The 144,179-nt window shown below is 44.1% G+C and overlaps 1 long non-coding RNA gene across 1 annotated transcript; it reads left to right on the plus strand.

Moving 5' to 3' along the window:
* The first annotated feature begins 8,335 nt into the window (after nucleotides 1-8,335).
* Nucleotides 8,336-88,355, plus strand: LOC140847182 (uncharacterized). The gene is made up of 3 exons (XR_012126894.1): nucleotides 8,336-8,615; nucleotides 8,717-8,824; nucleotides 88,063-88,355. It is a non-coding gene; the product is annotated as an uncharacterized lncRNA (long non-coding RNA).
* The last annotated feature ends 55,824 nt before the right edge of the window (nucleotides 88,356-144,179 follow it).

Genomic DNA, 144,179 nt, shown 5'->3' on the forward strand with positions numbered 1-144,179 from the left:
CCCAAAAGACCCCACGTGCCCAGATGCCTTTTCTGGTCTTGCATGCCCATGCAGACGGTGTGCCTGCGCTGTCTGACCTTCTCAGCCACTGGAACTGCAGCTCTTGCCTTGATTGAGCTTGTCCGAATATGCTCCCTATTTTTCCTTGTAACCCTCAGTCTCTAGAGAACAGAATTAGTTCTGGGATCCCAACATCCTTGATTCAGGCAACATACCAACCATGCCTAACATCCTCCTGAGACCCAAACTTTCTTAATATTGGTTTCATCACAGCCAAAAACACATTTGGTTAATCAGCCCTCTTTTTCCAAACTGGAGCCACTCTGATCAAGATTGATAATGTGCCCCTATTGTAAGTGGCTACTGTTTCCAATTACATATGCTTCTCCCAGCCACCATGCAATCTGTTCGCTTCATGCTGCTTTGCAAGAGCTGTTCACACCAAACCATTGACAGCCCCTATCTAAACTGAAACCATCTGCTTAGCCATTTGCCACGCGCTGCTGGGTCTTGCAGGCTTACCCAGTTGAGGCCCTGTGGAGTAGTCTATAAAACAAGCATGAATTAATGCAGCCTGTTTTTATTAAATGTCATGCAACTGATAGGAAGATGGACAAGCCTGTCTGGCAAGGATAATGGCCAATCCTCAGAGCATCTAAAGTTTGGATAAGTTCCAACAGCACCCTGCATCTCAAGACCATTGAGTGTTTCAAGAGCGTGGTTGTGCTTAGAAATAGTTTGTCTATAAAAGCCTTTAAAGATTTTATGGTTTTTCCTCTTTCTTGTGAAATAGATTTCATTGGTGAGTGCTTCAGCCATATTTTATACTCCTATTTTTCTTGATATCACAAGATAGAAGCTCAGAGAGAAGCAGAAAAGAGTGACTAGGAGCTTTAGTGGAGCGTGGGTATCCTCTATTGCTATTATTAGCTCCTGATGATTGGGGCAGGTTAGTTTTCTTGTACTCATAAAAGGCCTACACGAGAGTCAGGCCTGGCTTATTCAGTAACCTGGAATAAATTTCCATGCACTTTGTCTAAAAGCCAGGGATGAAGCTTCAGGGGAGAGAATATCTTAAACCACTCACATCAGCCATATTCTTGTAGCTGGAAGTTTTCCCAAGTATTGGAGAGGAAAACATCAATGATCAAACCCAAGGGCATTGATGATAATGGCAACAATTCAGCACCCTCTGTCTACTCTCATTCCAGGGGTGTCAGGTAATTTTCTGATATTAGACTTCCCAGAGAGGAGACTGTAAAAAGAGGTTGGGCTCTTGAACAAGCACAAGCGTCCATCCCACTTGATAATATAGTCACACTGTAAGGTTGGCACTCAAGATTTCTCTTACTGTTTAATTTTTTTTCAATAAAAGAAGTGAATTCAGGAAGAAGCGTTCAGTCCAGGAATGGTGTGCCCCTTTCCCGTCTGCAGGGCTGTTCAGAATTTGGGCATCCGTCCACTGCTCACAGTGGACTCTGACTGAAAACAAGCAGATCTGCCACTCTGGCATGTTCAGGCTGCATGGTAGTGTGGCCTCTACCCTAGTCCACATTTTATTCACTCAGAATTAGATGAATGGAAGGCTGTTAACTTGGGCCCTATCCCTTACCCTTCTCAGTTTTCACTTTGAAATCACATGCTGAGGTTTTTGCAGACATTATTACCAGCACTGCTTGTGGGGAATTTGCTCTTGTCCTTGCTATAAGGATACAGTCATGGGTCTGTGGTTCCGCAGTCACCTGTTAAACTTCTCAGAACCAGCAACCCCTCTGGACTTAAGGAAGCTGAAGATGAAGGATAACGTGGTCCCCTCACCCCGACCCAAGAAAGCTCACACACCAAGGGTGAGAGAGAGAGAGGGAGAGACTGTCCTTTCTGTTACTCAGTGTTCTGTACATGAAGTCCTAAGTAAGGTGTTTCTTTAAAAGTTCAACCCCAGGGGAAAAAAGTAAAAGAAAAACCCTAAAAGCGGAACTACAGCAGTCCCCCAAAGCAAATTATTTTGTCTTCTTTAAACAACTTTTACAGTTTTTGCTGCTCAGATTAAAAGAGCTACGGAAGTGTATATACCTGTATTCCCCACTCCTGGGAGAGGCCGGGGTGATGCTCTGCCACGTCAGAGAGAATTATGTCCCCTTAAAGTTCCCAAACTTTACTTTTCCCTCATATCTTTGGTTCTGGCTTTACTGTTATTTTTTAGTCAATTTCCATATGCCTGGCCCTTACTGTAAAGTGACTTGAATCCTTGTTGGATAGAGTCTAAAATGTATACATGCATTTTTAAAGACACTTTTCTAGAGCAGTTTTAGGTTCACAGCAAAACTGAGAAGGTACAGCGATTTTCCACATACCCGTTGCCCCAACACATGCACAGCCTCCGTTGTTGACATCCCCCCACCAGAATGATACATTCGATTACAATCGATGAACTTACAGGGACTGTAATGTAGTTTACAGCAGGCTTCACTCTTGGTGATGTACATTCTGTGGGTTTGGACAAATGTGTAATGTCCTGTACCCATCATTATAGATTCATATAGAGCTCATTCCACTGCCTTAAAAACCCTCTGCACTCCACATCTGTTCATCTCTCCATCCTTGCTCCCAACCTCCAGCATTTTTTAATTAAAATAAAAAACTTTTGGTTTTTTATTATGTCTTTTGTTTGGCACAAGAAAAAGCAATTCCAGTTCCTATATCGTTGAGAAATGGAACCCTGTTTGTTCATTCATGCCTTCTTCTCTGACCTTGTCTTCCTTCTCTTTTCACGTTATTTAATGAGCTTCTGAGTTTATCAGTTGAAGAACATCAATTTATTGGAGGGGTCACCTGGCCCATTTCTAGGAAGAAAAGTTATGGCTTATGGTTTATTGAGCCTGCTATACAAAGAGACAGGCGATGCTTATTTCATTTCATAAATAAATAATTAAGAACTGGGAAGGTCTTAACTGGGAGTTTTTCTGACTTTTCTTTCTTATTCACCTCTATCTGCGGGGGCCAGCAGAGACTATGACCCTAAGTAAGTGGTCGGTAAAGTGATGTTGAGTAACTGAATGCATGAATGAATAATCAGATGACTTAGTCCCTCTCTGACAGTCACATTTTGTTTTAAATTCTTGTATTTTCTGAATAATAATACAGTGACTACATGCTGCAAAGCACATAGTTGGAAAATGAAGAAGATCAACCATGACAGGCTTTTTTATATTTTGATGTGTGTCTGTGGACACATGAATACATACATATACATGTGCATAGACATCATGCAATTGGTGGTTTTTTCTTGGATTTAGCCAGGCTGCTTTCCAGGTAGATGTTGCCAGAGAAAACACAAAGCCAACCTCAAATAGACCCTTGTTTTTAAATTATAAATCTCACATGTCCCTTATTCCTGAGGCACTCCCTCTTGGACATGTCTGATGCAGAAGCAACTCAGCATGGAAGAAAGAGGACAACAGGCAATGGTGGCACACTTGGCATGAGTCCTGGCTTTGCCCAGCACTCACCACAGCCTCAATAGCCTCTTAAAACCTTGAGGCTCCTCATTTGCAAAAGATGAACCATGCAGGACTTAGAAAGAACAGTTCAATGATACAAAGATGTGCAAATGCTTTGCAAGCTAGGCGAATATTAACCAGGTGGTCTAACTCCGCCAACATATTTACCTGCATGCCCGGGGCACCCTTGCTGTCTCAGCTGCCACTCATGCCTCATTTCTGCTTCCCATCATGTGCACCAGTCCTGCAGCTCTTTACTTTTCCCTTCTCTTGCATAGGCTGTCCAGGATTGCAAGTGGACGGATTTTCCTTTGGTAGAGCCCCCGCTGGGTGCCAGACACTGTGCTATTTGATCCTCACACAACTTCCAGATAGTATTACCTCTGTTTTGCAGATAAGAGAGGGAAGCTCAGTAAGACTCAATACCGCTCTTAGTGAGAAAAGAGCTTCTCTTCAGAGCCCCTCAAAGCTAGCGCCTACCCTAATGTTCCACAGGAGTTAGGCCACAGTCAGGCCCACCGCCAGCAGATAGCCACTAGACCTGAACACAGCGGAGAAAATAAATCATGGAATAAAATGGTGATAGTAAAGGACATGGCAAGAACTTCGTATTTATGATGTTGGGCTGGGCCTGTAAGTGCTCCTTCCTTCAACAAATAGCACAGAAAACAGTGAGGCCCTGGCCTGCATGCCTCTGACTTGGCCTGTTGTTCACTCTGCAAAGTCTGGGAAGATGGAGAACTTGGAAATGTCTTTACAACGAGTAAAGGAAGGACCCAGCAGCAGGCTCACTCACTGATATCAGTATTTGAGCATTCCTTCTACCTGGGTGTTTAAGAACCTGGCTGTGAAAGTTAACTTGGCCAAGTCTGTGTCCTCATTTTTGGCAATCTTCAAACCTGGATTTATCTTGTCAGTCTGGCTCAGTTTACATACTTTTGTCCTTGGATTCATTATTATCTAGGAGCTGTGACAAATGTAAAGGCCTGAGGTATCTAATTTAAGCACTAACCATGGGCCAAGTGCTGGATTAAGTGTATTTTAAGTCAGTTTTTTTTTCTAACACTCTCCTGTGATAGCAACTATTATTGTCCCAATTTGAGGGCATTTCGGTTTACCACGTTTTGCTTTTTGGTGTTCTTGCCACTGTAAAGCTGAGATGACCATTTTTGCCCACATTGCAGATCATCTCCTATGGATGGCTTCCAGGAAATGAGGCCAGTTACTCAGTCAATTCTTTTGAGCAATTTTAAGGCCTTTGATGTAGATTGCCAAAAGCCTTTCTAGAAGGTTGGTGCCAGTGCACCCCAAGATCAGCAAGGATTATGCTTTCTGGTGTCTCAAAGCCTTGCTAATAAGCTCATCTTTTCAATGAAACTGAAAACAATCTGGAAAGACCCTGGCCCAAGATTAGAAATCAGGTCCCTGCTCTTCCAGGAACCCTGTGTGACAGGGGTTAGTGCTTGTCTCTCTCTGGGCCTCAGTTTTCTCTAGTGTAAAGTGTGGGGCAGAACAGATGGCCATGTAGGCTTTTTCAGCTCTAATTTTCCTTGACACTTTGGGAGAATATAAAACCTCTTCAGATAAAAGTGGCTCAGAACACAAAACAGACAAGTTTCCGTGTGATGTCTCCAGCTGTATGTAAACGGCAGGGAAATTAGAGGTCGGGGTTTTTTAGGAAGGTCAGATAAGATAACATATAAAACACGGCACCTAGTTAGGGCTCATGTAGAACCACAGGGCACACAGTAGAAACTCAATAAATAGAAGTCCTCCCTACAGAGAAAATGTAATACCCACCTTCCTCCCTCCCACTCCTTTTTTTAGTGTATGACCTCATTTTTGTTTGACTAATTATTTCATATATATAGAATATGTGTGTGCATAAAGAGCTTTATTTAGGTGTGTTTGATATACAAAAAAGTTGTACATATTTCATGTATACATATTGGTGAGTTTGAACATATGCATATACCCATAATATCATCCTTATAATCCAGGTACTGAGCATACATCACCTCCAAAAATATCCTTGTGTTCTTTTTGTGTATGTGGTAAGAGCATTTAACATGAGATCAAGCCTCTCAACATATTTTAAAGTTCAAAGCACCATATTGTTAACTATAGATATTGTGAGTAAAGAATAATGGGGTTTTTTTTTTTGTTTATTACATTATATAAGCGAGGTCATGTAATATTTATCTTTCTGTGTCTGGCTTATTAAAGGCACCTCTAAGTAACTATTCAAAAATCCTGAGCACCCAGGGGCCTCAGGATTCTGGGGTCCTAGCCTCTACATCTGTAGGTCCCAGCATTTTCAGCTTGACCTCCCAGCCCTGAGCACCAGCCACCACATCTAGTGTTTTCAGATTTAAAGTGGATTTGAGAGTTCCACGGTGACCCTCTGTATAACTAGAGGCACCATTGCTTGGGTACAGATCTGTCCCTGACATTGTCGATTGACCTCAGGGGCTTTGGTGTTGTAGCAGTTCACTAATGTCTCCGTCAGTTCAGGGAGCTCTTTGAGCTGAACACTGATTGATTCAATGATGATTTGTCCTGTAGGTTTGCATCTGTTCCCCAATGCGGACTTCCTTGGGTGATAGCATCACAGAGGAAAATAAGAGTTGGTCTGCCCTTTGGAGTTCCCAGACAAGTGGGTGAGAGTCTCCAGTAAACAAACGATTACAATACAATGTGATAAGTGCTATAATAGAAGCAGATGCAATGAGCTTCGGGAGCACAGGGGAGGGAGTGATTCATGATGTGGGTGAAGAGAAGTTGAGACAAGCTTCCCAGAGGTTGTGGTGTTTAATTTAGATCTTGAAATTTGAGTAGAAATGTGTTAAGTGGATGATGAAGAAAAAGATGCTTGAGTAGAGGGAACAGCTAGAGAAAAGGTGTAGAGGTTTAAAATAAAGAATTTAGCTTATTTGTGGGGAAATCAGATAGCAAATGTGGCAGGAAATGAGACAGGTAATGTGAATGAGAACTGGATTATAAAGGTCTCTGAGTGCCAAGTTAAAGGACTTGGACACCATCCTTCAGGTTTACAATGTCTAATATGGTAGCCACTAGACACTTGTGTCTCTCTAAGTATAAATTAGTTAAACAAAATTAAAAATTCAATTCCTCAGTTGTACTAAATACATTTCACCGCTTACTAGGCTCATGTGGTGAGTAGCTGCCACAATGAGTGGCACAGATATAGAGCCTTTCCATTATTGCAGAAAATTCTATGGATGGAGCTGTTGTATATGATGGAGAATGAATGATAGATTTTAAGGGGATGGTCATGAGTAGATTTGTCTGTAATGTGTAGAATAGATTTAAGGTGGGTAAAAGCAGAGGCAGGGAGAATTGTAAGGAGGTTATTTTGACACTCTAGACGAGAGATGATAAGAATCAGAATTGGAACATGGGCTGTCTCTATGCAAGAGAGAATCAAGACCCTCTTCTAACTCATAAACTATCGAGAAACCAAAGATAATCGTCACTAACGCAGTTTGACACTTGGGAATCTGACGGGACTTGGGAGAGAAATCAATCTCCTCTCCTGTCATGAGCACCCTTTGGCTTAAAGCCTTAATCCTCAAGCTTTTCCCCTGGCACGGGGGTGTGGGCAAACTCCCAAGTACATGTGAGCTCTCTGGAGACTCCCTGCCCCTGCTTGCCTCTGTTTTGTCATGCCATTAGGTCTTAATCAGATGACTATCTCATTTGGCCCCTTCTCCACCCATGGCGACCGGGGTTTGGAACAGGAGGCTTATATAGCCAGCCCACGCGTCTGTTTTGCTCCAAGTGTCTGGGTTCCATGGTTATAACACCACGGTAATGTATACGGCAGAAAGGCAGTAGCAGATTGGATGATAAGATGTGGTTCCTTGTCTCCTCCCTGTCTGATAGGATCTCTGCTAACCATAAACAAATTACTTCCATTCACAGTTGACAGGAGGAAGAGCTGTGCTCTGCAGGGGGAGTTGCTGAGTGCACTGCTTCTTGGAAACGCAGAGATGCTCTCAGAAACGGTCATGGTGCTCTGGGCAGTTAGTCACACACCAGAATACAGGGCTGCAGGAGGGACTCTTCCCGGCTGTGGCATCCTGGTTTGCTTTCTACATCATAGACAGTTCTTGCTGTCATTGTATCTCTCAGTCCTTTTCCTGTCCAATGAGAAGTGTTGAAGAGCAATTGAGAGGAGAAATTCAATCCCTAGAGAAAGAAGGAAATTCTCTGATGGTGAGAGACTAACTTTCTGAAACGCTACTCATTCGTCAAGGCCCACCTCAAACACTAACTGCTTTGTGAAACCTTCAGCTACCTAATCCTGCTCAAATGGATTCTTAATACAAGCCTCTGTTTAGCACACACCAATTATAATTGGACAATTATGTTCCTGCCTGCCTCCCTATGTAATGAGCATTTCTGAGCAGGGTTTGGTCTAAGTCAGGTTTGCACCTAAAGGACCTGACCAGAATTCCATTCTGTAAGGCTTCACAAAATTGTACCAATTATGATGCATTGTGTCCTGTATTTCGGGGGAAAAGTAAATCAGGAAAAGTCTGGAGAAGGCAGCAAATAAAAATCTAGGTAAGAAATTATCCACTTATTTTAGGTGTTTTAATTTTATCATTCCTTTACCATTCATTCCATTGCTGTAGAAACATGTACTGAGTCCCTACTGATGACCAAGGAACGTTCAGTACATAGAGAGATGAGCAAAATTAAGAGTCCAGAAACTGGTGAGTCAAAGGATTAAGAAATAGTGGCAGTCCACTGCAGAAGTTGCTCTGCTGGAGGGGAGTGTCAAGTGCAGATGCAGGAAATCGGGGAGAAGCACTTGCTCTACGAAGTGAGGACACAGATTCTGGAGCTCAAACTCGGGCTCCCTATTTAGTAACAACTAGTTGGCTTTGGACAGTTTGTCTCTCTGAGCCTCAATATCCTCACCTGTAAAATGGACAGAGTTTTTGGCTGGGGAAATAGGATAATATTTACAAAAATTATGTGTCTGGAGTAGAGTAAGTACCCAAGCGACGTTATTTGTCAGGCTTTCATTACTTGTCGGCCAGATTGAGCAGGGCCATTTCCAGCTTCTTTTTGTTGGAGATGAATGTGAGTGTGTTGCAGAACAGCCAAAGCTCAGGTGACTCTGATAACATATTTTAGATGATTCAGCCTTTGACCAATGACCTTTCTAATGCACATTCCCTTAGATTTGACTCCTGGAAGACCAAACAAGATGAATCTGACTGCATTTCACCTCCCAGTGAGACAGAAAAGCATGAAGAATCAGAAACTGAAACTATTTGGGATTGGAATTGGTGAGTAATTTTTCGCAAGGTTTCATTTATAAGCATAGTCATTGAGACAAAATTCTGAAAGGGTCATGACATTTATTTAAAATAGGGTATTGATACTCTCCATGGGGGGCCATGTATACCCAGATCGTGATTATGATTATTGTAGTCATTAAGCCAATAGAACTTAGTGTTATCATGATTGCAGAAGATGGTTATTGATGTTTGGAGTTTTGGTTAAAACGGGGAAGAGATGCTGCTGCCACAAAGAATCTATGTCTTCAGAGAGACGACGAACCGGTTTAACTATCTATCTTTTCTGCGGTGGAGTGAAGAAGGGACTAACTGGTTTATATGCTCTCTGAAGCCTCCTTTCACTCAGAATGGGGCAGGCCAAGTCAAGTTTCGATAATTGTCTCAAGGAGGCAGGACAGAGTCCTCAGCGGAGGCAGAGAGGGAAGACTCCTCACCGGCCTTTCTCTCTGCAGCTCTTCTTGCTCCTTGATGATTACGAGCAAACATCCTGCACAATCAATAATCTGTTTTTTAAAAGTCTGTTTTTTAAAAATGATCTGTTTTTTAAAAGTTAATTTCTAAACCATTGGTCTCGCACAGTCAGCTTTCTCAAACATGCTTAGGAATTGCTAGCCCTCCAAGTAGTTGCCTAATAGGAAGTGGAAAAGAATATTTAATGGAGCTTTCTTTTCAAAACAGTGGATTATCTTTGTATTTCATTCAAGAAATCAAAACTTTTAAAAATGATATACTGACAAAAACAGTGGTTGGTGCTCTTACTAGCCCAGGTCCTCTTGATTTTAAGTTACAGAAATCTAACTCAATAGCATTTAAGTGAAAGGATTTCTTGACTTACCTAATCATGAGGAAGGTGGTTTAGGAGTGGCTTGGAGGTGCAGAATATATTTTATTTCTCTAATGTGTTGAGCTGGACTGGACTACTAGGGCAGGATATTCTTGAGACTCTGTGAAGGAATCTCTATTCATAGAGCAACCAGATAAAACCTTTATGTTTCCATCAGCTTCTGGGATGTTTCCAATCACATGGCCCTAGACAGTGAGTCTGCCTGCTGTGAACTGATGGTTGAGTCTCTCAGTCTCTTCTGCCAAGGTTTCCACCCTCTGCTTGAGCACTTTCCTTGGCAAGAAACTCTGTCCCAAGGTAGCTCAATTTATCTCGTGACTTACTTGCTGGAGCCCCCTTATCCTTTCAGCCCAATTAGTCCCTTTTCTTCAATAAGAGCCTCAAGCATCATTCAGATCATTCAGACTAAAGCTTCGATGCTCAGTTTATTCTCACTGATTTACTTTGATTTGATTCAACTAAAATTTGCTGAGCCCCTCCTGAGTATGTGGAATCAGCTGGGCTTTGGGGACACAGAGGTGAGTTCAATATAGTCACTGCTTTCAACATCTTGGGCCACAGATTGTGGCAAGGATGCAATTATTTTTTAGTCATATGTACTTTGGAATAAAACAGAAAAATATACAAAGCATAAGAGAGGAAGTGGTCAGGTGTTTTCCTAGGTACAAAATATTATCCAGGGAGCTTCAGGACTAGTAGGAAGTATAAAGTCATTATCATCATAGTAAAATTGTTATTATAATAATTATATTCATTTTAATCATACATTATTTGATTATTACAGAAAATATATAATATCAAAATAATATTTAACATAATACAATTATTGGTGGTTGAGAATATAACTCTACCATATATTATCCATACTAATTTATTATATAAATAAATTCTATATTAACATATATTTTTATATAGATAGATATAAAACTATATCTATAAAATACATGGGAGAGAGCGGTCAGCTCCTTCGCAGTGAAGGGAAGGGAGCCTCACAAAGCCCTGCAAGGTTTTTCCCTTCTCCTTTCAGACATCCTGCCACCCTCGTCCCTGCCACCACCTCAGGTTCCTCCCCACGGTCCATGCCTTCTTCCAATAGCTTGCTTCTGCTATTTGCTTAATTAGGAGAACTTTTTTTTTTAAACGAAAAAACCACTAGGTTGGATAGATAAGATGCCTTGTATATGATCCGTGTGCCAACTATCCATGTGTGCACTTCCTGTGGGTTATTTCTGCCGGAGTGAAATACATGCAGAGAGCAGCCTCTGTCCTGGCCGGAGGGAGTAGAGTCCAGCTCTCAGAGCTAAGGAAGCTCCGTGGCTGCCCTTGCGTGAGCCAAAGGGCTGGGTCTCCTGTGCCTGGACCACTTGGCCTGGATTCTGCATTCCCCAGGATTTTAGTATCACAGGACTGGGTGGAGTTGAGAGAGGCCATCAGGACAACATTCTCTTATTTTCTTTTAATTTCCCTGGACGCAAAGGGTCTATGAATGCTTTAAAAACATTTCCTAGTCTCTTAATATCATTTGAAGTGGGAAGGTTTTCCTAAATGGTACAGATGCATTTGGGATGGGACCATTTGTTGTCATTGTGCTGGACTCTCCTTTGGTTTGCAGGGTACTTATCCTTCTTGATCCCTGCCACTAAATGTGAGTAGAACCCCTAGCAACTCCTGAGAGGACCAGAAATGCCCTGTACTTTTTCAGACACCTACTCCCAGGGGAACAGTTCCATCCCCAGGTGAAAGCCTTTGGATGCCACTGAATTTGTTTTAATTTAGCACCTAAATTCTGTTGTTTACCTTGAATTGTCATGTGCTTTGAGGGCTGCAGAGAGGAGTGGCACACCTACTGAGCTCTTATGCCAAGTGTGAAGAAAGGATGAACACAACTGTTATATTTGTCCATTCGTTTGAAAATATGTAGTGAATATCTGTTTCTCCTGCACTGGGGCCTGTGGCTTAGACACTGTCTCATGTATATACAAGATAGGACGGAGTGCAGGTATCGTGCCTGCTCAGAGGGAAGGGCATCCTTCCCAATGGGGATCTTGGAAGTTTCCTGAAAGTATCATTTCAGGTGATACTTGGAAGAATTTTAGTAGTAAGAGATTGGTGATGCCTGGGTAAAATGACCCAGGGGGAGAGAGCCACACAGGGAAGTGAGATGGCAAGCCACCTACCTTGGCTGGAGTGACAGGGGTGAATGTGTGAGCATGGCAAAGGCATCTGGAAATGTGGGAATAAAGGGTTTGACCTCTTGGGAATTTAGTTCCCATTCCATTGGCCACTGAAGGGGGATTTCAAAGGGCATATTTATCCCAGATCCAGGGGTTGTCATATGCTCGGTCTTACCCCTACTCCACACCCAAGCACACACTTGCACACACAGACATGCACGTGCACACATGCATTCACACACTTCTCCCTTCCCCTTTCCCAAGTGAAATATCCCTTGGCCATTTATTCTCACAGGAGCCATTTTTCCTACAAGGGGAGAAGATAAAGACTTTCAGATAGATTTTACTTAGCCAGCACTGTGACTTGTATAAATTGAATTTGTGTCAAGATCTTCGAGCAGGTCCACTGCAGCCCACCAGAGGCCCCGACACTTCCTATGTCCACCATTACCTCTTTGCTTGGAGCTCTTGTGTTGAAACTCCCTTGCTGACCTTCAAGGCCTCTTATTATCAGGCCTCCACCTGCTTCCCAGCCTCCTCTTCTGTAGGGGCCTTCATGTATCTTTACCCCAACCATCCTGGGCTACACCTTTTCATTCTGCTCCCCTGTCAATGTCTGATTTTCACCACTAATTCCTGGCCATTCAGTTCTCAGCTCACAAACCACCTCCTCTGGGAGGTGTTCTCTGAGCCTCCAACTTAAATAAAACATCATCCACCTACTACTCCCCACTCCCATCCTGATATCTTTCAGTCCAGACCCAGGCCCATATCTTAATACTCTTTTAAGCTACTCCAACTCTTTTTCTCTTTTTAACATTTATTGTCTGAATTATTCATCTAGCTGTATGCACACGTGGTTGTTACAGCCAGTTCCTTTTTTATATACCAACATCTTCACAAACTCCTCATGGCTCTCTGACCATGGAGGCCGTCGTCTGGTTCCATCCTGCTCAGGCCCTTCATACCTTCTCTGCCCTGCTCCCAGAATGCAAGTCCCCCCTCATTCCCTGCCACTCCACTTTCCTCTGACCACCCTTCACTAAACAATGCCCTCCTCTTCTTCCAGATCTCAGCCCAATAATAAATTTTCCAGAAAGCCAGGTTTCTCTGATTAGTAAAGGTCAATTTCATATGTTACTGGTTTCATTGTACCAGTATCCGTCCTTTTACATTTATTTGGTCAGCTTTTTTTGGGGGGGTGTAGAGTGGGCAATAGCTGTTGATTAAGTATATCTGCTCCAATAAATTGTAAGCTCAAGAAAGCAGCATACCATATTTGTGTTTGCTTATCATTGTTGCTGCTCCAGAATCCAGCATATAGTCGTTGCAAAGGTTCAGTGTCTACTGGTTGCTAAATATATATATGAATGAATAGGCTAGCACATATGGTGTGGAACCTCATATATCATGCCATGGGATTTACATAATTTCTACCTAGTGAATGATAAATGACAAGAAATTACTAGAATAGCATTTTACCTCCAACCTATATTTGGCCTGCAAAGTTCTAGCCAAGGAAAGAAAGTGGCAACTTTTTTTTAAAATTGAAAATGGAGGTTTTGAGAGACTTTGTTTTTCTTGTGTTGAGATTTATTGCATGCATGAGACCTTACACACAGACTTGGCTTCTAAGGAATGTTATCACTGACTCACCCAGAGAGATTTTTAAACATGGCTTCTAATCAAATCATCTGTAGAGCTATCAGGTGCTTCCTATGAATTCTGTAGTAATTAAGATCCCATCATGAGATATCAGTCATTAGGAGCTTTTCTCATAATCCCGTCAGTTCTCCTGGAAATAGAAAGTCTCTTAAGCCATCGTTCAGCCACACTGATTTATTAAAATCTAATGACCTGGAGGCACAATTAGGATTCCATGCTGATGAAATGTTTTCTGGTAACTCCTTTTCTCTGGAGACCAGAGAATGAATTTACAGTTATTCAGACCAGGTCTTGGTTGCACAAATTTCTAAACTTAGAAGCAAAAAGAAATCTAGCCAAAAAACTAGCAGCCCTTGAGCTCCATACCCAGAGTCTCTCCTCTATACCCATCCTTTCAAAGTCCTGGGCCAGAGGAACAAGTGAAAAATTTAGGAAACCAAGGTTTTAGTTCTCCACTCAGGCTGCTGAGCAAACTCTTACCACTGACCATCCCATCCTGCAAGAAACAGAAAAGGCTGGACTTGAGCTGTGGCCTTCACCCATGACCAGAGGGTTGTGGGCCAGGAGGGACGCGTTCCCGGATGACTGCCCTCGTGTTTGCAAGGCAGCAGGAACAGGGCTCAGGGAAGTGCCACGCTCATAACAAATGTGCAGACTAACGAAGCACAGTTCTATTCATGCTGCAAAGGGCCAGGATAACATCCTCTGTGTCTCTCCGGTTTCCTTCTCTCCTGCCCATCTTCTCCCCTGGGCCCCTCATTCTTTTGTCTCACAGAAGTATCCTCCTGGACATCCTGTCTTCTTCCCAAGTACAGCACACAGGCCTGGCCTTATGCATTCTCCAGCATGCACTGGGATCAAACTTCCTGTGCCTTTTTCCTTGCATCCCCGTTGCCTCCCCCATGTCCAAATTCACACACCATGCAAAGAATCCTCCTCATCATATCTGATTTCTAGACACATCACACAGCTGTAATGCATGGGTATAGAGGGATGGGAGACGTCCATTCTGCTGTTACATTGAAGCATGGCCCCTTCCAGGCTGATGCTATTGAGTATTTCCTCCAAACTAACCCCATGGCAGTCAAACTGATACTTCTCAAATAAAGCTCCTACCTTGTCCCTCTACTCCTCCCCTTTTAACAACTTGAGGTGTTCCCACAATGTAGTATAAATAACAAAACCCAAACTCTAAGCTGGGTATTCACTGACTGTCATCCTTTCTTCATGATGTCGCCTTCTATCACATTCCCATGACCCTACAACCCCACACATCCACTGCCTGCATGCCCCCTGTCATGGCAACCTTCTCTGTGCCTTTCTATGTTATGTCAATGCCGTTCTATCTGCCTCAAATGAACTTACACTTGTACATTTCCTTCTGGAGACCACTTCTATCTTCAAGACACAGATCTCAGACCCTTTGTCTTCCTTTCTTCCCCACCCTCCTCACTCCCAGATGTAGGACTTTTTCTATTCTCCCTTAACTTCCAATTCCACCTCTATTTAGTTTCTAAATTTTTGTTAGGGGCAAGGAGACCCTAGGATATCAGATACAAGTAGGGGGTCTGAAAGCCTCAATTAAGTTATCAGGTTGAGGAAGAGAGACAAATCAAAGTGTATATGGTCACCCCAGCCATTTAGTGTGGATGAGATGGAGATGTGAAGGACAATACCCAGACTCAAAGTCCTGTTTAAGACAAGGGCAAATGGTTCAATCCAAGGGGCCACATAGACAGGCAGAAATGAGAGCTACACAAGAACAGGGAAGTGTACAAAATACTGTGGGGATCTGGAAGTGGGAAAGAAATAATTCTTTTTGTGGGGGTTGGTCAAGGTCAGTATTCACTGAAGAGATGACGTTTGAACTGAATTTTGATGAATTTGTACTTGTTAGCCTCAAAAGGAAGAAAGGGTATCCCAAGCTCTTATCATCAGCATTTCCAGCAGCCAGGGAGATGAATGATCACACCAGAGAGTGATGGAGTAGCAGCCCTATTTATTTTCTGTGGAAATGTTATCATTGCAATTTTGTAATTTGCAATTTGTCAGCAAACTATGTGGAAATAATGATAAAATTATCTAGGGTTTTTCTTTAAGCTAATTCATATGCATGCATATTTATGCCCACAAATTCAGGAAAATTTATAAATGCTGATTGCAAAATCATAATGAGGAACCTATTGGGTCATTCTGTTATAATGATAGCATGTACTGTTTATACAGAGATCAGCTTGTTATAAGAATAACGGTTGGCACTTTCAGTGTATTTGGTAAGTGTTCTCCATGCATTATCTTAATTTCATCTTCATTGAAAATCTACAGCAAAGTCTTGCTATTATCCATATTTTCCAGATAATGCAACTGAGGCATAAAGCAAATACATACCTCACCCAAGATCAAACGGCATGAGCACTTAGACTAGGGAAGTCGACACCAAGAGCTCACACTGCTGTTTGTCTCAGTTTAATCCCCTCATCCACTTTGGAGTAAGAGTGAGTTGATTTCGTTAAGACAACACTGAGAACTATTCCAGTGCTAAGTTCTTTTCAACTCAAGATAAGTGATGGGACTTCAGTTGGACCACTTTCCAAACCTTGAAGTTTGTTCCTTGTGTTTGGTTGATGCAGGAATTGGTGTTCCTCCTGCCTGGGAAATCTAGGGAGGGAGAGACTAAAACCTTCGGAGCCAGAGGCAGGAAAGCACGTTTGCTTAGGCATCAGTCTGCTTTCCCAGGTTGCTGGAGCAAGGGGTTTGTGGGTGTTTCCTATGGACCAGTTGTGGACCACGTGGGAGAGAAAATTCTGTGTGCGTGCATGGGGGTGTGGTGCCTCTTTCAACCTACTCATTGGTGTCATTTTGAGAGGAAGATGGAAACTGGTGGTGGTTGGGAGGCTGGAGTTACTAGAATCCCAGGACTGAGGAAAGAGTTGTAAGTAAGGAACTAGCTAGAAGAGTGCTACACCTACCCTTGTCCAGGAATAGCAAGAGAGAGGGACCTAGGATGGGCCCTTTGAAGGGTGCATGAAAATGTACACATTTGCTGAGGGGCAGAGTGCCCAGAGATAGCTTAGAATAGAATTTGTTCAAGCAACAACTTACCTGTCCCTTTATCTCTCTCTCCTCTTCCTCCTCAACCAGAGAGCTTGGTGGAATTAGAATAGAAACTAGCAAGGGGACTGATGGTGAGGGCAGGGGTGGGGGACAGTTGGATATTTTTTCCCAGGACATTGGTCCCATGTCTTATTTTCTTTATTTTAACTATTGTATTTTTTATTCCTAAAATTATTACTTGTAATTTCATAACTTATTTGTATTTTCTCTTTTACCAAAATTCTCTTTTCTTTGAGGATAATTTTATGCATGTTTTATATTCTTGTCCTTCCTGTTAATTCCATTTTATGTATGACAAATGTTGTCCTTCTTTTATACTAGTAATACCCATTCAGTTATTTTGGACTGTGTGTTCATGTTCAACTGATAATCACTATTTGGTCTGACATGGTGTTTTGAGAGGATGGTTGGGAACCTAGTGAGTTTAAGAAGGGAGAGACTCATCTTCAGGGAAGGTTGCCCCTCCTATTTGCTCCAAGCACCTTTTTCTATCAATGACTCTTCCTTGAAAAATGGAGCAGTGGGAGGAGACCACTTCTTTAAATTTCAGTACGTAGGCTCTGCAGGTGGAGGAGGTAGGGGAGGAATGAATGCCCAAGGACAGCTGGTTGGCAGGGGTCTGTTCATCTTCCCTCATCCCTAAGACTGCTCCTCCACGCCTTCACTGTGGCTCTACTGTATTCCTTTAAGGAGTGACAGATCTCTCTCAGCTGCTGTGGGTAAGTTGTAGGCCTCAGAAGACCCCTAATTATAAGAGATGGGGGAAAGCCTGAGAGCATCAGTCCAGGATACAGAGGACGGGCTTTGCCTAGTAATCGTAGATGAGTGACATACAGAGACCCAAGCATGAGTGCCAGCCAAGAGGAGAGTTTCTTATGTGTAAATTGTTAGAAAGTTAATCAAAAGCTTAGAAACCACTACTCTGTGATTTGTGTTAGTTGTTAGACTTTGGCCAAGGCGTTTACCTCGCTGAGTCCCAATCTTCTCATCTGTCAGATGTGAGTAAGAACCGCCCTTCTCATGTCACCACCTGCAGGCTTGCAGGTGAGGCTGCAGGGAGGCTGCAGGAGAGGGTGTTCAGGAAGTGGCAAACATAACACAGGCAACACTCCCAGGCCCTTGGCCTAGCGGTGCCCCCAGATCTTCATGCATGTGAATGGTGAGCCTACTTTGTGGCAGCCCCAAAGCTCACAGCACAACCTGTGCACATAGCAGGTCTGTGCCCTGGATAAGCCCCATGCGCCATGGATCTGCATCTTGTCCTTCCCTGCTCTCAGGGCCCTGAGGCCTGGTGGGTGCAGGCTCTGTCTAGGTCTTTTGCTGGCTGGATGCCCATGCTGCTTATACACACAGCCCTCATCTACCACCTCACAGCTCAGCAGGCCCTTAACAGAAAATGGTGCCTATTATTAATTACTGGGAATCTGCAGACTGAGAGATCTAATCCATCCACCTTCCTCTTCATGGGTGAGTATGTGTGTGTGGAGAATAGTGAGGGGGGGAGAAGGGAAAAGGATCAAGCAAAGTGCACCAGCCACCACCTGTGGTGCCATAAAATGACACCATCCCCAGATGGCAATCCTACCAGCACTGCAGGGATCTGTGTGCTAACTGACCGGGCACTGGGGGATAACAGCTGACAATCACATGCAAGCAAATCTGAGGAACCTGCCTGTGCTTATGTAGAAGTTACTGCAAAGAGCAAAAAGTAACAACCTTCTCTCTCCGTCCCTACCTCCTTCCCCTCCTCTCCCTTCCTGCTCCTTTGCCTCCCCGCTTCCTCTTTTTCTTAAATACAATGAGTCACTTGCTGCTAATGCAGCGTAAGATAATTAAAAGAGAATAGACTTGGAGTCAGAATCCTGGGTTTGAATCCTGATTTCTTCACTGAGTAGCTATGTGCCCTTAGACAAATCATGTAGTCTTCCTAAAACTCATTGTCTTACTGGACAAGAGTGACAATAATAACCAATATGCTATAGAGTTAAGATAAATGAAATATGGACAAGAGTGATAATAATAACCAATATGCTATAGAGTTGTTAAGATAAATGAAATACATGTTGACATAAAGTTAACACTGAATGATAAATGTAAATAAATGTTGGCAACTCGAGGAGCTTTGCAAATAGGTGTTGGTTGTCACCAGTATCACTGGCTTAGTCTTCAGCAAGATGTAAGTGACAGTAACTAGATTTTTTTTATGGCAATTGTTCTGGGGTGACTACTGAACTGTTGAATGTAGTTTCCAGTGTATAGAACTTAATGTATCTTCCCTTGAATGCATAAAACAGAACCAGTAGTTTTTGAGAGACAACTATGCACCAGGCACATGAAATGGTCCACTACAAGTTGTATTTGAGAGGTGTTCTCAGCCCCCAAGATGGCCCCCAAGGAATGTATCCTGCTCACATCATGTAGTGCTCTGTCATCAGGAGTCATCAGGAGATGAGTAAAGGTTTGGGGGAGAAAAAGAGAACAGGAGTATTCCAGGCAGAGCTAGCCTTGGTCTGTGTGACTAATATAATATGGCACACATGATGGTATGTCACTTCCAAATTAGATTATAAAAGACCCTGTAGCTTCCATCCTGGGTGTTCTGTCCTTCTTTTTCTCAGATCTTGTGCTTCCGGGAAAACCAGCTGCCATATTGTGAGAGATTTACAGTGGGAGGAACTGAGATCCCATCCAAAACCATGTGAGTGAACTTGGAAGTGGATCTTCCAGCCCCAGTCGAGCCTTCAGATGACTACAGCCTCAGCAGGCAACTTGATTTCAATGTCATGAAAGACCTTCAGCCTAAACCACCCAGATAAGCTACTCCTAGATTCCTGACCCTCAGAAACCGTGTGAGATATTAAATCTTTGTTGAGTTTATTTGTTATGCAAAAATAGGTAACTAGGATAGGAAGTATGATCATCCTTGTTTTATAGGTAAGGAAACCACAAATCAGAGAAGCTAAGTATTTTTTCTAAGGTCATAACAGTTGAAAATATTAGATTTGAACCAGGTCCTTTTGACTTCAAAACTCGCATGATCTTACCACTAACTATGCTGCTTTCCCATAATGGAAATGTACTCTTATCCTGATAAGGAAAACAATATATATAAAAATAAGGCTTTTCAAGGAAGACACATTCTTTTCACATGCAATTTTTATGATTATTCAAACTGATGCCTCAAAGAATTATTTTAAGAATGGGTACCCCAAAATGAATACAAAATAGATTTTCTTGGGAGGAAGGGAAGAAGAATAAAAAATTTCATATACATAAATGTCTTGCTATCCACTGAATGCCAGGTTTTGGGGATAAAACTGAATATAATTGGCATGGTTCTTATTCCCATGGAGCTTATAGTCTGCAGTGGAAAATAGTTCAAAAGAAGATTAAGAGCTCTAAAATCTGGTAGAATTTGGTAAAAATCTATCACTTAGGATCTGTGCAAGCTTGGACTGATGACCAGTTGCTTACTATGCAAAGAACTGTGCTCATCTTCCCTTCCAGTGCTAAGCTCTTTACATGCATTATCCCATCCTCACAACAGCCCTGTGAGTAGGTATTATTATCCCAATTTTATGGATTAGCACCTATCTCAGTGAGTTGGTAAGGGAATTAAAACATGTAATCCATGTAAAGAGCGGACCCAGCGTCCAGCTCATAGTAAGTGCTGCCTAAATAGTCATGACTTAATGTGGGTTACTCTAAAATCAGTCCCTGAGATGAGCTTCCATGTGCAAATAGATTATTTGGGAAAGGATACAAGAAGCGGTGAAAGAGTAGCAACGTGGAGTGAATGAGGGAAAGGAGGTAGCTAATAAAAGTACGTTAATGAGCAGGTTACTTCCATGGGCTACCAGTGCTCAATCCACTGAGGACTCTCTGAGACCTCGTGTGGAACTTAACCTCAGGAATGTCCCAATGGAGCTATGAAGATGGCTTATTTATCTATCAAATCTTATGGCTCATTGATTGAGGGTAACCTTGCAGAGCTTCCAACTGCTCTGGGTATGGGTCAATCGTTTTCTGTGCCCAAAGAAAATCTCCAGAGGCACAGGAAGCTCTTGAATAGGGGAAATAGCTACAGATAACTCAGAGGCAGGCCCAGGCAGCATCTGTTACAAGTAGCTCTTATTAGTATTGCATTAATAATAAGTTCACAGTATTTTAGAATGATTAATAGTGTAGAATTGTGGTAGGGATAGGGTATAGCTTGTCTTGGAATACAATGAGGGTCACCTCCCATACTTGGACAAGAAAGTTGGAACAGGCTTCTCAGAGATGTAGAGTCATCAGGAGATGAGTAAAGGTTTGGGGGAGAAAAAGAGAACAGGAGTATTCCAGGCAGAGAGAAGCTTGTATGAGAAGTTCAACCAAGGATCAATAAAGGAAGACATATTCTATTAAGAGAAGAAAGAAAAACTAATCTGGTTACCTGAACTTTGAGTTGAAAGGAAAGAGCCTTGAAAGTTAAGTCTGGAAAGGGCAAACTATGTAAGTCAGATCTTACAGGCCCTACAGGTCATATTGAGGGATCCAGGCTTTATCCTGACAGCAATGATTTTCAGCAAATTCATGCTTTGACATTTCACTCAGGTCCCTGTAAGGAGAAGAATTTGGCCAAAGGAAGAAATTTGAAAGCAAAGAGGCACATTAGAGAAGCAGCTGCAATAATTTAGGCTAGAGTTAACACAGGGCAAAAGTAGAGATAAAGAAAACTTAATAATGATCATCCGTATGTCATATAGTTTTTGTGGGCCAATAATTTGGGAGCAGCTCTTCCGGAGATTCTGCCTCATGGCTTCTTATGAGGTTGTAGTCGAAAAGTCAACAGGAATTGCAGTCATCTGAAGGTCTGACTGGGCCTAGAGGATCAGCCTCAAACATGGCTCATTCGTGTGGCTGTCAGTCAGTAGGTCTCAGTTTCTTGCCATGAAGCTCTGAACAGGCTGTTTGATGCCCTCAGAATTTGGTATTTAGCTTCCTCCACAGTGAGAGATCCCAGGGAGCATAAACATGCACAAGATGGAGTATGCTCTATTTTTTATGACCTAGCCTCAAACATCACAGTCCATCTTTTTTGAAATATCCTATTGGTCACCCAGGCCAGCTCTATCCAACATGGGGGGAATACAAGAATGTAACTACCAGAAGGCTGGGATCATTGAGGGCTAGCTTGGAGGTGCTCAGTGACAGTCTGACCTCAGCCCCCAATGGATCCCATCCTTCTCACATGCAAAACATGCTAACCCCTCCCCAAGCCTCCCCCAAATCTCATTCTATTACAGCATCAGACTGAATTCCAGAATCTTATCATCTAAATCAGGTTTAGGTGAATAGAAGTCTTCTTTAGTATATTTCCTCAAGAAGACCTCCTTGGGTACAGGTCTTCTTGATCTGAACTCCTGTGAACTAAAGAGACAAATAATTTATCCTCCTCACAGTGGTAGGCCAGGCATAAGATAACTACTGAAATCTAGCTGATTAAATTTTGGCATTTCTTTGGTGAGCACTCAGTCTTGCTCATACGGAAGAATGGTTCTTCACTCTCCATGGGGCTTGTATTGGTCTTGCTGCTGCCTTGAATTGGAGATGTACCCCAAACAAAGATAAACGTGTGTCCCTGAGACTTTAACAATTCCTTTTTAATTCAGTGTAATCTAGCCCATCCTGACTAGTAGAGTTATCATGAGGGAAAAGACATTTAAATGGAAGGCATAGAAGCCCACAAAGGAAACTGAAAAGTAGCCAGGAAGATAGGAGGAACACCAATAAACTCAGGGTTAAGAAAGAGTCTTTCAAGTAGGGAGTAATTACCAGTGTCAAATACCTTTGAGAGGCCAGATGAAAAATGCCTTGGAAGGGATCAGGTTTTTAGGTTTAGGGAAAGGATGGTTTGGGGAAACTATGCGAGGGAGTCATCTCAGGAGAGTGGGAAGATCAGAAGTCAGATTATAATGATGGAGGGGAACATGGGTATGGGGAAGCTTTGTTAAAATGAAAAAGAGTGAGTATTTTAGGCTTATAGAAAGCAATAAGTAAACAATAAAGGGAAGAAACCAAAGATAAGATGGAGGTGCCTGAGAAAGCAACAGGGGATGGGATACAGAGACAGAGAAAGAAAGAGAGGCGCTGCAGCCATGGCGACAGCAGGAGGACGGATCGGCATTCCTCCCAGAAGTGTCTGGTGTAGAACCGGAAGCCTGCAGAAGACTCCGTCTCTTCAAGTTCAGCACGTTCTCTATGGCTGGAGGGTTGGCTGCCCTGGAGGCCAATGAGAAGTGCTATTGGGGTAGAATGGGACCACAGAAAGGAAGTCAGTGGGGAGTTAACACTCGAAGGACCTCGGGTGGTAAGTTTAGACTGTATCTTGTATATAACAGAGACCCATCGATGTATTTTAAGGAGCATGATAGGACTTCCCTTTCAGACAAGATTGGTGACCAGTTACCTAAGCATATGAGGGAGGATGACACTGGCATCCCAGCGTCTTGGAAGGCTGTGGGATATTGATGCCATTGGCTACGTAGGGACTACCAGGGGAGAAACAGGGTTCCGTATTTATTTTGGCAACCCTGCAACATACTCGGATTGCAGCTGAGCTGGGAGAACCAGGCTCCCCGCCTCACTGTGGCCCCAGCCACAATTCTGGGGTTCAGAGCCAGGACTTGTCAGAGCCTCCGAGGCCAAATCCAACACTGAGCAACTGTTGATGCTGAAAGTGGCTTTCCACACGGTCAACGGAATTGGAGATGAGCTTGAAAGTGAACTTTTCCTGCATCTAGCTGGTACCCAGCAAAGCCAAGGGACAAATTAAATCCAGGCAAACCTGTCAGTTTGTAAAGACAGACTCACTGGATATCAGACCTGGAAGTCACCTGGTAGCTGATCTAGCCCAGGTGGCAATGGAAAAGTGGGCTCAGGTATACAACCTTTGGTGTATCACTTGCTACCTGAGCCTCAGATTCCCCAGAGAAGATGGCGACCAGAATGCCTGTCCAAACAGGCTGCTGTGAGACCAGTGATTCTTTTGTTTCCATTGTTTATATGGTGTTTACAATGTTGCAGACACTTTTCTAAGCATTTTACATATGTTAGCTACTTCAGCCTCAGAACCATTGTGTGGAGTAGGACTGTTACTCTCCACATTTTAGAAATGGGAACAGTGAGGCCCCAAGACAAAGGACTTGAGCAAAGCCCCTGAGGTCTTCAAAGGCAGAGCCAGGGTGAGCACCGGACCTCCTGACTCTCAGACATGTGTTTTTCTTGCTTTCAGTTGAATAAACACAGGCATTTTCCAGCTGCATCTCTATGTACCTATGGGCCGCGTGTTTTCAGGAGGTGGCTTATGCCTGAGGAAATGCTGGGAACACTGTGACAATAAAGGGTCACAGAAGTTTCTATTAGCATTTTATGAGCATCCTCTCCTCAGGCCCTCAGCCAGGTGTGTGCTGATGCTGTTAGCTGCACTCTGTGGGGAGACGGACACACCAGACGCTGACTGGCTCTGCAGCAGCTGGGGCAGGAGGATTGGCTAGGGTGTAGGACCCCATGTTCTGGGAGAACCTCCACCCTGAGTCTATCCTTTCTGATCCTGTTAATCTTACAAGGACCCTGGGTGCTTGTTTCTGCACTGTTTCTCATTTCTTTCATTGATTTATTCATGCATTCGTTTCAAAGAAAGTGCCCAGTTTCAGGGAAAACAGTAAGTATTCTCCTGCTTATTTATTACTAGGTACAAGAAGGTAGGCTACACATTTGTCTCCTGCAGGCAAAAAACAAACAAAGACTTAGTGGCTTCAGCTTTTAGGTATAAACAGGGAGAATGGTAGAATCACTGGGTTGGAAAATCTCAGCATCCTAGAGTCATTATAATCAACTATGTACATTGCCAGGGTTGTTAAGAACCTTAAACCCCATCTGGTCCAGGTGCCTATTAGATGCTCGGAGCCTTTTCCACTCCTCCATGGCAAGGACATGACCATGCAGTATGCTCCATGTCTCCAGAGACAAGCACTTACACTCCCTTATGAGTTGGTCAAATCTCCATCCAGAAATTTCTGAATGCTCGAAGCTCTGCATCACTCTGAGTCCAAAGATTTCTTTCTGTAACTCCTACCTACTGGGTCAAGGCCGAAATTATTTAGGGAGTGGGTCCATAGGGTCCCTAACGAGTATCCTGCACAATGTATTCTGAGCTATCACCTTCTTAGAGAAATCTCTCCTGTCCTATCCTTGTTTAAAATGGAAATAGCTGTCTTTCCTTTCACCATCAAAGTCCTTTCTTCCCCAAACTTCAAATAAAGCACTTTCATGATTTCAAAGCTTTTCATATTCTAAATGACCCAATTGTTTTATAGAAAGAGAAAAGAATGGAGCCACCCAAACCCTTCCACGTGCAGATATTTGGGGAACACCTGGTACCTGGGAAGTATTAAGCCAGGTCCTGGTCACAGGAGGAAATGATTTGGATAATCACGTCTGGTGCTGGACACCATCATTCTGCTAGTCTGTGTGGACCTAAGAACCAGCCCGTGTCTCAGATCAAAGGAGCAGTCAGGGCTGCAGGAGAGCTGGTGGGGGAAAACCACCTGAAGGGCAGCAGCCAGGGAGTGACCAGGAATGGGCATGAAAGATGGTTCCCCAAGAACAACTGGCCATATAATTTGTGGGCTGGTGACAAAGGAAATGCAGAGCCTCCTGTTAAAATTCCTAATAATTTTAAGATGGTGACAGCAGAGCATTAAACCCCGCACAGTCCTGGACAACTGTGAACAAGGTACCCCAAGCCTCTGGCCTGTTTGGTTGGTCCCCTTTGTTCTGCTCAGGCAACCCCAAGCTGTAGAGAGCAGGAGGTGCATGCTCTTTCTCAGGTCCCCTGTGGAAAGATAACGTGACCAGGTCTCCTGGCTTCCTGTTTGGGGCATTTCTTACTCCATTTGCATTATTTTCTCATCTAAAGGCAAGAAGATATTTACTTACACAGATTAAAAGAAACAAACACACTCATCATTTTCCCAAATGCCTAAAAGGAGGTAATATACCTAGTAGGTGGAAAACTGCTAGGTATGTATATTTTTTTATTTTTAACATGAATGACCTTTATTGAATCACATCTTAAACTTACAAATCCAGAAGTCATTATGTAGTGTAATGAACAAATGATATTTGTATTGCATCAATAGGAAACATTCAGAAAGTTTAATAACTACTTTGAGTTTGTGTCTTCCAAATTATTAGCTCTCTAGAAATTCATTATCATTAATTGAATGCACCAACCATACAGGCCAGAATCAAATTCTGGCTTCAGAAAAGCACATGTTGCCTTATTTTTAATTATGGACCCATCTTCTATATTATACTTATCAATATTGGTAGTACTCCTACATAAGACATTATCTGGATTACAATATATATTTTAAATGACTTTCATTTAAATTTTTTGACTGGTTCAAACTGCAAACCTAAATCAATTAACTTATAACCACAGCAATTGTATTATTTTTAAACTTGCCCTTTATGGTACATTTGAAGCTTATATGTTCCCTATCCAATTCCAAGGTCACCCTGCATTAGCCACCTACTAAGATGCCACCTAAAATCTCTGAGCCACATTTTCCTCATCTCTAGATCAGGAGTAATAGAGTAGGGGTTGTCTTTACACCACAGGCAGCATTAGAGGTTGTTTAGCACAGGACCTGACATACTGTAGTCAAAGTTTTCATTAGTATTTTGAAGGGATAAAAATATGGAAGAGGGGAGAGGGGGAAGATGATGAAAGGAGGGAGGGAAGGTAGAAAAGGAACAAAAAAGGCATGGGGCATGGCCTGTGATACTCTGTGCCTCAACCTTGAATGCCTCTCTGCCTTTCTTCCTGGGAAAGTTCACCCCCTAAGTCCCAGCCCCAGTGTCAGTTCCGTAGTGGAAGCAGCTCTCTCTGAAGCTGCTCGTTCCCTGCCTCTGGGCTTTTCTCTGTCGTGGACCTCAGTATGGTCAATGAGGGTGTCTGTTCTCTCTTCTGCCACTAGATCCAGGGCTCCTGGTGGGTACCTTCCATGTCGTACCCAGCTCTGTGTCCCAGGTATCAGCCTCTTTGCTGGCACAGAGGAAGTGCTCTGTTCACAGGTATTGAAAGAAGGAATGGAGGAGGTAAGAAAGAGAAAAAAGAAGTCAAGTGGCTGCAGATAGGGAAAACCTGCTAGACACTGAGCTACAGTGACATTTGGTTCATGTGGAGTTGCCTTGTAGGGTGAGAGCCATGGTTCAACACCTGCGAATCGCTCAGGCCCGTCAGGCGATCTCAGTATCTTTCTGCAAGCTGCAACTTACAGCCCCAACCGATGACAGGTCTTCCTCTGGAAGATGGAAAAGGAGAAACGTGGTGGGCAGGATGAGAAAGATCAGGAGAGTAACTGAAAGGGAGGACCAGGAGCTGCTACTCCCTTTGTGCCCATGGCCTCCCCACCATCCACCAAGCCAAGCCATGGGCCCAGGCAGAGCAGGAGGCTCAGGCGATCCCTGTCCTGAGCAAGCCTAGGCAAGGCAGTAGACGAGGAAGATGGAGAAGCAGAGAGGGAGAGAGTGCTAAAGGGGCAGGTGTGGAGGTGGGGTCTCAAGGGGTTTGGGCAACTGCTGACCAGCGGTTGAGCGGGAGGAGATCTGAGGTTGGGAGGCCAGGGTTGGAGAGCAGCTTCCCCTTGACACTCAGGAAGGCATGGAAAGGGTGGTGAGGGCAAGCCTGGAGCTGTGGATTAGAGCATCCCCCGCGGTCCTTCCTTGCACTGGGTGATCACACCAGGCATTTGGGGACATGCAAACAGACCTCCTAAGGCACCTAAAATGGCCCACCCAGAATGAAGGCAAGTTACGTACACACTTATGACCTAGTGGCTCTAAAATGGACTGTCCTCATCTCCACTGCACCCTTTCCACCACTTGCCCAGACTTGCACCTCCTCCTGGGATCCTCATCTCAGGTAATGGACCACATGTAAGTTATCTCAGCCAGAAGCATCACAGTCTTCCTGCCTCCTACATGCCTGACCCTCCTGTGGACAGTTCTCTCCTCTCAGTGCCACTTGCCCATTCCCTAGGCATTGCCTCATTCAGTCCATCATCATCTTGAGCTTGAAGTATTACAACATCTTTCCTCCCTTCTTCCTTCTCTTGGACTGCTCTTATCAGTATTCTGGGTGACAGCAAGAGACTTTTCTACATACCATCCTTGCCAATTACACGTGGCCATACCTTCTTTAGTGTTTACAGGAACAGCTCATTGGACTGACCTGACCTGTCCCCAGTCTGTCTCTCTGGACTCATCCCCTCCTGCTCTTTCCACATAGCCCAAGCATCAGCCACATGCCAAGCATCCCTGCCCCTTCACACCTCCATGCCTTTGCACAGGCTTGTCTGCTGTCAGGAATGCAGTCCTGCTCCATGTCTGCCTGATCATTTCCTTCTCGTCCCATGTAAAAAAAGTCCAGCTGAACTGCCCTCTCCTCACCCATAGCTCCTTAGTGCATAACCTGCTCCCTAGAGCTGCTTTGTAACAAAGGTCACCTTACATGCTAATTAGTGGTCTTTGCCTGTAGTGTCCCCTCCCTGTTCTGATGAAAGCCCATCAGGACTGCCTCGTTCATCCCGGAACAGACATCAGTGGATGACTGTTGATCTGAACTACTTTGCAATACGTCTGGCACCTGGTGCTGGCCTTGACTGGGGCACAGTTGCCTAATTAGAACACATGAGAGACGTTTTGTCTCTCTTTGCATCAAATCCATCCTGGTAGATCCTCTAGGGGCAGAGGAAATAGTGCATGGACACGTACATTACTGTAAGTGGCACATCAGAGACTAATAATTGGGAGATAAACATCTGGAGCGCATGCATTTCTGTAGCCTATTCAGAGAGAGTGCCAAGAAATCACGGAGAATGGGTTTCAGGTCACATGGCTGTTTGTACACAGTTATAATGTATCTGCACACTTGTCTGAGGGAGTGTGGACAAGTGGGCAGGGAGCTTGTGCATCTCCCTCTCCTCACATAATTCGAGTTCCAGAAAGATACAGTGACTGACATGAGAGGAGGTTAAGATGGCCAGCTTAGCAAAGGGCCATCCAACTATGTAGGGTCATTTGGGGGAAACAATTTGAACTGCTGCTCCCAGGATGCCAGCAAAACCCCACTTTGTCAGTCTTTTTTCTTACTAGGTTCCTGTCTCTCCATCTACCCTGTCTTAAAACTTACTCAGTCTCAGACAGCATTTTACAAAGTTCTCTCTTACACATGGTGCCACTGGACATGTTGTAGACAGCCATGTAATAATGGTCAGAGAAGAGAAACACTGGGCTCAGCAAGCGAGTGGTGAGTGGCAAAGAAAAGATCCCCAGCGAACCCTATCTGCTCAACTATATATAGCCTTTCTCCTATTGAATCTGTCCATAGTGGGTTGAAAAATGACCATCTCCCAAAAGGTCATGTCCATCCAGAATCTCAAAATGTACCTTTTTTGGCATAAGGGTCTTTGCAGATACAATTAAGGTAAGAATCTCAAAATGAGATTATCCTGGATTAGGGTGAACTTTACATCCAACAACAGGTGTCTGTGTAAGAGACAGAAAAGGAGAATGCACACAGAGAAGATCGCCATGTGAAGATGGAGGCAGAGATTGGAGCGGTGAATCTCCAAACCAAAGAGCACCAAGGATTGCTGGTAGGCACCAGCATGTAGGAGAAGCACAGAATAGATTATCTCTCAGAGCCTCCAAAAAGAACCAGGCTCGGATAACACCTTGATTTTGAACTCTGGGCTCCAGAACTGTGAACAGATATGTTTCAATAGTTTTGAGATACCCAGTTTGTGGTCATTTGTTACAGTGGACCTAGGAAACTAAAACATCATCTACCTTATCCTTCACTGTCAGTTGAAAACCCCTAATACCAGCAAGACATTAAAAATCACTTTCCATTTCATTCTTGCAAGGAAGTAAAATCCCCTCAGTGCCCTTTCTAGATCATTATCAAGGAGGGTAGAGTTTGACAGAGAAGATGGGGAATGAAAGAAAGGTTTGGACGGCCCACTGTGTGCCATCGGTAAGAAAACACGGTATCGTTGTACTTAATCACTAAACAATTTAGTGTGATTGGTAGCATTTCAACCCTATTTTATAAATGAAGGAAGCAAGCCAGTCTAGGATTGGAACTGAGCTGGTCAGCAGCAAACTCTATGTCCTGCATGACTGAGCTGATGCCCATTTGACTCTTCCCCCAAGTCAAGGGTCCATAGCCATCCTATACACAGGAGCCTAGACCCCTAGTCCTCAGAGAACCTCAGCTCCGCTCACCCTGTACCTCACTCCCGTCCCTTATTCTCTTCTTGTTCTTCTATATTGTTTGCCTGGGTCATGGGCAAATCTTCTCTCCAGCATGAATGCAGTGGAGATTCCAGGCTCCCCCAAGGAACCTAAAGAGTCCAGTAGCCTCGAATCATTCAGTCTATGGAGAGGGTCTGATTTACGACTTCATACATATTCAACACTGGCCCCATGCAAACGGCTGTGCCGACGCCCCTGCAGAGAGAGGGATATATCTCACTGAACTCCACCAGGCCTCAATTTCTCCTTGTAGAAAGTGGGGATGAAATAAAAGCCCTTAATTAGGGTTGGGCTCAAGTCATAGGTCACTTTTCCTCTGCAGGTCTCCCACATCCTGCGTGGGGTCTGAGCAGCTAGGGAGACTATACTCTGAAAGAGCAGGTGCAAAGCCACACGCAGAGAGCTGTGCCGTGGTTAGTGGTTATTCTTCAACACATCGAACTGTATTTGATTTGGACTATTTCTTCAGCTGCTGCAATATTTTTGACAGCCCAACATAACACTTAAGAGAGTGGCTTTGGAGCCAGACCGCCTGGGTTGAATTCCAGCTCTGCTATTCACAGTGTGGTCTTGAGCAAGTAACCTAATCTCCACATTCCTTAGTTTTCTTATCCATACAGTTGGAAAATGCTAGTACAGATCTTTCTTGACTTGTGATGGGGTTACATCCTGATAAACCCACCATCAAGTGAAAATATCTTTAAGTTGAAAATGCATTTAGTACATGTAATGTAGCAAACATCACAGTTTAGCCAAGTCGAACTTAAATGTGTTCAGAACACTTACTTTAGCTTACAGTTGGGAAAAAAATCATCTAACACAAAACCTATTTTATAGTAAAATATTGACTCTCTCATGTAATTTATTGAACACTGTGCTGAAAGTGAAAAACAGAATGATTGTCTGGGTACAGAAGGGTTGTGTGTCAGTTGTTTACCTTCATGATTGTGTGGCTGGCTGGGAGCAGCTCCCTACCACTCCCAGTATCACAATACAGAATATCATAACACATATAGCCCAGGAAAAGATCAAACTTCAAAATTCAAAGTACAGTTTCTCCTGAATGTGTATCTCTTTTGCATTATTGTAAGGTCAAAATATCCTAAGTTGAACTATTGTAAGTTGGAGACCATTTGTAGCCACCTCTTGGGACTATTGTGAAGATTACATGCGGTAGTACATATAAGGTGCTTATCACCAGACCTGGTACTCAGGAACATTTAATAGATTTTGACTTTTTAACATTTAACATTTTAAAAAAATGTATTTTTATATGCCAATTACTTTGCTCTCATAGGAATCAATCCAGACTTGTCTTGCTTTTCTTCCAGTGATATCACTAACATTTAGACTGGAACTAAGAATGCACTTCCTTAAATTGTTGGGTGAAAACAATAACCTTAAGGGACTTTCTCCATTAGAACTAAAATGGAAGTGGAGTGGTGGCTTGGTATGGAAGTCTTTACCTTGACTGAAACTGCTGCAAAGGACTGCATGCTTTCAGTCAAGTCACTTCTCTTTTGTGTGATTCAACTTGTGAGGATGTTAAAGTGCACTCAAGTGCCTGGATGTATGTACATGTGTTGGGGGGCGATGGAGAGGGTGGGGAGATACTGGGGTTGGACCAGGAAATGGTCTAGCCCTCAGTGCTTCAGAGTTTTAGCTGGTATGTAGCAGAAGTTGTTGATTCCCAGTGCCAGTAGGCCATCTCCATACCTTGAACATGTGGCAGAGTTCGAGCTAACTTCAGAACAGGCCCAAGCAGCAGGCTTCAGAGTCAGGCCAGGCAGGAACGGGACAGATCTGCTCAGGTCTACAGAGCCAGGCAAGCTGCTGCCACACAAGGGCTTCTCAGGGTACAGTGTGGAGACCAGCAGGGAATGGGGGGTGGGAGGATGCTACCCAAGCCAACCACTGGCCGCGAGCCAAGCACCACTCTGGGTATACCAACGTCACTCGTGTCAGAACCTCAGGACAGACCAGGGCTTGTGCTGACACAGCCACACAAAACCCAAGACACTTTTCTGTAAGTCTGGTCTCTCAACCTTCCAAACAACTATATTTTCTAGGCTGAAACCCCAGGAGGGCTAATCTATGCAGAATACCTTGTTTGTTCCCTGGGCTTTTGAGCACAATGTGAAGAAGTGTCATAACCACATGACATACTAGGAATGTTGAAGTTGAAGAATGTGGGTCACTTGCACTATTCTTGCTGGGGGACTTTGTATACATTATTCTATCTCCTAGCTTCTATCAAACAAAGAGGTTGGGTTGGTTAATTTCTAAATACCTTCCATCACTGGAATTCTATCATTGAAGAAAAATGAAGACTAAGTATAGATTTCTTATCATAAATCACATCACACATGCACTAAGGAATTTGTCCTTCACATTGTCACTGTCATCTGGACAGTACTTATACCCCATCAGAGAAGGGAAAACAAAAGATCCCCTCCCACTACTGACAAATGCCCCAAGTTTTTTGTGTGAAACCTCAGTTTTCATGCCTGGAGTCCCAGCTCACATAACATAGAATGTTGCATATGGTTTTCTCAGTAATACTAAGGGGAAAGTAAGCTTTTAATAGGTTCCCCTGACCCAAAAGAAAGTATATTCACTTGGATGCTTGTTGGTAAAGAAACTTGGAAAACCCACTTTTATCTGAAGAACACAGGTTTGGGAATTAGAGGACTTAGGTTTGAAAAGTCTCCTGACATTGTTTGAGATTCTGTCTACCCATGCTCAGCCTTTTAATGCCTCTGTATATCCATCCCCCTCTTGAAACACTCAAAAGCCAGCATGGACATCAGTCTCCTAGCCATCTTCTAATGCTGTGCTCCAAGGCTGAGTTCATCTGGGTCTTCTCAAGCTTTCTGGATGCTGGCTGACATCTGCTTCAAGTCCACCTTGTTTCAAGGACCGTACGTATGTGCATTGGGGTGTACCAGTCTCAACTCTGCAGACTTGGCTCAACACCTTGAGGAGACTGCCCTCATTCCAGAAACACAAGCTCACCCCAGAACCCCACCAGCCTCTATCTTGTCCCTGTGCCCACTCCCATTTCAGGAAAAGACTTTAGTGGTAACCTCATATCTGAACTGGGCATGAAACTGGGCATTACCTAGCTGATGTAGAAAAGGGGGCTTTGGAAATGGAAAACTGCCGCTTACACCTTTGAATACAGAGCAGCAGAGAAGGTGGTCAATAGGGCTGTTAGCCCCTTTTCAGCCTGGAAGAAAGCAGCCCCTTTCACTTCTGCAGTTTTCGCCTTTCCAGAATTTGCTAGCTCTTTGTCTCAGAGGGGTCAGGATGCGGTTCCTTCTAATACAATGGGGAATTCAAAACATACAGTGCAGCATAAAATACCAGTTCGGTCCAGGCTCAGAGTGCTGTTGCGTGTTGGAGAGGAAAGAGGGAAGTGGTGGGAGGGGGTGTAATTTGTGTGGAGGAATGACAGATGTGGTTGATCCACTTTGGATTTATCTGCCCATCTGGACTTTCAAAAGAAAAGAAAGTGGTGTGGTAACAATTTCATAGCAAAGGCCATAGGTGGTTAATCTTCAGGGGTTTTTTGGAGCTCACTTCTGAAAACATCGATCTGGGCTATTGATTTCATATTAATTGGCTCTGACTAGCTGGAGCACAGCCAGAGAAATCCCAGCATGCCATGGGCTGCACTTGTCAATCACTTTCTTCCGTGCTCTCTGAGGTGCAGTGTGGCTGCGTGGCTTCTGCCATGGCACGTGGGCCCTTTTCTAGGAAGTACTTTTGGCTAGACTCAGGGATTCTGAAATGGAAGGAGAATTGATGATGAGGGAAAAAGTTAACCCTCAATGTACAATATTAGCTATCCTGAAAACTGAGGCCCATTCCATGTGGGAAGTGGGCCAAGCTGCTGAGCTTCAGAAAGAGAGAAGGGTGGGGGCAGGATGGGGAGGGAGAGAGAGAAGAGAGCAGAGGCACAGGGAAGGAGGAAGAGAAAGGAAAAGTCAAGAGATACAGAGAGCTAGTGAGAGACAGAGAAACAGATGGTGAGAGACACAGAGACCAAGACAGAGCCACACAAAGACAGAATCCAAAATGAAGGGAAGCAGAGAGACAGTGAGAGAACAGAAACAAAATGAGATGAAGACAAGGAAGAGAGAGAAAAGACAGAGAACAGAGAGACAATAACTTATAGAGAAACAGAGAAAGAAAGAGCAAGAGGGAGACAGAGAGACAGCAATGCAATTTCAAAGACAGACACAGAGGTCGCTGGGTAAGAGACCCATCCTTCCAAGAGAGAAAACATGGAAACCTGGGAGGTGGCCAGAGCACAGAGACCAGGAGAGGAGGAATCACAGCGAGGGGCCCAGCAAGTTGAGGAAGGGGTGAGAGTAAAGGAAGCCCTCACGCTGTCAGCCCCAGAGGGCCCAGGGGGCCCTGAGAACAGCCTCACACTGGGCCTGCCCACCCGAGCCCCCAGCCCCCAGCTGGCCAGTTCTGTGGGTCAGCCGCTTGGGACCTTTGCTTGCAGCAACCCCTGGGAGGCCAGGCCGAGGCCTCCCTGCAGTTCAGGTCCCAGGGCCTGCAGAACCGGTTAGTGTGTTATGTGATGGAACAATGACTGAATCATGGACAACTGAAAACAAAACAGGAGAACAAAGCAGAGAGGAAGAAACCCACAGTCCTGTTTTGGAATCCTGATGTCCTACGTGTAGTTGCTAAGCAGTTCCCTGTTGTGTGCGGTTCTCCCAATCTTGAGAAGTAGGAGAGGACTATGAGAAAAGCAGGTGTCAGACCTTCGCTGTGTAGTCTCCGGGTCCTCAGGGACAGAGGGGCCATTCTCCTTGGAGGGCCAGGAGAAAGACAGCTGTCCTGAGAAACAGAAAGGCACTGGCTTCCAAGCCTCAGTAGCCCAGTTCCTTCCCCACCACCCACCACAGCACAGGAAAAAAATGGTGGCCCTTTAATATCTCAGGGATATGGTGTTACCTAAGTCAGAAAACTGGGTCATGTGGGCCTCTCCCTCTGTGTGACTCAGTGGGTCCACGGAGCCCTTCCTGCCTCCGACCTGGCTATGGCCTTGCTTATTCTGTCAACCCAGAGGACATCACCACCTGCATCTCCGTGCCTCCAGCCTGGGCTGTTTTCTTCAGACACATGTCCTAACCGTGTCACCCAAGGGCACATCTCTCTGGGCCAGGGTCTAGTTCAGAGGAGGGGCTCAGTTTGTAGTTACTGAATATATGAAAACTCCAGCAGGATAACATCAGAGGTTTCCAGGAGCTGGTCCCCTGGCCCAGCACCATCATATACACAAGTTCTCAGTGTGTGCTCATTCAGTGTCAGTAAAGGTCTTGGTCTTTTATAATCCAAAGTCTTACATTGTTTTCTGGTTCATTCTCAACGGTCCACTCCTGTAGCTCAATGAGGATGCGCCATTGCTTGGTGCATTCAAACCTGCCCAGAGATGCCATGGGCTGTGGTTACAGACCCCAGCTCAGAAAAGGTAATATTTTCATGGATTTGGGACTCTACCAATTAGGAGTGTCTTGATTGTTTTCATTGTGAGCAACAGATCTACTGACTAGCTTGAAAAAAATCAAACCAAGAAAAGAATTGACTAGAAGAGTATAAGTGAGTTCCCAGGAAACATCATCAGGTCAGGGAGACACCAAGGTCCAGGGCAGCCCTCAGGATGGAGGCTGCAGGGGCCGGTGGATGGGCTCTTGCATCGCAGCTCCCCCTCAAAGCACTACGTCCAGAATTCCTGGGAAAAGCCTGAGCCATTTGGATGGATCAGGGCCTTCCCCTCGGGTAGGAGAGGAGAGAACCTCTTTCAAAAAGCCCAGGAAGACTGACTTTCAGTCCCACCAAGACAGCATGACACCAAGGAGCCACTGTTCTAATGGCACTTAGAGTGATGTTGTGAAAAAAGGAGGGAAGGGTGCGGAGGGGACAGTAACACCCACTCCTGCAACTTCGTGAACCTGCTATGTCCTCCAGGAGGCCCTTGTTTGTAGGTCTTTGGACTGAAAGTGAGCTTATGCCTCCTTTTCAGGTTGTCTGGGGATGGGAGGGTGCTTGGGAGGCAGGTCGTCACGGGGCCCTGGGCTCTGGGGAGGGACCAGGGGAGATGGTCACAGGCTCAGTCCACGTAAAAGCCCTTAGAAGGAGCAGCAGGGTGAGTGTTCACGGTCACCCCAGGGCAGTTGGTGGAGGGCCACCCAGACCCCATGGCAGAAGGACAAGAAGAAGTGCACGAGGGGCTGTCTCTCTCTTTGCTTTGATCATCTGGAAAGCCCAATTTTCTACAGGCCAGCGTGCTTCTCTGCATTGGACTTACATGGGAATATAGGAAGATACTCTCCAAAGATAAGAGTCCATTCAGCCAAGTGAGCTTGCCTCCTGGTGACAGTTATAAGGGTCCCATGGTTGAGATGGATAGAGGTGGGCAGGACTGGTACTTTAATGTCTGGGTGAACCCTAGCAGCGGACTCTTCCCCATGACCTTGTCCCCAGTTCATTCTCATAATGGGATATGCCATGAATGCCTTGATGATTCCATTGTGCTTCCCATTTACAATATTCCAAAGGTTTTGTTGAAAAAGCAAAACTTTCTGCAGAGAAATCCAGATACCACTCCCAATTCTAAGCATCAAGCTTGCAACTTGGCAGATCTTCAGGCTGAACACCTGGGCCATTCTGGCTGCTGCCAGTGGCTCAAGGACTGCACATCTATTTGGGGACAGCCCACACAATCATTAAAAGGACAGTTTGCTTCTACATAAAGTAGCACCGACTGCAGCCCCAAACCACATAAAAGCTGTCACTGCTCTCATTGCAGTTCGGCCCCCCCGCCAGCCACTGCCTCTCCTGGGAATAGTGGCTGCTTTGTCTAGTGACTTCAGGAGGGAGCAAAGTTGTAGGGAAAATTCCCGAGTCCTCTTCTTTATCATTGCTCCCAGATTCCCATGGAGCCCCTTGGAACTGCAGGTTTCCCATCTGTAAATTGGATATAGGAGCACAAACTCTGACTTTCTCAAGGTTGTAGTATAGGTCAAAATGAAGAAATGTGTGTGAAATCACTTCAAACAGTATAAAGGCTTGTATATATAACTTCTCTGAACACAATAGTAGGATTTCTCCAGAAGTACACACAAAGAACAGTAGGATTCAAAAGCACCTTGGGAGGAGGGGAAAAGAGAATGTAATCCAGAAAGCATCAGCAAAATCATGAGTTCCACACTTGAATGCAACCTTAAGTGATGGGTGTGTTGGTAAATATTTAACAGCCAGCTCTCTGGAAGGAAAACAGTTCTCAGTCGTAGCCTTAACCAATTTCCATGGTGTGAATACTGCCAATGTCAAGATATCAACATGACATTTACTGGCTAGCAAAACTCATGGGAATTTAACAATTCTTTCCTCCTCTCTCTCTCTCTGTCTCCCCAATATGAGCTGGCTCCCACACACCACTATCCTGAGTCAGTACCAAGTTTGTCCTCTGTCACACGCAGTAGCTTTCCCTAGCGCTGCTCACCTGCTAGATTTCAAGCAGAGCCCAGGGACTAACAAAAGTAGAAATGGAGACCCCTGGAGCGCCACCCTCCTTCCAGCTGTGTGCGTGAAGGAACTTGCAGGAACGAGCCCCTTTTCCACAGTGATGTTGATGTGGCTGGGCCTTCTCCGTGAAGGCCTGACTGGTGGCTCTCTGCTGACCAGTCTGATGAGAACAGGGCTTCCAGGCTGCAGCTCAGGCTGACCCACTTGACTCCTGGGACCAGCCTGAAGATCCGCCAAGTTGCAAACTTCACATTTGCGTGTTTCGTTTGCTCCCTGCTTCTCAGCCCTTCTTTACCAAGTGCTTCTCGCTAGCCCCCCTGTACTGACACTGCTGATCAAAGGGTAAGTTATGTTGTTTTCCCTCAAGTGGGAAACAATTACAATGCAATGAGAACAGTGCTCTGGTGGAGAGGAACACAGAGCATTCTCGAATAGATTGACCCAGTCTGGGGCAATCAGGGAGGAGATCCTAGTTTTTGCAGGAAAAAAAGCACCTACTCGTAAGCAGCCTTTGTGCAGTTCTGTGGAGTTAATGAACACAGATGAGAAATCATCACCTTGTTTGATTCAGCAGCCTGGGAAGCAGAATTAGCTGGGATGCTCACCCTTTCCTCCTACCATCATCCTCTTCTGCATGGGCAGAGATGGGAGTGGTAACAATGACCTGGAGTGGGAGAAGAGGTAACAAGAACACCTTTTACTGTGGATACTTTACAAGCTGATAGCAAAAATTAGAGATTTTGATTTTTGTATCTGTTATTGCTTCTTCTTAAAATTAAGGAAAATGTTCCAGGTCAGTTTCTAATGGGCATCTGGCAGCTCAAAGATCTCTGGAGGATGCCTCTAACCATGGAGTGGAAGTATATTTAGAAATAGCCACAAATTGGACATTCTTTCACAGTTTCTAGAAACAGTAAGATTTTCTGAATCTGCTAGTATGCTTTTTGCCAAGGGGTGTAAACTGGAGTCATTTCAACACTCCAAACCATCAGTACTTCTTGGAGCCAAAAAGAAGAGGTAAGTTTGGTTTTGCTCTGTTTTGACTTCTCTCTTAGTGTGTGAGAAGTGGGGGTACCAGGCCCTCCTGCAGAGAGCACTGTGAGGCTGAGGACGGGATGTGAACATGTGGGTGGCCAAGCTGTGCCTGCACAGTGAGCAGCAGATCGCGCCCTTCAGTCGTCCTCTCTCCTGCACCTGGTTCTTCTGTACCAGTTGGGTCTACTGGTGACTTCAGAGTCATGCGGTCAGTCATCTGTCTTCTTTATCAGCAACCACCTGGCAAATCTCTCCTTAAGGATCTTCTCAGAGGCCGCTGGAATGTTGTAGATTTCCATACCCCCCAGGACCTGGCTTTCTAGGTGGGCTGTGACATCAGGATGCAGGAAAGCTGAGAGTCTCTCAGACCCAAGTGCTGCCTCTGGAGGATCTGCTGACTGTCAGCAAACAACTAACAAGACAGCTGTTCAGGGCTCCCCAAAGGGATCTCCCATGCTCTTTTTTTTTTTTTTTGGCTTATGCCAGACCCAGAGATCCAGCTCAAATTGTCCTGTGGTTGGAGTTGGGAAATGAAATACTTTCCAGGGCCCCAGAAAGTCCTGCTCATTGGTCTTATTGAAAAGGAGTCCACGGCTTCAGGCATGAAGACCTGGGGCTGAGGGAAGAAGCCTTGATCTATTCCTTACCAGAGATGCATCCTAGGAAAGGCAGTGGGCATCTCCAAATGAGAGCATTTTAGCCCTCAAATCCAGCCAGGACAAGAATTATTGCAAAGGAGAAATTCTTGCTGTCATGTAAATAGAGTGACAGTGTCCATCAATTTTCTGGAAATTTTGTAAATAAATATATCTAGACCAGCTTGGATAAGCACCGTGGATCCAGGGGGGGGGAGTACAAGTAGAGTCTTGTTTCATTTGCCTTCCAATTACACCAGTCCAGATTATGGCGCTTTTCGTTTTTCAAGAGCAATAATGACACATACCCATTGAGCTGCAGTTCCTGTCTCCACTGAGTCATTTAGGAATAACAGCCAGTTGACATGCCTGCACGTGAACAAAACCCAGGACCCATCTCCAGAAACATGTAAAGTATGTTTGCCTGATTTTATGCTTGATTTGGTGAAAGGAAACCTAGTTTTGAGGTCTGACTATGAGCCTCAAGTCTCTTTAGTGAAATGGGGATGTAAAAACAATTTCTTTCCTGTTAGCCCTGACCGATTTGGGGAAGGATCATAGAAAGTTAGGGACTGTGAAAATGTCTGTGAACCGTAAAGTGTTGTACACATAAAGGGCAGAATAGCCTGGGAGTTGCCCAGCACCTTGGGGCATTTGTAGTGGGAGGGGACCTTTTGTTTTCCCTTCTCTGATGGGGTATGAGTACTTTCCAGAGGATAGTGACACTGTGAAGGACAAATTCCTAAGTGCATCTCTGATGTGATTTATGATAAGAAATCTCTATTTGGTCTTCATTCTTCTTTCTGGCCCAAAACTCCTAAAACACTTGGAATTTCCTGATTGTTGAAAGCAATAAAGGTGTCTATTATTACATTAATGAGGTGACTATTGGAAAGCCCTTAATTCACCTAAGGATTGGGGCTGCTCACCAGAGGAACCAACCCCATCACTAGAGGGTTAGAACTTTTCAGTCCCATCCTCCATCCCCTCCAGACCTCCAGGTGGGGGAGAGAGACTAGAGATCAAATTCAATTACCAGTGGCCAATGATATAATCAAACTTGCCTAAGTCATGAGCCTCCGTAATAACCCCAAAGGAGGGGATTCAGAGAACTTCTGGCTTGGTGAACACGTAATGAATTCAGGGAAAGTGGCATGCTCTCAGAAGGCATGGAAAGTCTGTGCCCCTTCCCACATACCTGAGCTTTACTTAGTAGAGTACCCGGACACTGGAATACCTTAAAATCTCTGGATGATTCTGTAATGCAGGCCCATTTGCTTTGTTCTGTTACAAATAGTGTTCAAAGGCTCCTAGGTCACCTGAAGCTAGCATAAAGTCTGCTTCCAGGGAGAGTCATTCATTCATTCTCTCCCTTATTCACTGAAGAGGCCCCTAAGCAGGCCAGGGTGAGGAGAAAATAGAAGACCCTGTCCTTGGAAATCTGCAGTTGTGTTGTGATGAGCACCCAAATGGGATATCCTGTGAGGTCCACGGGAAGGCAGCACTTTGACAGCTGCTGCTTCTTTCAGAGTGATCTAACAGTGTTGCAGTGTGCATCTGGTCTTTAAGAATTAAGTGCACATGCACACACACATACACCCCAGCTGACTTCCAGTAACAGAAAGTGTGGGCCCAGGAAGTGGTTCCTGATTCTTGTCGAAAGGCAAGAAGGACAGAGGTGCTGCGGGTTGTGAAGTAGTAACAGCAAATTTCACTGGAAATATCTGCGGCATGCTCATCCATGCTTGAGAAAGGTCTCTCTGGCCCCCTCTGTTTCATTTTCCTCAACTCCCTTTTTTTCCCTTAGTCTTTTCTGGTTTCCTGTCTGCTTGTGTATTGCTGACCATTTCTCAGTGACAAACAAGACCAGCCGAGAGAGAGGGAGAGCGCATCCAAATAATAAAGAAATGAAGTTCTGTTTCTCTCCACTGCATCCCCCAAGCTCATCTTCCCAAACTTCAGTTCCAATGGCCTCTAGCCAGTCTAACCTCCCCCATGGCCTCTGTAGTGCCCATTAGGTGTTGAGATTAGGGGGAGGAAGCTGAAGCCAGATTGGGGTTTGAATCCTAGCTTGGCCATTCTGTGCTGTGCTCAGCTTGAGTGATTACTTAGCGTTCTCTGTGACTTGGTTTCAGAGAGATAATAACCACTCTTATCTCATCGGATGGTTTTGAGTTTTAGAGTTAACGCATGTGAAAGGCTTAGGTGTGTATCTGGCACACATTAAGTGCCCAATAGCATGTGAAAGGCTTAGGTGTGTATCTGGCACACATTAAGTGCCCAATAGACGTTAACATAATTATGTTTGTTGCTGTTGTTACTGCTGCTGTTAGCGCCAAGAGTCTGTCTTGCTGGCCCTTCTGACTTTTCCCCTCCTCACAATTTATCATCCAGCCACAGGGAACTAGAGGAAGTTACTGGAAATTACCATTCTCTCTGATGCCTCTGGTCATGTGTTTGTTGCCATTTTGGTAAACCTTACCATTTTGTTCGTTTTCTATTGTTGTTGGAACAAATCACTACAAGCTTATGAAACTGCAAATCAGTGGCCCTCGACTAAATGTGGTTTCACAAACATTTTCAGCCCCATGGTCCAAGAGCTATCTTTCCTGAACAGGTAGAAGTTCAGTGATCACCGAAGTGTGCTTAATATAAAAACCAAAACTGGGCCCAGAAAACAGTATTCTGAAAACTCATGTTGCAATGTATATAGAGGATATTCATTGAAAGACTAAACATTTTCAACCCATCAAATTTATAGACATTGGCAAGTGAGGGTAAGGTTTCTGGTAGGAGATGAAGGAAGCACTGGAGCAATCCAGTTCCTCACACTGTGCTGACCATAAGGAAGGCAATCTCATCCTAAAGAGCTGCGCTGGGGAAACCTTCCTGTGTGTGGATCAAGCCCTCTGTGCTGGACGGTCCCCTGAGCTCATTCATTTTCAAGGATCTTTGCCCTGCCCAGGTCATCCTTCTTCATACACTTCAAGACCCTTGTCAAATGTCACTTCCTCCATGCAGCCTTCCTGGTAGCCTCCATGAAATGAATCATTTTTTCTTCTGTGTTCCCATTGTCCTGAGCTCATTCTAGTCCTAGTGTTAGCTCTTTTTGAATCTGTCTTCCCCACTAGACAGAGAGTTTCTCAAAGGCAGGATGTCCTTTTCATTTTCATGTTTCCTGATTCTAACAGTAAGATACAACAGAAGGAGGGTGCTTAACATTTGCTCAAATACATCATATTATAGTCTAACATCATCGTTCCACAGGTCTGCCCAGAACCCTGCTTACCTTTAATGACTATGTCTATAAGCAAAAGTATGTACACACATCCCCTACTGTGTAATGGAATTTAAGAAGCTGAAAAGTCATAATTAAGGAGAGACAGATACACAAAGCATTAAATATGCAGGATAGACAACCTTGAAATCAAGGTGGTAGCAAACCCCTATCCACTTCATTGAAGCAAAGCTGCTCTACGTGACCACATTTGGGTTACTTCCAGTGTGCTTTGTATTTTATGATTCAGTTATCTTCATAATAAAAAGTATGCAATTACACACTGACTCCTGCCTCACTAAATCAGAATTGGGCTGGACTCCAGCAGTTCATTTTTTGGTTACTTTTTTGATACTCATGCCATTCTCCTAAAGAAACTTTCTAAATGTGAAGCCTCCCAAACTTTCCTATGAAAATTTATTTAACTCCTTTATTCCCAGCAGTTCTTTTAGGAACACAAGTGTGACGGCATTGAGTAGCTAATGGAAATGTGCTTGCTAATGTGAAAATAACAGCAGGATGGAGAAAGAAGAAGGGCAGGACCACATTTATTCCTTGACTCGATTCAAGCGTCAACTCCTCTGGGAACCATTTCCTCATACCACTCACCCTGCCGAGGATGGGTTATGGGCCTCACTGGCTGACTCTTTAATCTTCTTGGGCTGGTTTTTCTCATAAGCCTATGATCCTTGGGTGCTGTATTCCCCATGCTAAGAACAGAGCCTAACATATCTCAGGCTCTGAATGAACTAATGAATGACCAATCCTGGACACTAGTAACTTGTAAATCCCCTGGTACTAGGTAAGGTTCTTTGATAAGATGCTCCAGAAGCCACCTGTGGCCAACCTAGGTCAGACATGGAATTTACCGGGATGAGAGTGTGCACCTAACTGCCCAGGCTCTTGAGAGACAGCAGGGGACAGGCCAGACGGCTAGACAGCTTCTTCCAGTCACTATCTTTTGGGTGAAAAAAACTCAGTGCATTCTATTTGGTCCTTGTGTGACTGTTTAAAATTCAAATTCCAGCGAGAATGAAGGATTGGCTTCATGGGGGTTAGGAGAGGTGGGGTGCATCTTGATAAATTTACCAAGCCTGCATCCAATGAAGGAAAAGTAGTTCCCCAAATATAAAAAGGGAGATGGGGAGGTGCTGGGCAGGAAAAAACAACAATGACATTCCACACCAGTTTATGTTGATAAGAAAGTATATCCCCCATTCTGTTTACATAGATGTTGGACATTGGGAGTCACCTGCAAGGTCATACTTCAGTTTTACAATAGTATCCCTGACCTAGACAGGACTTCTCCAGTACGGAGATTGCCTTCCTTACCCAGTCAGTCCAGCTTTCCGATTTTGCTCCAGTGTCTTCTAGATGTTAAATCTGAATATACATACATATATATATATATTTCTTTTATTGAGCTGAAGTCTTATTCCCAGAAGCTTCTGCCCATTTCTGCCTCTTTCTGCCTCCCAGAACAAATGACCTCTTCCTTCCATAAGGCAATTCTCAGCCCTGACTCTGACCTTATTCATACCTCCCCACTGCATGGCCACTGCAGGCACATGCCTCTCACTAGGTACGGCTCTCATTACTGCTCACACATACCCCTCCATTTCTGGCCTTTTGGTGCTTTCTGAGATTTATACCTGTATCTTTCCCTGGCTCTGCCCGCCCTCAACAGCTTCATGTACTCCAGCCCACCACTCCCAGCCCTGCGGCAAATGCACACTCTTTACCGAATACTCTCATCTTCTTTTGTGGTCAAGTGTTGGCTTTGCCATTAGGCAGATCTTATCCTAATCTGGCTCCACAGTGTACTCTTCATATTTCCAGAAACCATAAGTTTAAATTCTCTGAACCTCAGTCTCTTGATCCATATGGGGACACAAAGCATACCTTCAGCTGGCTGCTCATGGGTTGTATGGGATGATACACTGAAGACAGTTTTCATGATACTTTGGAACTAGGGGCTTAGCTGATGATAGCTGTTATTGTTTGCCTTTTAAATGTGGATTTTATCATTTATGAAATTACAAAAGTTATGCTTGTATCTAGCATGTTTTTAAAAACCAAGCCATAAAGCCATAAAAATGAAGGTGAAGTGTCAAAATAAGAAGTGAAAAATCTTTCTTCTCTTCCTAATCTCACATCCTTCCCAGAATTAAACACTAGTATAAACTCTTCCAGAAAGTGCCCATTTCATCTCCTTGTCCATAACCATACCTTGCTTTTTCAGTATAGACAATGAATGAGACTTTTCATGTCAATGTTTCATCTCTATCTTATCCTTTTTGATGGCTGTGTATTATTCCATAGTGTATTTATGTCATCATTCACTTAACCATTTTCCCTTTGATGCACATGTAAGTTTCCACTATTTGGTATATGTGTGCATATTTCAGAAAGATTCACTCTTAGAATGGTATTGCTAGGCCAGAAAGCTTACACATTTTACTAAATCTTAATTTATTACTTCTGAAAATAAATGTTGTCAATTATATTCATATCCACAGTACTCATGAGCTGCTACTTTCCACACCCTCTTTATAACTTTATATTATTAGCCTTTTTCATGTTTTGAAAAACCATACTTAAAGTGCTGTTTACTGGTGAGATTCACCATCTTTTCTTGTGTTTGATGGCCATTTGTATTTTCTAGTCTGTAAATTGCCTTCTTATGTCATTTGCCTATTATTTTGATTGGGCCATTTTTTGTTTATTGAACTATTGAAGCTCTTTACATTTTATTGTTATTCATCCTTTGTGTCCTAGATAACAAATATTTTCTTTCAGTATGTCTCCTATCTTTTAACTTTGTTCAGGTTAACTTCTTCCAATCCAAAATTTTTAGTGCAAATTAAGACATATTTATTGTGTTTTCCTTTTCTCTTTTGCTTTTTGGTATTGTTTAAGGCTTATCTATCTAAGAATATATTTTCTTAAAAATAACTGTAGTGTTTTTTAAAGATTTGGGTTTTCAATCCATCTGAATGTATTTTTGAAATGCTATAAAGTGCGGTACATATTTAATGAATACTTATATACTGACTTAAAGTGCCTCTTTTACTATATACTAAGTTCATGCTAAATTTTACACTTGAGTTTAGTCCTAGGTTCTCTATTCTTTTCCATTGAGTTCTGTAGAAGTTCTTGCATCAATACCACAACTATTTAAATTACTATAGTATATAGGATATATCATATAATATTCTCTATATATTACATATTATACATTTCACATATAATCCATATACATGCACATACATTCAAATTTGGAAGTACTGAGAAAGGGCTATGGGATTTCAGAGGTAAAATAATTTATGTGTAATTTGGGAAATGAGAGAACAATTTAATGAGTAGGTGGCATTTGAGCTGTACCTTGAGGTAGCAGTTGGTCATGACTGACAAATCAAAGTACATTCCAAGAAAAAGGAATTGCTTAAGCAAAATGACAGAGGCAAGAAGACACAGGCTCTGACCCTGTCTATTAGTAGCCCATATGGACAGGTATTGTAGCTTGGTTGGAATATAAAGAGTGTTTGAAAAGGGGAGATGGTAGAAATAAAGTTGAGAGTCAGATTGGGGCAGGATCACAGAAGCCCCAAGTGCCAAGCTAGGCAGGATGAACCAGCTTGATTCTGGGCACAGTAAGGAACCCTAGAAGGGTTTAGTAGGGTCCGCCCTTAACCCCTTAATCTGTCTTTTAGAAAGATGATGGGACCAGAGTAGACTCAAGGGAAGCCAGGATGAAGATAAGGGAGAACAATCAAGTCACTGTTGCACAATTTTAAACAGAAGATGAACAGGTCTAAAGAAGTGGCAGTCAGGGAAATGTTTCAGCATACTGTGGTCAGCATTTGCTATTTGCTTCCTAATACACTGTATTAAAAGGAACTGATTGAGATTTCAGGGCCAAAAGTCTTATAGTTATGCAAAAGCAGAAAGGTGACTTTCTCACTTATTTTTCCCCCTAAGAGGCCTCCAAGGTACTTAAAGTATTGAAATTTGTGCGGTATGACTATATCTCAGTGTCCTTTAACAGACTGTCTTTTAGGAGAGCAGCTCTAGCCAGAGCCTCTGCCTGGTTTGGGGTTTCTCATCCTTGGCACTATGGACATTTGGGTCAGTTATTTGTTGTGGGGACTGTCCTGAGCTTTGATGTTCAGAGGGTTATTGGCCTCTGAATGCTGGATGTCAGTAGCACCCTCCACCCCAGCCAGTTGTGACACCAAAAATGTCTGCAAACATTGCCAAATGTCCCCTGAGAATCCCTTGTCTAGTGGCCCTCTAGAGAGGCAAGTCCTCTCTCCTGGTGTATTGGTAGCAGGTCCAAGAGATTAGTAATGCTGAGCTGGTGGACAGCACTTGGACTCTGAGGCTGGGCACCAACCCAACCCTGCTACTTAGTAGCTATAGGTCTTTGGACAAATCACATACAAGCTCACCAAGCTTCAGTCTCTGTGCCAAGAAAATGGAAACAGTAATGACTTCACAGGATTTTTTTGAAGATTAGATGAGATGACATGTGTAAAGAGACAAATGTAGTGCTTGGCACACTGTAGTTGTTTAATAAATATGTGCTGACTCAGATGCAATTCTCATCGCTTCAGGGTCGTTTTTCTAGACACAGAGACTTTTATCTTTGCTGAAAAAAAGCATTAAAATGCCCACTCTCTGGCCCAACTTGTCTCTTGGGCTTTAGAGTCTTGCTCCTGAAGCACATGAAGAATGTTGAGCTGCTAACCAGGAACCCAGGGCACAAGTCCATCACCAGTCAACATGGTGGGGGAGCTGCCTCTATGTCAGTATCCAAAATGCTATTGTTCTGAGTAATGACATGGCAGCCCAGAATAAGCCCTCTCCCTGGTTAGGCTGCTATGGCAGCTCCATTAAGACTAGAGCCTCTGGAGTTTTAAGGATGAGAATGTGAAGAGCTGAACACAGTGGGCTTCATTCCACCCATGAAAGTTCCAGATGGTAAATTTCTTCAGAAGTTTATATGCATGTGACTCTTTTCCCCTGTTTTTTTCTTTCTTCTGTCTCTTTTTTCTTTTTACTAAGAGTTGATTCTCCTCAACCTTTATTCTCTCCCTTCACTGTAGAAAATATAACTTTTTAATTATGGATTCCATTCCCTGCTTTCATGTCTCCCTCTCCTTTATCTCATCTCCATATCATTGTCTACTTTACCTCTCAATATCTTTCAACTTTTCATTGCATACCTAGTATTTACTTATTTTTTTAAAATGCCCCCTGTTCATAATTTTCAAGGCAGAAGACTTGAACATTAAGTTAAATTTCTTTTTATCATTTAAGTATATGTAAATGTTTAAGTCTTCTCGACCTCTAAGTAGAAAGACTTCTAGCTCTCTGACACATTTCTCCAAATTCATATCTTTGCCTTATCACCGCTCTCACAGAAGTCTATGGAGATTGTTGTAAGTTTTTCTTAGCAGCTGGTCTAGGCACAGCTGGGGGAATTAACATGTGAGAAACACTGGGTGTTAAGACAGCACTGCTGTTTCACGAATCTCTGAAAAGCTTGGTTACTCTTAGTAAGACTAGAAGTAGAATCATGAAGACTCACCTCAGCCTGGTTCCTGCTACCAGGGAAACAGTTAAACACCCCCCATCCTAGTGAATTACCCTTCCTTCCACTCCCCCATTCCCTTTTTCTCCCTCTGAGCCAAACATCCCAGGACTCTGTCTCTTTGCCAATTGTCCGGGAGCTGGAGACTGTGGTGCTGGAAACTGTGGGCTGCGAATTATCTTGGTCAGACCCTAGACCACCTTTTGTAAGTAGTGGGCACTCATTGTGGGATTGAATGGAGGCCACAGTTGCCCTGCAGCTTGGGGTGGAGTTTGTATCTTGAAACAACTCCCCATGATTTAATCTCTAGTACCTTGTATAATATCCACACCAAGAAAACACAATACAGAAGGATTTCAAAGAGGCACTGGTGTTTGCTGTTTTCACAGGTTGATCACAAACAAGGGTGAAAAATAAGCCAGGGCAATGGTTTAGTGAAGTAAGTGCCCACCAGTGTCTTAGGAAATCTCGCTGGTCTGGGCTGGGGCCAGGACTTGGGCATTTCTGTGGGACATCCTCAGACCTTACAGAAGAAACACAACACACAACCAATGGAATAGATACTCATGGGTGAACCCCCACTCCATTTCTGGAACCCAGGGTTGATACCCCTCTATCTGCAAGGCCTTCCTCATTGCTCAGACTTCTCAGAGCACTTGGCTTTCTTCTCTTTTATCTCACAGCATGTCCTGTGCACCTTGTTGATTGCTCTTAATATGCTGCCCCCTAATGATGGCTTTTCTTATCTCTCCCCATGCCTTTAGGGCAAAGACAAAAATTGTTACTCTCTGTATCTGTAGAGTCTAGCCCAGAGCCCAGCCCAAAGACAGATTAAAAAAAAAAAAATCCCCAGTGGAGAGCCAAATCCCCATCCACTGCCTATTTTTGTAAATAAAGTTTGATTAGTCCACAGCCATGCTCATTTGCTCATGTGTTGTGTGTGACTGCTTCATTGCCACAAAGGCAGAGCTGAATCGTTGTTACAGAGAACAAATGACCCTCAAAACCTAAATTATTCACTATCTGGGCCTTTCAGAAAAGGTTTACCAACCCCTGCCCTGTGGACCCTAGCCAGTTCAACAATCAGACAAAATGGAGCCCCAGGATTGCAAACTAGAACTGGGCCAGCCAGAGTATCCCTGAAATGAGAGCACCCATTCTGTCTTCTCTCATAACCTTATCTCTTGCCTCAAAAGCCTGGAACTCATCTCACCTTTTCTTTTTCCACATTTGGTTTTTGCCCTCAGTTTTCACCCCTACAGGGGTTTCTTTACTATCTTTTTTTCCGTCATTCCAGTAATGGAATATGATTTATCCACTAAATATTATTTCTGAAGCATGTTTTATATCACAGTAAATAATACTAGCAACACCAAGTTAAAAAAAAAAGCAAATTCACAAGCAGTCTAGTTATAGCTAATGTTTTCAGAAAGCCATGTTCAGGGACAAAAAGGACATAATGCACTACAGTGTCACAAACGATTGCTTCTATGTAGTTAAGCTTAGGTGATTTTCACTCTTTTCTTTATGCGTTGATGTATTTACAATAGCAGTGCATCTGCCCTATGTGCCAAGTGTCTCTGATTTAAGCCGTTCTGATTTCTGTGCTTCTGTTATTACATAGCACATCTCTAATAGGCCCTCCCTTGCACATTGCTGCATGTCATACTCACTCATAAATCCTACCTATGATTCATCTACACCATATTTGTGAAACTGCTTTGGATAAAAGTCACTGTGTATGTGGAAAATATTGTTAGCTCTGTATTTTGCAATCCTGTAAAAAAAAAAAAAATTCAGGCCATCCCCAAAGTCTCATTTGTGATGTTAATAGTACTCATCAGTTAAATTCATGAAGACATTCCACTTTTTCTGTTTCTTCCTTTAATTAACTCTTTTTAATCCAGCCTTCTAGCTTCTGCCAGAAGCTGAAAGAGAAAGTAGCATATATGGTTTCGGTAAAGTGGAAGGACATTTGGGGCACGGTGCCCTCAAAGGTGGGGTGGACTCCAGCTTTGCTGCCTCCTAACCACGCGACCTTGGCAAAGTCACTCCACCTCTCAGAGCCTGTTTTCTCATCTGCGAAACAGGATTACTAATAACTCACTGAGTTACTGGGAGGATTAAAGAACGCAGTTTTTGTACAAGCACTGTGTCAGTCTAGTACCCAAGAGGTATTTCATAAATAGTCTTTTATGAGAAAAAGGAATGTGTTTAAAACCAGTGAAAGTACTTGTTATGGAAGGAAATGCAAGGTGCTTCCAATGGAAGAGCCACAGGAGGAAATGATACTTCCTGTCTCTCTGACTCAGCCAGAAGCAGGAAGCACCTTCATTCACTTGCTTTACCAGCTATATTCTGTAATTTATTTAAAAGAGCCCTGAAAGATGAATCAGGGGACCCAGACCTGGCTTTGCCTCTGGTTTGCTGTGCAGTCTTAAATGGGCCCCTGCTTGCTCAACTGTAACATGAAGGCTTTTGACAAGAATCTCTGTAAAGTTTTAAATTTCTAATACAATGATGCTGCAGATTCAAAAGATTGCAAGTGTGTCATATTAACCATACATAAACCAATAAAAAATTTTTAAATGCCACCTCTAGAATGAAAACATGCAACACAGGTACAGAACTTTACAGTTTACCACATGCTTTCATGTCCATGATCCTCAGTTCTTCAGAACAGTCCTGGGAGGTGAGAAAGGAAAGTATTATGATCCCATGTAAGAGAAGGAAAAATGGCCCAGGGTCACATAGCTAGCAAGGGACTGAGCCCAGGTATGAACCCAAGTCTGCTCAATACCAACTTTGCAAACTTTCTACTCTACTAAGAAGAATACATTGGAATACTCTGTTGTTGACCTTGAAGACCTTAGGTTTCCAGTGAATCCTTAATTAAATTACCCACATATTTTTCTCTTTGATTGCAGGTCTTCCTTATAATTCTCTAGGATTTATCAACATGGGAAATCCATTTGTGCATTCTCATCTTTACAATGTCCATAGCCAAGATTATATTGAAGGGTAGTATCCAATCCAGAGACACTCTTAACAGGGCACAGCCAATAGCATCAGGAGCCCAGAGAGCAAGCTCAGCAAAAGTTCTTCATTTCATGGCCTCAGGGGTAGCGGGAGGAGAATCACTCCAAACAGAACCCCCACCGGCTCCGTACATGGATGAGGCAACTGCTCCGTAGGAAGTAGCCTGGACTGGAGGCTCTGCTGGGCAACTGGAGGCAAGCCACCTGTCCTCAGAGTTTCAGTATCTCCCCAGGCACATCTGTAAAGTAAAACACCCAACAAACTTACCCTAGACTTTAACCAGTCGGCTTGGGTATCTTCTCCTCTGCCTTCACTGGTTCCTCCAGACAGGATCATGGACCTTCCTCTCTATCTCTACATCACAACCTTTGACTGCTGTGGTATCTATTTATCATTTTTATTATATGTTTACTTACCTTTCTCTTTAACTAGACTGTGAGCTTCTGAGACTCAGTAGCACCGTGAGTCCATGAGACTCAGTAGCACCATGATCAGATTTGTGTAAGTAGGCAGGTGTATTTTTCTGTAAATATATATATATATGTATTTTTTTTTCTGTCTGGGCTACTTAAGTCCCCTAGGCATTCAGAATTAAGGTTTGCAATGTTGCACCCTGGCAATATCTTCACAATGGACCTTCCAGAACCTCCCCTCATCTCTGAGTCTCCATTCTCTCTCCACATTGCTCATTTCACAGTAGCTCGTGGGCTTCCTTGTTGTCCTGGCACACAGAGGGCATACTCCTGGCTTGGCACACACAGGGCATACTCCTGGCTTGGCACACACAGGGCATACTCCTGGCTTGGCTCTTTGAAGAAACTCTTCTCTCTTTCTAGAATGCTCCTCCCCAAAAAACTCCTTAGGCAAACTTCATCACCTCCTTCATGTCTTTCCTCTAATTTCACTCTCTTAATGACTCCAGATGTGACCGTCTGCTTAATTCTTCACTCTGCTTCCCAAAGCTCCCCGTTCTCCATTCCATGCTCCACATTTCTTGTCTCCCATAGCACTAATCATAACCAACTTCCAACATACTACTTTTCACTATGACTTTCATTCCTTGTCTGTCTCCTCCTCTGGACCGTAAGTGCCATTAGAGAAGGGCTCTTTGTTCTTTTCGCTGGTATATCCTGTGTCCCTAGAGAAGTGTCAGCTATGTAGTATCTGTTCATATACAGTTGTTGAATTGCATTACTTTTTTTTCTGCTTGAGCTATTTAAGTCCCTCAGGATATTTAGGCTGAGATCTTCCAATATTTTGGACCTAAACATCCCAGGTGATCCCTTTGACTGTCCCATCTTGGTGTAGACTTGACCCTAGTGATACAGAGTCCTATAGCAGAGCTTTGCCCACTGGAAGTGATGAGTCCTTTGATAATACGTATCTCATCTAGCTTTTCTATAGCAATGACTTTGCCTTTAAAAAAAAAACAAAAAATCTTGTTTCTTCTTATATAAGAATTCCAAAGCTGAATTTTCAAAATGGGTGGAGGTGTCATCGGCTCCCTAGTAGGGGGGCTAAGCTCCCCTTATTTGGACAGTGTTGGGTAGGAGCAGAAACCTCTTTCTCTGGACTCATCTTCCCCACTTTCATTGTCTTTCCGCCTCCACGAGTCATTAAGTGTACAAATCATAACTAAAACAAAGCTAATAATTGCTTCTTGGAACTTTGTGTAATGCCGTGGAATGTTGCCACGGGCCTCTGAGAATCAGCCCCTAACTCTGCTCAGAGTAATTTCTCAGGGATTTTAACTCAGCCCGTCTTTAAGCTGAATGTTTATCATTTTCCTTTTTATTGTTTCTGGCCCCTCCCCTGCCTTTGAAGTTTCTGAAATCTTTAAGCACTTGGCTGGTCCCTATACACCACAGGTCTTCTCCCTCAAAGAGGGCACCTGGCCAAGAGAAAGGAACTGGAGCTCCTCTCTTGGCTGCGCCTATAAAACAATCAGATGGCTCCACAGCCTGCCATTTGAAACGTGAGCTGTGCTAAAAGTACAGATAATGCAGTGTGTTCCAAGGAGATTAGAATATCCCGGTGGGATTTCGGGTAAATGCCGAAGGAGAGGAGTGAGCCCCCCACACATAGCATAACCCTCTCTTCTCCAGGCTACATTGTCTACACGGGAAGGTTAACAACCTGGACCTGCCTTTTCTCCTCCCTATAGCCACTCTGATTTGTGGGAAGTTGTAGGAGTTTATAGCTGAGCATTTTCCTCCACACTGTCTGCTTATTCTCTTCTGTACCATTTGGTAACTTCCAAAAGGATAGTTATCCTTTCCCTGGCCTTGGCAGTCCTAGATCCCAAGGCCTCCTCACAGAGGAGGCAGTGCCTGATGCTGTTGGCCTTGGCATTCTCCCCCAGAGTAGGGAGAGGTTTCTTCCCTAACTCTCCCCTCTCCCAAGATTTTTATCTCCTTTGACAATTTCCAAGAGAAGGAATGGGGTTCCAGCCATTATGAGGAGATCCTGCATACCTCAGCTCAGAGCCCAGAGTTAGCATTCTTTTTAAGGGAAATGTAGCCTATACATGAAGTTTAATTCTCATGAATTAGATCTGGGCCCAAATAGACTTTATTCTTTGAAAGAGTCAAAAAACAGGAAGTTAAAAAAGTTGAGGTGACTAGTTTCACCTGACTCCAATGTCAGTTTTTTAAACTTTTTTTTTTTGCTTTCTTGGCCTGTATTTGTTATCCTTTACAATATCTGTGGAGCTCAAGCATTAGCCTCCCCTGAGTTTCAGTAGCAACGTGATGAAATCTGTGTACGTGGCAGGCATGACAGTAGGAGGTAAGCCTACAGATACAGCCAGGTGGGCAACTGATAGTGGGGCTCAGAGTGTCACATAATTCCGTGTAAGTGAAGACATGGCAGGGCCAAACCTGTCTAGGATGTGTCCCAAACCTCCCGTGACATCCAGCCCTGTGCAATAAACCCAAGGCGGATCACGCAGCTGATGAAACTCTGGTTACTGATGGAAGAGGGAGTCGTTTTCCACCTACTTGGTGAGTTGTAGAATTATGAAGCTTTGGTTTGCCCATCTTCAATCTTTGTCACTCTTCAGTAGGGGCTCAAGAGGGGGAGTTTTGAAGAATGTATAAAAAGACTATGAATGTTCCCTTGTGGGGGAAAAACAGCAAATACCATGATGTCCCTGCCAAGCTCATCTCTAGTTGCGGAATCACTGATCCCCTGGGGTTGAAAGGATCACTTCCTTGATCCCCTCTCTCACCTGTGACGCTGGAATCCCAGCTCCAATGTGCCTATTAGGAACTGCTCCTATCTTTGTTTGGATGTTCCTGTTGATGGCGAGCCTCTGACTTCCAGAGGCAGCAGAGTCTATAAGCATACATAGTATTTCTTTGGACTGTTTGGATTACTAGAAATAGGTGATGATATGGTCTGAATGCCTACTCAATTGATAGCCTTTTTAAAAAAAAATATCAGGATCCCACGGTTCCCCTTGTTTCCTAGGAAATCCCAAGGAAAATTTGGATGCTCCACACTTTTGTAAAGGTGGCCACTTGTGACTTCTTCTAGTTGCCAAAGCTTGAAAGAGTAGCTGGTGTAGGGATCTCAGAACACTTTGTATCATCCAGACCCTCAGCTACTTTAGGCTGCCGCCTCTCTTTCTCTCCTGCCTGTGTCACTGTGAGTCAAAGCATCAACTTCCTCTTAGCAGAGATTACTGTCAAGATCCAGTTTGCAGTCCCATTTTAGGAATCCCTGCCTCCTCAGCATGGGGATGGAATCAACTTTATTCCTCCAAGTATAGCTACAAGATCTCTCTACCAAACAGGCCCCCTTAACACCAGGAAAAGAGGCTTACAATAGTTAAAATTGCACACACATACACACGCACCATTTCAATAGGAAGCATTTGGATTAATTCACTGCCTTAGTTTCCTAGAAGAAGCAGACCTTAAGATGACAGTTCAAATGCAAGTGGTTAATTAGGGAAGCATTCCCAGGAGAACCTAAAACAAGAGGAAAGCAAGATAGGGAAGATGCAGAAGGCAAGCAAGGGTGCCATTCTAGGCACCTCCAGGGTAATTCCAGTCCAGCCTCAGCCTGATCCCACAGGAGGAGAAACCCCACAGGAACAGAAATCCCAAGAGAGTAGAAATTACACCTGAGTACATCCTGGCTCTAGGCAAGGGAGCCGAGTGTTCACATTCTTCCTATAGTCAATCACTGGCAAAGGGCCACTGCAGTGGGTTATAAACTCCTGGGTATTTCCAGCTCCAATAGTCCCAGGGTGCCATCTATTTGAAGCAAAGGCACCAGAAGCCAGAGAAGGGGTGCATGGTATGTAGAAGAGATCTGAGGGGATCTGGACAGGGCTTCAACATGTCCACTCATTCACCTGCATTACTCCTAGTGAGTTCGGCCCTAGAGTTTATGTACTACTACATAACTTGGCATCTGTACCATAAGAAACAGTCAAAATTGTTTAATGACGGTCTCAGGGTAGGGTCGGACTGGGAAGGTTCTTCCTCATCACACAGCACACTGAGTAGACAGAATGGACACATTCTAGGTCTGCATTGGCTCTTCGGTGTACATTCACATTTTGATGGACCCTGTTAAAATAAATCTTTTGAAGCCACTTTACAGAGGCTGCTGGGAAGTCGTGTTTGCTGAGCCTCTGTATGCATATGAATTTGGTCATGTCCCCTCCCTCACTAGAGTTTTCTAACCAGCTGCCCGTCAAGACCAGTTCAACCATGCCCCAAAAGATGATAAAGACTTTTACGAGCAAACCTGGGGCATGTCTCACAGGTGTGCAGATGCTGACATCTCTCAGAAGGCGGTGCGTGTATATGTGCAAATCACCCCCATAAAACTCTGCAGGGACAGATACAACCTTAATTAAAGCTGCTTTTATTTTCCTTATAGTAAATAAACTCAAATCTAGAGAACTATTAAGTCAGGTCTTTCTCTTTGTATGTATATTTATATTTAATTTTCCAATAATAACAACTAGACCCCTGATGCTCCATCATTTTTTAACCCAAGAAACTATTAACATAACAAAGAAATCTCTAGACCCTACCATTTCAGTTTTTACCGGAGTTTTAATAGTCCAACATTAGGTTCTGTTCTCTCTCTCTTCTTCTCTTTCTCTTCTTTTTCTCCTTCAAGTAAGTAAAAGCATATGTTCCTTCCCCCTTCTCCCTATATCACCTAAAAAAGCAGGAGGGAGAAAACCCCAAAGGGCAAAGATCTTAAGTCAAACCAGTCCACACAAGTAAGATTCTCATGTCTTTTAATAGAACTTCTCCTGTTTCCTCTGACACCCACTCTAATCCCTGGTACAAGGTGGTAGGCATCCAGGAAGAGTGCGCTCACAGTTCCTCCCTTCTTCCCCCTCACTTCCTCTGGTCCTACCAAATTCCTTCCCCTAAGATCTCTACTCCAAGCCCCTGTATCTTGACTTGAAAACTTGTTTGACTGTTTATCTGGCTGCCCACTGCTTCCACAGAGACAAAGAAATGAATAATCCACATGTCAGAGCATTCATTATATACCAAGCACCTTCTGTTAATCATCTTATTTTAGCTCTTACAGACCCCCCTGTGAAGTAAAATTATTTGCCCATTTTAGGTAGAAGAAAACTGAGGTACAGGGAAGCTCAGGACTCTCCCAAGATCATGCAGCCAGGAAAGGAACAGAACTTGACACTGAACTTGTGTTTCACCGTATCAAAGTCTAATAATGTCTGTCGTACACCAATTCCTATTGCATAGAATATGCTTTGGGTCTTCAACTCCCACGTGAAAGCCGCAGAATGTTTAGTATTACTTAGACCCCACATTGGTGATCAAACAATTGAAAAACTCTTATTTTAAGCCCATAAAATCAATAAAAAGAATCAGCAGCATACTTGAAAAAGGAGAAGTGGCATCTTCCTTCATTTAGAAATGTCAGTAGTAGACCAGAAGTATTGTCAGTCCTGAACTAGACTGAAAGATCTATGATTTCCACAGAATGATTTTGTAATACAAGTTTTTAAAAAACATTTTTAATATATTGTTCAATCAAATGGCAATCCCTATGGCTTGCAACTCAAAATGTCATGGTGGTGAAATACCCATTAGTCACCTGCTATAAGTTCAATGGAATGTGCTGGGACACAGAGTCTATAAAAGCAAATATAGTCTTGTTAAGCTGGCAGGTCACATAATGTACAGCCTCAACAGTATGACACTGTCATCAGGAGAAAGGCTTAGATTGTGCACTTCACAAAACAAGAAACTGGTTTCTGGAAGCCCAACTTTTCATTGAACGCTCTTTAAAGCTGAGTTAATGTGTTTCCTACTGTTACAACAAGGACATGTGAGTCACATATGCGGTTTCAAGATTCCTAAACTGGATCTGTGTGGCTGCTGATGTAATCAGAAATAACCTCTGGGTCTTTGAGACTAGCAGATTCAGGAGGAAAACTGCCCAGCTGATGCAATTACTAATTTTCATTAGTGCCATCACCAGTATTCCGGCATACCGAGCATTCAAATCTCCTTGGGAAATATTTCATTAATGCTTTATTTTCATTTGGAAAATGTCTTTACCGTCAAGAAAAAAAATATATTTCTGGGGGTACGGCCTGCAATTTATCTTGTTTCCTCTCCTGGAGGTACTTTGTTAAAAGAGAAAAGAACCCAAGGTTGAGTATTAGGCAGTTTCACCTTTGAATTCCAAGTCTGCCACTTCCCAGCTCTCTGACTTCAGACAGGTCACTTAACCTCTCTGACCATTGATTCTCTAATCTGCAAAACTGGGAAATTATTCCTACCGCACAATGTTGTGAGAATAAAGTTAGACATAAAACAGCATCTGGTAAAACCATAGGACACAATGCAGATAATGAGGTATTTGGATCAAGCTTGTCTGCAGGGAGCCTGGCTTGACTGATCCTGGGGTCTTGAAGCCTGTGTGGTCAAGATAGGACCCTACTCTAGTTCTGGGTCCTCCAGACCCTGCTCCTCTCCCCAAGCCCTTAACCAGTGGGTTCTTTCAAACACTCCCCAGGGTTAGCAAGTTAGCAAGAGGAAAATGAGGAAAAGGTGGGGAAGGGAGGTGGCAGTGTTGAACCAGCTCTTGCAAGAATTGTCTTTCCTGTGGAAATGCCATTTTTCAGTCATTGAGATTGCAGAGCAGTGGGAGTACATGATTGAAGAATTCTGACCTTCAGAATTACTGTGAGCAGCCTCTTAACATTAGAATAAGAAGGGGGATGTCAGCTGTGTAAGGAAGAAGATCGTGAAAATGCAATTTCATGTGGGCAGAGACCAGGGTAGAAAAAGAAATCACAAGTTTTCTGAGAGCTGTGATGATTCATAAACAGGAAAGAGGATCCTTAAAGGGTGTTTCAACCACCGAAGACCCAGAAGAAGGGAGAATGGAGGATTTGCTACAAGGACCACTTGTAGCATTTGTATGTCTTCTTCCCGTTAAAAAGCCTTTGCGTGTATATCATGTATTTTGAGCCTCACCCAACACTGTAAAATCAGGAATCCCATTTTGAGAGGTGAGAAATTTGAAGCACAGAAACCCTGTATGACCTGAGAATTCTCTGTGAACTTACACCGGAGAAAATAGCTTCATGCTGCCTCAGTATGATAGAAGTCCTTTGATTTATACTTCTTTCTTAGTTGCATCATGAAATTGGATTATATCCTGAAGATCTGGGGAAGGGCAGAGGATGTTATTCGCTTTTATAAAGTCCTTTCATGTTTTAGTGGTTCTATTCCAGAAGAAGAAAAATGCAAACAATGAGACACTGCATTAAAATGTTGTAGTGAAACTCAACAGCAGGGGGTGGCTATGTTCTTAAAAGTTTGTTTTTCAAAAAAGGAAAGTCTTCTAAGAAACAATAGCATCTTCATCTTATCAAATCTGATGTGCAAATGAGAAATTGCTTCCTCTTTCTAACAATAATATAATAATAATAATAATGAGTGCTTCTCATATTCTAGGCAGCATGTTAAGTACTTTACCTTCATTATTCCCTCAACCAAACGGAACAGAAACGACTGTTCCTTTATTAGAGATGAAGAGGATTCTTAGGGAAGTTAAGCAGCTGGCCCAAGGACCCTCAGCTGGCTGCTAAGAGGCCGAACCAGGATCTGAACACATTCTCAAGTTAACAGCAGAGCATGTGTTCCTATTCTTAACTGCCCCCTCCCAGAAACTGTGCTGGCAGACCGCACACATTTTTTTACTGAATTATGGAGAAAAAAAAGCCTCATGACAGAGGAGTTATTACTCTAAATTCTCAGATAAGAAGATTGAAATTCAAAATCCTTTTGTAACTTCTCCATGGCCACATAACTGGTCAGGAGAGAGTCAAGATTTAGACCCAGAACTTTTGACTCTGTGCCTAGGACTATTTCTCCCTTCATATCAAGCATTGTAATTCTTGATGAGAAAAAAGAACGTTGTTTAGTACAGAACTTATTCCTCCACAAGAAGAAATTGTTAAATTATAGGAAGACTTACAGCAGGTGGGGCCACACCACTCACTGCCAGGATACTTATACCCTCAGTTACCAAGCTCTGTTTATAGAGCGTCAAATATGCACCAGACAGTGGCAGGCACTTGGGGTATAGAATGAGCACAGAGTGAAAGATGGGTCTCTATTCTCATGGTGCTTTTTGGAATTCCCAAATATCTTCTTTCTCAGACACGGTAAAGCAGTGTTGATGAAAAAGGACACCTGCCTCTAAATCTCAGTGGTTTTCTACTTACTTTCTTCCTGAAAACCCCATTGCGTTTGGCATAATCTGCCTGCTTTCTGCAGGGGTACTGCGGAACTATGACCCCCATGAGGATGAGTGTACTGACTTTTTGACAAATACTTTAGACGTCGCCCTCTCTAGCCTGGATTAGCAGCTTGTCCTGGGCATTAAGTTGTAATGTCAGAGCCCAGACACGTCATCCTGAGTGCAGACACCTGCACGGAACAGCAAGCCTCCTCTGACTTGCCTTGGAATGGCTTGATTTACACTGGGAGAAGACTTTCTGGGACTTGTGGGTGGACTGCCTACATGAACTTCCAGCATTTCTGCTACCCGGAAGAGCCGCCAGCAGAACATCCTTTGGCATGGTGATTACAGTGCATCTTGTTTGTCTGTCTTCCCTGAACGCAAGGAGGGACTGGAAAGAAGCAATCATATGGGATGCCTGGCCATTAGCAGTTTCCAGCTGACTTTGCGAGGCCCAGAAGAACTATGACCTAACCTCTTCTTCAAGGAGACTACAAACAAATGTCAACAGTCAGTTTCTAAGGCCGGTATCCAACTCCTGGTGTCTTGGTCCCCTCTGCATCGTAATGTATGTCTCAATATCCTGGTAACTGCCGAGAGAGGCTCTCAGTCGAGATGACCAATACAGACTGCAATCTCAGTAGGCAAGGTCCCCATGTGCACACCTTTGTATAGTAATGAGATCCTGCTGTTTCCAATACCTCATTCAATACCCATAATAATATGGAAAGGCAAGTTTTGCTATTCTCATGTCATAAATGAAGAACAACAGAACTGGGGCTAGACACAAGGTCTATCAACCACTGGAATGATTCTCCATCTTTTGCTTTATGTTAAGATGAGACAATTAATATAATAGAAAGACCTTCCTTGAAAGTTTCTTATAAGGGTTGGAGATTATATAAATCCATGAATAAATCCATGTATTTGTCTATCTATATACATGCATATATATGGCATTTAGCCTTCTGCTTAGCCCAAGGTAGTCCCTCCAGTAAGAAATCACTTTTTTTTCTTTAAAGTAAGTCAGCATAATACAATTTCTGAACTTAGGTCAACTTAAAATAACATCATAACCTTTGACAAGTTAACCTCTCTGAACATTAGTTTCTTTATCTGAAATTGGGTATAATGATTAAAAAACCTCCCCGAACAAAATAGCAGCAGACTCAGAGACTCCAAGAAGGAACTAGTGGTTACCAAAGGGGAGGGGGGAAGGTGGGTGGAGAGGGAGGGAGAAGGGGATTGAGGGGTATTATGTTTAGTACACATGCTGTGGGGGATCATGGGGAGAACAGTATAGCATAGAGAAGGCACATAGTGGATCTGTGGCCTCTTACTATACTGATGGACAGTGACTGCATTGGGGTATGGGGGGGACTTGATAATATGGGTAAATGTAGTAACCACATTGTTTTCTCATGTGAAACCTTCATAAGAGTATATATCAATCATACCTTAATAGAAAATTAATTTAAAACAAACAAACAAAAACCTCCCCAAGGTTCAAATGAGAGCTATATAGCTAGAAGACAGGAATTTGCCTCCCAACACTGAGATGCAAGGAGCAGTCCACTTGGTGGTTAGAGTTGAGGGAACACTCGTCTTCTTTTTAGATCATGCACAAAGATCCAGGGGTTTTTCTTACCTACCTGAAAAAAAAAATGGAAGAATTTATTCTATTCTTAAGTCTAGAGCTATTCACTGAGATGTTAAAATAAAAATATTTCCCTTCACAAATAGGAAACTCTTTGCTGTTATGATAAGCATGAGCACTGGCCTCTTTTGCAAGGATCCCAAGACTTTGGCTCTCAGTAGTCAATTTTGTGGCACCCATGCACCACCCCATCAGAGATCCCAGTACTTCTCAGGATGCTGCGTGAGTTCCCGTCACTTGCAAGGCCTGTCACAGCATGCTCCCCCACCCCAGGCTCTGGGATGATAACCTCTGCTTACCTTGTAGGGCCAGTTCTGCTCCTTCTCCACCCCAAGTACTAACTTACTTCAATAAGTTCCTCAAGCAGAGGCCTGGGAGTGGGAATCAGTATAAAATATAATTTAATTACCATGGTTTAGGCAGAGTTTTCTTATATATAACACCAACAGCACAAAAGCCTTGAACAACTCCATCAAACAAAGGGAACATACTCCAAACACATTTTTCCAACGTCCTGTCAAATGGAAAACACAAATTAATATCCCAATATGTTTCCCTGCCAATAAGAAGAGGAAGGAGAAGAAAAAATAGTAAATGTAGAGCCAAGTGCAGGAAGGCATCTTATAAACGATAAGTGGTGATGTAACCACTGTATTATTGCAGTTTCATGTTACTGGGACCATTCTGTGATGTTTCAGCACTTTTTTTCTATGCTTTGCTAAAATAGAGGCAGGACCTTGGAGTGAGAAACTGTGATGTAGAGCAAGTACTTTGTCAGATGGGCAATCACCAGGTTCTCCAAAATGAATAGAGGTGATCTCTTGAAATCTCATCTTGGCCTGTTCTTGGTGACCTCCCCTTGCTTTCTTAATGTAGTTTGGCTGGGCTCAAGAAGGGAAATTTGGCATATATTGATGTTGGGCAATACCATTTGTGCATGTGTCATAAATAAAACGTGAGCAAATCCAAACCAGCAGTATCCTAAAAGAATAATACAATCTGACCAAGCAGGATTTATTCCAGAAATGCAAGGATGGTTCAAGACTGAAAATGTTGATAACTGCATTGCATCATTACATCAGATGGTAAAGGAGAAAAACATAATCATCTTGATGAAACTTATTATACTGTCTTGATTAAACTAGAAATAGTATGGAAAGAATATAAGGATAGCTCTTACTTGGTAAAGAATATGAGAAGTCAATTTCAAACTTAAGAATTAAATACCAGATACATTACCATTAAATTCAAGAACAAAACACAGATATTTAGTATGAACTTTTTTATTTAACATTGTTCTGGAAGCTTAAGACAATGAAAATACAGAGATAAATCTATTAAAAAGGAGATTTAAAAATCAATTATTATTTTCTGTTTCTTAACCCCAAAAGAAAATCACTTATTAGGATTTAAAAGGTTACTTTTGAGAAATGAATATATAAAACTTCTCTATATAACTCAATAACTCCTTTATATAACTACAATAGGTAATTGACATATAAACAGGAAAAAGGAGTAAATTAATTTTATAAATTGAATGATATAAAACCATATAAAAATAAATTTAACACTGTATATAAAAAATAGCTCATTATCTGTATAGATCTAAGAGTAAGAGTTGTAACTATATAACTCTCAGAAGAAAATATAGAAATAAAGTTTAATTACCATTTTTTAGGCAAAGTCTTCTTATATATGATACCAAAAGCCCAAAGAACAGAAGAATATATAGATAAATTGGACATGGTCAAAATTTAAAATTTTTGTATCTCAAAGAAAACTATTAGGAAAGTGAACACATAATCCACAGATAAGGAGACTATATTTACAAGTCACACATCTGACAACGGACTTAGCCTTTAGAGACATGCAAATCAAAACCATAATGAAATGCCACTTCCCACCCACCAGAACGGTGGTGTATGAGAACTACTCACTCATACTTACCATATCAGGATAATGCCAGCAGAAAAGGTTTAGCTCAATAGATGTCTAAAATTGATATATCAAGAAATGGCATACAACTTTTATTTAGAAATACAAATTAAATAAGTTAAATAACAGTTAAAGTAGTTGAAATGTCTGAATATGGGACCAGAACTAGTAAATAAGGATGGATAGAGAAAGGATTACCATTCTTTTTATCTATTTATTTATTTTTTTTTATTTTTTTATTTTGGTATCATTAATGTACAATCACATGAGCAACACATGGTTACTAGATTCCCCCTATTATCAAGTCCCCACCACATAACCCATTACAGTCACTGTCCATCAGCATAGTAAGATGCTATAAAGTCACTACTTGTCTTCTCTGTGTTATACTGTCTTCCCTGTGCCCCGCCCCACATTATGTCTGCTAATCATAATGCCCCTTTTCCCCCTTGTCCCTCCCTTCCGCCCCATCTTCCCCAGTCCCTTTCCCTTTGCTAACTGTTAGTACATTCTTCGGTTCTGTGATTCCACTGCTGTTTTGCTCCTTCCTTTTTTCTTTGTTCTTATACTCCACATATGAGTGAAATCATTTGGTACTTGTCTTTCTCTGCCTGGCTTATTTCACTGAGCATAATACCCTCTAGCTCCATCCATGTTGTTGTAAATGGTAGGATTTGTTTTTTTCTTATGGCTGAATAGTATTCCATTGTGTATATGTACCACATCTTCTTTATCCATTCATCTACTGATGGACACTTAGGTTGCTTCCATTTCTTGGCTATTGTAAATAGTGCTGTGATAAACATAGGGGTGCATCTGTCTTTTTCAAACTGGGCTCCTGCATTCTTAGGGTAAATTCCTAGGAGTGGAATTCCTGGGTCAAACGGTATTTGTATTTTGAGCATTTTCAGGAACCTCCATACTGCTTTCCACAATGGTTGAACTAATTTACATTCTCACCAGCAGTGTAGGAGGGTCCCCCTTCCTCCACATCCTTGCCAACATTTGTTGTTGTTTGTCTTTTGGATGTTGGTCATCCTAACTGGTGTGAGGTGATATCTCATTGTGGTTTTAATTTGCATTTCTCTGATGATTAAGAATGTGGAGCATCTTTTCATGTGCCTATTGGCCATCTAAATTTCTTGTCTGGAAAAGTGTTCATATCCTTTGCCCATTTTTTAATTGGCTTATTTGCTTTTTGTTTGTTGAGGTGCTTGAGCTCTTTATATAATTTGGATGTTAACCCCTTATTGGATATGTCATTTATGGATATATTCTCCCATTCTGAGGATGACTTTTTGTTCTGCTGATGGTGTCCTTTGCTTTACAGAAGCTTTTTAGTTTGATATAGTCTCACTTGTTCATTTTAGCTTTTGTTTCCCTTGTAAGACCTTTAGTGGTATTTAATTTTCTTAAAAAAGTCATATGCATTACATAGTTGAAAGGATAAAAACTGATTTTAAAAAAAGGGAAAGAAAAACATACCTGAAGCTTTGTAGAAACTGACACATTCAAAAACATCAGCAATTTGAATTTAAGAGATTTAAGAGATTGAAAGGTCAGATCCTTCCATCTTGGGTGTATAATCTGAAATGTGTCATTCAGAGATCTCTGACCTGGCTTAGCTATAACACTCTCTGACCTATGTCTGCACCAGATTGTGCTGAAGAACAAACAAGAGCATGGGTACGAAAACGGTGTTTAAACTGTAAAGTGCCCTACAAATGATACTAATTGCAACACAAAAAGAGGCTCTGAACATTAACATGTCTGTCCAGATAACAGAGGCTCAGTTTCCTGCAATTCAGCTCAACAGTTCTCAGATACCTACCGTAGTACCTGGCACACAGTAGGGGCTCCATTAATATATTCAGAAATACATAAGAATTTCTTGATCACAAATCATTTCCCAGGTACTGTATTCACTGCGAAAGGGAAAGAGTGTGTCTTCAGGCTTGCATGATCTTGATACTTATCCCCAGGAAAAATCTTTAGGGCTGGCGTGAAAAAAGGCACAGAGGTGGGAAAGAGGAGGCAGAGTGTACGGATCAATAATGAGTCAGTTCTGATTGGCTGAAGGTGAGATTTGGAGATTGAATGGCGGGAGACTTTGAATGCCTGATTACAGAACTGGACTAAATGTGATCAGCAGGAGATAGCCCTTCGAGATTTGCAAAGCTGGGTCCTGAAGCAGAGCCAGGCTTTGGGAAGATCACTCTGGCTGCCATGTTGGAGGATGGACTGGAGTGGAGAGACCCTCAAGGAGTAGTACAGCCAGGGGCTTCTCACCTTAGTCTGTGGCTGGTGGGACCATCCAAGAGGGGAGGTGGGGTCAGCAAAGTCTCGTGCTTCAGAGACATGGAGGATAATAGAGCCTCTCAGTAGGGCCATGGATTGGGCAACTGAGCCATTGTGGTGACATGTCAAATACAGTGTGGTAAGGTACGACAGAAAGAGTGTTCCCAACACCCTGCTTAAATAAAAGTCTCACCCCAAAGTCTTGCTCCTCCAACTTTTGTTGGAATAGGGATATAACACTTAACATCAAAAGGCGGTTTATAAACCAGAAAGATCCATGGGCAGTGTGATTCAGTAGAACACCCTTTGGACAGACGAGTTCCAGCTCAGACAAAGTCATGAGTTTGGAGGAGTCACTTAACAAACCTGAGCATCAGTTTCCATGTCACTAAAATAGGAATAATAACCCCTACTATGTAGGACTACAGTGTGGATAATAATATATGGACAGCACCTGGCACAGACCATTCAGTCAGTGAGTCCATGATGCATCCTGCTCCTCAGTGATGCATCCCCGCCTGCAGCCCTCATGGTCCTCCATGTGCATCCTCATGCTCTCTGCAGGTGAAATCTGCTGCTTTGTGCACATGTTTCTAATGAAAGATACAAAAAGTTATCATGGCTTTTTCTCAATATGTCACTTTATAAATCCATAACCTTCATCATTGTCTCTCTCTTCACATTCTGCCTTATTTAATCATGTATTTAGCAAATATAAACTGTGGCTTCTCTAACCCAAAATATACTTGCATAAGCTCAGAGGCATTGCTAAAATAAGAATTCCCTGCTGCTAGGGGATGCCAGTCAGCTAGCACTGCTAAATCCTTCCCTCTGAAGGTGCCCATGTTCTCCCTGAGAAGTGGCTTCAATGATGGATTCACATTCTCAGTGCCCAGGACTCCCCTTTGAGAGTCTGTCTATTACTGCCCGTCTCCCAAAGATGGGCAGTAGATGACCAAGGATGGCTTCCTACCAGATGTCAGCCGGCTTTATGAATGTCCCTCTTAGTTGAAGAAAGAACCAGGCTAAGTACAGAAACGTTCTTGGCAGGCAACAGCGGGATGAGTCAAGGCAAAAAGCAGAACTGAGCTACGGTGAATTTTAGTCACCAGAATGGCATTTGCCATTCAACAAACATTTGTCGAGCTGTGCTGTGGGCTGCTGTTTTTTTACATGTCCTCTTACCAAGTCCTCAGCGACCCTACGAATAGGCATTATCTCCTCATTTTACAGATGAGAAACAGATACAAAGAGGCAAGCCTCTGTTAGGCACACACTTAGTACCTTCTAAAGGCAGATTTTGAACCATTATCTCCAGATAAGATATTGTTTCTGCCATGTCACAGCTACTTCTGTTTCAAGCGTGACATGTATTAATGAATCCTCTCTATGATTACCTGAGAAGATATAAGATTGGAATCTTAGGTTTCTGCTCTTCTTGGACAGTATTTCCCCAGCTCTAAAGGTTTTCTCATAAATCTGCAGTGATTTACTGAACACTTTCTGTGTGCCTGGCAGCTTATTGGGTGCTGGAATAGAGAGAACACTGGGACATGGTCTTTACGAGCACCATAGCTTAGAGAAGAACAGAGAATATATCTCATCAGTATCTGTGCAGCGTGGATAAACATGAGTGCAGTTGTCATCTCCTGCCTTCTCGGGTCAACTCTCTTAACAACCCAGGAGACCTTCAGATTACAAGTGCAGCCCTACCCTGCCTGAGTCAACTCAGCAGCATCATTCGTCACTGAGGGGCACAGTACAAGAGCAGGTCAACTCTAAGAAGGGTTCTGCCACCCCTCACAAAGAGCAATGACCCACCACTGGTCACTGCCAACAGCATTTGGTGAGCCTAGCTGCAGCCACTTGGCAACTCCTGGGCTGCTCAGTGCCCCCCACCATCTACCACAAGGGATGGCCATGGATACCCCAGGCATCCCCCTCACTCCTGACATGAGTCCCACCTTCTGCTTGGACAGGTGCCTAGTTGATACCATAGGTCTCTTGGCTGGGGTCCTGAGTACCTAACTCCTTCAAACTGCCTTCTTTCTGAGGCCTGGGCTCTCCCCACAATCCCAGGCCTTGTGTTGGTGGAAGGGGAAAACCAGTCAGACCTGGAGGCAGCCATGCCAGCAGATTGGAGCAATGCAGACACCCGGCCCAGGGCTCTCCTCTGCACTTCCCCTATGATCACAGTGCAGGTGCAGCCCAAGCCTGAAACAGGCCAGCGAGACAGGTGTCTCTTTCAGGTTGCAAATAACAAGAAGTCAGGGTGGCTCAGATACCAAAGTTTTGTAGAAAGATGCTCAGGGAAGTAAAGAAATTTTAGAAACTAGCAGCTGGCTTCCGGGCCTCAGAGGGAGTCGCATTCATGATGCCTAATGGCAAGAGAAACAGCAGCACCAGGAAGTTTTGTCCTCCTTAGAAGTGGTCCCTGGGCTCCCTGTCCTGGCACTTCCTTGGCTAGGGCATCCCTTCCATTTCTCTGTTTCCAGTTTCTTCTCCTTCTACTCACAGGATTCTCTACTGTTTCTACTCTTTTTCACTGAATTTTCTCTGTGTGTCATATTCATAACTTCCCTGGAGAAAACTCAATCATGTCTCTTTATAAGCATATGATGTAGTGAATTCTTGTAGGGAAGATGGTCAAGCCAGATTCTCAAGGCTGCTGCTCTTTACCTGATGTCTAGATTCTAGCCAGAGAGTCTAATCAGTTGTCACGGGGTAGGGCGGTCACAGTGCACAGAGCATGACAAGTTATATCCAAGATGCTAGCCTGCCAGGCACTCAGAATCCCCTGCATTCATCAAGGTTTGGCTTTCTCTCACTTCCTTGTTGAGAGACCCCCAAAAGATCCCAAAGAATGATGAGATCCCAGCATGCCTTGCAGTCCAGCCCAGTTAAATGACCACAGTATCATTCATACAAAGTAGTTCCTTATTTGCTGGGGGACGGACCCAATACTAAGAAAAAAGAAGAAACCATCTGGCTTTTTTCAGTTACTGCCCTTCTTTCTGGTTCATCAGGATCCCAGTTTCCTGTTTTTCACCATATTTTTCATCCATCTCTTAGAAAGAAACAAACCTGGTTTCTCATGAACTCATGTAGTGCCTTGGCTTCAATTGTTTTCCAAAGCAGCTCACGCCACATGTTTATTCCTCTTGTCTGATTCAGTCCTCCTGGGGGGATCTGACTTTATTTGTTCTTCAAGAACCATTACTTAGCTCGACCTACAAGCCAGGTGCTGCACTGGAAGCTGGGAGCCATCGGTTGCCAGCCTTGCCAGGATTACTGTCGTCAACAGCGCCAGAGCCGGTCCCCCAGCCTGGGCGCAGACACCAGGACCAGCCCCTCCCGGCCGTGCAGAATCCCAACACAGACACTCTGGGAGGCAGTTGCCGTTGCGTCTTCATTTGTCATTGAGAAAACTGAGTCTCAAAGAAGTAGAAGGAAGTTAAAAAGATCATCTGAAGCCCTTGGGCCTTTCCAGGTACCCTGTAAGTGGGAAAGGCAGATGGCCCCGTGGTTTGAATCTACTGTGTTGATCTGAATATAATCTGAATGCTTTTTCTGTGCCAACCTCTATTTGAAACTATAAAATGGTCCCTTCTGTAATAAATTTTTAAAAATGAGGTTAGTTTGCAAGATTCTTCTCACCCCTGCTACCCGAATAGCACCACATACAGACCTGCCCAGGCCGCATGAGCACATGTGCCACCTCTTCGGGGTCCACTTTATAAACTTTGAGAATCTTTACCACAATAACTCTGCAAATACATTAAGGGCAGGTATCATTAGCTCCATTCATTGTTTCACTGATTTATGTATTTATCCTTTGCTGCATTAATAAATGGGTATTTACTGTGCCGTGCTCTGTGCTAATCAGTAGACGGACACGATTTGAATGGGCTTGTCTAACTCAGGAAACGCGGTCTGCTGGTGAATACAATTCCCCGAACAGGCAGTGACTTCCAGGCACTGAGTGCTCTCACTGTAGAGCTGTAACTGAGAGGGCAAGGGTCTATGCCCAGGGTGGCCAGGAGAGTTTCAAATACAAGGCCGAATCTGAGGGGCTGGGGCACACGTGGGCCACCTCGGTGTCAGAGTTGCAGCTCTGGACGGCCATAAGACAGGCTCAGAGCAATTAGGGGAGCTATCTGAGCCGCAGGGAGGCTCTGTACTATCATTCTTAGCTTTTTATAAAAGGAGAAAGTAATCTAGAAAGTCCTGCAGAATGCACTGGCTGCAGAAACTATGCAAGCAACAGCATTGTTTGGTGGAATTGAACAGATGAAGAGAGAGAAATAACATTTAATGGGTACCTGCTACATGCTACTGTGTTTCGTATGTGGACATGGTTTTAGTCCCATGCTGGAAATGAAGAAAGACCCAGGAAACCTGGTTTCAAGCCTGGATCTCTCCTCTGGCTGTGAGACCTTGGGAAAACAGCTTAGGGAGAATTGGAGCTTAAGAGGTAATAACAAAACTGGCACCGGATATCGTAAAGGCTATATACAGGCAAGGCTTTTCATCTGTGTGCTTGTTTGGGTAGGGAATGCTGCCCCCAAACCTCAGAGCATCCCTACCCCATCCTATGATGAGAAAGCTGGCAGTGTACAGAAATGAGGCGCAGGGGACGGGTGGAGGCATGAGAATTGGGCCTGGGTTGCAGGTGGGATTCTGATCCCTGCTCACTGTGTGAACAAGGGCTTCCCTCTTCCTTGTGGCAGCTTCTCCATCTACAAAGAGAGGGTCTTCTCTGCATCGAATGTCTGTGAATCCACAAGCCAGGGGAGGAAATAGTAGCTCTGTAGATACAATAGTCAAGTGGGAGAAAGAAAGCTTAGCACGTTCCCTGTGTTCACCCTGTCCTGCCTCAGCCCGTTTGCATGACTTGAGAATTCCTTTCTGTGTCACGCAGGCAGTGAGTGGCTTAGTAGAGGCTCACGGGAAAGCTGAGGACTCATTTTCTATCCACCTGGAAAAGGAAGAAGTAAACCTCCCTGTCTGGGTGAGCATCACCACCGTCCATCTAGCTGCCCCAGATGAGCACCTAGCAAGCATGGCAGTCGTGCCTTCTCTCTCATCTCCTGCACCCAGTCACCAAGCCCTGTGGATTCTACCTCCCCAACCACATGCCACAGGGGCACCTCCCCTTCTTTTCCACTCCAAGTAACTTGGTTTTATACCTCACTATTTTTCACCTGGTCTCTCACAACAGTTTCCTAAATGGACTTCCTCTCACCTGTCCACATGCCCGCACTGGCAGAGTGATCCTACATTCACACCGCCTGTGCCCCACCTCACAGCCTTTGAATATGCCTGTCACTCTAGCCATTGCTGGTGGGCTCTGTGGTCCTGTGGCCAAGTTGCGCCACCCCCTTGCTCACTTGCTGCCCTGGGGTTTCTCTAACACCACGAGGTGGGCCATCCGTGGGCACCTGCTTAGTACCTATGCTGACCAGTCTGAAAATGCAAAGGTGTCAGCATCCCATGAAACAATCCTTAGCTAAGGGAGGAGGGAAACAGGTGGGACAGTGACTTCATTTCCCATCCTTAGGTGATTTTGAAGCACTTTCTACATGCTCCTCAGAGAGTCCCAGCAGAACCCAGCCCCACTGCCTGCAGTAATTATCAGCTAGGCACAGTACCCTATACTGGCTCCTCCTTCCTCATGTCCCTGCTTCCCAGACCCCTTATTCCCGTTCCCTGAGATTATGTCAAAAAAGCAGCCACCTACCCACAAACCCTTATCTCAAGCTCTGCTTTCTACGGGGGCCCAGTCCATGGCAGGTCCCTAGCTATCCCTCAAACAGAGCAGGTCCACCTTTACTCTGTTGTTTATAATGTGCATCTGTTTAAGATTGTTTTTAACCAAAAAGTTCCACTGCTAAAAGGAGAGGAACGACGGAAGGAAGGGAGGGAGGGAGGAAAGGAAAGGAGGTGAGGGGACTGAGGATTGAAAACCACGGGCCTATAAGACAGAATCTATATTCCTTATACCGGCATTCAAGGCCATTGAAATCCATGAAGTGACTCCTTACTTTTGTGACCATATCTTAGGTGCTTAGAAGGAACTTGGCCTTCATATCAAGCTGCCATTGTTTTCCAAGAATGCCAGGCCATCTCACAGCTCCTTGACAGTTCTCCTTCCCCATTGTTCCCTCTGCCTTCTGGATTCTCACTCATCCTTCAATCCAAATGTCGCCTTCCCAGTGGTGCTTTCAAGTCCCCCACACACACCTCCACCTGCTGTGGTGGCTCATGACACTTTGCTGATCACCTTAGCATACTAAGTCACACTTACTGAGCTCTTACAATGGATTGGGAGCCCTTCTAACTGCTTTACATAGACTGTTTCATTTTATCCTCACCAAAGTGTTGTAAGATAAGGATATTTATGATGCCAAGGGTATAGATCCAGAGGGGAACACTGAGATTCTGGGAGTTGTGATGCTGGAGAGGATTCCTGCAGGACCCACACAATCATGTGGTTCTTCACGTGTCCTTTTCCTCAGTAGACCTGAGAGCTTTCCTGGTGTCGGGGGGGAGGGGCAGGGATGGAGTGTTACAGGCCTCTGTGATCTCCTCCGAGCAGAGCTGCATGGATTCCAGCTCCTAGCGGGTAGAGGAAAGCATTTGTTTGCATGACGAGGATACACACCAGCCTAGAGGGCGAAGGAAGGTACCGTGGTCTCAGTCAGACATCTTCATCTCTCCCCCACAGCAATTTATCCCCAAGACTGTACTCGGAACCTCCTTGCTCCTTCTAAAGCTCCTGTGTTTCCCTTTGTGAGGAAAAACTGTTAATAGTTAACTTTTCTCAAGGACTTCCCACAACTAATTTAATCCTGGAATAAGCCTATGAGCTTCGGTTGCCATGGCTTGAGCACCCTGCATTATATAATATCGCATAGCCTTTCCGGTGAGCCCCTGAGGGTCTCCGGGACAGGACCCTCGCCGGCTTTGCCTCCTCGCTTCTGCAGCCTCCTGCCTGCACCGGACGCGAAGGAGAAGTCCTGTTATAGCACATGCGCAGGGCCGTGCGGACATGCCCATTAGGAGCGGCGGCCTGGTGTTTTCCCCAGCTGGGCCCGGGCCCTGTGGTCCTGTGGTCAGCCTCAGGGTTGACCTTCACGTCTAGGACCTGCCTTTGGATCTGCCTCCTCCCAGGAGTCCAGGTTTATAAACAGAAAACAAACAGAGCAAATAAAAACATTATCTCATTGATGCTTGAGTCAGCTGCTCCAGATGTCTTGGGGGGACAGGGAGGGGATGCTGCAGAGCCGGTAGGAGCTCAGCCTGGCCTGAGGTGGCGGCAGGGTGTATGGGAAGTGAGGACTCCTCCTCAGATCTGGGTGTCTGCAGCCAGTGGGGCTGCCTTCACTGGCCTCCCACCAACCTGCCCCTCCCAGCTGGCCACAGTGGACACCTGCCACCTCCTGGGCATCCAGCTGGTACCTCTGAATCCCCATAGACACAGGGCAGCTGCTCAGTTTGATAAATGGAGTTGTTGAATTAAGTACCATATACCTATTATCTCACTTAACCTCCCTAAATTGCCTGTGGGATCAGGCTTACCAGCTCCACTTCACAGATGAGAGGCCAAAGCCCAGGACTTTAAATGATGTGCCCACAGTCAGGAGCAAATAAGCGGAAAGACCCGGACTTAACCCTAGGTCTTTTGTCCCTAGCGTCTGGGCTTGTTCCAGTCCACCCCACCAAGAAGAGGCTGACAACCTGGGAGCTGGGAGCAAACTCCTCAGTTCTCCTCCTCTGCAAGGGACATTTATAAGGATAGAAGGGGGAACAGTTTAAAAATGAAGTCAGCTTGTGTTTCCCAAACCCACACCCCTTTGTTGTTGAGCTTTGGCAGAAAGAGCACTTGCCTGGGAGTCAGGGCATCTGGGTTTGAGAGCCAGAATCCCTTTCTACTAACCTGTTCTGTGCACTCAGCAAAGTCGCCTTCCCTCTCTGAGCTGCGGTCCCTATGATCATAAGCGAGTGCCTTTGAGATGAGCCCTGAGCCCAGGAAACCCATGTGGCTGTAACTTCCAGTCCCACATTAGGTGTTCCACGTTTTAGAGAAATATTAACCCCTTTGCCTCTTTTAAACCATCCACAGACGTGAAACTTCAGTCAACTCTATGGGTTCACGCAGCGCCCCTTCACTGAGCAAAACTCAGGGTGAGAGACGTTCAGCTAAGCAGCTGCTGGGCTCAGCCTCTCCACGTGAATTTTCCTTCCCTCCCAGTGATGTTACAAAGACACAGAAACTCTGAGAACTGGGATCCATTCTCCTATTTTTCTCATGTGTTTCAGGATTTGGCTCTCCCCAGCTTTTCATTCCCCAGACGTGATTCAGAGCAGAAGTCTCATTACATCTTGACATTTTCCACCCAGTCTGAGAGTGCTGCACGGGGGCCTGTTCTGAGGCTCTCTTGCTGTGTGTACTCAGTAACTAATTAATGCTAGTAGAGGAACAAGTGTAGCCTCGAGATTGCTGCCAAAGACCAACAGCATCCAATTCTACTGGAGGTCAGAGAGGGTGGGTCAGAGTCTGGCAGAGGCCAGCTGAGCAAGGCCGTGACATGGCAGGGAGGCGGGGGAAGGTGGCGGATGTGCAGTCGGGATTGGGGGGAATGGGTTATATTGCAGGGGAGAAGTCTAGCTAGACTTAGAAGAGAATTTAGACTTAAGGTTATGGGAGTGATATCTTCTCCCCTCCCTTCTGTTTGCTAACATCATACCTCCTGGCCTAACCTCAAATTATAACGTATCTGGGACTTTTAGGGGGATCTGTCATTGTGGGTCAGGCCAAATGAATGGAAGACCTCCATTGCCACAAAAATTCAATTCAATAATTTGATTTGCATTCACTGAGTGAGCCCCTTCTCTGGTGAGGACAGCACTGATGGAGAAGTGAATGACTCACGGTCCCTGGTCTTAGAGAATGGACCAGTCAAAGGAGGAGCAGAAGCGGAAACAGGAAGATGTCAAAGTATTGTATAAGCTATAGAGGACCCAATGGGAAGGGACCCAGCTCTGGCTAGAGATGTTGGGAAAGGCTTTCTGGTGGAGGAGACATTGAGATGGGGCTTGAAGGCTGCGTGGGAGAAGGGAAAGCTCTGAAGGGCTTTTGAGACTCTGCATGGCATGACACTGAGAGCAGGCGTCTCACCATGTGCCTCTCTTATCTTGCCCTGGTCCCAGGGTCATGCAGAAGTGTGGCCGTGTGGGAGCCCAAAGTAGTTCAGCTGGCTCAAGATGCTGCAGGCAGCTGCAGATGGTGGAGGGGTGACTGGAACTCGCTGGGCTGAATGCAAGGGCAGTGCCGGGTCATAAAGGATGTCCTCATCAGGCTAAGGACTTGGGATTTCATCCTCTGGACCTGCATTATTCATTGTGATAGTATATCCAGCCACCTGAGACAATTCAGATCAACTTAAGTTAGAAATTCAGCTCCTTGGTGGCACGAGTAATTGAGTGCTCATAGCTACAAAGGTCTAGTGGCTCTTGTACTGGGCAGTGCAGACACAGACCTTTTCCACCCTTGCAGAAAGCTCCACTGGCCAGTGCTGCTCTAGCAATGGGAACCACTGAAGGCTTATGAACTGAGAAGCAAGAGTTAGATCTGTGTATCAAGTGATGCATTAGGGTCTGGCCCTGGAGAGACAAGATCACAAGGTCATCTGGGGCCTTTTCAGTGAGTCCAGCTAAACCCGGATGAGGATGGAGAAAGGAAGGAGTGCTGGCCTTCTGTCACTCTCCGTGAGCCTTGGTGACGATGGAGAAGGGAAGGACAGTGTGGAGAAGGGCTGCCCTTGAACCAGGGGAACAAGTCCCCCCAGAGCTGTTGCCCTTGGGGGCAGAGGGGCCCCTGCTCTTCCTTCAGTCGTCGGGCTTGGCACCTTCCCCGTGTCCGCTTGCGCTGGTGCTGCACGATCCCGCGGCTCCACTGCACCAGCAGCGACTCAGATCCAGCTTGTCTGGCTTCCAGTTCCTCTGTGGCGCTTGGTAGCTGGATGATTTGTGAACGTTTTGCAGTTTCTCTCTCCCTCTGTTTCCTGTGTAAAGTGGGGATCATGGCAGCACCTACACTGTGGAGTTTTCAGGGTCAAATGAGATAATATTCACAACACACTTAAAACAGAATCTGTCTCAGAATAAGCCTCAAAAATAAGTAGAAGCTCATGTCACTTCCTCTCCGGTGGCCTTGGAAAGTGTATTTCAAATTTTCTGTGTTTCCAGTCCCTCATCTCTGAAATGGGGCTCGTGCTAGTACCACCTCATGAAGTGATTGTGATAGTTCAGTGACACCATGTATGGAACTGTGGGGTAAATGGAAGTTTGCACCCAGAATTCCCCACCCTATTTGCATAGTGGTAGGCCACCGCAGCGCCAGCCCCGCAGCTGGGGTAAGGGGTGGAAAGAAAACAGCCATTCTCTCCTCTCCTCCATTCCTGGTATGTCATTGGTCTGGTGCTAGGCCGTCACTGCCAGCAAGGACCCGCCCAAGGAGTTCCTCTCTGGAGGGGCTGGGAGAAAAGCATGGGCCACAGCGCTAGAGGACGGTTGGAGGAAGGACTGGCTTAGCAAACCCAAGTGAACTGTGAGCAATAACAGTCTATCCCAATCCGCCCTTTCCCTTGTCTTGCTTCGGTTGCGCTGGATTTGCCAGGAACTTGCCCTGGGGTGGGGGGTGGGGGGGCGCTCCGGGGGAGGCGCTCCCAGAGCTACAGAAGAAGACTTAGAATCCCCCCTGGCCCATGGGAAGTAGCAGTAGTGTGAGTCCTCATTGCTGTGGCCATTAACGTCAGTACTGTTGTTACTGTCCTTGGGGAAGCAAGGCCATCCTCTGATTCTCTCATACTGGAATATTCTCTCCCTTCCCCGTGTTGACCCCTCGAAAGGTGGCAGTAGTAAGAACGCTGCCTTGGAGTTGTTTTTACATCCCCATGAAAGCATTTTCTGTTCCTCTTCATGTTTCTGGGGGCCTCTCCCAGCTCATCTTCCAAACTGTTCGGGATAATACACTAGAAGTAGCTTGACATAAGTACGGGAGCTTTGGGGATTTCAAAATCTTTTTTGTTCTCTTTTCAACAAAGTCTGGCTTCTAAGACTCTTGACTTACTACAACCAGGAGGAAGATGTCAGGAGCTGGACACAGTGCTGTTTTTCTCTTTGTTTTATTGCTCAAAACGTTTTAATTCTTTCCCAGGAAACTGGATGCCTTCACCTAGGCAGGGGAGGAAGGCTCTGTCTAAAGATATGTGGGAAAAGAATGCACCACTCATCATCTTATTGAGAATCATACTGGCCCATGACGTACATGTCTATTGAGTTCATGCTGTAGGCCCAGGGTTTCAGCTCCAAAGTCTGAACCCAGGATGAGCTGACACAGGCCCTTTATTCTGTTTTTCACAGGTTTGTGTGGGGGTGTCCCTTCACACAGGGCTTACTGATAACCCCTCTGAATTTCACCTGGGTCTCTCCAGAAAGGACAGCCTCAAACAGGCAGCAAGTGTATATCAGAGTCCCCTGGCCGATGGCCCACATGGCTGGGGAGCTGGTAACTGATGAAAGAGACACCCATGTTTTTTAAAGCCCTTTAATTTCTGTCTCTAATCCCCCACATTCTTCCCCGCATGGTCATGCATATAAATTAGATATCATTATGCCATTCACCACTCTGCTCTTCTGATCACCCTAACATTCCAGGACATTTTGCTGTTTCTGCACCAAGAAGAGCCTGGGTGGGGGGGTGTGGGGGACCCTGGGATTAATTTGAAGTTACTGACCTCAAAATGGGTGGGGTAGGAGCTGGCTTCTGCCTGCCAGACATGAGGCCAGACCCTCTGGGAATTTATTTGGACACCCTCACTAACTCCAGGCCATTGCTCAGCAAGACAGGTGTTATGTTTTTGAAATATAGGAAGGACAACAAAACTTGGAGACCCAATGCTTATGCAGCTTATGAGAGATAGAGCTCAAATTTGAATCTGTATCTCCAGCCCAAAAAGCCCTTCATTTTGTGGAATGTCGCATGGCACCTTCTGGGCTCTGTAGGCTTACCGAGTTGGGAGGCCTTGAGAACAAGTTATAGCACTGGTATCACCCAGAGTCCCTATCCATCCCCCAAATTTAGGGAGAACATATCATTTACCATCCACACTGGAGACTTCTAAAAGGGAAAACTTGAGCTGTGTATTAATAATTACATCTATGCCACAAGTGAAAATTAGGACATATGGTCACCCTTCCCAAATTGGCCTGGAGGGTGAATGATCTAACTTGCCCAAATAGTTCATAGTCCAAAGCTCCCCGTAGAGGTCAAGGGTTGAGACTTCGACATGACAGTGAGTGTTTATTGGTAGGCAGTGAGGTGAGAATCAGATTGTGGGTGAAGCAGAGGTCTAACAAGGGTGAGCTCTTAACTAAAGATTTCTGGTTATAAAAGCTACTCATTGGAAAAGATGTGGAAGAGGCAAAGAAAGAAAAGGGAAATCTCTGATAATCCTGGCATAGTCCCTTTCAATATTTTCTATAAACCTATATATTTTCTAGATATTGAAATGGAAATTATAGTTTTATATCCTATTTTTTTTCACTTAAAAATTTAAATGAGCATTTTCCAGCATCTCTGGTTCTTTAAAAATAATTTATTGTCTACCTAATTTTGTACTGCAAGATGTAACAATACTTAAGCAGTCCCTTTCTCTGTGGGCATAAAAATTTGCCTCCAATTCTTTGGTTCCATAAATGATGCCACAGTGGATCACAAAAATCAATCTCTGTCCCTATTGATTTTAGGTTGTGTGGTCTATGCTACCCTTTTCCTCTTCTTCCTTCCCTGAAAAAAATGTGATACCTGGAGCTGGGCCTGCCATTTTTTGATGATGAGGTGCTGAGCGTGAATTAAAGGCCAGAGAAATTACATGATCCCTGGCCTTGACAACTGATGAAGCATTGAAACAATTCCAGAAGCCAAACTTAACGTATATGAGAAAATCACCCTCTGAGTAATTAAGCCACTGTGTCTCATCGTGTCTCCTTCCCTGCAGTTGAACGCTTTTCTGCCTGATAATATTGGGACAGGGGAAGAAGTTGAATAGAGAAAGACAGAATGGCCTTTAATGGGCTGAGAAAAAGGGAAAGAGAGTAGGCCTGTAAATGCTTATAACTAACTATTTTTTTCTAATGATCCCTGACATACTTTTTCATCACCTTTTATATGTAAAACAGTAGAAAACACCTTGAGTTCTGCTCTGCTAGCTACTTACCTCCCTCATCCATTTTTACTGTCAATTCCTTTCCCATACTACTTATCACAGATCAATTTTGTTCTTTGAAATCCAGATTCCCATGAGTGCTTAAATCTTATGCATAAGCAATCCTGTGTATATAAGAATTGTGTAGTAGAGCAACTCGTGGTGGTTCAAAATTAGCAGTCCACCTATTAAAACACATCTATGCTACATCAAACTAAAAAGCTTCTGTACAGCAAAGGACACCATCAGTAGAACAAAAAGGCATCCTACAGTATGGGAGAATCCATTCATAAATCACTTATCTGACAAGGATTTAACATCCAAAATATATAAAGAACTCATATGCCTCAACACCCAAAAAGCAAATAATCTGATTTAAAAAATAGGTGGAGGACATGAACAGACACTTCTCCAAAGAAGAAATTCACATGGCCAACAGGCACATGAAAAGATGCTCCACATTGCTAATTATCAGGGAAATGCACATTAAAACCACCTCACATCAGTTAGGATGACCAACATCCAAAAGACAGAGAACAACAAATGCTGGAGAGGATGCAGAGAAAGGGGAGCCCTCCTACACTTCTGGTGGGAATGTAAATTAGTTCAACCATTGTGGAAAGCAATATGGAGGTTCCTCAAAAAACTCAAAATAGAAATACCATTTGACCCAAGAATTCCACTCCTAGGAATTTACCCAAAGAAAACAAAATCTCAGATTCAGAAAGACATATGCACCCTTACGTTTATCACAGCACTATTTACAATAGCCCAGACATGGAAGCACCTAAGTGTCCATCAGTAGATGAATGGATAAAGAAGAAGTGGTACATGAAGAAAAAAAATCCTACCATTTGCAACAACATAGATGGGGCTAAAGGGTATTATGCTCAGTGAAATAAGCCAGGCGGAGAAAGACAAGTATCAAATGATTTCCCTCATTTGTGGAGTGTAACAATGAAGCAAACCTGAAGGAACAGAAGAGCAGCAGACTCACAGACTCCAAGAAGGGACTAGTGGTTACCCAAGGGGAGGGGTGGGGAGGAAGAAGGGGACTGAGGGGCATTATGACCGGGACACATGGTGTATGTGCGGGGTCACAGGGAAGAGAGAGAAAACAAGTAGTGACTTTGTGGCATCTTACTACGTTGATGGACAGTGACTTCAATGGGGTATGGGGGGGACTTGATAATATGGCTGAATGTAGTAGCCACAATGCTTTTCATGTGAAACCTTCATAAGAGTGTATATCAGTGATACCTTAATAAAAAAACAAACACATCTATGAAAGTTCCTCAGGCAGCAAAGACCAGCCAGAGCAAGAAGAAGCATGCAAGAGTCTTGTGCCCACCACGGACCGAGGAGCACACGCTCCAGGCCTGTCCCCTGTCTCAGGGAGCACTCCTTGCTTGTCTCTGCAGTAAATCCTTGACTGCGAGCTTCTGCCTGCGCTAAAGGAACTTTGGGAAACCACGTACAGTAAGTCGGTCTCCATTCATCAAAGCAAGTGGTGATATTAGGGCATGGTGTATGGGACAGAGAATGGGAAGGGAAACATTTAGACCTACTATTTACAAGGCAATATGCAGTTATTCTCTAGTTTTTCTTAGGTACCTCTTGTTATAGTGATTTTTGCACGGTGAAGCACATGTCACTGATACTGATATTGCCCAACATGTTGCTAATGCTCAGGGAAGGCTGGGGGGTTCGCAGTCACTAAGAACCTAAAACCTGGAGTCAAATCCTTACTCCATCACTACGGAGTTGTATGATCTTGGATAAATCACTCCCTGATCCTGTTTCTTCAATACTAACATGGAAACAATATCTGTGCCCACATCACAGGGCTGTGGTGAGGGTAAAATGAGGCCATCTGTGTAAAAACATGCCACACAGAGGCCAGCGCACAGTACCTGAGCTTTCCTTCCCAGGATTATTCCCGTCCACCATGCTCCCCGAGAATCTCAGCCCCTTGCTCCCTCCTTGCCCCTGCCTCTACCCCTCTGCCCCTATTCCCGCAGTCCCAGGCCCTGGATGGAGGATGGAAGTGGGGAAGGTGGGCTGAGTCCTCTGTCATGTCTGTAACCAGTAACCATATATTAGCAGAGCTCATTTAGTTTGTTTTTAAACAAAAGGAGTCTTGGAAAGGGAGTGTGAATGCCTTCATTTACTGGTTGAAGGAATTTGCTTGTCATCTGGAAACCACCCTCATTTTCCCCACATTCGGAATCTCCGCTTTGGTGAGCTTGGAGTATTTCCCAAGTGCAACCTTCGTTTCCTGGGTGTGTGCATCGCGCCTCCCCAGAAGGGCAGAGAGGGCCTCTTCCCTCAGACCTCTCATCCGATCCTCCCTGTGCTTTGCTTTCTCACTCTGAAATTAGATCATTGTGTGGAATTTACCCTTTGAAAAAATTATGCACATGTTTTTATCTCTTATCTGTCTCTGTGGTCTTACAAGTTTTCTCTGCGAGATACAACTCTTCCAGTTAGTCTCCCAGACTTGATTGTCACAGTGTCGTTGTCTTTCCACTGTACCCGCTTCATCCATTTGCAAAACAAGTTCCTCCCCCGACCCTTAGCCCTGCCGTATTACCCTTTGTGTCCCTCTCATTGTTATTCCTGGAGATTCTTTCTGCATATCTGACCTTTATATTTGCACTTGCTTGAAATCTGTCCCAGAAAGGAAAGTCCCGAAAAGGCAAACCCTTGATTGCTTCAACCTGTTTCTCTCTCTCTCTCTTTTTATTGAAGTATCTTTGATATACAATCTTATATTGGTTTCAAATATACAACACAGTGGTTCCACAGTTCCCCCGTATTAGTAAATCCTCACCCCCTCTAGTGCGGTCACTATGAACCTGTCTTTTCAGCTGTCATTCATTCATTGGTCACTTCAACCTGCGCTGCTATGCTTTGCGGCAGGTGCCCTGCAGGGCAGGGCAGGTTAATGGAAATGGATTAGATCCCCACCCCACTCCACCCCCCCCATCTCAAAACTCAGCTCATCTCTTTTGGTAGCTTTACTGATACCTGTTATTCTCTTCCTCCTCAGCCAATTCCCTAGTGCATTTGGCATCTTTAGCCTTTCCTGGAACAAAAAGGGCCCTTCACAATCCAGGCCAAATCCTCAGCTCCTCACTCTCCTTTTTATTTTTCAATGTGTGGAGTGAGAATATCTCATCCATCTCCTGAAAATACCTCCTCAGTTGTCACCTACTTAGAATGTCTGGACTTAGAATGCAACATGAGATATGTGGAGTCAATAGGTGTGTGTTATAAACAGAAATAGGAGACAGAGATGATCAGATTGTCCAAAGATCATGGTTGAAATCTTGGATCCAGGTTTTGTTCCATTACCTTAGGTAAGAGATGTCGTTTCTCTAAGCTTTAATTTATTCCTCTGTGAAATGGGAACAATTGTGTCAAATCCACTGGGAGAGACACAGGAAATAATGTAGGAGAGAGATTTCTCTATAAATGTTTGCCACTGTAGAAGTGGTTATTAGGCAAATTCTTTAAAATAGATTTACTTTGAATAGTTTCAGATGCTGCTGACTTATCATAAGTCCCTGCCTTGATTTATGATCCATAGAACCCTGTAAAAGGAAAGGTATCCAACCTCCATCACCTGGTTCCTGTTCATGGTCATGTGAACCCACGGACCTGCGATCCTCTCTCACTGGTCCTCAGACACTCTGGAAATGGCCTCAGTGAGAAGCAAGATGTTTTCCCTGTTGGAAGGGAAGATAACAGATCTGGATCATCGGATTTCCCCCTCTCTATAGTGCTTCCCATCTAAGGGGTGGTTCCTTCAGCGTTTGGTTCTGGTTAATCTAGAGGCTAAGGAATGACCCATGGAGGGCAGATGAGGAGTAGTTACATGTCCCAGTGGACCCAAAATGGCCACCAGTGATGGGAAGCCCATTTCTCAGACCTTGTTCTTACCAATGGAGCCTTCCAAGTGTGAACAATGATGAGCCATGGCTTTCCTTCTTCTTGGCAGCCACTTGTCTTAAATAAAAATAGTACTGAGTCAATCTGAGGACACTGTCCCTAGTTCCAGCTCTGCGGTGTCTCCCTGTGAGCCAGCCTGTGGTAAGTCACTGCCACTCTCTGGGCCTTTAAGTCCCTTAAGCTCTATATTCTAGGATGTTATGCTGCCTTTCTTCCCCCTACCCTTGAAAAGAATCCTCAAGCCCTTCCTGCCTTCCCACTCCTCTCAGCTTTGAATGTGTTTAAATCTGAGCTAGATGGCCGAAGCTAGAATCTGGCGTCTCTGAAGTGTTCCAGGCAGAGCTGATGAGTTTATGACTCTTGCTAATGTGTGCAGGGGCATAAAGAGACTTATGCTAGGACATGGAACAGAGCTGTCTGTTAAACTGCTTGCAAAGGCAGCGTAGATGGTGAACTATTGCTCCACCAATCCAGGTTTCTACCTCATTCCCAGCACAGCAGGACCCAGGGCACTTGGAAGGCCATGTTAAGAACCGAGTTGATTAGTTCTCTGGTGAAGCATATGAAAAGGGCGCAGTGAAGAAGTGAGCCTTCAGACTCAGATCTAACCAGATTTGTCTCCATTCCTACCAGCTGTGTGACCTGGGGTATATAGTTTAATTTTTTTGGCCCTCAGTTTGCCTTTCGAGTGTTGTGACAATTAATCAATGATGGATGTTATTCAGTGCACCACTTACTAAATCAAAGCAGTTACAGCTTAAAGATGAATTGTAGCTGCTGATAGTGATTTCCTTCCAGAATATGTTATGGAAAGAGGGGAAAATAACTTCGCAGTGGAGAAACCGCACACACTGCCTCAGTGAGGCGATTAAGGTCAAAGTCAACAGCCATAAATCACGTTGACAGTATGTACCCTTGATTTGATGTGATGATACAGTTGTGGCACTTGACCTCTGTGAGATCTTCCTCTTAAACACCCATCAACCCAATATAATCAGGAGGAAAACATGAAATTCCATTAGGGGTGTATTCTATAGAATACCTGATTAGTACTCCTGAAAACTGTCAGGGTCCCCAAAACACAGAGGAAGCTGCAACTGTCACAGCAAGAGGAGCTTAAGGAGACATGATAACGAAATATAAGGAGGCATCCTGGATGGAATCTTAGAACAACACCAACAACAAAAAATTGGTAAAAACTAAGGAAATCTGAACAAAAAAAGAGAACTTTAGTTAAATAATAATCTATCAATATTAGTTCATTAGTTGCAACAAATGTGCCAATACTAATATGAGATATTAATAATAGGGGATACTGGGTACCAGGTATATGGAAACTGTCTTTTCTATAAATCTTGACGGTTCCAAAAAGCAAAGTCTATTTAAAAAATGGATTATAGTAGCTATTTTCTATAAAGACTTAACACACTTGGGTGAGATGCCCATTCAGTGCTAGGCTGAGTGATGGATGTTGAGTTATAGATGTGAGTATGGTCCTGGCCTCCCAGAGAGCAAGAAACAGTGGGAAGTCAGCCAAGTACTCAGACATTCTGTTCCCTCTTTTACGTGCTGCGACAGAGAAGGGAACAGTAGGCCACTTGGGAGGAAACTAGACCATGCTTCCACTGGAAGGCTCTGTGCTCCATCTTGAAGAACTAGTTGGAATTTGCCAGACAGGGAAGGGGCTGGCAGCATTCTGGACAGAGGCCTGAGAAGTGAGAAGGCCGTGGGGAGAGGAGTGTGGCAGAAGGCAGTGTGGAGGAGTGCAGGGAACGATACAAAGCCAGAAAAGGCAGAACTCATTTATTCCATGAGTATTTTTGAACACCTGCCACGTACCCAGCAATGTGCTAGGAATTGTGTAAGGTGAGAAAGGCAGGCATGGTCCCTGCCCTCAAGAAGTAGGATTAAGAACAAGACACAAGACATCCCAAATGATGGCATATTTGGAAATTGATCATTGACATGAAAGCATCAAACACGAAATAACAGTGAATAAATGTCCATGTATATGCAGGGAGGGGAGGGGAGCTACTTAGGTTAGATGGCTGCCTTATTTCCTAGGGCTGCTGGAACAAATTAACCACAAACTTGGTGGCTTAAAACCAACAGAAATCCATTCTCACAGTTCCGGAGGTCAGATGTCTGAAATCCAGGTGTCAGCCAGGCTGGGCTCCCTCGAAAGCTCTCGGGGAGAATCCTTCCTCGCCACATCCAGCTTCTCATGGCTGCATAACTTCCATCTCTGCCTCCACTTTCCACATCAGCATCTTCTCTCTCTGGATCTCCATGTTCCCTCCTCTTCTGAGAAGGACTAAGGACACCTGTCATTGAATTTAGGGCCCACCCTAAATCCAGGATGATGTTATCTCAAGATCCTGAATTAATTACATCTGCAAAGACCCTTTTTCCAAGTTTGGTCACCTTCACACTTTCCAGATGTTGGGAAATGACCATATCTTTTTTTGTGTGGGAGGGTGGGAGCATCACTATTCAACCCATTTCATGGCCAAGGAAGGACTTCCTAAGACGGGGACACTTAACGTGGAAAACTCTGACTTGAAAAGAACAAGAGAAGTGTTCCCAGTAGAGAGAACAACATGCCCTAAGACATAAATATGAAAGAGCTGAGTGTGTCTGAAAAGCTAAAAGGACACAAGTGAGGCCAGAACCTGATCAGCAAGCAAGAGAGGAGCCCAAGGAGACCCTGGAGGGCCGGGTAGGAAGGGCTCGGATCACAGGCGGTCCGCGGGGGCGGCGTCTCTGAACAGCTTGCCCGGCCTCCAGTCTCATCCTCCTCGTGATGTTCTCCTTTTCAGCTGCCCACTGCTTTGGAAAGCTTGTGCTCAGTGCATTATAATAACTCCTGATGACATTCTGTATGCAGGAAGGAGCCCTTTGCTTGAGTCCTGTCAGTGCCATCCAGCTGGAATGGCTGCAGCTTTATAATGCTGTGGAGAGCCCGGGTCTCAACACCAGCTTCCACGTTCAGAGCATCATGTCCCATCAGGCCCCACTGTGAGCCGCTAGCTAATGTCTTTGAACAAACCCTGCCCAGTTTTGTGTCAAGCCACTTAGGCAGCTGTGTGTTGGGGCACAAGCTCTGGCCTGCAGTTCGGGGAGCTGAGGTTGAATCCCATCTCAGGCTCTTCCCAGCACGTAATCTTGGGAAAGTCAGTTAGCCCCTCAGATTTTCAGTTTCCTCACCTGTAAAATGGAAATGAAAAGCCCAGTCTCACAGCAAGACTGTAAGGCTCAAATAAGATGATGTATTTGAAAACATTTTGTGAATTATACGGTGTTTTACATGCTGAAGGAGGTGTATTGATAGCACTGAAGCCATGGGGGTCTCTAACCATTTGCCTGGAGGCAGGAGATGCTCAGGATCCGTCATATCCCATCATGTACACATACACTTTGCACTGACAACTGCGCGTCATTGTTTGTCACTCTCCAAGGAGCTAACAGGCATCATGTCCCATTAAGATATCATCCTAGAGCAAGCTCCTGGAATGGAAAGAAACAAAATCAAATTTGTCGCTCTATAAAATGTAGTCTGACTTTGAAACTTGACCCTGTTGAAAACTTACTGAATTGAACATGGGAGAAAAGGAGAAAAAAAAAAAATTGAGTAATTAATCAGCATTTTGTCCAACCTGATTTGGTTTTAAAGGACATTCATCAAGACCAACATACCTGTCCAAGCCGATCCTGGGTGTGGACATGTGGACTTGACCGCCCCATAGTCTGCAGTCCATTCATTTGCAAACCGATTTCAGTGAAGGTAACAGTTTGTGGTAATGGGAACCATATGGGCTAGTGGCTGCTGTCAGTAAAAATAGCCAACATGGCCTGTGTGGCCGGACACAACGTCAAGCTAAAAGCAAGAAGATGAAAGCTGTGTGAAGGAAAGAAAAAAGTTGTTTCAGAAAACCAGAGACAGGAGCCTGCCTGATGGGGGAGGAGGCACCAGGGACTGGGACATGAATCCAACGGACTCCTTAATGGCAGGGACGTTGGCACGAAACACCAGCCCTCGCCAGCTTGGTTATCCACACTCTCCTGCCCCAGCAGAGAGGGGACAGAGGAGGTTCTGCCTGGGGGCAGGGCCAAGGCTCAGCATGCACACAGATCTCTGTAGGATGTCTACGGGGACACAGAAGCCTCTTTTGCCTAAATCCTGATACATGCCAGAGCCTGAAGGAACTATGCAAGGAGGTAAGGCTAGAAATTTAAAAAGAAAAAGATTTTAAGCGTAAATTTTAAGATCTTAGTCAAATGTATCCTGTTTTGTAATATGGAAAGAGCATGAATTTGAAAATGATGAGACCTGATTTAATATGACCATAAACACACCCATTGTATCATCATATGAAAATTCTTTAATCTCTCAGAGCTTCGATTTACTAGTCTGTAACAGGAGATAATTAACCAATGATCATTTTCAAGAGTACAGGAGCTGATGCTCCTTGCGTTACGTAAAATACCCTGTCCATTTGCTCATTCACCATCCATTCATTCATTCAACAAACAGTTATTGAGTACCTCCTGGGGGCCAGGCATGGTTACAGAGGAATACACCAGTGAATAAAACAGGAAAAATACCTGTTTGCCCAGAGGTTACATTCTAATTGTCAGTAAAACATACAGTTAGAAGGTGAAAAGTGCTATATAGATACAAATGAAGTAGAAAAGGGGATCAGGAGGGCAGGTATTAGGGTGCAGTGTTCAGTGGGGTGATCAATAAGGCTGTGCTAAGAAGGTGCTATTTGAATGAAGATTGAAGGAGGTGAGAGTATGAGACATGGAGCTATTTGGGGGCTAGGACCGAAAGCAGAAGCAACCACTGGAGTAAAAGTCCTGGGCAGAAGAGCCTCGGGCCCAGGGCCAGCAGAGCATCCTGTGTGGCTATAGGAAAGGGAGCCAGAAGTCAAAGGGGTGCTGTGCTGGCCTGGGGGGCTTTGGCTCCAGCTTGACTCTGCAGAAGTGGAACGTCTTGGGAAGGTTTTGAATGGAGGAGTAACGAGACTGGACTTTTTTTTAATAGGATGGCACTGCTGCTGTACTGAGAAGAGTTCCTACATGAGCAAGTGGAGAAGCAGAGAGACTAATCAGGAGGCTGCCGCAAGAATCCAGGTACGAGCAAACGGTGTCTTGGATTGGGGATGATAACATCGGAGGTGCTGAGGTGCTGGAGTGTATTATGGAAGTAGAGAGGGCCTCCAGGATTTGCTGATAGTTTGAATGTGAGTTTGGGAGAGAGGGGTCAAGAAAGAGTCCAAGGTTTTGAGCCTAAGCAACTGGAAGAAGTTGCTATGCATGGAAATGTGGAAAATTGCAGATGAAGCAGGTTGGGGAGGGGAAATTGGGTGTTCAGTGTTGCACATGTTAAGTTTGAGATGATTATTAGACATTCAAGTGGAGGTGCAAATTATGCAGGTAGATGAGAATCATAAACAGGGAGATGGTATTTAAGACCTTGAAACATTAGATCACCATGGGTGTAAATGAAGGTAGGGAAGAAAAGGTAGAGCTGTTTCTCCATCAAAGATATGCAGAGCCTAAGCAGCCTTCTACACATCTTCCAGATACATGAGCTATAAGAGCAAATACACGGAGAACCTGTGTGGACCCTGTAAGATAGATGGACAGATAAAATATTTTGTATACAAGAAAAATAAGAACCAGAGAAGTGAATTAATTTGCTCAATGTCAAAGAGCTAATGAAAAACAGCACAGGAATTCAAACCCAGGTGTCCTGACCCCAATTCGAATGCTCTTTCCACTACAGCAATCTGCCCAATGCTGTACTTAGTCCTAAGGTAGACAGGCGTCTTTTGTCCTCAATGTATTTGTCATGCTTGTCCGAGTCTGAAATCAAACCCAGGTCACTCTAGCAGTTAAGTATTCTTGTTTTCCAAGCAGGAGGTCTTGCCAGCCTTAGAAAATAAAAACATATTATGAAAAACTGCCTTTGGCAAACAAACCAAAAAAGAAATGAGAGGGATAGAGAGAATGACAAAAAAATCTTTCCTTCCCTTTTCCCCATAGATACTCACTGTCTCCTGGACTCTAAATCATCTTCTCTATCTTTGGAGGAGGTAGATGTAAGGCAGATACAATCTTCCCTGACTTCTAAATCAGGCACGAGAGGGGAATAGAAAAATTAAGTGATCTATGTGGGGTCACCAAGTGATTTGTGAATGTGACTTGGAAGGAGTCCTAGTTATTCTGCACCATTCTTTTTCTCCACAGCCAACATACCGTGACTTTATACAATGTGTACAGAAACTGATAAAAATAAATAATATTTGATAATTTGTGAAGCACTTTGTATCCACTATTGGTACAAAACGCTTTGCAAAATGGCTACTAGGTATGTTAACATCCATTCTAAAGATAAGTAAACATAGCTTGGAGAGAGTAAATAATTTGACTAAGGTTACCATAAAACAAAACATAAATGTGATTATAATCACCAGAAAATAAATATAAATTTATTTTAAAAATGCAGTTCACTTGGCTTCTCTAGGACCTACAACAATCAAGTCCAGTTCAGTTTTGGTGTCACTGTTTGGTACAGTGCGCTCCACAGTCTAACCAGCATCTGCCTCCTCCTTTTCCTGTTTGGGGAGCATCGCTCCTTCTTGAGAAACACCTAACATTCTTCCTCTCAAAGGAATGGCCTGGGTCTTCCCCATCCTGGTGTCTGTCTCCAAAGCCTTTCTGGTTTCCTGACATAGGGCAGGACATGGCAAATGTCAGCTCAGCTGCACTGAATCGAAGCTGGGGAGCTGCAGAGGAGGAGAAAGATGGTAATTGTCAGCTGGGGTAAGACCACACAGATCCTTGAATGCCAAGCTAAGCTGTGTGTCTATTCATCTGTAATTAGCAGGTTTCCAGCACCACTGCCTTGTCTCACTTCCAGGTTTTGCATCTCCATGCCGGATTGTCTTATAGAAAAGGGCTTGCTGACTAAATAAAATGGGGGTGAACATGCCTTTCTCATAAACTTCAGAAAAACCCATGCCAACACTTCTTACAGTTTTTCAGATTTGAAAACTCGGCTTTATTATTTTCTTCCCACTCACACCTCAGGTCTTGTCATGGCTTCAGCCAAGGAAAACTAATTTCAACAGGGCCATTTCAGCCTTGTCCTGAGTCCAAAGTAGAGAGACAGCAAGTAGGAGCTGACATTTGGTGTTCTGAGGTTTCCTGCTTAATTTAAGACCCAGCAGTTTTGTGTGGGTTGAGTCAGATGAACTGGGAGAAGTGTTCAATTCCATTCAACTCCTCCCATATTTATTAGCTGTGCGGGGACCAGGAGGAAGAGAGAAAGACATTAACTCTTGCTCTCATGCAGCTGTCTGCATGGGAAGGGAAGAAAGAGAAATCTACAGGTAAATATGCACAACAAAGCACAATGTGATGCAAAGAAGTGATGGACACCAAACACAATGTGATGCAAAGAAGCTAGGTGGACTTAAGGTGGCAGCGCATAATGCTGTTGGGGGAGGCAGAACAGAAAAGGCTTCCTTGGGGGGGGGATATTTGAAACTGGCATTCAAGAACATATAAGATTTGGACAGATAAAGGTGGAATGGGAAGGAGGCGGTTCTAATTGGAAGGAACAGAGTGGGTTACGTGAAGGAGGCAAAAGGTCCCCAGGAGGTTGATTCAGGGAACAGTGGCTATTTGTATTTGACATTAGCTTTTGAGGGACTGCTGGTGACATTTCCCGAGCCATATTGAGGAAAATAAAGCCTGGTTGATTTTAAATATGCTGGGTTTGGGAGTCAGATATATATATATGAAATTTATTAATATATGAATTTAGTAATGAGTATTATTTATTTATTATGAGGAATTGGCTCATGTAATGATTATGCAGGCTGACAAGTCCCAGGATCTGCAGGGTGAGTCAGCAAGCTAGAGACCCAGGGAAAGCCAATCGTCCAAAGGCCTAAGAACCAAGGGACCTAATGGTGTAATTCTAGTCTGATGGCCAGAAGGCTCAAGACCCTACAAGAGCTAATGTTTCAGTTCGTGTCTACTGTCAGGGAAAAAGCCAATATATACGTTTGAAGGCAGCCAGGCAGGAAGAGCTCTTTCTTACTTGGCAGAGGGTCACCTTTTGTTCTTTTCAGGCAGGCCTTCGACTGATTGGACTACACCCATCCGTATTAGGGAGAGCGATCAGCTTTACTCAGTCTATTGATTTAAATGTTAATCTCATCCAAAACAATTTACTCTCACCCAGAATGATATTTGACCAAATATCCGGGTACCCTGTGGCCCAAGCAAGTTGACACATTAGCTTAACCATGACAACTACGTATTTTATTTAATGGTTTTAAATCCTTATCTACCTACTTACTTGAGGGATATAATACCTAAAATTCTTCTTAAATTTGTTTTCAGGCTTTTTTCTGTATTTTGTGGACCAGGGAAATTTTTTTAAGGAGGGAGACAATCATAAGGTTGTTACCTTTTATTCTTCCAAGTAAAGTAATTTAAAATGGTTTTTAAATAAAAATAAAAACACCTTTCTCAGTTGTCATTTAGATGGATAAAAAGGATGATTGTTTTAATACCCTCCCCCCTCAAGAAGGAAAGGCATAATCTCATAGAGAAAAACCATTTTTTTCAAGAAAAGACAGTTGACAATCGAATACTGTCATTTTAAGAGCTTTAAAAAATTTTTACATAAAAATACAATGCAAAGTTGTATTTTATTATTTATGCTGTAGATGATATTTTTCTTGACTGGAGTTGTTAATTGAGATTATATATATATATATATATATATATTTGCAATCTCCCTGGTAGTCCAACATGAAGTAGTCAGGAGTTTATCTGAGTAGAATGTCAGAGACTTGATTTCAACACAGGCCAGCATCTCTACAAGCATGCGTATTTGACAGTCATTAATCTGATCCAATGCTTTCACTTTTCATATGAGCAAAATGAGACCCAGAGGCCCAGAGATCCACCTAATCTGAATCAAAGTGGATTCAGGACACCCAGACCAGAGTTATGGAAATCAGGCCCATGTCTCCCAGCTGCCAATCATTCAGACCCTAATTCAGATACTTTCTTGTACCAGAGGTTGCATGCCCACCATGGGGTGACATTCTGGTAAGTGGGTGACTGTCTCATCTGTTTAATGCCCCAGAGATTCTAGGGTTGGGTCCTTCCTCAATCTTGAAATTTAACCTCTCTCTCTCTCTCCTCACACACACACACACACACACACACACACACACACACACACACACACACACACATGCACTCAGGTGCACACACACACACAATAGAAGGACATAATTATAGGAAGAAAAACCATCTTTTTCTGAAGCCAACCTATCTGAAACCCTAAACCTAAGTCCAAAGCACCTGAGATCCTGCTGCCTATTTGGAGATGTCTTTCAATTTGTCTGGATAGCAATAGTAAGTGTCATTTTTCAATACCAACTTCAGGCTAAGCTCTGTGTCCAGCATCCTACCTACAGTATCTCATTCATTACTCACAAGGCCCATGAGATTGAAATGAGTATGCCCACTGTATAAGGACACTGAAGCCTAGCAGGCTCCATGACTTTCCCAGAGTCACAGAGCAGAGGCATGGCAGAATATAAGTACAAGTCCTTCTGCCAGGTCCCAGTGCATCCTAGACCAATATTCCATATTGTCCAAGACCTGGCAGAGGGTAGGTGCACAGAGAGCATTGCTCAGATGGAGAAGTGCATAAGTAGCTTCCTGCTTCACCCATGAAGTGTGAGGCACAGACTAAGGGTGTGCTAGTTTGTCACACTCTTAATTTAAATACTTGGGGTAAGTTAGATTTGAGGTTTGGGGAAGTCTCTAGCTCTCTCCCTATGGCCAGAGGCCAGGCCAGACTCCCCTCTCCTATTCTCACACAATGGATTATCTGAAGGGAAATGCAGGCCCTCACAGGGACCCCTGCTGCACTTCATCTCATTGGATTTGGCTCATCGTTCCAGCCAACTGAGATCATTTAAGAGTTTGATTCTGTCATCAATCATTTTTTCTATCCCTCCCAGCTGTGTGTCAGCCACAGATGTGATAAGCGGACTTTATATGTCTTAGTCTAAATCGCTGGTACCAAATATTAAACAGAGCTAAGGCAGTCTCCGGGGCACACCACTGCCATGATCCCAGGGCACTTGCATGAACCTTTATTCCAGCCTTTGTCCCATGACACTATCAATTTTGTTATGCTTTATGAAAGTGCCTCAAGAGTCAAGCCTTGATAATATGCTCATTTAATCTTCATTGAAGATGAAGAAAATCACGGTGTTTGCTGGCCAGGGCACTAGACACAGCCATCGATGTGGCATCAGAAAACTCAGGTTAGTCACAGGTAATGCCAGTCCAACAGCTGCATAGACACTACTTCTCCTCCCAGGGCCTCAGTTTCTCTATGCTATGGATAAGGGTCCCGCAGACAGTCTCATTCCACTGTTGTGCAGTTCAGTGAAGCAGTGGAACAAACATGCTTGTTCACTCACCCCTAGTTGTGCTTTAATACACACATTTCTTCGATCTGAAATTCATTTTTCCTTCTCCTTCCCATTAACACCACATCACCATACCCTCACCCTGCTCCCCTTCTTCTGCTTTCTGGGAATCCTTCCCTGGCGCCCACCTCCTCTGAGCTTCCACAGCACCCTGCAGGTCTTCACTGGGGCACCTATCCCCGTAATGTACCCAAGAGTCTGGTTATTTGTCCAACTTGTGGTCCAGATGATGGTCTTAGAAGTTAAGAGCTACACCTTAGGTATCTGTGTCCCTGGCACCAGTTGAAGGCCCTGGGCACAGAGGGCATGCGTAACAGGTTTATGGAAGAGCTAGGAGTGGCGGCAAGCTGCACGGTCAGCCCCGCTGCCTTAATGATGGCTGAAAGGGTCTTTGCTCAGGCCACTGGCAAGAGTCACCAGAAGCACAGCTCTGCTGGGGCTGGGTGTCCTTGGTTTATCCTTGGGGAGAAAGGCAGGTGGTCTGTGACAAAGCAAGCCCTGTGGTTCTGTGAGAACAGGTATCCAGTCTGCTTGGCTGCCCACTGCCGCAGGGTGGCTTCCCCAGCAAGCCGGCTCTGGGACAGAGATTTCACACAAGAAGTTTGCTGGGAGAGTCTTTGGGATCCAGCACTATTCGAGAGTGAGGGAAGCAAGACTGGGTAGGTGGAAAAATCAGACAGCAGTGCAATGGCCGCACAGGAGTCAGCTGGTCCCATGGAGGACTCGGAGCAGGGGATGGCCCTGCCTAGTTGTGCCGAGTTGGGGCAAGGAGGTTGGGCCTTTATGGACAGCCTCCTATTAGCCTGTCCTGGATGAAAGCTGCCTCAAGGAGGGGAGTGAATTGTTGGGCGAGGCAGTTCTCTCCAGCTGAGGACATTCCCAAAGAGGGTTGGAGCTGAGAGCTGCCAACACTTGCAGCTGCTAGAAACGTGAGAGCGTCAGGGCTGGAAGCGTGGGTCTGTTACATTGCTATGCCCAAGAGCCTCCGGCTCAGTGAAGCCCTTTGGTGAACACTCACTGACTGCATGAAGGAAAGTGTGGCCAACCTCAAATGGAATCCTGTTGGTTCCCTGTGGAACTTCTAACACCTGTTCAATCCATGCACCCTTAGGAGGTGTCCCTCACGGCCAGAGCTATGCCGACACTTGACTCGTAGATGAGTAAGACATGTTCCCTTTCCTTGAGAAGGGAGGCAGACATAACACAGCCAGTTCTATCCCCAGGGAAGACTTTGGGCAGAGTCAGCCCAGAGGGCTCTGGTATAAAAGGCAGACAGCTTCTTGAAGAAGGCAAGTTAAAACTGAGGCCTAAAGGACAGTTTCCAATTCTAGGAAAACATGCAATGTAAGCAAATGATGCCGGTGTTGAGAGACTCTGGCATGGGCCCTATGGTGGAGGAAGGCCGGGCTAGGTCCTTAGGGCCCTGCGTGCCAGACAGCAGAGCCCGGCTGAGGGAGCAAAGAAGGGTTTTTGGCAGAGGGCCGTCAGACCAGGCTTTCATTCTCAAAAGAACATAGAGTTCACCAAGGATGGACTATCAGTTACCAAAGGGAAAGGGGTTGGGGATGGTGGGTGGGAAGGGAGGGAGAAGGGGTTTAAAAGGTATTATGATTAGCACACGTAATATGGGAGGGACACGGGGAAGGCAGTGTAGCGCAGAAAAGACAAGTAGTGACTCTATAGCATCTTACTATGCTGATGGACAGTGACTGTAATGGGGTATGTGGGGGGGACCTGAAAATAGGGGGGATTGTAGTAACCACAATGTTGCTCATGTGAAACCTTCATAAGATTGTATATCAATGATATCTTAATAAAAAAAAAAGAAATGTAATCAAAGAGGGAAAAAAAAAGGACACAGGATTCAGTTCCTTGTGTGACTTTCTGCCCACGGATTACATGGGAGCCAGACACCTAAGCACATGCCATCCCTGTGGCCTTGCCCGGAGAGCGGCATGAACTGTCCCTGCCGCCAGCTCCCCTGACAGGGTGCGGCGGGAGCTGCTGCCCCTCCAGAGGAAGGACAAGTTCTTGCCTTGACACGCCGGCCAGGAGTTCCTCAGGGTGTGAGCCCAGTGAGAGGAAGCCCAGTCAGCACAGAGAAGTCAGACTCTTCCCACACCAAAGGGACAGTGTCATCCAGTGGCAAGAGCACTGCAGGAGGAGTCTGCCTGGGCTGGCTTACCGTCCACTCTCCACCCCTTTCTGAGCCCACGGTACAGGCAAGCCACTAACCCTCAATTTTCTCATATATAGAATGAGAAAAAGAATAGAACCACGCTGGTGACAAGGACATGCAAATTAACCCAATAAAGATACGATTTTATGCATATTAGACTGACAAAGATTTTTTTAAAAGATAATGATCAGTGCTGATGAAGGTGCATAATATAGGCTGGCACATTCACTGTGGGTAGGTGTGGTGAATTGCAATAGACAGTTCTGGGGAGCAATTTAGCAACAAACATCAAGCCTTTGAAATGCATGTATCTTTTACCTAGAGATTCCATTTCCAAAAATATACTCTAAGGAAATAATTAAGAAATAAAAGGGATGAAAATGTATGTGAAAGCGTACTTAGCAAAGTATATTTATGAGAGCACAAATGCCCATGTGTGAAAATAACCTAACTGTCCCTCAATACCTATCAGCAGATAATTGCATTAATAAATTATAGCACACCTGTATGTCAGAATACTATGCAACAATGAAAAATTAGGCTCACAAATTTGATTAAAAGAAAAATGCTTGCAATCCGATGATAAGAAAAGAGAGAAGAATATAAAACATTAATATTTTAAGCCTGGTTTTGTACCTACAACAAAAGCTAGAAAGATATTTTTGTTGTTATTGTTAAAAAATTAGAGTTGAAATCCCCAAATACTGATGAAATACAATTTTGTAATTTTTCACTTAACATTACCAAGTGGTTTACCAGCAATTAACTAATTATCATCTGCATGCTAGGGCAATTTTAATTTCCTACTCTTTTTTTTGAAGTATTTCAAGTGTTCTGCAGTGAGTGTTTCTATATTTTTTTATGATCAGAAAAACAAGAGCATAACTTTAAATACTAATATTGTGTGCCTCTCAGGACTCCTATTATAATAAGATAATGCACATGAAGGAGCCCTAAAACAGTACACCTGCATATATGTGAGGATCCATTCCTTCCTGAAACTTTGCATCTCATTTTACCAAAGCATCTTGCAGTAACTGAAGTATCCAGCCTGAGGTCTTGGTACCCTAAAAAAGTCATTGGTAGATAACAGGTGGTCTATCTGCAGGATAGCATCACAGGAATCTCTGAAGGGATGCCTCTCTGCTCTCTTCCAGATCCCTCCGGTCTCTCCAGTCCCATTGTCTTGTCCTGGTTCAAGTTCCCATCACGTCCTGCCTATACCACTGTCTCAGCCCCATTTCTGGTCTTTTTGTCCCCTGGATTCCAGTCTCCTTCACCCAACACTCTGTTCCCATGATGACTGTTCCACTGTGCACCTCTGACTGTGTCATTTCCATGCTGTTGCAAAGGAGAAGGTCTGAGCTTCTTGGTGTGGTGTATGAGGCTGATCATGATCTAACCTCCTTCTAATTCTCCAGGGACACTTCGAAAACACAACCTTGGCCTCAGTCAAGCTGTACTACATTAGTTCCCCAAACACTCCATTCTTCCCAATGGAATTGGGAATTCCTGGAATGCTCGTGGCCCCCTTGTTCATGCTTCAAACTCCTGTTAACCTTTCCAGGCATTCTCTGTGAAGCTGACTTCTCTCGACTCCCCAGCCCATGCCCAGCCGTATCTGTTGTGACACATCATACTTCTAATATAGGTAATTCTTTGCATGTCTGTCTCCTCCACTGGAGCACAAACTCCTCAAGGAGGTATCTTATTCAGCCTTGAAGCATTGCCACTTAGCATGTGCCTACCACAAGCCTAGGGATTTGTTAGCATTTTCTTGAATGAATTTTGTCAGAAATGCACCCCATGGCAAAAAGCAACTCACACCTACATTCACCTTGGCTGCTCTGTAATGCTGACTTCACTAAGTTCCCAGCCACCCAACCGATCTCTTGTATTTGTCATCTGAAGGGCCAGGGGAGCTTTAGGGGAAGAGCAGAGCCCCTCAATTACCAATTCTGACAATCCTCATTTTAGTTCGGGTCTCCCCATGCAAACAGACAGTTGACATGTGATTGGAGAAGAAATAGAAGTATGTTTCTATTAAAACCATGTTCCTTGGGTTGTCACTCTGAATTTATATCCCTCTGGTCCTTGCCAAGTTGGCTCTTGGCTATACTCTGTCCTAAAATGAGAGCAGTCTTCTTGTAGCCCCATGAGATGCCTATAATGCCTGAAGATTGAAAACAGACCTTACAACATGGATTTGGGAATTTGTAGTCCAAAGCGCACCACTGTCCTATGTAATTTGCCCTAAATAACCTAGCATCCCTTTGTGCCTCTGATTAGAGCTTTGTTAGGTAGAAGAGTTCACTGCTCCAATGGTGCTCTTGCTACCCAAGAGGATAGACAAGAAATCTAATAGGAGTGGAGAGAGTAAATCAGCTCAGGGTACAGGAAAATGCCACCCATGCCAATGGGTTTTGGCCTTTGGGCAGAACCAACCATGGGGTATATATGCATCTAGGCATTTAAGTCAATAAAAACAACCAATTTTAGGGTACCTCCTGCTGGGTCTGGTGGAGGATGAAGGTTTGAGCAAGAGGGTCATTGCCTTTAAACTGCTTGTTTCTACTAGAGAGGAAAAGTTTGGATAAATAGCCATGAGTTGCAACAAAACAGAATAAGTATGATAAGCCATACCAAGAGCTATGTGTAGTACATTGATGGGTAATGTGGAGTGGTGGAAAGAATGTAGGTTTAGCAGCCAACCAGATTCAGGCTCAAATGCAAGTTTAGCCAGTTACCTTAGACAAAGTACTGTACCTCTCAGAGCCTCAGTTTCCTTAACTGTAAGATGGGCTAGTTCACAAAGAGTTCACAAAGAGTTAGATGGAGATTAAACAGAGAGCACAAGAGGCCCTGATCTACAGTCTCTCTCCCTTTCACTGTCAATCATAGCTAAGACTAAGTGACCACACAAGTAACCTGGGAAAATATTCACGGGTCCCAAGAGGGAGTGTCAGGAAGGGGGACAAGAGCCTATGAGGGAAAATTCTTTGCCCCATTCTTTTAGTTTTCAGAAGAATGTCTTCTCTTCAGTGACCTTGAGTCTGCGTGTCTTTGGACTTAGCAAATGCTCTGTCAGATGGGTTAAATGTGTCAGTTCATTTGGATTAGTTTCTGTCAGCCTGAGAAACTGAGCTCCACTCACTCAGACCAAGAACTGCGGAGGCTTGGAACGTAGTTCTCTCCAACAAGCCACTTAGGAGTCAGGCAAGCAGACCACCCCCTGCCTGAGGAATTAGATTTGGGGCAGAGAGAATAAGAATGACGGGACTTTCATGTCTACAAGCAAGATGTTCATTGTCTACCTCTGAGAAAGATGCCCTTGGATCTGCAGAACAGTCAGGTCCCTGAGGGCAGTGACGACCTTCTGCAAACCAGTGAGAGAACTCTTGCCGGAAACCGACAGAGCTGCCACCTTGGCCTGGGACTTTCAGTCTCCAGACTGTGAGACAAAAAATGTAAGTTGTTGCTCAAGCCACGCAATCTAGGATAGTTTGGTGTGGCAGCCTGAACCGACGGAAGGAAAGAATTCTTCTTGAAAAGTTGGCACCGTCATTTATCCACTTGTCCCAGCCAGAAACCTGGGAGTCATCCTTGACCCCTCCTATTTCTTCTATCTTCCTCACCTATTCAATCACATTATCTTAAAAAAGTTTGTCTCCAACCTGCTTTATTCTGTGCCAGGGTTTCACCAGAGAACTCACCGGGTCCCCTCCAGGCCCTGGACCTGTGCCTTGGTGGTCTCTCCCTGCCTTTGATCTTTCCACTGCAATCCAGCCACCACAGGACCACCAGAGCTGCATTACAAAACCTCACCTGGCTCTCCCCAGCATGTTGCCCTTCATGGGTTCCTAGTCCCACGGTTTCTGCCCTTTAGCCAGACACAAGGCTTTGGATAACCCACCCTTGCCTACTTCACAGCCTCATCTATCATCTCAACATGTATGTTCCCTGTCCCCTGACTCACTCCACAGGTTCAGCAGGCCATGCTGTATCATGCTATGTACACATTCCCTAGCCTGGTTTCCTGCTTATACACTTCCACTTCCCCCAGCAAACTCTTCCTGGTTCTTGAAAATTCAGTGTTAAGTGTTTCTTTCCCATTGGAGCCCTCTCTGCCAGCCTCCCCCGTCCTACCCTTCAGGGTTGGGGACAGGTTCTGGGCTCCCATAGCAACCCCGCAACAAGCTTATGACCACCCTGATGTTTATTACAGGGTATTTTAGTTGATCAATTCCTTATTTGTCTGTCTCCCCTTTAGAACCAATGTATAAGTTTCCTAGGGCTGCCATACAAAGTAACATAGGCTGGGTGGCTTACACAACAAAATTTATTTTCTCACAGTTCTGGAGACTGGTCATCTAAGCTCAAGGTGTCAGCAGGGCTGGATTTCCCGAGGCCTCCTCCCTTGGCATGTAGGCATCCATCTCCTCCCTGTGTGTTCACATGGCCTTCCCTCTCTGTGCATCTGTGAGCTAATCGCTGCTTCTTATAAGGGCACCAGTCATAGTGGATTAATGCCCACCCTAATGACCTCATTGTAGCTTAATTATTCCTTTAATTAAAAGCACTATCTCCAAATACTGTCACATTCTGATGTACAAGGGTTTACATCGTCAACATATCAATTCTGATGGAGTCAAAATTCAGCCCATAACCACCAGCGTGAGCTCCTTGAGAACAGGCACTGTGCCTTGATCACCTGCATCGTTAGGCCTAGTCTAGTACTTGGGTCATGGCAGAGGTCCCAGGAATTATCTGTGGAATGAAGATAGTCCATGACATTCCAAGACTGTTGGAGAGACCTTTTCTCTCTGCTGTGTGGGGACCAACTCTGCAGACCCCTTCTCAAATCCCATTCACTCTTTGAATCAGACAAACGAACCAAATGCTTAAAAGTTGCCTAGACAATGAGAGAGAACATAGGGTCATGGGAAGATTGTTGTGCTCAAGACAACTAACTTGGACTCCTATCCAGGTGCCTTATTTGCTGAGTGCCTTCAAGGAACTCACTCAACCTCTCTTAAGTTTCATCTCTTCAAATGACAAACAAGCCACTGGAAAAAAGAACCAGTGGTTTTCATTCCTGGATGTCCATGAGAATCTTCTATAAAAAGGCCTAGGCTTGATATATTTTTCAAGGTTCCCAGGTGATTTAGCAGTTAGAGTTGACTGCTACTAAAACAAAGGACAGGAATGGTGACCTGTATTAGCTGGTGTGAAGAGCACCCAGTTGTACTGATAATCACTCAGCTGGTGTGAAGGGCAATATTTCTACTGTTTAGGCAACAATGAGAAGTTTCAGCAGCTCCCCAGGAGCAGTTTCAAGTCCTTAAAGATGGGAGGAAAGGAAGAACAAAGAATAAATGCATTACCTCATTCACTGTGTCAAGCACTGTGTTAGGTATGTGATCTCATGGAGTCACTACAGCAATCCTATAAATATTCTCGCCTTGTTACCAGTGAGACGGTGGGGGCTCAGCAGGGAGATGACTGGCCTGCGTAGCACACTAGGAAGAAGAGGAAGTGAAGCTGCAACTGGCCCTGACTGCAGATTCCATTCTGGCAGCACTGTGATGGGCAGAGTAAGGACCTCTGGGGACCAGCCTGGGACAGTGGCGTGTAGCAGGTGCTCAACAAAATGCCACTGAAGGAAAGATGAAGCAGCGCTTACCAAGTGCCTGTGGGTGCTGGCTACTGTGCCATGTGTGCTCGACTGACTGGATGGTATTAGCTGGTTGTGCAGAGGACTGGAGAGGATACATGATGTCTCTGAATATGTTTCAGCATCTGAAACAAAGAAAAAGCTAATTCCTCCTAATGATTAATAGAAAGTCAGACAGCTCAGACATAGCTGATCTGGAATTTCAAACCCATGTTTCTTAAACTCCAAAGTTCATGCTCCCCCTTCCCCACTCCTCACTTCCCAAAACGTAGTTAGGACCTTTCCGGGCATCTTCCTGGAGGGCACTGTACACGAGCTAACTGAAACTTCCTCTCCACACATGGCTGGGTCTGTCGGGAAGGGCTGTGGCTGCCCTTGGTGGGTCTTCTCCAGGCTGCAGCTGTGTGGAGTCCTGCAGTCCTGTGTCCAGAGTGGAGGCTTGGGAGAGTTGAGGTCTGTGGATGTAACCTTGTGCCTTTCTTATGATTATGTAGCCATGAATCAGAACTCTAGAAGGCACCCCTGGTCAGTGCAGTTTTCACGGCCACACAAGATGCAGAGGGGGAAATTCCCTTAGGAGGCACCTGACCTGAGTGTGTTTGGGGCAGGGGGTATGGATGATGGTGGCTGTTGAGCTCAGGCCCTAGAATCTCAGGATCAGGAACTTACCCCAAAGAAGCCAGCTATGAGGACAAGCATGCTCTGTGCTCCCCTTCCATCTGCTGGATGCTCCCAATGACAGCCAGGACTTGGAGCGACACAGCAAGCACCAGAGGGGTTTCCCCTGGGAGCCAGAATAACAAAGGCTTGCAAAGTTAAAAATAGGAGCCCAGATGCCGAAGGCACAACTCAACCCTCCAAAGGAGTGAGTCATAGCATGGAGGTGGGCTTGGTTGTGCCCTTTCGTTTTCAACTTCCTTCAAGAAGTTCCTAAGAAGATACCTCTTTCTGAATTGAGAGCAGGAGAAAAGAATCTAAATGATCTTATCCTGTTGCCCTGTGGTTCTTTCTCCAACCCCAACTTTAAGACAGAGATCTATTTTATAAATGACAACTCCCTTTGCTAGCAGAAGGGATGGCTGTCATTTAAATCATGGCACTTGTGTTCACTGGGAAGCACACAGATGTGTGGATGTAGCACCAAATCTGGAGTTCATGTTTCCTGAATGCAGCCATGACTCCATGCACCATGCTGTGTAATAGAGGGCAAGTTCCTTTACCTCTCTGAGCCTCAGCTTCTTCACCTATAAAATGGAGGTGACAGCAACAGAGCGTTTCAGTATCGCACGTCACTCTGAACATTAGGAGGGATTTAGACCCAGCCATGCGGCCTCATTACCAAACTCTCCACCATGGAGCTAGGGTGTCAAGGCAGCTGCTGGTAGATGGCTTACAGGGCATCTTTATGGCACAGATCTTGCTTGATTCTCATAGTTGTCTAGTGAGGCAAAGCCAGTAGGGATGATGCTCTCCATTTTAAAATGAAGAAATGATGCTCAGCAAGTTTGAGTGACTTTTCCAAAGTGGCTGACCTGAACCCAGGTCCTAACCACAATGCAATGTGCCAGCCATGTCCTTTACATGCTTCTCATTTAATATTTGGAGTAGTAATTCTCAACCAGGGGAGATTCTGCCTCCCAGGGGATACTTGGCAAAGTCTGGAGGTAGTTTTAGTTTTCATAACCAGTGGAGTGGAGGGGACAGATGCTTCTAGTGTGTAGAAATTAGGATGCACTTAAACATCCTACAGGACACAGGACAGCTCCCCACAATAAGGAAATTATCTGCCCCCAAATATCACTAGTGCCAAAGCTGAGATACCCTGATACAGAGTAAAGCAATAAGGCAAGTTGTTTCCATGTTACAGCTGATAAAGCTGAGACCTAGAGATTAAGTAACTTCCCCAGGGTCACATGAATAGGACCTGGTAAAGTGGAATTTAAAGCCAGACAACTTGACCCTACAGCACCTAACTTGGTAACCTATCTTGAATCCAAGTCATTGAAGGTGCCAAAACAACAGACTGCCTTCAAGAGAAGATGTACTTTTATGCAGCAAGACTCGTATCCATGTGGGGGGTTGACCTCTCTCTCAAAGAGAAAATTTAACCTTCATCTAAACCTGGGACTTTACGGCAGGACCTCTCACCCCAGAGTATCTCAGCCCTTTATTTCTTTCCTACCAAGTAGTATATTTATTTTTCTCCAAGGGAATATGTAGCCTCTCCTCCAAAAGGCCTATGTTCTTAGTTCTAAACTCTGAAAGAAATAAAAATGAAGGACCTGCTGTGATTATGGTTGAGAACATGGTGCTGGGCAGGAGGAAGAGGAGCCCGGCTTCCATGGGCCGTGTGCTCTCAGGCTCACCTCCATCTCCCATTGGCCATCATCGGATCTGGCTTGTTTGCAGGGCACGGAGCTGGGGGCTTAATGTGGATCCACCCACATCCCTCTGAATCCCAGTCCTCTTGTTTGTAAAGTGAGGGGCTTCAACCTGATGCTCTAAAACCCTACAGCCACCCCAGTCTCCAAAGTCCGAGCCTCTGTGTCAACAGTTTGCAAACATTCCGCCTACTCCTCCCACATGTAGATGGAAAGCATTCTCATGTATGGCCCACTCACTTGAGTGTGTCCCTAACTTCTGTGACCCTCCAATCCATTTTGCAGGTAAAGATATACCTAATCAAAGGCACTATAATCATCCTCAATTGCCACAACCTTTAATAAGCTCTGCAAATGTGGGAGCACATGGGTTTGGATTCAATTCCACGGGCAGCGCAGGACCTGTCCTATCACTGTTCTGTGGACGAGGATACATGGAGCTGCTGGAGGAGCTCCTACTCCAGAAGTTCAAAGGGTTTGGCAAATAGTCCAAGGTATGGCCAGTCAGGATGGGGCAGACCAGGGAGGCTCACTGGGGGGTTGTGGGGGCAACCCCATGTGGCACCTCCTATCTCTACTTTCACATGTATAAGATACCTCCTTTCATTTGGGGCTGATGAGTCCTGTGGTAGTTTCCTGGATGGCTGAAGGGTGTCTGCCCTAAGAATGCCTGCATTGCATGCAAATTAGAGCTGCATCATTGTTCTGAAACGCTTGACATAAAGACGTTCAATTGGATTTGAAATCCATTTGCATTGCTCTAAATGATCCAATATTTAGCAATAAAAAAGGAAGACCTATTAGGTTCTTTAAATATAATTTCAGCTGTAGAAAATTTTTAATCGTAGTGAAAATGCTCTGTAATTTGAACCACCTCTATGTAAAATGTTTCTCGTCTGAAGTCAAAAATTGGAAGAAACAGTCATTAAAATATCATGGTCAGGGATTGTGCAGCTATTTCAAGTATAAACACCAAAATCTTAAAAAGTTATTATCCGTGGATACAAGCTTAATTACTCACTGGAAATGTTTAAAGCATTTATTTGGAAGTTTTTATATAAATTCAATATTTAATATAGTCTTTAAAACTGTGTGTCATCATAATTTATCATATGGAGAAAAGATAGAGATTTTTTAAAATGGAGCCCCATATAGACATCCCTAGATGCCCTCCAGCCTGCCCTAGTACTCTGTACAAATACAATTATTTTCATGTGCTATGGCATGGAAGGGTTTTGGAAGAACTATTCTTGAGTACAAAATGGGCCTGTGCTTTGATTTGATCATGTGTCTGTGCCACCACAGCTACACGGTAAGCTCACTGGAGTGGGAAGTTGCTATGTATGCACCATTGGATATCTTATGATGCCTTTCACAAGGTTTTGAACTGAGTATTTTGAATGCTTACATGAGACATTTCCTGTCATATATGGACCCATGATTTGAATTTATAATAACTACAGTGGGAGCTCCCATTTATTGAGCACCTACTATATCCAACACTACATTAAGTGCCTCAAAAACATTATTTTTTTAAATAAAACATCTGATCTACACATAAAAGCATATATAAGATTACCTCTGAGCAATAGTTTTGCTAATACCCTTGTTTCCCTACTTCGAGAAGATCTGGTCTGGCTGTGAAAGTCTTTTCTTTGAAATAGATGTTCTTTTAAAAATCAGCTTCGTACATGGAGTTGTTTTGTACTCAGTTCAGCGAAAATTGTTTGGTGCCCCTCCGGTATCAAGGAAGAAGATAGAAAAGCATTGGAAACCAGACATAAATATATACGCTGTATGATTCCATTTATATGAAGTTGAAGAACAGATAAAACTAGAGTCAGAATAGTGGTTGCCTTTGGTGGGAAGTATTGACAGGCAAGAGGCACACAGCAGGCTTCTGGGTGTAGAAAAGGCTCTATATCTTGACCAGAGTGGTTGTTACACAGGTATATATGCGAGCAAAAGATCACTGAGCTGTACTCCTGAGATTTGTAAGCTTTATGGCATGTATGTTATATCTCAGTTTAAAAAAGAAAGGCTATACTAGAAATAAGAAGGAGGGAGAAGGATGGGGGAGAGCACTGGCTGGTGCTTGTTTCCGGCACGAGACTGGTCAGAGGAACCCCGAGTAAAGCCAGAGCACGCCTGGCGGACTGGGGATGCGGAGGAGAGAATAATCAGGAGCGTGAGAGGCGTGGCTGTAGGATGAGGACCTCCTCATCCTCAGGAGAGGTTGGCAGATGTTTGTAACTCCAGGATGAGATGGAGGAGCGAAAGGTAGTTAGAAAATTTTGCTTAACATAAGGAAACCACACATATACTCTTTCCTGACCATCCTGGGGAAGGGGTGGGGATGAAAAGCTCCCATATTTTCTTAGGAGATTTACAAGTCAATTGAATGAAGTGAAACATGACCTATTGTACCAACAACCTCTGGAAAAGTTAAGCAGCTTTTTACTCTAAAGCATGATTTCCAAAATCTGGAGTTGTCATGTGCAGGTGAGTAGATGGGTCTCTGTGGGGTCCTTAAGTAAATGTTCCTGGTCCGGCGAGTAGGCCAAAGCTTTCCCTGACTCTTTGGTAGAAAGCTCTGATATGGTGAAGCTTCCCGTGTGATCTGGTCATGGACTTGACCTAAGAGCCCTTTCCAGGGTAGTTGTAGATTTCTATTTACATCCAAGAATAAAAGAAATAAAGGAAGACAGTGTTCTCTTCATGGCCTCTGCTCCCCAACCCCCAACCCCCTAGAGATGGTTCTGAGACAAAAGAAACATTGCTCCAGGCGTGGATTTCTGGATGGTTTCTAAGAACTGCTTGGGTTTTGGTGAAAACAGAATTCTCCCAGATAGAATCATCTTGGGTTTTCCAATTACATGCTCTAATTGCAGCAGAGACCTGGGACTCTAAGTCACTCCGCAGGCTGCATGCTGGGCTTGACTCACTGGAAGCAGAGAGAGCTGGCCAAGGCCAGCATGGCCCAAGGCCCAGCAACTGCCTTTGATTGGGTTCTGCTGCCAGACCAAGTACAGAGGGGCCTGGCTGTGTCCCCCAGGACTGAGAGGGAACAATTATGACTAAGAATGACACAACTTGCTTTCTGGAGAAGCACACTTTGGGCCACTGGGGCCTCCAGCCTGTGGGGCTGTCAGGGACCCCACTGGGCTTCTTATGAGCAGTGCTTCTGGGGCGGGCTCTCTCAGTTCCAGATCCCTGGATGCCAAACCTTCCTGGTAAGGTAGGGAATGTGCCAAACTCCAATCATCCTCCAGCCACCACCACCACCAGCCTAGGGACAGTGACATAAGAATGTAGAAGGAGCTTAGGGACCTGTGCCAGATTAACCTAGCAATCTCTTCCAGAATGTTCGCTGTCCCTTCCCCTTTTGGTCACTCTTCTCTTCCAGTCTCCCCCACCTCTCTCTCCCCATGTGTTCAATCATAACCCTTATTTCCCTTCTCTAAGCTAGCTAAATCTTGATATTATAGCTGAGATTTTCCTATTAAATATGGAAATTGATTTCAAGGAAAAACGAAGTAAAATCCTTGAGACTATGAAACATTGGAACAAGGGAAATGAATGCCCAAGCCATCATACGAGGAGCCGTGGGGCATTCTTTCAGTCAGCAGTATCTGTGTCTCTGCCAGGCACTGTGTAGGGTGCTTCAGAAGATCAAGGTGGAATGGACGGAAACAAAAATGGGCGAAGCACTGGTAATGCCCAACATTACTGTCCACTCTGTTTCTGTCAAGTTCTGTGGAAGGTCTGTGTATCTATTAGCTCCTTTAATCCTCCCAAAACCTATGAGGAGGGCCCTGTTGGCCCTACATTACAGAAGAGGAAACCGTGGCTTAGAAGTTTGAATAACTCGACAGGACTGACCAGCTAGTTGGTGGGGGAAGCTGTCTAAATCCAGAACAGTAAACTGTATTGCCAAGCCCTTCATTGATGTTATCTTCCTCTATCACCACAATTAACTGGCAAAGTAGGTTGTGTTGTCCTTGTTTCATACATAATGAAGCCAATTCAGAAAGGTTGAGTAATCTACCTAATGTCACACAGATAATCAACGACAGAAACATTTGAACCCAAGCCTGTCTGTCTCCAGAGCGTATGTTCTTTCGAACAAACCGTGTTGCCAGTCTCCAAAATTAAGGAGTCTTCATTTGCTTAAAGTATTAATAAGATACACAAACAGCTATGATAAGTGTTTTTATAAAAACAAGGTGTAGAGGAAGAAGGGCCAGGAAGGGCTCCCTGGGGAAAGAAGCATTGAGATGTACTGAGATGGATTGAAAGCCATGGCCCCACAATGGCCCCATGTGGCTGGGTGACAAGATCGCCTTAGTCCCCTTTAACCTGACTTGCTAGGTGGGTTTCCTAGTTCTAATTTTTCTTGGCTCAGCCCTTACTCCTGGTAGAAATCTTTGGCAGAAGGATATCCAGAGAGAAAAAGTAGAAGGAATGAATACAGAATGGGAATATGAAACAATTTTTCCAAGAATATGAAATTATTTTCATAGCATAAAGAAGAAAAAGAACCCACCACATTTGATTGATATGTAATAATGATAAAATAATAACAACCACTTTAAGCTGTGTCGACATCTTTCACCCAACACCTACCTCTACAGCGAGTCAGTCTCATCATCAATAATGAAACTGCCTCTCTGTCCTGATTACTATCTTAAAGTGGAGCAATGGCTGCCAGGACAGCCAAGATGGGTTTCTGCGATGGGTCACTGAGTCTTACAGAGAAGATGAGGGAAAGACCCCCAGTATCTTCTCCCCTACCCAGAGCTTGAACATAACAATCTGTAAAACAGCACATCCTGCTTTGGACCAGGAACTATGCTAGGGGCTTGGGGGTGTGATGCCCATAGTGGACATAAGGCAGAGGTGCTATTAGACCAGAAATCTTCTCCAGATCTCTGCTCACAGTGAGGTCCTGTCTGTTGCACAATGCAAACGTTACATAACTCGCATTTGGGCAACCTAGAATCTTGCTTCAAATCAAAGATTTCACAACTACATAGTTGATTTCCAGCCTCCTGCATTGCACTTGGTCTAATTGTCAAAGACTGAAGGAGAAACCAGGTCAACTCCAAGAATTTGAGAAAACAATAATCACTTCTTGAGAACTCACTAAATAGGCCAAGTCCTGGGATTTGAGGCCAGGTCTGTTGGTGGAGTGGAGAGAGGGTGGGAATCAAGGATGTCTGCACAGAGGGACTCTTGAGCTAGGTTATAAAGGATGAATAGGGAATGTATAGGCAGGCAGAGGAGGAGTATTTCCCCCAGGCTGAGTGGAAACATGCAAAAGTATGAAACTCTTTGATGAATTTATGAAGCTATCATAATTTGGCATAATGAAGCCCTGGTGCATTCTACTCTACTGTTCTAGCAGAGGGGAGTTCTTGAATGCCTACCTTTACAGCTGTGGGATATCTGAGATGCTCTCCAAGAATCTGTTTGCATGAGTATTTCATGGTCCCTTGGAAGAAAAGGTAAAGCTGACCCTTCAGGCTGACTCAGGCCTCCAGGACCATCAGGATTAAAATGCCAGTTTGTGTAGATCCTGAAGGTTTCCCAAGCTGGGCAGTAGCTCCCCCGGTGAGCCTGGAACTCATCTGGGACTGTAAGAGCCAAAAGGAATTTGCCTCAGATGAGAATGCTGGCTGATACTGGTGAGGGGTGTTTCTGGGACGGATGTACAGCTGTGCTTCTTAATGCTCTCCCCCTTGACCCCTGACATGGAAAGGGCTTGAGTCTGAGGAGACCCAGAGGGAGCCACGGTGGGTGTGAGGTACCACTGATCTCACTTGTGGGGACTTGGGAAAGGCCATTCCCAGGCCTTCTCTCTGTGCCAGGGTGTCTGTTGCTATTACTGAGAAGAAAGTCCCAGGCCTTGAATGTGCTCCTAATGAGGTCAGGACTTATTTACAAATCCTTCCAGTGATGAGATGTCATTCCAGAGTCGTTTAAGTGTATTAATGTCACTGCTGCAATACCTCTGCCCGAACACCAGCCCCAAAGGCAGCACGCGGGGGTGCGGAGCCTGCTGTCATAGCTGGTGTTTACTCATTAATAACAATGAAAAAAATCAGCACTCACTAACATGTGGACATCACTCTGCCCTTGAACAAGCCCTTTTCACACACAATATCTCCTTTATCATCTGTAACATCAACCTCAGGTAGGTATGACTAACAATAGCTCCAGTTTACAAATGAGGAAATTTACCCTCAAAGAGACTATACAAATTGCACAGTATCATCTGGCAGAGAGGGGCAAAGCAAAGATCCCAGGACCAGCTCTTCATGGCTCTAAAGCCCCTTTGGCTTTTCCGCGTGTTGGCTTTTAAAGTATTTTGAGGTCCAGTAAATAACACCCTTCAGTCCTAGGCCCAGTGCTGCTAATGTCGTGTACTCAGCGACCAGGTGCCAAGCCACACACATGCTGGGTGTCCTTGAATCCTCACCGCAGCCCCTGTCTCTGAGGGGGGCAGCTGCATTCTCCTGGCTCACCTCTGTATCCCCAGCACACTGCCCGACACATGGAGACAGTCCATGTGTATTAACTGAATAGAGGTGAGTATCTTCATCCCCATTTCTTAGAGACGAGCCTGCGACTCAGAGCGCCTGGACAGTACACTTGAGATCACAGAGCCCGTGGCAGATGGAGCAGGAGCTTAGGCACAGGCTGCTTGTGGCCACAGACCCCACTCTGTGCCCTTTGCCAGGAACCAGAGCTGCCCGGCAGCCACTCTAGCTACCAACTTTTTCTTTCTGGCAGCCACTCTAGCTACCAACTTTTTCTTTCTCTGAACTAAATAAAGAAAGTGGATCAAATTGCCCTTGCCTTGTCCCACTTGGAAGTCCGGTGTGTGTGATGTGTGTGCACACACACATGTGCACACTTGCACATTTGGAGTGGAGTGGAGAGGACTTAGAAAGGATTTACCAGTCCTTTGTAAGCTTCATTTGCTTACAGTCAGGAGACTACATTTCTGAGAATCCATTGCCAGGATTTTTTATTTCTAGAAGCCTGGTCATTTTGCCCACTTCTGGGTAATTCTACATATCCTTTCATGCTCACTGAGGGTATTTATCTTAGAGTTAACTAAGACTACCCCCCTTACATTTCCAAGATACAGCCATTTCCTACAAATTGGACAGTCCTTGAATGCCAGGCAAAGCTCATATCTTAGTATATGTAAGACCCGGCTTGCTGGGATGGTCACATGAGAAGCACTGATGTCACCATGGTGACAGGTCTCTCATCCTTAGGGGTAAGAGCTGGAGGTGTCTCCCCATCTCAGAGGCCACAGATATCTGTGACTGACTATAGAAAAGTGCCAGTTGGATGATAAAAGCTGTACTTAGTATTGACTCCTGTGCTATAATAGGAGTCTGGGGGGTACAGCTTTTGAGGATTTTTTTTTCTTATAAAAGAAGCTTTTGCTAACATCATATATCTAATTAACTTAGGCTTCAAAACTACGGAGGTGCTGTGTCCTCAAGAAAGATGGTTATCAAAACAGTTTCATCTAACATAATTACCCTGCACCTACTATGGAAAGAAGGATGAAAACGTTTCTTTTTAAAGAAAAGCCAGTGTATTGAGTAACATGAAGCATTTTGTTGTGGGATGTCTGTCTGTGCAGTTGCAGCTAGATCGACTTACTAACCAGCGTAATTATCATAGCCAGACTTTGTCTCGGGAAATGCCTTCCAGAATCAGGAAAGCACACGTCTGTGCCCACAAGGATGGTCTGGCTCCCCCGAGGATGAAAGGTCGCAGCTGCTCTGCAGTTATAATCCAACTGGCAATCCCCCAGCCCCCTCCAGCTTGTCTATCACAGAGAAATAACAGAGCAGCTGGCTGCTGATTTCCAAAATGGTGTTGTTCAGGACATCGAATGCTCCAACTACCACCTATGTGCCTGACCCCCAAGGTGCGTCTTCAACCCAGGTCCTCCTTTTCCACACCCTAGACTCCAAATCAAGCTCTTCAGCTCCCAGTAGACATTGGAACTTCCCACCAGGCTCTTCAAGACAGTATCTCCTAAACCAAACCCACCGTCTTCCCTTCTTCCCCTTCCCCCCACAAATGGACTCCTTTGCTCAAATTCTGTTCCTCACCAGACCCGCTATCCTGGCAGTCATGAACAACCCTTACTCTGAGGGCTAACACATTATTTTTTAGTAGAGTTTATATTTCAGAGCAGTTTTAGACTTACAGAAAAACTGGGAAGACACTGCAGAGGGTTCCCATACTCCGTAGTCAGTTTCCCTATTGTTAATATCTAATATTTGAATGGAACATTTGTTACAATTAATAAACCAGTGTTGGTACATTAGTATTAACTGAAGTCCATACTGTATGCTGATTTCCTTAAGTTTTACCTCACCTCCACTTTCTGTCCCGGGACCCCACCCAGGACACCCCATCACAGTTAGTCCTTCGTCTCTGTAGGCTCCTCTTGGTGGCCACAGCTTCTCAGGCTTTGTTTGTTTTAATTACCTTACAGTTTAGACGAGTGCTGGTCAGGTATGTTTTAGAATGTTCTCGTACTGAAATTTGCTGATATTTTGCTTGTGACTGAACTGGGGTTACAGATGGTTGTTCGGAGGAAGACCGAAGAAGTTAAGTGCTGACATTTTTCAGGCATCGTTTGGACCTTGGAGAGGGTTGGCCACTGCCTTCATTTGATAGAGCAAAGACTGCTACTAATTCTTATACTGCAGTTATTAAGCTGAATCATAATTTTAACTCTCCTCTGCCCTCCTAGTGTATAAGCTCTTCGAGGGCAGAGACTGCCTGATCCATCTCTCTATCTCCAGCACCTACCCTGGGCATGTAAACCAAGTCGGGGCTCATTGCATGTCTGAAGCATTGGTTCATTTCCTCATCTCTGATGTGGGATAACAGGACTTATTTTGAAGGATTTTGATGGTTAAATTAAAATATTAAAATACCTGGCACAAGGCCTTCCACACAGAATAGAAAGCACTCAAACACATCAGCTGCTACATTTTTTGTCACCGTCATTTGGCTCTACCACGTTATACAAGATATACTAGGGCCCCAAACAAGTCACTTTGATCCACTCCGTATCTAAAGTAGTAAATTCTGTGGTTAAATGGAAACACAAAGAGCCAAGCTCAGCTTTACATTTTATAGAATGTTTTTCGGTAAAATCCATGTTTCATTTATTTCATTCTGACAGGCGTACTTTGACAGGCCTCCTTAACAATGTTCCAGGTCCAAAAGAAACATAAGGCTTGGCTCCCACTCTCAAGGCCTTATAAATTGACTGTCAGATAATAATACAGGGCAGCCCTTGAGGAGCTAAGGGGGGGGCAACGTAGGTGTGGGAAGTTCTGAGAAGGGGCTGTGTCTGTGTGGGCTCTATTGTTGCTAAGGCCTGAGATGTGGCCATTGAAGGATGGGTCATATTGGGATGGTCAGAGAGAAAGGTTAGAAAGTCATAAGCGAAGATCTGGAAAGAATGAATATACAAAAATTCAGTGCCAGAGAGGAGTCCAGCCTACCTGGCACTGGGATTTATGCAGACAAGAATAGAAGGTAGCATTAGACAGACATCAGACAGAGCAAAATAACAGGATGGGGTGGCTTGAAGGCTAGCCTAAAGAGTAATGGAGAGTCAGCCATATCTTTGAGTGAGAGTCACTGGATAAGGATGGTATTTTTCAGGAGGTAGCTTTGATTACTGTGGGCATGACTAGCTGGGGAGAGAAAGATTAGTGGTGGAAAGATTAGCATGCTAGTTTATGCATTCATTCATTTATTCATTGGTCATCTGTGCACTCAGCAAATAATTTTGGAGCTCCTATCAGACTCTGGGCATATGGAAGCATATAAAACTTGGTCCCTGCCCTCAAGGGGCTCACAGACTAGAGGGAGAGAGATTAAAGAAGCTTCTGCTATAATCCAGAGTAGATCACATGAAATCAGAGAGAAAAGAATGGAATAATTTGTGAGAGATTAGATAGATAGATAAATAGATGATAGATAGATAGATAGATGATAGATAGATAGATGATAGATGATAGATAGATAGATAGATAGATAGATAGATAGATAGATAGATAGATAGATAGATAGATGATAGATAGATGATAGATAGATAGATGATAGATAGATAGATAGATAGATAGATAGATAGATAGATAGATAGATAGATGATAGATAGATAGATAGATAGATGATAGATAGATAAATAACAAAAACAAATGAAACAAGCCATGGCTCAACAAATAGAATAACCTTAAAGTAGAGAGATCTAAGAAAGGGATAATAATAATGTCAAACACTAATGGTATAATATAAGAAAACCTGCCCAGGAACAATGACAACTAACAACAATGACAATAAACAAAACAATATTAATAGTACTTTTAAACAATTACTGTAGCTCAGACCTTGACACCATTCTAAGACAATATATGTTTTCTCATTTTTCTTTGAGCCTTTTATAACATAAGGAACGTAGTAATTCTAAGCCAAACTTGAGTGCTATTAGGAATCTGGGTGTTTGGATAATACATCTGGTGCTAGAATGTTAGAAATGGGGTTTATAGGTTAAGAGAATAGTAGTTTCTTTCCTTGGGTCACATGGTGTGGTTTAAAGCCTGGGTTCACTCCTAGCAAGTAAAATCCTGTATGATAAGATGCCTTCCCTTTGTCCATACGAGAATGCATTTCTTACTCGTGTGAGGTTGGGTGGAGCCCAGAATGTTCTTTAATCCAACCTCTCTGGTAAGTAAAACCTCTGAGGAGTAGCCTAGACCTTTGGGAGACTGGACATTCTTTTCCTAAAGCACTGATGTTCTAAAGCATGTTACAAAGGACAGGGTGCATTCTGGGCACAGGCGGAATCAGACAGGGATGTTCAGGGGGTGGGGGAGGTAGACTGTACTTCTGGGAACAGTTGCCCACGAACATGAACTTCACTCTGTGGCGTCTCAGGTCCGCTTTATATCTATCCAAAGCTGATTCCATTTTAGAAAAACCAGAGGAGATATCTGCTGAGTGAATTACAGTTTGCAGAACTGAATTCAAAATGCAAGGAGGAACATCATGTTAGGAAAGATTGTTACCATAGGTGTAGCTTAGGTCAGGCTGGGACCTACTAACTTGTGTAAACTGAATGCAGTGGCTTTCCACATATGTGAACTGCCCACCTAATAAATGTTTTTATATAGAGCTTTCAGATAAACAATGGGGTGCACTATAAACTTAGAGAATACAATTGAGAAAAAACAACACATTTTTATTTAAAACCCAAATTTTTTAAAAGGGAGGGCAGGAATTCTTGTGCTAAAATAAACCTTAGCAAACAACTCCTTAAGCCAGGAAACCTGTATCCTGCTCATAGGGCCTGCTCTAATGAAAATCAGGCCTCCGGCTCCCTCTAAGTCACAGAACTTAGTTCTTAACCCTTCTTGCCATCATGTCCACTCTACATCTGGAAGGCAAGAGCATGATAGAGTTATTTATTAGGGTGGAAGATTTTTCCCATTATCACTCTTGTAGGAGACCCAGTATTCAAACGTGCTTCTGTCTATTCTCAAGTTCTTCCCATCCATCTGGTGGTCTTCTATCAACTGACATTGACCCCATGATCAATCAGAGGTCATAGGCAAAATCAGGTTCTTTCAGAAAGCATGAACCAGTCTAGGAGAAGCAAGTGGGAAGGTGATTGTGGGCATAAAGGGTTAGGTGATAAGTAGGACTCAACACTAGTAGGCAGCTCGGTTAGGAGAAAGGAGAAGAGTCGCGTAGAGTCACTGTCCTTTCAAAGAGCATTTTCTTTTCACCCCGGATTTCCTGTAAGTACATCTTCTTCTACATAGTATTTTGAAATCATATGTCTACCAAGTACATGATTTGTTTTAAAGTTTGTTTTTCAAATATATACTAGACATGAGTTAAATAGGAATGGTGGCCAGGAGCCATGCCCGCGATGGTGGTTGAGCAAGCCTGTCAGGACGTTCGGCTAGAGCCACTGAAACATTTCACTCCCACAATCAACAGAAGATTTCAGTTCCAGCAGGAGGGCAATGTGGAGGGAAATGCATGGATGGGCTGCTGCCGATGAGACAGCACAATGAAGAAGATGAAATCCTATGTGGGCAAGAAGAAGACGGATAGCCTGTAGGGGGCTGCCCTCAGGACATGTGGAGACCCCTGAAGTTTGGCCACCCAGCCCCAGAGAAAATGCCTCAGGGGTGAGATAGGTGCCTTGTTCAGCCTGAGTCAGGCTTAATTTACTTTTAATTCTGTATATCCATAAAAATCTAAAGTTGGAATGGAGTTCCAGCAGAAGCAGGCCCTTGCATGGAAGCCCTAAATCCTCTTAGCCTGCTTGGTAGTATTTGGGGGATTTCCATAACTCCTACCATGTCACACACACACACACACACACATACACACACACACACACATACACACACACACACACACACACATGCAGATTTCCTTGAACCTCACCCTTCCCTCTAAAATCGTTTTTTCCAAAAATCATAGCCGATTTAGGATAGATAGGAAGGAAAATAGAGCCATAGCACAGTAATTTAATTTGATTCAAATGTTTAATAAATCAGAGAGGGTTTCTGCTCTCAAAGAGTCACAGCCAACTGAAAACCCTCTACGCTAGTATTTCTTTAAAGGTGGCACTTATAGGACTGGCCTTGTGGGCTTATGAAAGTACAGATTCCTCAGCCACCTGCTGGCTTACTGAGATAGAATACCTAGGGTGGTGGGACCAGGAATCTGTGCTTTGAAAAGCCATCACAGTTGACTCTTAGGCCCTATGACTTTAAGATCATCTGCCTTAGGCTTTAACTACTGTTCTTTATTTCTGGAGCTCAAGAACAGAGAACATTCTAGTGACCTACCTGGTGACGGTAAGGGACTGACTGGGGGGCAGTTTTGTCACCACACATTTCCTGAGCATCTAACCTGTAGGAAATTGCATCTGTCCTCACCTGGACTCTGGAGCAAAAAGACCAACCAAAAGCTCCCCTTGGCTCACATTCACAGGAACAGCCTGTAGGGAAAAAGACATGAGAATCACTTGAGGAGTGGAATGGAGTGCGGTGCCCAGGGTTCAAGTCCGGGTGTACCCATCGTTGACAGGCTCCATCCATCCACCCCTCCCCCACCAGCACTCCCTTTTGAAGTGGGTGTTTAGACCCTCTGTGTTATACAGTGAGGATGCCGCCTCAGCAGTGTTGAGTGGCCTGCCCACGCTACAGGCATTTTAAACTTCAAGTTCAAAGTTGTTAGAAGCTTCCAACTTTGCAAGAACATTTCTAGGAAGTCCATATCCAAGAGTATAATGTTTTAATAGGAAATGGGGTAGAAGTAAATCAACCCCAGCTATGGGGAACCAGCTGCAATGTGTTACAGGTCATTGACCGAAGCTTTGAATCACAGGCTTATGTCTCTGCTGCACACTAACTAGGTAGCTTTGGACACGTTACCATTGTCCACGCAGCTCCACACCTCAGATGCCCAGGGGTTGTCCATAAACCTCCCTCTCACTCACACTCCACATGTAATCCATTCTTACTGGTTTTGCCTTCTAAATATATTCAGAAGTATACACTCTTTCCATTTCTACTGCTGTCATCTCAGACCTGAACTGCTGCAAGACCTCTTAACTGATCACTCCCCTCCCAATTTTGCCATCCATCCTGTCCCAATCCATTCTCCCCACAATAGCCTATGTCAGAGTATGTCTCCTCCTTACTTAAAAACCTTCAGCAGCTTCCATTTTATCTGAGGATGGAACTGACTGTGCCATGGTCTGTGGTGCCCAGTTACCTCTGCAGACTCATCCTGAGCCGCTTCCTGTCTTGCTGTTAGGCTCCAGGCATGCCGGTGGTTCTGCCTTTCAAACACTCCGTTCTAAACACTCTTTTTGCTCGGAAGCCTTCATATAGTTTGGTCCTCCCCAGGGGAGCACTTTTCACAACATCATTCACCCACTTGTTCTTCAGACCTCAGTTCATTATCACTGCTCTTGGGAGCCTTGCTCATTCCTCCTGCCCCCACCTCCCCGCCAGTAAATCAGCCTCTCCTGTTATACTTTCCCCTAAATCCCTGCATTTACCACAGTTTGCAATTATATATTTTGGTGATGAATCTGGTGCTGTGGTAGTTTCCTGTCTCACCCATTGGAGTGTGAGCTACAGGAGGGTGGAGACTGCGTCTGTTTGCTCCACTGCTGTCTTATTCCCAGTACTTGGCCACAGGACCCAGCAGGCAGGAAATAGTACTAATGCTGCTGACAGTAGCTAATATTTCTGAGTGCCTCATATGCCAGTCTTGCTTCTAAGTGCCTTACTTGCATTAGTTCTCTTCAACCTTAAAAACCTCATGATTTCGTAGGCACTCCACTGAGATCCTGATAAATGAATGCACCTCATTTCTCTGAGCCTCATGTTCCTTGTTAGCAGATCACAATCAAATTTGAAGTATCTTATATTTTTCTCTAATTACTTACAAATGAAAGAATAGAACAGTTTAAGCTTTTTCTGTGGGTTTCAAAAAGATGGGGTGTGTGTGTATCCTTTACCTTGTTCTAAATATCACTTCTCAAGCTTTAAAAAGAATTATCACTGCCAAAAAAGAGAAAACCTACTTTAAAATGTAAATTATCCCTAATAAGAAAAATTAATGACATTTCTTGGGAAGGGTAAAGCTTTGGGGGCTCACAAACTGTTGTAATAGCCAAGATTTCTTTTTTCACACCCAAGAAACAATTTTTATCCCCTACTGGTACTATCACGGCTCCTCCCTTTGAGAATGAATTTTCTGGAAAAAAAGAAAGGAAGGAAATGAAGCAGAGGGCCAAGGGAAGCAGGGAGGAGGCAGCGAGCCTGAGGGAACCATAGAGTTAGTTCCCACAATGGAAGGTGCAGGCTGAAGAAGCAGGGAAAGCAGAGCCCCCAAGAAGACCTGATGTGCGCAGCGTATTCCATGTTGTGGCAGGAGGCAGGAGGTGGGAACTCAAACTGGAACTATTTCGGAGGATCTTGAATGACAAGATTAGAAATTTGCCAGGAACTATTGACAGTTTTCAGCAATGGGGTAACAACAGAAGATACATGCTTTAGAACCTTAATCTGGCAGCTGGGTGGAGGATGGAGCCGGAGCAGAGAGGAGGAACCCAGTCAGCAAGACTTTCCCACAGAGCAGGCTGGGGTTTCTCGACCTCAGCACTTTTGACTGTTGGAACTCAATGTGTGGAGGCTGTCCTGTGTATCGCAGGGTGTCTAGCAGCATCCCTGGCCTCTACCTACTAGATGCCAGTTGGAACAACCAAAAATGTCTCCAGACACTGCCAACTATTCCCTGGGGGGCAAAATTGCCCATTTGGAAACCACTGATCTGAGCAAGGACTAATGAGGGACAGACCCAGGATGGCCACAAAGGGAAGAGGGGGCAGCCAGTAGACAGCTGATGTTTCCAGCTCTACAGATGTTGGGATGAAGGCAAATATGGAGTCCAAGGGAATTTGCATGTTTCAAGTTTTCCAAGCACAAATGATTGAAAAACAGCAGTAAAATTCATTGAGAAGGAGCATGTTGGGAGGGGTGCATAAGTAACTTCATTTTTTAAATGTTTTATTTGATATTTCTGGACACACATGGAAATAGCGATGTCGTATAGGTTGTCCATAGGTGCATCGTCAAGTCCCCAGGAATGAGGGAATGAGTGGATCAATGGCTGTATCAAAAGAGAGAGTGGAAGCTAAAGATAAGACCCTGGGAATGAATGAAATCACTTTAAGACAGGTTTAGAAAACTATAAAACAGAACTGAATTTAGAACCTTTATAATATTTCTTAATGGAGAGTAACAAGGTATAAGCAAAGTTTATTTTCCATGGTAAATAAGAATGAACATCCTGATGATAAATAAGAACAAACTGATAGCCTTGGAGTGCAGGGTCTTGGCGCAAAGTTACGTCAAAAAGCACATTTCATTGCAGTTTCAAGTTCCACCTTAAAAATTCTCTTGAAATACATATTCCAGCATATATCACATATCAATTTGTTTTACCATGAAAATATTTTAAAGTATTTGCTTTCTCCCCATAACACTTAAGCAGTATACATAGTCTAGTAGGTCCTCCATTACCAGTCAATTTTACCTCCTTCCCCATCTGGGGTGCCCATATCCAAGTTTGTGATATGGGAGTAGAGAAAATGAAACAGAATTGGAAGTCTGACAAATCCAAATGCAATTTCTTATCCTGCCACAGTTAGCTATGTGTGACCGTAAGCAGGTATCTTGAGCTCTCTTGAGCCTGGCTTGTCAACAGTGAAATGGAACTACCACTGCCAATGTCTATTATGAAAGTCCAGTGAGATAAAATACATGAAGTGCATAACAGATGCTTATTAGTAGACAGCTCATTGATTATTTGGATAAAGGAGAAAGTGGGAGGTATAGAGAAGGGATGGCTGAGATATGAAGAAGACAACTTCAGCATTGAAGCTGAAGGAGATGTGATTCCCAGAGTGGAATTGTTTTGAAATATTATCAGTTGGTTTGGGAAGGGTAAGGGCTCCTAAGAAGAATCTTTGACTTTGGCATTTAAGTCTCTTTTCTGTGTTCTGAGAGAACAGTGTGAAGGACCTGTTGATGGTGCAGTCCAATTAACTAGCAAGTGAAAGTGAACAAGAGATGGCAGGAAACCTAGAACATTCTTCCCATGAATTTGATGAGGAAGAAAAATGCCATGGTATGGGAATTAGCAAGACTGGAAAAAGTCATAAAAATGAACTTACCACTGACTACCCAAACCTTGGAAAGATCTATAAGAGCTAATGGCAATACAACCCGGATGGAAAATCCACACATAGGACAATGAATTGTTTGTGGTCTTGTATTTTGCCTCTTTTAAGGCAAACATTAGAAAATCATTTACTGCAAGTTTTATGCATTGTTACACACACACACCATAGTTCTGTGTGACCATTATAAGTTTAAGAAAATGCTTTGTTTAAAGAAAATTGGACAAAACACAGTTTCTTTATTGTACTATGAATCTCTAAGATAAAAAATGTGTACCATATCCCAAAGTCAGTACACAATAGAAATTTTTTTCCTGAAAACTCTGGTAACTTGTGTTGCAAACACACTTTTAACAAGTTCTGCCCTAAATATTTCTAATCCACAGTCCTTTTAACACGCTGAAACCATTGCCACAGTTCTTCAGCCCCCTGAAATCCTCCAGTGTTGTAGCTCACATCCTTTCCAAAAGGGGTAGAATCAGTGGAATCCCCAGGCTGGTAAAAGGTCTACAAAGTATAAGTCTAAGAATGTTTGCAGCCACTTACAAACATGTGTTATGGAGATACCAAATCACTACTGAATCACAAAACAACCATGTTGGTGACCGTGAGATTTTGTTACAATCACTATATCCATAGTTACTGTAATTTTAGGCATTGGGACCAGGAGTTGAAATAAAACAAATATCTAGTCTTCCAGATGCTTAGTGGAAAAATATAACAATTGCTTTAAAAAAAAACAATTTCAGGGCATACTGGGAGCAAATCACCTTCAGCCATTCTTCCTTTAAACCCCCAGATGTTGTCCTGAGATGTTTGCTGGGAGAGCAGTTGGGACACAGATAGGCTTCTGTGAAATGCTCATGTGAGGAGGGGTATGGGAAATTGACGGAAGGACAATTTCCATTTGATGGAAAGGCAGGATGAGGGGCAAGGACGTGGCTGGCACAGCTGGCTCCAGCCAGGCCTCCATCGTGGAGAACAGCTCTCACACCGGGGCTTGCTGGAATTCTTTGTATTTAGGTTTTCTTCCTTACACAGAATTCATCATGACCAGTTCAATAGAGTAAATAAGAGGCAGAAATAGCTCCATTTTAAAAAATCAAAACATTGAAAAAATAAAACCCTTCTTTCTACTGAGTTTGAGTACTGTGGAAAAAAGCTGCAGTTGCAATTCTTCCTGAAGGCAAGGGGTGGTCTGAGAAAGCCCAGTAATAGTCATGTTTTCCCGTCTGTACATTTCCATGCATCAGCTCTAAAGTGAGAGAATGGTAATTGCTGTGCTTTCTTGTCTAAATGCCAAAAGAGCTCATCCCCTCTCACGTGACAGGAATGGCAAAATGATACTAATCCACCAAACACGTTAATGTGTTCTCGTGTGACCTCAGCATGTTTTTAAAAATGGTTGTGAAAGCACAGTGACAGACAGGCGGGCAAAAATGCATTGACATCACCTCTGTGCCGGGCTGAGGGAGGTACAGCCATCACTGAGGAAAGAGCAGCCTTTTCCTAGCAGGGCCTGAAGCCACAGCAGTGCTGAGAGGGCTCTGTCCCCAGAGACCATGCAACAGCTGGCTGGAGTCAGAGAGCAGGGCAGCTGAGCTGAGGGTCAGCAACACTTGGCTAACCTCTCTGGTCACTGGAGAAACAGCCCCTCCAGGCCCTAGGGCAGCCCACTCACCACCCCGAGGCAGCTGCTCTGCCTCTCTTTCCGCACGTGGCATGGAACACACCTTCCTCACCTGCAGGAGGCAGGAGTCCTGGTGCCTGCAAGCTCTCTGCCTCTCTGCCCGGACCAGTCCAGAAACCTCCGGAATAGTCTCTCTGCTCCCTTCTCCCCTTCTCCTATCCACCCTTGCATTTCTAAAGCAAGCTTCAAATGTGTAATTCACCGGCTTGAAAGTCCGCACTTGCCCCCCACCCCACCATTGCCAAGGGTGTAAAACTCCTTCTCCTTAACCTGCAGTAGAAGAAACCTCTCATCCTGGCCCCTGTATTTCTCTCCAGTTTTACCTCCCATCCCTTCCTCATACTTACGCTGCACCAGCAACATGGGATTCTACCAGGTTTGAGACAGTTCAGCCCTTTTCACAGCTCAATAGCTTTACATGAACTGTCCTCTCACCTCCATTTCTCCCTTGGGGGAAGCCCCTCTCATCATTCAAGATCCAAGCTCAAATGTCATTTCCACCATAAAGCCTTCACTGAATCTCTGTTGCCATTAAGGATAGAGAAAATAATTCCTTATGTGCCTATGTCACTTTCCACACACCCCTGTGAGAAAAGCAGCATAGCATAGTGGCTAAGAGGACCCACACCACAGGAGGTTCACATCCCAGCTCTGCACATGCCATGTCTCTGACCTTGGGCAAGGTACCTAACCTATGTCTCAGTTTCCTCAGCTGTAAAACAGGAGGAATAATAGTAAGTACCTCATAGGATTGCTGTGAGAAATAAATGTGTTAGGCACATAAAACCCTCAGAAGAGGGCCCCATTCATAATAAGTACTCAGTAAGTACTATTATTGCTGTGTCCTGTGAAATATGAATACTGTCATCATTTGCTTAGGTGTCCCTCTCCTTGTCTAGAGAAGAGGGTGGGGACTGTGTCTTATTTATGGTCATATGCCTAGTGCCTAACAGGTCCACGTAATAGCCCCTCAATAAATGTTAATTGAATAAGTAGATTATTTTCTAGGCAGTAAAATATCCCCATAACTCCAAAGATTATATCTCAAGGAACTTTATTTCTTTTTTATTTTCTTTCTCCGTGGCAAGGTAGATATTACGTAAATCCATAAAACATTCTGTCCTGAACAGAGGCGCTCGAAGTCAGTCCTGTGAGTCCCTCTGTGAAGTGGGAATCTGGAAGCCTGATCAGAGTACTGGTTCTATCAGTGCTGTGTGTTCTTTGACAAGTCATTTTCATTCATGTGCTCAATATATTCTATTAGAACATCAATCAGGTGTCAGGCACTGTTCTAGGAGCTAAGGAGAAAGCACTGCTGAGATAGGCAAGGTTCCTATTCTCATGGGCCTTGATGGCAGAGAGAGAGTGTACATTAAACAATGAATGAAAGAGAAAGAAAACAGAAAGTAGGATGGTTGTAAGTGTCATCATTGAAATAAAACAAGAAAACATATTAGAAAACACCTAGGAAGGCTAGATTTGGAAAGTAGGTCAAGGAAGGCTTCTCTGAAAGCAAACAGTAGCATTTAGACTTGAGCTTGAGACCTAAGGGAAGAACATTCCTGGCAGAGGGGGCAGCTAACTACAAGGATCCAATGTGGAACTGAGCTTGGAGTCTCCGGGGATCAGAATGAAGCCTATGTGCCTGGAACCGGGGAAGCGAGGGTAAGAGCAATACACCTGGAGGCCACTGGGGCAGGCAGAGGACCCAACGGCCAGGGCAAAGAATGTGGATCTCACGCAAGATACAACAGGTGGTCACTGGAAGGCTCTCAAGGCAGGCAGGTAATATGGTGTGATTTATACTTTTAGAAGATTCTAAGAGAGAGAGGGCTAGTGAGGGAAGTGGGAAGAGAAGGCCAAGCAGTGAAACCAGGTGGGAGGCTGTTCCATAGACGAGGGTGGGAAATGAACACCATGCGTAGAGATTGTGTCTGAGGGGACTCGGTGAACCAGAGTCCTGACACTGATCAGCTGAGTGTAAGAGTCAGAGGGGCAGAAGCAGCAAGATGGTGCCTCAGTGCCCACAGGGCTTGAGGCTATCCTGTTGACAACACGTCCCACACCTAGGAATACTACGTAAGTCCGTAAACCAGATGACATGGAAGGCTACCCTTGACCAGATGGGACAGCTGGGCAATGGATAGATCGGAGGTGGGAGATTCACGACTTGTGTCTTCAAAAGGTTAAGTCTGTGATGCCTAGTAGACATCCAGGTGGAGAAGAGGCTCCGTTGTATATATGTCTTGTCTTCACTGGGAGAAGGCACGATAGATACCCAAGTAGGACTCACTGGCGCTGGGTAGCATTTGAAGCCGTGGGAGCAGGCGTTATCACCAGGGAGAGCGTGAGCTGGAGGAGAACTTGAGTCACTGAGTCAGACCCTTGGAAAGGCAGCATTTTGAGGTGGAGTCCTGGGGTCCAGCAAAAGATGCCTAGAGGAAGCAGTCAGTATCTAAGGACAAAACTCTAGAATGAGTATGTGGTCATCGAAGTCCAGAGAAGAAAGTGTTTCAAAACAGAGGGAGTGGTAAACTGGATTGAATGTTGCCAAGAGGCCGACTAGGAAGAGGGTTGAATTTGGTAACATGGAAGTCTTTGGTGAGCTTGAAGGGATCAGTTTCACTTTTCATCTCTTGGATCCAGTTTGTCTGTCTTAAAAAAAAAAAAAGGAAATTGTTTCCAAACATGTTTTTAAGCAGAAGTACTCTCTCTTAAGTCATTAAAACAATCCCGAGTTATGAAGGAAAACAAAATCAGAGCTGCTGCAGCTGAGGCAGGGACTTCAGGAACTAGCTGAGCCCCATCTTCTTGCTCCTGCAATTGACCCAGAGGCAGCTTGGGGAGACCATAGGGCTCCTCAGAGAGAAGATCCAAAATGACTGGGCCGGAAGCTCTGCAAAGGTCTCTTTGGTCAGCAGAACCGACGTGGGAAGGGGAGAATAAGTCCTGGTCTGGTAAGCAACCGGTCATCACTGGTGGAACCTCCTTACATGTGTCATGAAGAACAGGGCATCCCAGGATCATAGGGAAGAATGCTTCAGATCATCTACAGTCATAGTTCATTCTGGTTTCGGTACCCGGTTCCTTCCAGAGTCAGCCATTGGCTGCTTAGGGGCTCACCCATTCAACTGGTTTGCCTAGATCCTGCCACTCTGCCACACCTCCAAAAAAGCATTCCAAGCCCTTTCTTTGTTGCAAAATGATTCATTGTCATTTCCATAACGTGGGGACCTGAGCATATGTTCACACACGCAAAGTGTATACTGGGATACTTAAAGGGAGACATCCTTAAAGGGAACACAGGCTCGCCAGAATAAATTCCTGGTTATCTTAAAGGAACTGCCAAGCATAACATAGTTTGCTTAGTCCGCATTCTCTCAAAGGTGAGTTATAGTGTTGCTCTGCTGGAAATAATCACAAAACAGATGTTCAAGTCTGGTCAGTGGGGAAGAGGAATACAAAAGTGAGGGACCTTTGGGAAGTACCCAGTAAATGGACAGAATGAAATAAATGTCTTAATTCATGGGTGCCCACTTTGTGTCAGGTATCCTGTTAGGCCTGGGAAAGGGTGTGTTAGGTGCAAAGAGAGAAACTCCTTAGGGACATCCTTTTGCGTATCTGAATCGAGTCATCTTCCTTCAGTTAGTTCTAGGACAGCTTACAGTCAGCCAGTCCGTAATTTTTTCAGGGTTTTCCCAAGGTGCATATTCATTCAGACTACCAAGGGTGCTTATACAACAACCACCCTGACATCTCTCCACACAGACACTCGACAGTTTACAAAACTCCTGTACGTTAAGAAGTGGAACAGTCCTTTCATTGTGGGTTTGCATGGCCTCATGTTTTCCTACCATTTTCTCATTTAACAGTGTTTACTGCTACTCTGTTGGCCCTGATGGGTTTCTTTCATTCTTGTGGTTTGTTTCTCAGCAGTATATAGCCTGCCTCAAAAACAAAGACCTGACATGACAAAGTGTCTTTATGGGGCAGGTGCAATCGGGGCTATTTCAGGACACTTTGTAGAATCACTGATGCCCCACTGGCCACTGACTGGTGTCTGGTCTAAAGAAAAGCTAGAGCACTCTGGGGGGCCTTTGATAGGAGAGGTGGTAGAGGCATGGGAATACTGTGATCTAGACAGTGCAAGTCAAGGAATCCACCCTGGGAAAGTCCCTTAGAGTGTTCCCAATCTGACCTCACATCATCACAAACACACACCCGCCCCAGAGGAGCCCAAACCCAGGTTAAAACACATCCCTCAACTAGCCCTCAGCATGGTCACGGGCCCAGAGCACGTGAAGCTAAGTGATAACAGTCTGGGAAGGAGCGACATCCTACTGTATCCTCCCGGAAGCCAGAAGAGCGGGCACAGGTGACAGGGCTTAGACGTGTGTTGTATTTGCTCCCATTACCTTTGAGTCCACAGAGAGCCCCCATCTGTGAGATACCTTCCTTTGAATTTATACCTAATGGTTCTAGAAACATTGTTCTATCATAACCACCTACAAGGGATGTATATATTAACATTCTCATTTTACAGAGAGGGCACAGAGAAATTAAGTTATGTGAGCCAGGTCATAGAGCACTTCACAGGACCTGAATATTTACCTGTTTCTCAATGCTATGGTCCTACCTGCCCCACCGTCTGGGTCATACACAAAGCAGGAGCAGGGCTGGGATTCAAACCCAGGTCTTTCCTAAAGGGCTAAAGTAGTCCCCTGATATCCTTTTGCCATGGGTTTAGTTCAGTTCATGCCAGGAATTTTGATGTTTGAGTACCTGCCCCCTTTTTCTTTCATCTTGTACAGATTTTGTTGTGAAGATGTTCCTCTTGGAAAGTCTCTTGTTTGGCAAGTTCCATGCCACTGGGGATTCAGCTGAAAGGGAGGAACTAGGAAAATATTTCTGATGACTCTGGAATAGAGGGAAAGTACACCATTCTGGCTAGATTCCACCCAGAAAACCCTCCCCAGGTTTTGTGGGAGCCAGACCAGGGGGCAGGAGTGGGACATAGAACTCCCCGGCTCCAGGCTGGGTGATGAGATGCCACGTGTCCATTAGAGGTTGCCTCTGGTCACTTGTCGCCTGAGATTAATGGACCACAGATCCTAATGCTGTGATGATAGAGATCACACCCAGATTTGCATCTTAATCCTTGGAGTTGAGCAAGCATCAAAAAGCTTAGCAGGGTGGTTTAGGTCATTATGATAATGATTAATAAGAGGCTTGTTTACAGATCTTCCATCTCCATAGTTTGTCATTGCCTTTATTCAGTGGACTTTGTTGCATGATGATAAAAGCATTGAGAATGGAATGAGTTTTCCCAAATAAGTCAATCTCTCTATGAGCTTTGACTTAACGATCATCCTGAACACCTCTGTAATGTAATTTCCTTTTACTCCACTGATTTGAAAGCTGTTTTAGCCATGAAAATAGAAAAATGAATTGTGTGTATTTCTGATACAGCACGCACATTATGTCAATAATACATCTGTATCTGTGTCTCCCTCTAGATCCAGAAAACTCAGGAGATAAGACCACTTATGACTAGTCCTTTCATTTGCAGCCCATAGTCCAGTTTCCCAAACATGGTAGATGCTCAATAAATGTTTGCTGTTTTGTTAAACTTATGATGCCATAACTATGAGGAGGCTTCTGGCACAAGCCCTTTGTCTTACAGAGAAGAAAACTGAAGTCCAGAGAGTGGACATGAGTTAGCCAGGGTCCCTGAGCTACTGAGGGAGCAGCCCTGAGTCTAGAGACATTGTCACTTGACTAACCTCCCATTACTCTTCCCACACCATCTATTAAAGCCAGGAAATGACAGGCAAATCAAAGATAACCAGCTTCGCAGGAACTCTGCTGTCAGAAAGGTCTGAATGATATGGCCCTGTGAAAACGTGTTGCCAGATCTTCAAGACTCTCTGATATCCTCCCAAGGAAAAGCTCAATACATTTATTCCTGGGGTGAAATTGTCTTAGTCTGGCTTTTAAATTGCTGAGCCAGAGAAGCAAGAAGGCATTCTCCTCCTATTCTAACTCAGCATTGAAAAAGAGACACATCAAATGAAAGCTCATAGTATTTTAACGTCACCAAGGAAGAGAAGCAGTTCTAAAGAAGGACAGAGATTAACATTGCTTAGGACCTTAGGGAGTAACAAGGAAAGCACCAGTAATTATCACCATTGTTCATTCAGTAACAAAACGCAAGTTGCAAGTGAAACAAGGGAACTCTGGGCAATTATTCATTCATTCAAAACTTAGAAACTCTTATCCTTCCAACTTGATCAACTCCCCCAAATCTCCAATTGCTCCTAATGACAAAGGGGCAAGAGACCACCAAGCCTGCCTCCAGCCCTGAGGACTGGCCAGAAGGGCCATCTCTGTCTCAGATGGTTAGGCCTGTGCTGGGGGCTGATACCCTGGTTGTTGACCCCACGCTCGGGATGACTGTTCCTACAGATGAACGGATTTGTGCACCCTAGTACACTTTCTCTCCAGCCTCTCTCTTGCAACCTGGCAAGGGCAGAATATGGTGAACCTAATTGGATCGAGAGAAGATCAGGCTTGTGAACTTGGCCTCATTAGCCCCAGATGAGTGTCCACAGCATGTGTCCTTTCTGCATGTTAACATGTGAGCAGTATGGCTCAGGACCAGAGGCCCTATTGTCTGGTTCGAACACATCTCACTTGGGATCTTATGGCGGGAAGGCACTGACATGTACCTACTATTCTGCAATTCTTATGGGCCATGTCTCAACCAAGCCCATGGTTGATTTATTTGGTGAAAGTAAGTAAATGACTAATTTGATGAAATATTGGTTCATGTCAGTGATTTATTTGATGGGAAAAAATCCCCAAGTATAATTAGCTTCCTCTATTCTTATCAGAAGAGAAAGCATTTTATTGCAAGAGGTCAAGTCTGGGGATCAGACTGTCTTGGGTTTCAGTCTGCTTGATTCACTGTCTGAGCTTTAATCTCTCTGAGCTTCCAAGCCTTCATTTTTACAATAAGGATTGTAATTTTGCCACCACAATTTTGCTCTGAGTATTAGCTTTTAAAAGACTATTAAGAGCATGGAACATCAAGAATACATGATAAAGGTTTCTTTTCTTCTTCTCCTGGTATCTTTGATTTGATTTTCTTAAAAAGAAAATCAGAAGTCCTACTAAATGGATTCAAATGTGCACTGTCTTTCTTTTAGTGCTTTAGCCAGATTAAAGGATGACTCAATTGTTAATGGAAACAGGTGACCATAAGCAGTATGGCACATTCATCAGGTAGGCCATCTATCAGCTTGTATGATTGACTACTTCTCTCACTTCATGGGAAAACTTTCTTTGCTGCTAAGAAACCCCAGGTCAGACTTAGTTGTAGGATGAGGGTGTGTCCCCATGGGCACTCAGGTCACTTTCAGTGTGTATGAAGGGGTGCTAGCCAGCTGGCTTCTGCCACACCCAGCAGAAGCACCGATGTGGTGTGCAAGATGAGGTGGTCGTGTCTACATGTGTGGTGTGTGCCAGGGTCTGAGTTTGTGGAGTCTGCTCAATTGTCAGCATATTTTTGTATAGAGTCCTCAAAACATAGCACTTGGATTCAAACCCTCTTCTGGGGAGATGGGCTTGGGTCTTATTAGGACCAACAAGACTCGTCCTATTACTAGCTCCTGTGTCCCCCCTCCTGAGCCTTCTCATAGCCTCTGTCCAAGTGCTTGTGTATATGTACATGTATGTGTACATATTATTTTTTAAAATCACAGTGAACTATTTATAGATTTCTGAAATATGTAGCATTCTTTCATTCTATCACACCTCATTTGTTCTAGTCCCTCTGCCTAGGACTCTTACAGCCCATTACACCCACTCATCCTTCTAGAGTCAGCTCGGGTGGTAGGTCTCTTCAGAGCCTTATCTCACTTCCTAAAGATAGCCTGGGACATTCCTTTTTCTATTCCTCCTCAACATTTTTTTTATTATTACAGCACTTTTACATTGCAGATTAATCACCTGTGTGTGAGCCTGACTTCTTGAGCCAACAATGAGTTTCTTGAGGACCTAGAGCATGTTTTATTTATTCAGCACAGGACCTGGCATGCTGTGAATCTCAATATATATTAAATGAATGAATAAATGAATGAATGGTTTCAGGCCCAGGACCAGGTTTAAGTGTGGTTACACCCAAACAAGATGGAGTGGGATCTTGGTCAGCAACCCTTAGAGCATTCATCAGGATTGCAGAGAGGAAACAGCTCCCTAAGGCAGATGCTCTGGCTTGTATAATATGTGATAGTTGAGTGGCTAATAGATCAAGTGATTTGTCCACTTTCCTGGAGTGAAGTTTTTAGCCTGGGCTCGCCTCAACTCAGAAAGCTGGGTACATGATGCTGCATGCCTCCTTCAGTGGAGTGAAATTAAGCTTAATATCTTATGACTCAAGAGTTTGCACACCAAGGCTTGGCACTTAATATTGTAATTACCCCTTTTGATTAGAACTGCCTTTCATAAGCAAATCGACGCAGTGATTTGACAAGCTTGAGGAATTGTGTTTGGAGCTCACCCTGCAAGTTCCACAGGGAACTATATAATCATAGTAATTACTATTGAAGCGAGATTCTAGTTCTCGATGTACTGGGAGGTAAGTGAGTAAGAGTCACATGCTGCATCCTTTTCCCATCTCAGGATAAGCGGTGAAGCTGAAAAAAGCAATGAAGGTGGAAGTCAACAGAATATGGTCACCCACAGGCTGCAGTGTTCGTCTTTGGACAGGGCTCAGCCTCTGGGGAGTCAGTATACTGAAAGAAAATCTTCAGCTGCCATGTGTGTATGTGTGTGTGTGTGTGTGTGTGCCTGCACGCACACGCATGCACACATGTGTGTTTTCCAATCCAACACCTACTTGGTGGGGCAATCGGTCTTCTGGTCTGTTCTAACTTTTGGGAATACACAGATGAGGCAGACATCAACCCATAGACTCAGTCCTTTGAGGGGGTCCCAGACTAATGTTAGGGTGAATGTAGAAACTGAAATGAGTAAGGAGCAGGGTCTCTGGTGACTCAACACAGGCTAGGCTCAGATTGTTCTGAGCAGATGAGAGGTGGAGTGATTCAGGCAAAGCAGGTAACACATTGGAGTTCCAGGCAATTCACAGATAAAACATTCCCTGAAAGATGAGTTCAGAGTTCTGCTGAAGGTGTTCAGAGCATGTGGCCTGGCTTTTTAAAGGACAGGAGCCTTTTTCCAGATCACAAGGAGGCCTTGTAGCCTCAAAGGCTTTCAGTTTACAAATGAGTGATGCTGCCCTTCTGTTCCATGGCCCTCATGCTGGCTTCCTTGGGAGGCTGGAACAAGTTCCAAATGCTAAAGAGAACCATTTCCCTACAGAACTCACAGGAGGCCTCTGAGAAATGGTTATTTCTTTTCTTTTTTCTTACAGAAATTGTTTATATTGGGGGCCCCCCTACTCTCTGGAAACATGATCTCTTGTGTATAAACCCCACAATTATGGCTCCCCACTGTCCCTACTTTATGGATTCTCTCCCCACCATCCTCTGCTTTTCCCTCCATCATTCGCAGCCTGAAAATTCATTTAAAAATTAACAGCACAAGAAGGAAAGTGCCCCAAGACCCAGATTGCTAGCAGATGCTCTGAGGGTACTGGCAAGAGAAAAGGCAAGTGGAATAAGGCAGTCCGAGGCCAGGGTTCCCTGCCCTGCCCTTTTCAAAGGCTACACAGGATCAGATGAGGCAGAATACACCTCTCCATTCCCTTACTCACTCATTCATTCTTTCAACAAATACCCTTTGAGTAATAGAGTGTGCCAAGCCCGCTGCTGGCTTCTGGAGCTTCAACAGTAGTAGTAATTAACATTTATGGAATGCTTACTACATGCAAGGCACCACTTTAAATATTTTATACTTGATAACAATGTTAACTCAGTTTTCAAAACAGCCCTATTTCTAATCCTCAGATGAGGAAACAAAGACACAGCGAGGTTAAGAATTTTGCTCAGTGTCACATAAGTAATAGGAAGAGGGGTCAGGATTTGATCCCAGGCAGTCTGATTCCACAGCCTAAGCCAAGAGTCTTCAAACTTTTTCTGTAAAGGGCCAGATAGTAAATATTTTAGACTTCGTGGACCATCTGGTGTCTGTTGCAACAACTGAACTCTGCTGTCGCAGCATAAAAGCGGCCATGGACAATGCAAAAACAAACAGCGCTGGTGACTAGGTTCTAACAAAACTATCTTTATGGTCACTGAAATTTGAATTTCACAGAACTGTTATGTGTCATGAAATATTTTGTTAATTTTTTTCAAGGATTTAACAAAGATAAAACTGTTCCTCTCTCACAGACCATACACAATCAGGCATTGGGCCGTAGTTGTTGATCCCTGGCCTAAGCTGTGCTAATCTTCATTGGGGAATAAGAACTGTTATCCTGCCAGGGGGGATGTGCAAACAGTGTAGTGGGAGAGATGTGTAAAAGTAAAGCCTTTTCAAGAAACTCCTCGTCTATGCATGTGTTACCTGCTTTGCTTGAATCACTCCACTTCTCATCCTCTGTCCTCCTTCTGGCTAAATCCTGTTGGTCTTTCAGACTCTACCTTAGCATCAACCTCTTTCAGGAATTTACCTTGACATCTACCCTATGCCCAGCCCTTGGTCTATTTTTTCCAGGATCCTGTCCTCTCCTCTGTGATAGCATTCTTACAGGTACCTGTTTGTAAATCTGCTCTGGAAGAGCAGCATGTCCCACTAATCCCTGCTTCCCTGGATTCTGACCTGGTCCCTGGCACTGGCAGATACACATGTTGTATAAGAAGATGAATCTCAAGAAGGGACAATGGAACAAGGCATTTTTGAACAGTGGTTTGATTAGAAGAGTTTGCCAAGCCAATAAGATGATGGAGATTAATATAGGGGGAAAAATGAACTGCATATGACAAGACAAGAGGCAGGGATGGGGAAAATATGGTAGGTTCAAAGAATCACCAAGGGTTAGCAGAAATGCCAATGGCAAGAAATCAAGCAGGTACTATTCATATTGACAAAGGTCTGATCCCTCCCTTGTAGGCAATGGGAGGACTGTTGAAGGGCACTGAGCATGGAGGTGACATACTTAGATTTGTATTTCAGAACAGGAGTCAGAACACCACAGCTCATGGACCAACTCCAGCCCAGGATCACGAAGTTTCAAAGGGAGGGAGCTGGGGTAGATCTCAGGAGTGTGTGAGCTCAAGTCTGTGCTCTTTCCTTCCACCAAGCTGCTTTCCCCATATGAGGACCTAGACCTGAGGCCAGCTGAATGTCTTTAGGGTCCCTGCCAGCTTAAACCCAGTCCCAGTTCACACTGATGGATTTGATCTTGAACAAGAAGTGAGGGACAGGTTGTATGAGACTCTCCAGCCTTGTTCCTGAATGCATGGGCAGTGTGTAACCCAAGGCTCAGGGCCTCTATGCCTACCTTGACAGTGATATTGGGCATGCGCCTATTCCTCCTTGAGCCTTTTGTCCTTATCTATACAATGAAGAGTTGGGCTAGATGCTCTTAAAGGGCCCTTGTACTGTTTGGATTCCAAACATTATAAAGATTCCATATGCATATTAAAATACCTGCAGCTCAAGGATTTATAAGTGGTGAGAGTCCTGGAAATGGAGGAAGTGGGAAGAGAGACATAACTCTCACCCTCAAGACACAGAGGTGATCAACTATCCAGGGCATATGAGGAAAAATAAGGATCCACAGCAGCTTACCTCTGAGTGGAGGGAGCTCATTAAGGGGATTTAAAGTCTCCTGTAGTCTTAATAACACTTTATAGTTCTTTGGCTCCTGGCTTTTCTTGAAGCTCAAAGTATTTTGCAAACATGAGCTCATTAATCCTACCAGCCTTGTGAAGTGGGTAGGTGTGAATGTCTTATCCCCATTTAGGCACTTTGGATTTGAAGGGAAAAGGGACTTGCTGATGACTGCTATAGGGTGGGGGAGAGGCCCCAGGGGCTGGACTAAATTGAATAATCTTTTTTTTTTTTTACTTTTACCAGAGGAGCCAGAGATGGCGGTAAAAACATGAGCTCTGGCACCAGCCAAATCTGGATACCAGGTCTAGCGTGGCTTCTTCAGCTAAGAGAAATTGGGTAAGTACCTCAACTTCTGTGAAATTCAATTTTCCTTTGGAAAGGGGAACAATGATACCTACCACCTCACTAACTTTTAGTCTGAGAAATGCAAATGTGACATGCACATCAAAGTCATTTGATTATTCGAAGTTTTAAAAAATATATTGAAGAGATTTTTTAATTAAAACTCACCAAGCATTCAGCACAAAGGGATACAGGTTCTGTGTGCTGGTGGGTGCCACTCCAGGCACAGAGTTCAGGTGTGGACGGGTGGGAATGGTTCTCCAAGGCGGGCAAGCAGGACCAGGAATGGAGTCCTGGAGATGGCACCATCTCGGGCTTGTTCACAGAAGCCAGCCAGCCTATGCAGAGCTGTCTTGAGATAAAGCCGAGGAAGGGACATTTCCCACTGCCTGGGAAAGGAGTTAGGTGGACACTCACAGGTCATTTCCCCTCGGAGCCCAGAAGGCTAAAGCAGGGAGCCAAGCTTGTCAGGTCGGCAGTGCAGAGATTGCCTTGGTGTCAGCACAGAGAGCTGGTGAGAACAAAGCTGTTGCCAGTGGATAGGTGAGATTCCCTACTGTGGTATAGGAAGAAAAATTCGTAACATCCTCTTAGCCATTTTCTAAATCTCATCCTTTTAAAAAATTATTTTTGTGCATATGTTTTAAGGACAATATGTATCTAAAATAGTATGTGTAAGTACTTAAGGAGTGAGAGAGAGGGAGATTTATTGATAAGTGAGATGTAGATCAAATTTGTTGCTAATGGGGTGCATGATCTGAAGTTGGGAATTCACTCCCTGCACGGGAAGAGGAGAAACTAGATGCAGAATCCCGTTTGAAAGTTCTTTAAGGCAACTGAGAGCAAGCGAGGGAAAGCCTGGAGAGAACAGTGGTTCAAATGGGAACAAAAAGGAACGAATATAAGGAACCTATTACACAGGAAGAAAAGGCGGGACGTGGTCATTTTGGACATGAGGACCCAGTGACTTAGAGAAGAGGGGAGGGGCAAAGCGGCTGTGAGGTTTCAGTCGGTGGCCCAGGGAATGCTGGCACCAGCAGGGAGAGTGGGGACAGAGCAAGGGAGCTAGTGGAGGGCAAGGTGACGAGCGCCACCCTGACCCAGTGGGGTCGGAAGTAAGGGCAGGAGAGACCCAAGAGTCGGATGGGTGAGGCTGGGGCTTGGAAGAGAGCCCTGGCTTCAGGTGGAGTTGCTGCATGACTCAGGCGGAGACGAGTGGGCTGTTCTAGGGAAAGAGGGTGGACAGCAGGGAGTCAGCACAGTGGCAAAGGAAGTTCTTACCCCTAACCAAAATTCAGTCATACAAGAGCCCACTGTCAGAGGTCAGCTGTTGTTCACGTGGTCTTAAGTTTACAGACTCATAGACCATCAGAGCTTGAATGGCCCTGAGAGACCATCTAGTTTCTGGTTGGCTTGGTTTAAGTAACTTTTAAAACTCCCAATCTTAATATACCCCAAATGTGTCAGTGAGGGCTCTTAGTTGCAAACAAAAGAATCCACTCTGGCTAATTTAAGCAGAAAATGGATTTTTCTAAAAGAGTATCAGAGAATCCTTGTGAAGGGTAGAGAAATAGATCTGAAGCCATGCTTCCGGGAACAGTATTCAAAACCCACAACACAATGGATTATTGTTCAGCAACAGAAAGAAATGAAGTGCTCATCCAGGCTACAGCATCCGTGAACCTTGAAAACATTAAAGCAAGTGAAAGAAGCCAGTCACAAAGGACCACATATTGTGTGATTCCATTTATATGAAATGTCCAGAATAGACAAATAGACAGGAGGCTGATTTACAATTGCTTAAGGCTGAGGAGATGGGAAGTTGGGAGATGACAGCTAAGAGTTATAGGGTTTTTATGGAGGATAATAAAAATGTTCTAAAATTCATTGTAATGATGGATATGCAACTCTACAAATATACTAAAAACATGGAATTGTACACTTTAAATGAATGAATTGTGTGGTATGTGAATATATCTCCATAAAGCTGTTTTTAAAAACACACTACAGAAAGGCTGAAAAGAGAAGGACCATTACTGTCACTGTTGCCAATGCCAAACAGGAGTGCCAAAAGCTTAGCTTTCAGAACCTAGCAAGTTCCACTGCCAGCATCCCTGGTGCTACCCTGTGCTCAGAGACTCAGCTGAGCAACTGCTGGCTCCCCTGAAAACTACTTCTCTGCCACCACTCCTATGAGCACCTGGGAGGTCTGGGAGATTTCATTTCTTCAAAATGCTCCCTTCCAATGTGTTGCCCTACATGCGTATAATCCAGCTAATGAAGCTAAGAACACACTGTGTGACCTTGCTGCAAAGGACTCTGAAAATCTGAGTTCTGATCACTACACCGGGAATCAGGAAAAGATCTCCAGGGAAGGCTAGTTAAAGATGAGGAGGAGAGGGGATGAAGAGGAGAGCACAGAGAGTTTTTAAGGCAGTGAAACTACAGTGTATGATTCCATAATGATAAAAATGCATCATTATACGTTTGTCCAAACCCACAGAAGTACATCCCCAGAGTGAGCCCTAATGTTAACTGTGGACTTTGGGTGACAGGGTAGGTTCATCAGCTGTAGCAGATGTTCCACTCTGGTGGGGGATGTTGGTAATGGGGGAGGCTGTGTCTGGGGAGGGGGCAGGGGCTAATATGGGAAATCTCTGCACCTGCTGCTCAATATGGCTATGAACTTAAAACTGCTGTTTTAAAAGCTATTTAAAAAAGACAATGGGTAGCCACCAATATAACAAACATCTACTATCAAAATATGTTATATATTTCAACATAAAGCCTAATAGAACTTGATAGTTTTAACAGTGCCCCTAAGAGAATGTTTTAACCCTAGAGGTAAAAAGCAGCCACATAATGTACAAAGAGTGGGCAGAGCAGTGAGGGGCAATGACCACAGGCTTTGGCGCCCACCAGACATGGGTGTGAATCCCAAGCCTCTGCCTTACCAGCTGTTTGATCTCCCTAAGTCACTTAATGTCACGGAGCCACGCCTGGAAAATGACAACAGGAATGCCTACTTCATAGTGTTTTATTTCTAGGACTGAGACAGTGAATGCTAAATAAATCCTGGTATCTGCCAAAGAAAAAGGAAAACAAATATTACTGTTTCTATTTATCTATATTAGGTCAGACTCAGCCATTCTCCTGATTCTCAGTCTTTCATATTTTTAAAAGATATGCTATTACTGTATTTTATTCTTCTATTAAGCTTGTTCTGTGTAAGCATCCTCTTATCCTGGTGGGAGTTTTATAAACTCAACTGTATGAAAATTGTATAGAAAAAGTGTTAGAAAATACTGCAAAATTTCAACAAGGGTTGTCTCTGGTTTGGGAAGCACACTTTCTCTCCTTTTCCCCCTGTTTTGGGAACTTCCCATTTTGCTTTGTTCTTTCTAAATAGTGAGGGTGTACTGTTTTTAAAAACATACAAATAAACAATCAAACCAAACAGAAAGTGAAGATGGAAGGTGCATGAGTCTAGCGTCTAAAAGACCCAGAAGCTCTTTCTCCATCAAGTAACCACAAGGCCTGATGGGCAGAAATGAGCCCTTGCTGTAGCTTCAACATCCTCTCGCAGACCACCAGCTCCAGGCATGGCTGGACATCTCCCAATCTACTGTCATGGCATTCTAGATGCCACCTCTGGTCAAAAAATAGGAGAACTCTTCACACATTTTCTAAAACTTCTGGGATTCAATAAACTTCCCAGGATATGTCTCTCAATGCTTGGGGTCCACGTCCCATGTTGCTCTTGGGTTACTTAAAGCAGGATGATAACTCCAGTCTCCTGAATCCCTAGCTAGTATCTTTAGCAGTCTCCTGTCCCCCTGTCAGATCTGACCCTCGAGGAACCCAGGTACTGTAGGATATGAATAACGAATGAGTGCAAGATCCTTCAGGGGCCCCCAGTCATGGTAGTGCAGCTCACCTGGTTACATGTTCTGTTTCTTTCTGACACTCAGTACTTTCTTAGTTTGTGATGGCTTCATCGGCAGGCCTTCTTACATTAAATGATAAACACCCTGCTGATTTGGTAATATTTTAGGGTGGCAAGAACCAAGACACAAAAGGCTAAAGTGTTTGGAGCCCAGTTATCTGAGTAGGTAAAAACAGTGCACCACAACGGAATGGGAAAATAATTTGCTATGTCTCTATCTGACTTACACATAGTTTCTCCGAAATACATGCCTGCTGTATTTGACATTGTTGTTGACCTTCCTACTGTTGTTTCTTGGCTGTCTATTTCCTTTGCTGTGAAAACCACATTCCTTAACTTCCCATCTAAGCTTTGCAGTACTTACCTGCTTCTCTAAGGCTATCTCATGCTTCCTCTTGGTCCCATTCACACTATGATCCAATCACATCAAAATTCTGGTTTCTTCCAAATATACATACTCATTCTTATCTCTTTACCCATGAACGCAGCTGCCCCTGCACAAAATTCCCTTTCCTTCTTCTTTACCCTAAGACCCCCTCAACCCCAACTATTCTGGAAAACTTCCCGACTCCTCCAGGGAAAAGCAGAGGCTCTCTCCTGTTTGTTCCCAAAGCTCAGTTGCTTTATTCAGTAATCAATCCACAAACATTTGCCAAGGGCCTACTATAAATGCTGTGATATGTTCCCATACTCCCTTGCACTTACCTCTATTACAGTTAAGTGTCACTCTGAGTATGGTTATTTGTTTACCTGTCTGGAAGGTGCAGCCTGGCGACAGAGAGCCATGTGGAATGTTTGATTAAGACAATGGTGCCATTTCCTCTTTCTCCAGACACACCCAGCCAGAGTAACCTGTGCCCTCTGTCTCTGAGCCCAGCCCAAAACAAGGGGAGCCTTGGCTCTAGCATCAGAGAACCCTGGGCAAAGTCATGTACTTCTGTTCCCACTGCTTGTCTTTCCCATGCCTTATCCCTGTACATCAGTCCAATCCATATGATTGGGTTTCTATCTGAGATTCCCTGCCAAGGGAATTTCCCTATTGTCATCTCTGGGTGGGTCTTTCCAAGCTCATCACAGACTCTTATTCCAGAGACTAGACTTGTTCCAGAGGGTCCCAGTGGTGGGGGTTCTTCCTGCCACATGTTAGGGACCAGGACCTCCCAGCTGATGTTGTAATTGGCTGCTCTCAGGGCTCCTGCGACTGTGCACTCCATGGAGCATCACACCTGAGCAGGCTCAGCCCTCCTTCTCCACCAGCCCAGATGAACGCCCCTGCTGGGTAGCATTCCCCTTTGGGCTGTGGATTGCACCCTGAGGTGTTGCCTCCAACTAGGAATGTAGGCTGCCTCCAGCCTCTGCCTTGCCCAAGAAGCCTCTTACTACCCCAAGAAACTTTACTCAATAAGGACAAATAGAAAATTTTGAGCTGAACATTTGCCATGCCCTTGCAAGAGGCCAAGATAACAGGAAAAAGGGGTGACTTAAATAGTCACAGTTTCACTAAAAGGAGAGAGGGAACATAAGAAGAAAGAAACCTGCAATTGAATATGGAAAGTCTAAGAGAGCCAGGATATCAAGATGTTTGAATCCAAATAAAGGATTGCCCATTACAGTAAATCTTTTTATGGAAAATAACAATATTAGGTGATATTTATTGAGAACTTAGAATGAGCCAGGAATTCTGTTAAGTGTTTTACATGCATTTTCTTATTTGTTACAACAGCTTTATGAAACAGGTTCTATCTGTAACCCTACTCTTTAGAAGAAATGGCATAGACAAAGAAACTAACTTACCTTAAAACTAGAAACTAAGAGAATGCCCACAAATAGGACAATGGTTGAAAAAATTATCAATTAATAGTCATTACAAAGAATAAATTCCAACTATCCTAGTTGACTTAGGAAGGGATTTTTCTAGAGGTCATAATGAGTGAGAAAAGCCATCTACAGATAAGTATGTATAATATGACCCACACTTGTTTACCAAAAAATAAATCTGTATATATGCATATATATTAACATATATACTTGCAGAGTAGCAAGTGTAGTGTGATTCTATTTCAGTGAAAAATTAGAGCCCTATGTATGTGCCTTTATAACTGATTATGTTTGAATGAAAAAAGAAGAAAATGATTCAAGGATTCTGGTTGGTTTATTGACCGTGGCTATCTGGGGAACAGAGGAAGTAGGGTAGGGAAGGAACTTTTGGATTATATATCTTTGCATCATTGTTCTTGTTGACAATCATGTATTACTTTCATAGTTTGAAACTATCAAATGAAGAAAATGATTTATAATAAATAATTTGCCCAAAGTTACATACTCTTCACCTCAATGTCAGCAGTTCCTACCTCATCCCTGCCCTGCACAATGGTTTAGATCCATAAAGGTCTTTCACAGACCATCTGCTTCTGGGATATTCTCAGCTCCACTGTTATGTAGGATCCATTCTATTTTCATTATGACTTTTGCAGACACCGTGGATCACATGTCTAAGGCCACACAGCAGGCCCAGAGAGAGAAACCTAAATGGCAGCCCAGAGTTTTGGACTCCAAATCCAGTGCTCTCATGGTGAGGGTGTAAATTGTGTAATGTAGAAACATGTTCTAAAATACCAAATTTTAAAACTCTGTAAGTTTTAAATCTGGCTAATACATTGAAAGCTTCTAGAGGTATAAAGTATTATTATTATAATTATCCCTTAGCTTCCTTTTTGCCTATCATTAAGGTAAGATGTCATCAGTTACATGAGTGGTGGGTCCTTGATTATAGTCTCACATAGTCATTCAACAAACATTTATTGAGCACCTAATACGTGCCCAGCACTCAGGTAGGTGCCAGGTCAGCTTTATAATCTGAACAAACAGGCTTCCCACAGGCATTTGGCCAAGAGTGACTAGTGCATGCCTCTAAGATTTGTCCTTTCAAAATTAGAGACTGTTTTCTTAAACATGAAAGTTTAGTAAACATTAAAGACTTTTTATTTCAGAAGAACTCTGAATCAGAAAATACTTAAAAGAAATAAGCATCGTTTAGAGAAATATAGACTATAAAGAAGTCCAGCATGAATGAGCATGAGAGATGGCAAACAATTAGCATTTTGGAGTGCCTACTATTGCCAGACATTTTATATATGTCATTATAGTGAGTGTTCACAATAACCCTATATGGCAGGCACTGTCATTATTCAGTTTGCCAGTGAGGACACTGTAGCTCAGGAAGATGTGAAAGAATTTTTCCCAAGGTTATAGAGAAAGTTTGAGAACCAGGATTTGAGTATAGACTTGTCGAACCACAGAAATCATGGATTTATTTCATTGCTTGGCCCTGCTTGCAGAGGAGACTGTTCTGCTAAAGAGTGACCAGGTTTATGGCCAAGGAGAACTGGTGCTTGGGTGTATCCACCCCTTGGGCCATGCACCCCAAGTAGAGGTCTCTTGTTGACACCAGAATAGTAGTACTAACATGGACTAAATCTCATCACCCGCCAGTCTCCGTTCTTGATCGTTGTGCACAGGTTACTTCCAACCCTAACTGTTAGGCTAAGTGACCCCCTTTCTTCTTCACTTGTTGGCCTTACAGTCTCCTTCAAGGCTGTAATCAGAGTGTCTTCCTAAAATTCAAGTCAGATTAGTTCTGTCTTCTGAAAATGCTCTAATGATTTGCAGGTCTTATATACTCTGCCTGCCCTCCTTGGCTTCATCCCTCTCTTCTCTCCCTGTGCTGCCTTGTCTCTGACCCCTTCATTGTATGAAGGTGGGTATCCTAATTGGTCTGATTTTTTAAAGTCAAACTTTCATAAGAATGTTGTCCAGTTTTTTGTGTTATCAGATAATTGTTCATTCACATGCAGTTGTAAGCCTCCTTGTTATTTCACAAATGCTCCAGGCCCACTCCAGACCCAAGGCATTTGCACTCGCCATACCTTCAGCCTTGAATGCCTTTTTGCGGGTATCCAAATGGCTTGCCTCCTGACAACTCGCAGTCTTTGCTCCAGTGTCATCTCAGTGAGCCCTCCTGTCGCCAACTATTCTACCTAACAGTGCATACACACCCCTCCCAGTATGAGGTATCCCCACTGCCTTAATTTTCTCCACCCTCACTTACCACCTTTTAATCTGTGGTATAATTTACTTAATTGTGTTCATTGTCTGTCTCCCTTTTCTAGTTGGTGAGGACCATGAGGGCAGAAATTTTTGTTTGATTTGTTCACTGATGTACTCGTGTCACTTAGAGCGGTGCTCTGCATATAGCAGGCAGTCAATAGACCCTTGTGGAATTGACAAGTAAACCTTCTCCCCAACCCTGTAAGAAAGACTATTATTATCCCCATTTCAAAGTTTCAGAAACTCAAGATGCACAAAGTCACCAGCTGGAGAGTTCCAGAGCTCAGATTCAAAATCCCTGAGGGAACCTCTAAGGACAGAGGAAAGAGAAGGAGGAGAAAGTTGACTCTCCCCTTGTGACTCTGACAGTTACATGCTCCCCAGCAGCAACCCCTCTGTCTTCTCCTGTGACATTAGAAACATGTGGAAGTCACTGGGTGGAAGCATCCCCTGCCATTGCTCATGGTCCTTGCCAGTAGTCTCTAGGAGCCCAAGCTGGGAGCCAGGCTAGAATTCTGCTTCTAGGGAGGAAAATGAAGTGATGCTAATAGACACAAGAATGTCACAGGGGTGAGCCCAAGTCAGGGCTTTGACTCCCTCATGTGAAAGGCTGGTCTTTATACATCCTTAATGCCAGATATGAAAATTAGCAGGTGTAGTTGGATAGCATCAGCTCTGCTGGGAAGTTCCTGTTTGCCCAACACAAAGTGCCTACAGCTGGAGCTGCCCCGTGGCCACCACCCCCCCATCTCCCTCTGACATCAAACACTGCCCGACGCACCAAGTGCTGATCACTCTAAGGCAGTAAGTCAGCACAGCCCCCAGAAGGCCGTGCATGTGCACATCTATTTATGAATTTATTTTCAACATGGCCTGCATGCCTTTTCTTATCTAGGCTCTGTACTGGGTTCAGAAGACACAGTACTGAAGCTGACTACCCCTTTCAGGGCACTGGCACTGTAGTAGGGAGACAGACACACAGGCAATCACAATGAAAGCCTTGTGAGCTTGGCTTGAGAAGCAAACAGCTGATGGATCCTGACCGTGTAGGGCTTCTGGAGAAGATACTATTTAAGTCATTGAGGTTCTCTTTGGAGCCAATGGGTTGGCAGGACTTAAAGACTATTAAATTAGGATCCTACAACCTCCAAAGAGGAAATGGGGAGGTTCCTACACTACAGGTACCTGAGAAGGATCCTTCAGAAGCAAGTGACCTAGAAATACCTGTTGTAAACTAGGGGTTAATCATTAACTAGAGCCAGTATCCGCTGCTCTGTCCTACCCTCAAGAAATAGCTCAGAACAACAACAAATTTGTCCATCATTTATTGAACTGTGAGCCAGGCCCTATGCTACGTACTTTCATTCATTATCTTATTTAATTACTACAATAGCTATATCACAGATGAAGAAACTGAGGCTCACAGAAGTGAAAGTCTTCATGCAAAAGCCTCAGAGCTAAAGTCAGCACAAGAATCTAGGATTTAGACATCAAAACTCAGGGCTCTTTCCACAGTCTGGGCCCTTCCTCCTTCCACACTGTGCTGGCATTGCTCATAGACTGAATGTTACTCTTAGGCCTGAAATCAGTGTCTTGGAGAAGTTGGAACAACACCTGCTACCATGGGGTCCAAAGGAGACCAGTAGAGTTTTGTGGTTGGAGTGA

Source organism: Manis javanica, chromosome 2 (genome assembly GCF_040802235.1).
Source record: "Manis javanica isolate MJ-LG chromosome 2, MJ_LKY, whole genome shotgun sequence".
NCBI lineage: Eukaryota > Metazoa > Chordata > Mammalia > Pholidota > Manidae > Manis > Manis javanica.